A 144179-nucleotide genomic window follows, 5' to 3' on the forward strand; every position below is an offset into this window, starting at 1 on the left:
TTTGCCCTATTTTTCGCTGATGTCTTAGAATCATCTAATTCACTTGGTTCATATTGCTGTTCCAGTCTCCCCTTGGGCAGCATCAAGAGGTTATTACTGATTCCAAAGAGGAGATAAAGGTCTCCACTGCAAGGTCTCTCAGATGGCTGAGAAAGATAGAAATACCACTGACCTTGGATTGCTTCTGTGATTTCATTCCGAGAATGTTCCAAGGATGTTGCCATGCTGTTGTTCACTGGCAGGTGGTGCCACTCCATCCTAACTTGATAATCTTTTCAGTCAGTCATTCTGGAAACTCCTCCTCCATCCCTCTCCCAGTCAGCTTCTTTCTGGCAGCAGGTGAGGTGCATCTACTGGGTTATGGGCCCTGCTTGAGAGTGAGTAATTAGGAGTAATAGGAGATCTCTCTTGGACTTCCTGGGCCAGGTGAATCCATAGTCTTGATGGGGTTTTAGATGGCTCTGTCATATCATCAGCAATTTATAAAGTGGTATGTAGTTAGATATTGCTGGTGAGATTCCATTTACTTAGCGTTTGATGTAGTGCAGAACCTTATAGAAACAGGCCCATTGCCCAATCTCATGAGAAGGACTCTGATGACTAGCTTCTTGAATTGCACTTGAGGGAGAAGTTTCCTGGTACAGGAAATAGTGCTGAAGTTAATCTCACCTCACATTTTTAGTGGAAAATTGCTGTTGGCCTCCCCAACATCCAACTCCTCCCATTTCCAGGAACAGATCTTGATTTTACTTGGTGATCAATGACTCCCAAACTTGATGGTCTGGATGGGGTGTCAAGGGAAGAGCACAGGTGACCCAAGGTCTGGCCAATCAAAGGACCACTGGTTACAGCCCTCAGAGATTGGCTGAGGGATGAGCACAAAACATGAATTGGTCCAATCAGGGCGGTTCTTGTGGGGTTATCGGGAAATACTCTCTTGCCCTACCTATCAATTAGGGTTCATTCAGAAACATGGAACCACCAGATACATTTGTGGCAGTTGGTGAAAGTCTTGGTCTGGCTCTTCTGTCTCTGGGGTTAAGCCTGAAGTCATAAGTCAAACTGAGGAAAAGAAAACAAAGACACAGACTGGTGAGGACCAGGAACAATTAGAATCTGCATTTGTCAGTCACTGGCATCCATGTTGGTCTCTCCCTGACTCCAAGCCTGGAACCTCACTACTGTGGATAACCCGCAGGAGAAGTGGTGCTCTTGCTGCAGACTTGTACTCACACCTGGCTGGAATTTAGAGAAGGGGAAGGAAGAGAACCCAGGGAAATGGAGCTGCAGGCCAGGCAGCTGCCCCCACCAACAAGCTGAGTCAGAGGCTGCAATGGGGCCTGACCTGCATCCACTTTCCAAGAGTCACAATGGCTACTACTCCACTGTGACCTTCCAGATCTTCCACAGATATCTGTTGTGGCCAACCCTAACCAGAAATATTCAGTGAAGAGAACTCGAGAAAACCTAGTTTATTTCTCAGCGAAGTTGACACATTTCAAAGCCATGACAGCCTGAAACTGGAACGTGGGGAAATGTGAGGCTGGAGCTGCTGCAGCCATCTTGCCCCATGAAGAGAGAGCCCAAAGCTGCTGGGCTGCTTTGTGGATCCCAAGGATGAAACTAATATAATCAAAGACAGAGAAGAGGGAAAAACAAACAAACAATTTGATCATACCCTTCAAACCCTGGATCCTGGAATGCCTGAGTACCCTAGGAGTTTTCAGTTGTGAGAGGCAATGAATTCTTTGTGCTTAAGCCAGGTTAAAAGAGGTTTTCTGACACCAGCTCCTGAAAGACTGCTCAACGACAGTCTTAACATAGGGCTGCTGTGTTTGCTCTAGCTGAAATTTCTTAGTTGTTTTAAAAGGCAGTCTTAAGTAGCATTAAATCCATCCTGGAGAAAACCAAGCAACAGTCATTTTGTATATTATTATTGATCAGATAAGGAGAGGACGAAAGATATTTTCCATTTTTAAAAAGACCAGCACAAAGAGAGGAAGACAAAGTTTCCATTGTCCCTGAATAGTCTCCCTCCGTTAGACCATAATCAAGCTCTTTCCTGTCTTTCCTTCACACTTTCCTTACTTTTCACCATGATGTAAGGGGACTGGATGAGCATTGAGTATGTATTTCCTGGGAGTAATAATAGAGTGTATTTTCCTCTGGTAGAATTGATTTTTCTACTATACTAAGGAGGAGCATGGTAGCTAATTCTATTATGTCATTTAACCTGATATGTGTAAGGTCAACATTACACCAAACTCACTGATCCCAAAATCTGCCTAAAAGACTGCGCTTGGTAGAACCAGTTTAAGTAGAATCAGTAATTTCATCATGACTAAGTTTTGATTTTCAACTACTAATCGTATTCATATGAATATGTTAAATGTCTCAGTACATTCCAAGGGTTCAAGTGTGAACTTAAATATTAGGAACATTCAAAATCTGCTTCCAGGCACAAACGGACAGTCTCAAATATCTCTAAGAACAGAAAAAAGGAAGTCATAGATCCTCCTAGTCACCCACAGAAGAACAATTAAAAAGGAAATTATGGCAGAGGATGGGATATGCTATACTAATGTCAAAGTGAGGTTGTTCAGCTCACCCTCCTTGTCCGAGTCACCATCCCTTTAAATGAGGAACTACTCATTGGAAAGAGAACATCTGGCTACCTTATTACCAAGTGCCTGTAATCACTTTGTAACCCTACAATGAAAGTGAGGTGTACAGATAGTTGTATTGATCACATTAAAACATTTTTTTCAATGGGGAAAATTCAACAAGAAATTTAACAAGTTACAGGCCAATAAAAACAAGGTTTTCTCCAAAGATATTTTACAGAACCAAGTGCATCATTGCATATATTTTGCAAAATCATCTTAACACACTGAATAAATGTCTTAAATTATTAACCTATTTTTATTCAAATGTGTTTACATTTCAAAGGAGATGCAGAGATCTTATTTTAATTGGTTTCACAATCAAAATTATTATTTCTCAGGCTTTTATTAATTCATTACAAAAAAGTTCACTTCATATAAATAAATAAATGGAGCTATTATATAACATGATTTTAGGACTTTTTACAATTTAAAAACTGTTTCTCTGATGGAATAACATAAAAATTTATTTATCTAAAAGTAAGTTTTTCTGGTTCAACAATGATTCTTTTATTTCTACAGAGATGAAGGAAACCATAATGTAATGTTTCTCAAAGTGGCGTCCGTGGACCAGCAGCATCTGCATCACCCGGAAACTTAGAAATGCAAATTCTAATTCACCCCAGACCTGCTGAATCAGAAATTCTGGGGGTGGGGCCCAGCAGGCTGTATTCTAACAAGCCCTCCAGCTGATTCTGCTGCTGGTGAAGTTGGAGAACTTCTGCAGTAGAGATTGCCCAGTATAAGGCCTTTGCAATGAGCCTGGAGCCTGTTCAGCAGTGCGTTTTGGGGAGCTCCTGGTAAAAATCATTGCTGATCTTCTAACTCAGTACTCATACACCATATTCTAGTTTGTTTTGAATAGTTGGTGGTTTTCAACTAATCAAAACAGTACATATTGCATAACCAATTTCACTAGCTTGTATGAATAATAAATGAGATAATATCTATAAATGCTTAGTGTGCTTATGTGTGCACGATATGTCTTTATCTTAATGTAGATAACTCTTTTCAAATTATTAGTCTTAGTTCACATTCTCTTTCCTTATAACAAAAGAAATATACAAAATACATAAAATATCCTACTCATTATACATTTTTAGACATTTAAACCTAAGAGGAACTTTAGAGGTTAACCAGTTCAAGGCCCTCGTTTTATGAATGAGAAAACTGAAGCCCAGGGAGGCTGAATGGCAGGTCAAAAGTCTCTTAGACAGTAATAGGCAAAGATTAGAAGCCACGGCTCTCAGCTCCTGGACTAGTGTCTTGCAGAGGAAGCCATTCATGCTGTACTCAGTACTACAATAGCAGAGGTTGCTCTGGAATTTTCTCCTTTGGCATTACTAATTATTATCCAGTGTTAATCTCTGCATCCCCACTCTCTCATATATAAACTGACACTATTATTCAGAATTGCAAAGTTATTAGGTTTAAAACTTTCTGGATTACATAAACCTAGATATACATAAATAGAAATCAGTGTAAAATATACATGCAAAAGCCACAAATTTCTACAACATTTAGTGAAATCTTGATGCTGAATATCAGATACACATCAGATGCCGGATATGTACAAATTCGAGTTTCCTGTACATACATAGTCACTTTTTATTTTGTGTTGTGGATTAGTAAATATGCAATCAAGAAACCAAATTTCAACAATTATTTTATTCTGAGGAATGTCTTTGGGTTAACTCCACCTAGCATAACGGCAACATCTGATCTTTGGAGCTTCACTCACGAAGCTATACAGCAGCACATGGTAGGAAACTTCACATAGAAGGGGGGGAGAATTATGCGTATATAAGAAGAAAAAAGATCTACTTTAATTAGAAAAGCCTCCAGTGACATAACGTTTCATTATTCTCCTTTTCCTTTATATTGTCTGAAATATTCCTTAGACATTAAAAGAATCACAGAAAATATAATTTACAGTAGCACAATATGAAAATTCAAGTTTTGAAACTTCCAATTACAGCATTGTATGATTTTGAATGTATTTTATCTATTGTATCTTCATATCAAGTATTCAAAGCTGTTTACTGGCAGTGACATTTCTGAGACCAACGGCCATCCATTGATGTAGTGCATTCTGCTCCTTCCAGTAACCTAATCATCCCCAAGTTCAAAACTTCATATAGTATTTTCTACACTACAGGACGAGAAAGTGTGCTACATCCATCATTGGTGTGAACAGTTAATGACCTACTATTGCAGGCAGCTCCTTAATTGGCCTTCATTTCAAGGCTTTAACAGAAGGAAGTAGAGGATCTGTGGCTTCCCTAGAAAAACTGTTACATTGCATGCTGAGCACTGAACTAGAATCTCATCCCAATGCATCATTAGAGGAAAAGCCTGAGGAACTGAAAGAACTGTTATGCCTTTTCCACTTCCGAAATGCTTCAAGAAGTTTTAGATTCATGGCTTTTGATGCTTTTAATGATGTCAAGGATGGGATTTAAGTGCCTTATTAATTCCCTTGATTTGCTGCCAAATATTAAAGACAATTCATGATTACTGAGTTAATCTTTTCTGATTATGAAAATCCATTATAGCAAGAGAAATATAAAATTCAGAAAAGCAGAAATGATTTACAAAAATATTAGAATATATTTATAAGAACAGAATGTTTGGACATGGGTTTAAAATGCCTCTGGAAGGATACGTTACAAGATTATAAAATGTCTTTGTGTGTATTAATATTTAAACCATTGTTTTGTCCTTAAATTACAGAGATCATGTTTTTCATTTTTTAAACTCTTCTTAAATTTCCCAACCACAATCACAACACATGATGCCGTGAAAACCTAAGTGATTTATTTAATCTTCCTACCCAAATCAGCTAACAAGATCTCTGTCTTCTCAGATCTTGGAGCCTGGAAAAACCCAGTTATTAATTCCTTACTATCCCTTCCCGAAATTCTCTGGTTTGCTGACATGTTAATAAGATTCTAAGAATGTCTAAAGAAAGCAAAATCACCACTAAAAATGATTGTGTCCTAAACTTACAAATTGTTTTTGTTTTCCTCTCCCTGAATTTATTTTCAACTAAAATAAATTCTGTCCTTGAATGTGTGTACATAACTCCTTGGGCAGGCTGTATTCTCTTATCATCAAATATAAATATTGAAAGTCTTAAAGATTGTTCTTAAACCCTAATTCAAATTACCTTTGCCAGCATACCAAATACCCAAGGGTGGGTGTATTAAAAGCTCTAAAAAGATTCTGCTTTTACTTTTTAGCCAAATGGACATGTTTAATTCAGGATTCCTAAACAAACTCCTTATTCAGCTCATCCACATTCCCTTCGAGGGTGTGTATGTCCTTCCTTCACCCTTTCATGCCCTTCGCTCAGGCTCCCTGCACCTCTGAGCTCCCCACCTGTCTGAAGGCTTCAGTGCATTGCGGAACGGCCTATTCCTCCCTCCTGAGACCAGAAGCAATGCCTGATCCTCGTTCAGGCTCATCATCGTTTCTTTCCCAGGGAAAACTTACCTGTTCCCCCTGATTCATATAATGGCCCCCTATATTTATATCTCTTGGCATCCCAGCCTCTCCATTCCAGCTATTATTACAGATGCCATTTTACATTTAATTGTATAATATTTTATTATTGTCTGTCTCTACCACTGAAGTCAGGGATTATGCTATTTTTTCCTATTACTAATCTCAAACATCTATGTGCCTGCCACAGAGTAGGTACACACACTCCATCTGTCGCCTGAATGACAATAAATGAATGACTGTCAAAAACACATAAACACTGGCAGGTGGCCAGAGGATTGAACATATGAGTAGGCACAGACCACCTCTTTGTGAGCTCTGCCAGCAGTTAGCATTTATACTGGCCCAAATTCCTATGTCGTCTTTGTCTTCCAAAAGCTTTATGAAACACTCTGGTACATACACCCACACTCCCCCACGCACACACGTTTCCATGTGCACGGGACATGTACACACATGGATATCAGTGTTTTTGGTGGTTAAGACTGCTGCACTCAACAGTGATAAATCAGGTTTTTAAAAAATAATCCTTGATATTAAAAATCCCTGAGAGTTAAAGAACTACTCTGCCTATGATCCTGAAGAAAAAGTCCAAGATAGGCAGGACTAGCTAGGTCTCAAGATGCTGGAGGAAGGTATTGAAAATTCTAGTCTGTGGATGCAGACAATAGATTTCTGATGATAAATCATATTTTCCTTCTGGCAGTCTTTCAAGAGATGATGGAAAAGAGCAGCGAGCTCCAACTAAAATGAAATAGCTACCATTTCTCTACAAGTTTTAATATGCATTTTTATTTTTTTGTTATTTTGCTATGTGCTCTGGTTTATTAAAAAAACAGAACCAGGTTTTGCAGACAGAAAACCTACTTCACACTGGCTTTATAGTTCTGAGTGTCCTCTCCAGTCCTTAGTTTCTTCACATGAAAAATGGGAATGATACTTGCAAACTCCACTGAGAAATAAGGGAGATCAGGTGTAGAAAGCCTGTAGCCCTGTGCCTGGCCACAGAGGATGTGTTTGCTTCTCATCTCTCACTACCTGCCTCCTGGTGAAACTCCAGTGTTGACATTGAAAGCCTCAAGTTTATCTGGGTATCTGTGTGATGTAATTATGCTAACAGTCATTCGTTTTAACTTAAAGAAATTAAAAGTAACTTTGAAAGGGAGAAAAGGTTTTTCTTTACTTTCTCAACAACAAAGCAGCCTAACATTTGCATTTGAAACATACAAAAATACAGGTTTGATTATAAAACCTATCCTCAGATTTTGTGTTAGGTTGTGCTTTCACCAGGGAAAAATATTTTTTCAAACATGAAAAAAATAAGTAATGCTTTTCTGAGATTCTTTATCTTTCACACACACACACACACACCATTCCCCTACCATTCTTCCTTCTCCAAAAAACATGCCCTTCATTTCTATACTTCCTCAGAAGTAGAGAATGCAGTTCCTCTCAAAACCTCTAAAGAATTTACTAGTATTAAAGCTCCAGTCAAGTCTCGCCATTGTTTGGTCACAGGGTTTTTCATTCTGTCTAAAGCTGATTGAAGGTCTTGTAACACGTCTCTGTAGCTGTTTCCGTAGTGAGCACCCCAAGTATAGAGAAAATCATAGGCAGGTTTCCACATCATCTGTAAAGGAAAAAAAAGTAGACTGGAGTAGTGCGGAAGTAAAACAGAAAAATAGATGCTTTAATAAAAAGGTTAAAAGCCTCTTGAGACTTAAAAGAAAATGGAATACCAATTATACATGGACTTATTTAATGCTACAGAAAACATGTTTTAATAACTGTCAGGTCCTTGCTATATCCCTGTGTTTCTAAACCTAGAGATCTTAAAAATAATGACTACAAGTAGGGCCTTTTTAAAAATCTTGATCCATCATTGATACATTGCTCATTGCCTTGATATGAATATAAAATTCCTTGCACGATTTTTTGATAAGTAATGTTATTGAGATAGACTTTTCACTCTCTGAGAGACTTTTAAGGTTAAAGTAATAACTCTTTTATTGTTATATGTATCCCTGGTGAGCTTTATGACACCACATATCACAAGAAGGAGCTACACGGTATGTTTAATGCTTTAAGTCATTTTATTTGAGCAAATCTATAAATAAAGAAAAATGTTAAGTCAAAGGAAAGCGTGATTTCCTTTGACATGATTAAGTAAAAGGAAAGCAAAATAATAGTTCTCTAATTAAAAAATAATTTAATGATACATTTTATGACCAAAAGAAAGATCAATATTCAATACTTCATTATGCTTTCCCTAAGCACCTTCCCATACCAATGATATCGTTGTTTCCATAGAAATAAATGTACGTCAAAGAGGAACTTCACATACAAGCCTGTATGTAATGGTAACCAAGGCAACCAGGCTCAGAGAGAATAGAGACAAAGGCTCACCAAATAAGACAAATTGTAGAACACATACACACACATAGACACACACCCAACTCAAAATGAATTTTCTCTAGGAAAACAACAAAATTAACCCAGCACTTATAATTGGAATATTTGGAATACAAACTTTATTACTTGTTCTTTACTTGAGTTCACTAAACTAATTCATTTGTGATGTTATCGCTTGCAAAATGCAGGAACACAGACTGTGAGCTAAATATTATGCAGAGTTGCCCTCCTAAAATACAGCCTCCATTAACGGTAAGATCACATGAAGTAGGGCCTTGGGATATAATTTTTCACCCTCCTCTGATATCCTCATATATTCTACAATTGAAGTTAAAAGAATGAAAGACTTAAGAAGTTCCATTATGTTTCAATTCAATCTACATAACAGGCTAATCATCAGGTTCAAAAGATAATTTGACGTTATCTGTCCAAATTGGCATTCCTGGGGAGCCACGAACACTCATATCTTTACCTCTCTTGATAAAGCAGGATTCTGCAAGGTATTGAATGGAAAATAAGAATCAAAGTTATACCATATCAAGATGGTCATGATGCAGTAACAGAAATCATCTCAGATTTTTGTATATAAGCTTTACCCTCACCAACCTAATTTATAAAGAATTGTATCTCCTGTCACTGATAGGCTGTGAATGAGGTGTTCTCTCATGGATTTTTTTTGAATACTCACACTGAAACCAAACCTCCCAAAGTGCAGTTTGCCACTAATTGCTCAGCAATGGAAGATGAGCTGAGGCATATTAACAGAACCTTTTTGCCAGGCTCAATCTTGCCTGTCACTGTTCTGAAGCAAAGAAGCACTAAACATGTAGATTATTCTGTAGTGGGTATATCCTAGTCCTCTGTAAAAGCTTTGAGATCTGTATTCCATGTTGCATTCATTTAAAATTCTCTGATGCTCAGCTAGCTAGTACATTATTATTCAACTTGTCATATATTGTTTAAAACAATGGTGTTTACAGCTAAAGCCTTCTAAGACTTTATTATAAGTCCTTTAGTGATTGAGTCTGATAAAAAAAAAGATGTATTTAAAGATATTTTACAATAAACAGCAACTGAGAGCATTTTAGTACCAAGATGATGGCATAGTATCACAGAACACAGATATCTCTTAAGAATCGCAAACAGGTAATTTTCAGGTTGTGCATTACTTTGCAGATTCAAGGCATCTTCATAGAGATAGCCAAAATGGCCCCACTAACTTTCCTGGCTAGAAAAGCTCTGCCTTGCATACCTGCCTGCAGCCCGCTGGATTGCTCTGTATAGAAAAGCCCTGAGGCATACTCAATCGTGAAGCAGCCCCTCAGTGCTGTGGGAAGCAGGAAGCACACCAAGGTGATGCAGGAATTGGAAACCACAGCTTCAGAAGCAGTCCAGTGATAGGTTTATCCACTCACTTACGAGAGAGCCATATAGCCCCCTCAGATTTGGCAATTTGTACTGATACCAGAACCATACGGCCAGCTCTTGGAATTCAGACAAATTTGGATAGATTGTTGAGTCCTGGACCCTAATTAAGTCTCCTGAAAGTGTAAAAAGACTTCCCAGGAGTGCTCTGAATTAGTCAGAAATGCAAGGCAGGATATTTCCTTAAACTCACTGGAGAGTCCCTGGAGTCTAAACCATAAGCTGCCTGGAAATGGGCACAATAGCTTTGGGCTGAGACACTAGGGCAGTGGTAAACTTCATGATCTGTACTAAAATATAAGCATAACTTGCACCCCATTTTTGTTCCTCTTTGCAGCAAACTAAACCTGCATATTCCTTCAATGCAAAATTTGATCTGCTATATATGACATCATTGGCAGCTCTCAACACAGATGACAGAGAAACACTATTGTAGCTCAAATACAACGAAAATATTCTTGTTCATTAATTAATTATTTCATTTTTGAATCAAGATTTATTGAGTAGCTACTACTACAAGAAATTTTGTTATAGAAATGAATAAAATGATGAACATAGTATGGCTCCTGCTTTTAGAAGTTTAAAAGGGAGAAGGAGAAAGATACTTGCACAAACACTGGCCCAATGTATGAATAGACAGGATTTGGTAATTAATAGTGGTTAACAAAAACTCAAAAATTACTTGCATATTTTAATTCAGTGTAAGAAAAGAAATGACAGTTCTATTAGCTGAGAGGCACTACGGTGTAATAGAAAGAAAGTTGGACTTTGACGTCAGAGTCCTGGGTTCACATCTGAGTTCCACTGCCTATTGGATGGGCCAATTTGAGTAAATTAATCAAAGTATCTGAGCTTTGAACTTTTTAATCTATAAAATATGGATAATAATTTCCATGTCTGTGTCCAAAGCACCTCGTGAAGTGTCTGGCATATAGTTTGCATTTAATACTTTTTAATAGGATATGAAGGAAAGTGGGTACTTTTGGGTGAGGAAAAGACAAAGAGTTTAGTTTTAGCCCTACTGAGTGTACAGTAAAGGAGCGGGTATCTCTTATCTCCAATAAGATATTGGAATAGAGACATGACCTCCAGGGAGCAGTCAAGAGTTTAGCATCACTCATGCTAAAGAGACAGTGAAAATCATGAGAGTAGAGGAAAATGCCAAGGAAGAAAACAAAGGGATGAAAAATTTAACCCTCAATTAAGTCTACAATTAGGGACCACAAGTAAGAAATAGAAGCAATAAAAGGATGGAGAGAAGCTTTGTCAGAGTAATAGAAAATGAAGCAGGGTGTTTCTCATTGCAAAAGTCAAGGACTAACAGCATCCCCAAAAGGCCACTCAGAGGTTTGCTGGAGTTGGCTCACACCAGCTCCCCAGAGCCTATTGTTCACATAGCCGCCCAACTCCATGTTCGGTGACATCGCTTTGGGGGGTCATCCACGTTGGGAGTTTTTACACCGTGGAAATTGGCAAAAGCTACAAATTAGAGCTTTTTCTTCCTTGAAGATCCAGCTGTTAAACATCTGCCAGCATGCCACTCACTGGGGATACCTCTTTTCTGCTACCTCTTCTTCCTCTGCTACCTCTAACATGAAATAATATGTAAATATGAAGGAAAACTGAGAAAATCTAGGATTTTGGCAATTAGCAGGACTTTGATGACCTTGGAGAAGGCAGTTTCAAGAGAGTGGTAGATGGCAGACTGCAAGTGTGAGCAGGTGCCAAGGAACTGGAAGCCACAGAACAAATGGGTCACATTTGGAATTTGAAAGTTAAAGGAAGAGAGACAAAGTTAGATGGAGAAGCAGTGGGAAATAATCGTATTTTTAAAGGGAAAAAAATCTATAAAATGTAATATTCTACAATTGAAAGGAGAGTTTGGTTTGAAGCCTAATTTAGCCAAATGGAGAATTTAGGGTTGCTGAGGATTAATGAAGTAGCATATATAAATCACTCAAGAAGAAAGGTTAACTTCCTTTAGGCAGAAACATAAACACAGACAAATATTAACATCATTATGGAGTTAAGGTATATAGTTAAGGGGGCAAGTATTAAGAAAAATTGAGAAGAAATGTTATCGAAAGCAAATATAGTTAAGTACTTGATACACAAATGAAAAATATTAAATTTCAAGAACTATGTTTTCCCTTAGGAAGCAAATTTCTGCCAGGTATGATAAATATAACTTTTTCTATATTGAGATTTGCCTTAACAAAGCCTGACAAAAGTCCAGCTCTCATCAACGCAATAAATAGTCTAATCAGTTGTTTGTTGTCCTTTGTGGTATAGACATATGACATTCGGACTCAAGTCCTTAAATACTTACACTTTATTTCTCCTGCATTTCTTATTACTTTGTGCCATTCTAGTTTTCTTGCTCAGCAAGTGGAGATAAAGGCAAAGACACAAGAGCTAACTTGCATATGTTAATTAACTATAGACTTTATGAAATTATGCCCCAAGATACGTTCACATTAAGGTCACAAAGGATTCTAAAGTTTGTAATAAATTAAAGAGAAAATGAAGTCATTTTCTCTGGAAATATCTGAAAGAATAAAATGAGTAGAATAAACAGTTTTCTTTCCAGGATGATCTAAGTTAAATCCTCCAAAAGCTGGAAATGAGTTGTGGACTGCCAAGATCTTTTCCAGGTTTCTGTTATCTTATATCTATTTAGTGGTTTAAAAATAGTTCTTCTGCTCTTGCTCAATGTTATGATTTAAGGGAAGATATGCAGAAATTCTGCGCTAATGCTTTGACAAATCGAAAGGAAAGGGTTTGTTTTTGTTGAATTATTCTTAAACACAAAACAAATTATCTGAGCCTTCTCATCTCTGTCACAAATATCTGACACACAGGCATCATTCTTACCCCTCTACTCTTAGATGTTTTTAAGGTTAACTTCATGGTGTTATGGGTTCATCTTTGAATAGGAAGCATGAGGCTGATAAACGCAGTGAGTTGTTCATTTCTCATCTATGTGCTTTGATCTCTTTATATAAAGGGCGGCAGCATCAGTAGGCATTTAATCTATCAAACTTGAGCAGTTTCCAAAGTGTCAGCATTTGTGAGGAAGGACTATGTCTTTGGTTTATCTTCCAGGTATTAGAGGACCAAAAAAAAAAGGTAAAGGAGAGATGAAAAAGTAATAAGTGGGATGCCAAAAGAAACAAAACAAGAATAGAGAATAAAAAAAAATAAAGTTTTCCAAATTTACAGTGCTTATTCCCAGAAGCCAATGAGACTCATTAGATAATGCACTAGATAATGAAATGCAAAATGAATAAAAGCAATTCAAATTTGAGCATAGCATTCTATATCTTTTTTTAGCTCATAAAATATGAATAGCATAAAGAATGCAATTAGTTTTAACTACCTTTGGATAATTACATTTTGCCACATTAAAGGATTAATAATCCACCTACTTTCCTCATAAAACTATAGGAGAAATGTTTCATTTTAAGTACAATTAGCTGAAGAAGTATTAAGGCAAATTTGCCTTATGATTATTACATGTATTCTATCTTCAGTACATCACTTACAATACCCAGGTGGGCCGTCTGTCACCTGTAATTGGTAAGTACCTAAACACTGTTGAAGATAATGTTGCCGTTACCTGCAGAAAAGAAGGGAGGCTATCATGTCAGGAGGCCCCTATTTCCTCAGAAAGGAGATGGTACTTGGTTAAAATTTGACCTAAGATCTTTTGAAAAAGCCTCTTTGGGGATAGCCAGCTCTTTTTGTTCTAGGAATAACACTTGGAACTTCAGGGGTTAATCACGAGCCAGAGGAAGAGGACCCATTCCTTGCTGGTGCCTCTGCTCAAAACAGTCCAACATCTTAGGAAAACCTGCTGGCAAGCAGTTCTCACCAATTCCTAGTTAGGAAAAGAATCCAGGTCACCTAGCTATAAATCCAGGGCCATTTCATTAAAGTATTGCCACGAATTTATTTCAATATTAAAAAGTTTTAATAAATGCTGATTTAAGTCTTATAATTAGCTAGACTTTGGTTTTCTGAAATTCGTTGTTGTTTACGCTCCCTAATAACAAACCTTGATAAAGAAAATCTAAATCAAATATTAGAGTCTCTAAATGCATTTTAAAATATCTTTATAATATTTAACCTTATATAATTATTATTTCTATTTGATTTTCAGTGTGGTAATGAGACATAGACTGTAGAATTAAACCAAAGATCATAGGAATACAAGGTGTTACCCCAGCATTTCAGTGGGATGTCTTTTTTCTTTATTCCGTCATTTCAAAAAATGGAGTATTTTTTTGGAATTAAACAATGTAGCAACAAGCATAATAGCATTGTACAAAGTAGACTATGATAATCTAAATATTATGTCACTGTGCCAAATCTCTAGTACAAACAATGATGATTTGAGAAATTATTTTATACACTTTACCACTGGTAGATGAATTTCTATTTAATACTTTTCCCTTTGTTAAGAAATTCCAAATATATTTCTTACTATAAAAGAACAACAAACCATATATTTAAGTACCAAGACTAGAACTGAGCCAGGCCCCGACACAGAACTGGACAATGCCACATCCCTGTAACAGGAATCCAGGAGATCTGTGTGAGCCAGAAAACCATAAGAGTTAAAGAACATTCCTTTTACCTTTTGCAAGAGATATTTCCAAGGAAAATTAATGTTGTTAAACGAGTTAGAAAGAGCTGATCAGCCAAGATTTCTTTCTTATTTTTTTCCATGCATTACCATTCTGCCAGTTTCTCAGAAGAGAAGCCTTGAAATCTTTGCTGACTTTTCCTTTACCTATAGTCTTTCTATAGTCACTCTCAGCCATAGTACTCAAAAATTCCTGTACTTTATTCCCTTTTCCAAAATTAATCACTGTCACACAGTTGTCAAATTCACCTCTTCCTCTTAGTCAAAATAATAGATAATATGTATTTAGCTATTAAAATATGCAAAGCATTGCCCCACATATTTCACATATATTATCTCATTTAATCCTCCAAACATCCAATGAGTAAGATAATATTATTCACCTCATTTTACAAAAAAAAACAAAAAACAAAAAAAGTGATTCTTAGAAAACTTACTGAAGGTTTTAGGGCTAAGAGATGGTGGAGCAGGAACAGGAATCCAGACCAGGAATCTTAACCTATGTGCTCTGGCAGGCATTCAAGACTCTCTTCTGTCAACTCCCAAATATATATATCTGACCATATCTCCCAATAACTACTAAGACGAACTCTCCTCTCCAGCCCACATATTCTCCTCAGTGGTCTCTAGAAGTCATTGCTATCCAGAAGCACTGAACTCTCCTTCTAGTCCTCTCCAATTATTCAAATGCTACCCATCCTTCAGGACGTGGATGTGTCCTCTGACAGCTCCTGCCCACTTTGACCATTTTTTATTTAGTTAATTCTGAAAAGACTTCTCATCCGTAAAGTGCAGTGGATAGGACTGTGTGTGAAACAAACCTGGATTTGAATCCCAGTTCTGTCACTTAATAACCATGTAATTCTGGGTAAATTACACAAATGCATTCACTCTCAGTTTGCATATCTGTAAAAAGCAGATAGTTATAATTGCTGCCTCACAAAGTTTGTTGAAATAAATGAGATATTGTAAAGAAAATGTTCATAATGATTAGCTGACATGCAGTAAACATGCAACAAATTGCAACAACTAGTATTCTCATTATTAGTTATTTTTACTTATTTCATCATCTAATCATAAACTTTAAAATATAACAATTCAGATATTAACAGTTTATCCCAATTCCCATGCCAAACAAAATTTGGCTTTAGAGAGAAAACGTTATACTTTTCATTCTGTTCATGTTTTTTGTAGTTCTTGATGTTCCAATGCTGAGAAGTGGTAGTCCCAGAAAATGTGTTAAATATACAGATGACTTAAATACAGAAAGTAAGGATACAGAGGAAAGACACTAAACAAGTATGAAGATTTCCATATAGTATTTTCATTCACTTATAAAATAAAATAAAATCAGCTGTTTGAGGAATACCTACTTTCCCACTTTTAATCTAGACTTAAATGAAGTGCTCTGAACACTACAGCTGCCAGTCAAAAATGAGGAGAGACAAAGATCTTGGCTAGAAGATAAAACAGAGAATTAGAGTTTCACTGATTGAGTGTTGACTACAAAAAGACTCATAAACATACCTTGCCAGTTATAACTCTCTAGAAGTGAGTGGCTTCTGAGATGGAAAAATATTACAATTAGGATTGTTGACTTCACTGGGTTTCCATAGGGAGGGTGGCCCTTCTGGCAGGTTGGATAAGAAATCAGCCTCAACAGGCCTATTTGTGCCCATGGTTGAGGGGGAGAACAGTAGGCATTTTAGAAGGTAATTTAAAAGGGGAAAGAAACTTTAGCGTCCTTACTGAATAAGATGGAAAGAGTATACTCTTTATTGTTAGGCAGGGGGCCGATGGGAGAGAGTTGCTAGGGAAATTATTGTCATATATGGTAATAATCCCTAGAAGGCTAAGTAAAGAATATTCAATTTAGGCCTGTGAATATCTTAGCCCTGAAATCCCCAGCATTTCCCCTTGTAAAATCCAACTGGTTTTTTTTAAGGGTCTATTTTTCTAATATTTTGTTGATTCTATTTTTTTAATTAAAGCTCTATCTATCTTCAGAAAAACTTCAGTAAATTTTCACTAACCTTCACAGGAAAACCTTGGCATAGTTAAACATCTCTGTAAAGTATATGTGTATTTTTTTTCCAAAAGAAATACTCTGAAAAACATATTTTGCTTAAAATCAGATTCCAAGTATTTTAGTTTTACTTTCATATAGGAATTGCAATGTCATTAGAAAAGTTGAGTGACATTTCTTGAAATTTAACTTAGGGAGATGGCTAATTTAAAAAGTGGCGTTCTCAGAAGTCTCCAGAAAGAGACTTTTTTTTCACCTTACGAAAGAATAAGAAATGGCCAAAAGTACTCAAGAAAAATCTGAAATACACACTATTAATAATCTTCATTCTTTAATTAGCTTGAGGTTTGATGAAGATGTGAAGGCAAATTTTGGTAGTATCATAAAATGGCTTGAACAAATGAAAAAGAAAAAGTGAAATGAGTTGCATAAACCCCCAGTTCCGACCACACCTCTGCCTCTGCCACTCAGCCACCATATTGGATTTGGAGCGAGTGGGCAGAGTGTAACGGTTAAAGGACAAGACCTCGAAGTTAAAGGCCTGTGCTCAAAACTGATTCCATGACTTTCTAGCTAGGCATGCTTAAGCAAGTTACTTAGACTCTCTATATCTTAGATAATATTAGTGTCTGACCCAGAAGTTTAAATTAAGATTAAATAAAGAATTTTTGTAACACTCATGAAACAATGCCTGGCACAGAGTAAGTGCTAGATAAGTGTCTTTTAGATAACAATAAAAATAGAACAAAAGGAAGAGAGAGAAGTTGAAAAGGAAGGAAAGTGAGTGCAAGATCCCAACTGTAGGCATTGGCACACAGAGAGGGAAATTTTGGGAATGTGTGCCCTCTGAGGAAGTGAGATAAAGGAAACAAAAGCAAACAGGAACCACAGACCTTGTTATCTCCCTGCCCCAATTCCAGTTCCCTCCCTCTGCACCTCCTACCCAAAACTAATAGCAGTGTGTTTTGAAATCAACTATTTGATTTGTAAATTGACCATATTTAAGAATCACCTCCTTCCTAAGAGAAAAAAATTGTACAGCAATTTTTTTTTCAGAGCATGGAAATTAGCATACATTTAACTTTTAGTTTAAGTGCCTAACAGAATAAGACTCCTATAGATTATTTGGAATGGCTTTAGGTCAATATACCACGGATTATTTTCTAAGCGTTTAATAACATGGATCAGAGTGATGACTGTTAGCATTAATCACTATAAATTGCACGGAAGTCCCTAGAAAGACACCTAAGGGCTTTCCTTTCTGCTTCTGAGTATTTATCAACCTCAGGCGTAGACTTAGTCTTCTGTGATTTGGACTGTGCAAAAGTAAATAATAGAAAAGTAGGCTGTTTTTTGGCCTCCACCAAGATTTGGGGGAAGACAAACTATAAACAACCACAATTAAAGAGAAGTCAGATGCTTAATGAAGCTGAGAGAACAAATAACTCTGATAAATAACTCTCAACAAAACCTTTTTAAAGATAGATTCTTATTAAGAAAAAAATGTCCTGCTTTCAATTAGAAGACTTTTTTTTTTAGGATTTGTTTTTAGAGCAGTTTTAGATTCACAGTAAAATTGAGGGAAAGGTACAGAGATTTCCCTGCCCCATATATTCCCTGCCCCCTCATAAGCATAGCCTGCCTCATTAACAACATCCTCCACCAGAGAGGTGCAATTGTTACAACTGATGAATCCACATTGACACATCATAATGACCCAAAGTCCAAGTTTACCTTAGGGGTCTATCTTAGTGTTATACATTCCGTGGGTTTGGACAAATGTATAATGACTCGTATCCATCATTATAGTATCATATCGAGTAGTTTCACTGCCCTAAAAATCCTCTGTGATCTGCCTACTCATCAGTCCCTCCCAACTCCTGGCTACCACTGATCTTTTCACTGTCTCCAGAGTTTGGCCTTTTTCAGAATGTCATATCATTGGAATCCCACAGTATGTAGCCTTTTCAGATTGGCTTCTTTCACTTAGTAATATGCATTTAAAGTTCCTCCATGTCTTTTCATGGTTTGGTAGCTCCTTTCTTTTTATCACTGAATAATATTCCACTGTCTGGATGAACCACAGTTTACCAGTCACCTACTAAAAAACATCTTGGTTGCTTCCAAGTTTTGGCATTTATGAATAAAGTTGCTATAAACTTACATGTGCAGGTTTTGATGTGGACATAAGTTTTCGACTCTTTTAGGTAAATACCAAGGAGTGCAACTGATGCATTGTATGCTAAGAGTATGTCTCGTTTATAAGAAACAGCCAAATTGCCTTCCAAAGTGGCTGCACCATTTTGCATTCCCACCAGCAATGAAAGAGGGTTCTTATTGCTCCACATCCTAACAGCTTTTGGTGTTCTCAGTGTTCTGGATTTTGGCCATTCTAACAGAGAATGGTATCTCAATTAGACAACTTTTTTTTGTGTGTGTGAGGAAGATCAGCCCTGAGCTAACATCTGATGCCAATCCTCCTCTTTTTTTTTTTTTCCTAAGGAAGACCGGCCCTGAGCTAACATCCATGCCCATCTTCCTCTACTTTATATGGGACGCCACCACAGCATGGCTCGACAAGCAGTGCATCGGTGCGCGCCTGGGATCCGAACCGGTGAACCCTGGGCTGCCAAAGTGGAGCATGCGCACTTAACGGCTTGTGCCACCAGGCCGGCCCCACAGACAACTTTTTAATCAATTAACTGAAATATCAGAATAATGCATCCCTCATAATATTGTTCTTTTTTTCCTTCTTAAAAGTTTCTCATCTTTTAGCTCATTCAGCAAAAACTGATTTGTAGATTGTAATACCTTTCTTAGTGTATGGAGATAAACATAGTCTATTTAAGGGGGAAATATGTCTTGGCTGCTCCTGGCTAAAGAATCTTGTTTAGAGGAGTCCTTGCTGGAGAGCCAGGCTCCAGAAACCCAGAAGCCGGCCTGCAGAGACTTCCATTGTAGCTGCTGGGATTCAGCTGACTTGATTTGACTCTTGACTCTTCATGGAAAGATTGTCTTGCCCTGCTCACCCAGCTGGCATAGCCGCTTCGAAGTAAGAAAATTTTCTCAAGAAATTAATATCCATCTCTATGCCCAAAAAGGAAGTGGAGAACATAGCTTCTGCCTCCTACCAAGTATTCATCCAATCAGAGAGATATTCTTTCCTTAACTGAAATATCTTGCAAATGCTTTCACTCACATAAGAGAAAGATACAGAACATTTTATATGGGCTTATCACTGGAATATTTTTATTTAAGTTAATAAAAATTGACTCACATTTCTTTATAGTGAATAGAGAAAATATTTATCTAACATGCCTAATAGTATACATTTGTTTTTATATTTATAAAAACAATATTTTCATGGTAAATATTTACTTTGTACTAAGTGCTGTCATTCTGTATTTGATGTCTCTAGTTCTTATTGTATGTAAAATTGTGAAGGAGATAATGAAGCTCTTAGATATCTCTATCTCTTATTACCAGTGACCCTATACCATCCACTCTGTTAATGCTTCTTGTCATCAAACATTATTTATCACAAATGACTAAGTCTATGCCTGAGGCTGATAAATAGCTATTATTATATGCTCTTTCCTTGTCCTGATTTGGTCCCATCTCCTCCCTTCAAAGTTTACCTGTTCTCTGCCTCAAGTTCTTAGAGCCCTGCCTGCTAACTGGCTAGCTGTCCAATTTGGTCAATTCATTTCATCAAAGGCCATATTAATATGCAATCCAATAAGAGAAATATCAATACATTTTACAGGTTCTTGACGCCTTTAAAAAGTGATGTGTGTATATTTCAGATAATATCGATGGTTATAGGTGCAATGACTTCAGTTAGTGGATCCTCTAGGACATTCGTTCAATTAATCCATGTATGTGGTACAGGCTAGATTACATTTGATTTATTTGGTCTGCAATTTTTCACTATTTAATTAGACAAACAGAAATCTTACCCCAACTGCAACATCTCCAGCTTTTCCTCGGTGAGGAATTTCATATGCCTCCATTTGTTGCTTTGTGAGTTGCGCTAACTTTTCAGCTAGCTCCCTCCAGCCTTTTCCAAGCTTAACAGCTGAAGTCAGAATAGCAGCCTCTTGGATGAGATGTGCTACTAAGCCTTGGCAATCCATCTTCAGGAGAGCCTGCAGCAACAATTACATGTCATAATTAAAAGCAACTAATTGAACTTTTTCCTATAAATTTTTCATGTCATATTCTAAAAACTGGCATCCTCTTTTTCACCACACATATATTTGAGTTTTCTAAAATTCAAAAAGATGATTTACTTTTAAGTAAATCCAACCAGCAAAGTACAGCAGACACAACTAGACCAAAATTAGGGGAGATTTAGGACTAATACAGTGACTAATTATCGGGCCTTGGGTAAACCACTTAGCTAATGCATTTCTTAATATCCTTAATTGAAAAAAGAGGAAGTTGAACTAGACACTTCCAAAGATACCCTGAGGTTCTAGCAGTCTATAATTCATCAACCCAGGGATGATTATTCATTCTAGAAAAAATAATTCCTTTCCTCACCAGACGATTGGCTACAGGATTTCTCTAAAGAGTGAGCGAGCACACTGGTGCTAGTAAACATTTATCTATGTTTCATCAAAATGGATTTAAAACTTCCCAGAATCAAGCCTATTCCATGAAAATGAGACACCCCTACAACTTGCAACAAAGCTATTGATACTTATGACAAAAAAATTTAACTCTCTCCCTTCACCACCAGTGTAATTGTGCTAGATATAAACCACTTATTAAAGATAAAATGCTTAGTCTTCAACAATGCAAAATGGAAAACCATTAAACCCTTTCTTCCTTAATTAAGCATCTGAGCTTTGTCAATCACCATGCACATTTCAAACAAGTCTACGAGTTTCTTTTTCACCTTGAATATATTTTAATATTATGGGATTAGATCTATCTATACCTCTTCTCTGTTCAAATAAGCAAATAAACATGTTTGGTAGCCCTTATCATTTAATGGCACTTAAAAGCTTTATTTATCATTATGAAACAATAAGAAAAAATGAATGACCAAGTAAGGCAACTATCAAAGTCCATAGAGTGTTCATTCCTATGGAAGAATTAAAAGGACTACCCATGGTTTTTATATGTAGACTATATTAATCCATAAATGTATGATGAGGAGATATGACCTCAGGGAGAAGCAGTACTGAGCCAGCAGGCCCCTGAAGGTGCTTTTAGTAAACTGTGGAGTGGGTCTAGCAATGTTTATTCCAGTTTCTTGTTTTAAGGAAAAGAAATCTGCACTTGGAGTTATAAAACCTGTTTAAAATCCAGCTCCACAAAGTATAGGACTTTAGACAAATTACAAAAATCTCTATTTAATGATTTTTAAAATGGATACAGTAGTAATACACCCTATCTAGCTGCCTATAATCATTATCAAAGTTGAATCAGATGCTAAAGTGCTTTAGACAGTGTCACGTGTTAAGTATATAAAGACAGCCAGTCTCAATGTCTAGAGATGAAAGAGGTGTTTAGAACCTACAATCGTTATCAGCTCCCTTCCAGCTACCCCAAATTAATGTACAATCCAAGAAAAATGTATACTTACTATGCAAATAAAATTTCAAGAGAGGGCCTCTATACTCCATGCTCCACCGTCTTCTGGTCAGATAACCAGGTCCAAGTCCCTTGCATTCAGAAATCCTGAGGCCTCCACAGAGGCACAATACGAGTTTTTAGGAACTACTCCCTTGAATGAGCTCTCCACCAGCACTGGCTAGTTAGTCACCAAAGCCACTCAATTAATTATCATACACACCAACATAGTGCAGGGATGAGCAGGCTTAAATATTCAGACCATTTGGCCAATATAACCATTTTTTTGACACTAAGAGAAACAAGAAAGCAATTTTCAATTCAAACCTTCATAGGTCCATGCTGATCACATGAGCTATGAGGGAGGGGTAATGTGCTTCTGCAAAATGCATGTGTAGCTTCAACCAGGTGCATCAGCCCATGACCAAATGGCCCAGATTAAGTGAGAGTGTAGCACACCGTCATAAAACTATCCACTTAACAACTGGATATAGGGACTTTTAAAATTTAACCCCTGTCAATATCACTGTAGAATCATAAAAATAATTGAAGGAGAGGAAATGTTTTATATTACTATTTTTATTTTATTTATTATTATTATTATTTATACATTCACATTTTAGCCACTTTTAGAAGAAACATGCTCTTGATTTTTTTTTTTTTTACTTTTATAAAATACTGAATTTCCACTTTAAAGGTAAAACAGTTCCTCATCTTCTTTATAACTCTCACTGAACCTTACACTGGAGTGAATACTATCTTGAAAAAAAATGATCCTAAGAGTTCTATTAAAACATGAGGATTAACAAGAGAATTAGTAACATCATTTTTGGAGTTGTGATGCATTGCATACAGAAGAAGAATATTAAATTGCTAAAGTAAAGGACACTGACACGTTTAAAATAAAACGTTAAAAAGTGGACCTACGGCAATGGCCAAGTTAGTTTTGTTTCAGTTTGCTTTTATTTACTTTCATTTTATTGGACCTTCTCTGATACTTTAAGAGCTATCCCACTATTTAAGAGAGGAAGAGAAGAGATCTCTTAACTGTTATGCTCTAGCACAAACAAAATCTTTAATCTTCCTTCAAAAGATGATCCTCAGGGGCCTAGTTTCTGGGAAAATCACAACTGAATCCCAAATCTAAGAAATCATTTATATAATCTTGTACGACAAGCTCTATATTTGCTTCAAAATGACTTCAATTTATTTGAGACTGCTGAGATGTTTTTAACTTCTCTCATATGTTTGGTTATAAATATTGCCAAGCTAATAAAGTTCTCTATAGTAAATAAATTACTGTGATCAAGCAATACTCACCACAATAAGGTCATAAAGAAACTTCCTGGTATTTCTATCTGCATGGCAATCTTCCTTTAACTTCTTCACAACATAAGAAACTTTTTCTGATTCTGTGTCTGCTTGTATTCCATCAAAATCTTCCAGTGCCAGATGTGAGTAGCCCAGGGCACCAGCTAAAACTTTCCAGTCATAAACTTTTTCTGACACCATGGTCAATACAACTGAATACATGTAAGTCAGTTTTTTAAAGGGCAGGGCAATTTGCTCAATGAGATTCCGGGTTGTGAAGACACTATCTGGCATAGACATTACTTTTTCCTTTGCAATCACCTTGACATTTTTGCAATGTATAAGTCCAATCTTACCTCTCAGGATTCCCACATACCATTCTTTCACTTTGGACTGCCCAATGGCTTTTATCTTACCCTCTCCAAGAAGAGCTACTGTGTCCCCTTTGAAATATTCAAGTAAGTAGTCAATCTTGCTTTGTCTTAGCACTGTCTTCAGGCTTACCCCATAGTTGGTAAAGTTTAATTTTTTGTCTTGAAATGTGGGATATTTAACATGCACTGTTGGTAATAAAGGAGTAGACTTGATTTCCTTTTCCTTCTGCAAATCACCTGGCAGATTTGAGAGCCTTTTTAGGTTTGGGGCTGGATCAGGTGTAGTGATAAAGAACTGTGTAACTGTTCTACCATTGGGAGGCTCCACCTGAACACGGAAAACAAACAAGTGTATTTCTCTGGAGTCAACTAAGGAAAATAAAAATTGTTGATGAACTACTTCACCTGCTTGCAACTGCTTTTGTTTAATTGCTTTCCTTTCTCCTTCTGCCTTTACTTCAAAATCAGGATCACGTGAAAAAACAGAAATCCTTAAATCTTGTGGCTTGTCAAGAACAAAAGAATGCTTCCCCCAGAGGTGAAACACAACTGGAGATGTGTTTTTTCCACCCTTCTTCATATCACAGATTGTAAGCTTTCCTGGCATATAACTGTGTCCACAAACTGTGAAAATAGCAGTGAAACTGGGATGGATATATTTGGGCCCATAAATTCCAATTGAGGTGGTTTTGTGGATATAATCCCAAATGGTGGCATCTGGTGACTCAGTAGCTTTAGCTTGTGCAGCAATCACTAGATACATCACCTGACTCAAGTCTACTAGTTTGACTTGGATGGCGTCTTTATAAATGTAGCAGTTGTTTAACACTTTGAAAGGGCCTTCTTTACCCCGGCTCTGTAAACACACTATTTCTGTCATGACTTGGCTGAAAGGATCCTTTCTCACTTCAGCCCCTATTTTCATCTCCAGTAGAATAGCTTCCATTGTGTTAAGGTTGCCTAACATGATTTCCAACAGTGGGCTTACAGTGCATGAAAGATCATGGTTAAGCATTTGTGGAGGATCAATAAAAGCCCTTAAAGATACCTCTTGGAATTCTCCCACAGCTACATGGCCTTGGGGCACATGAACAGTGATATCTGATTCAGGTAATTGTACTGACCCTCCTTGATGGTTTAATTTACAAACTATCATGGTCTCTGCAACTTGTGTTTGAGCCCACCCGGGACTCTGATTAATTGTACTCAAATCCAGGCAGGAACGGGCCAGCTGGCGTTGACTTAACCAAGCCATTTTATAAGCCTCCCGATCATTTTGAAGCCATTCTAAGTCTTGTTCTAGGATCTGGTCAGAGTTCTGTATATTCTGATGAGTATATGCTGTGTCATCTAAAATGTCCAAAAGTTCTGAAACACTTTTAGATCTTCCAGATTTCCTTGAGGAAGACTGCCTAAGCAATTGATGCACATCAATTTCATCACCAGAGGAATCAAAAGAATTTCCATTTTCTATTTCTCTAAAAAAAAGAAAAGGATCTTCCTTCAAGATGGAAATATTCTCTCTCTTCCCGTTATTTCTTAGCTGAGTTATGTCATCCAAAAATGGGTTAGAAGCAGATAGTTCATTCCAGAATGGATTCATAGCTTTGGAAGCATCATTGCCATGAAGTACGAAAGCATCTGGCCAATTGAGAAGCAAATATGAGTTTAGACATTCTTGTTATTTAAACAAAAACACAGCAAAACAAAGATGAAGTGGCATTCTGAGATATAACCAAGATTAATTTTTATTATAACTTAAAAATTCAAGACTTTTTATTTTGCTTTTTGATCTCCAGTCTAATAGCTACTACAAAATTAATGTTATATTTTGTCAAATTTTCATTTTGTGAGGAAAGGGAAATTGTTCTACCAGTTTATTTTGACCATATGTAATATTGTTTTATCTTAAGATGTCATGATTTATAAACAAATATGTGTTTAACAATTTAGATAATAACCAGCTTAACACATTTCCTTAAAAATGACCCAGACTACATATACTTATGCCTTGTTGTTTTATATTTCATTTTCACAAAAGAAAATCTTTGAACAAACAGAATAAATTCAGTCAATTATCCAGATTTTTCTAAACACTGAATAGTTGGTCTCATTATATCTAGATTGTTCATTTAATATTTTTCTTTTCTGATAATATTCTATATGTGAAAAATATCAAATACATCTCAATAGCTAAAATAATTTTTAAAGAACAATATGCCAAATTAGACAATACTGTACTTCTTACTGTACTGTACCTAGATTATTTTCTGATAACTTTGTATTGATAAATTTTAATAACGTTGACTTTTTTTCATGAAAAATAAACATTTCATGAAGATGAACACTGAAAAAATAGACCATCATTAGATTTACTACTTGAAGAAATTCATTGAGCTTTTTCAAGTTTAAAATGACAAAGAACAGCCTTACACTATGAAATGAAATCATGTTACTACTTTGGAGAGTGAGTATTTTAAGAATCAGCAACACATGAAAATATTCACATATCAACCATAAGGAATTTCTATATATCCCGCAAATATTGAAGTCAATTTTTCCTATGTTTAAAGCAATTCATACTTGGTCATTTCTCAATAAACATTGGTAATGATTCTGTCGACTTTGTGAAAGTGGTGCTGCTCTAGAGAAAATCAAAGCCAAAATAGAAAAGCAAATTCAAGTAAACTATCGGACTTTTTAGTTTTATATATAGAACTATATCTTGATTGAAATGAGTTTTGTGACATATATTAAAAATTAAAAGATGCATTTTGAAAAGTAAAAGCTACATTTCTTATGTCCACAAATTTCTTCAATCCAGTTGCATCCAACTCTCTTAAAACTTACTTTTCTTCTGAAATCGATTCTGAAGATCAATTCAATTCTTTTATGCTCCATGAAGATTTCTTAGCCCACTCGAACCTCTAGAGATCTCTTTAACCCCAGAATTCATTATATTTACTGCATACACCACTTATTTAGTAATGAGTTTTTGCCTCCTCATAATATTCATATAATCTATTTGGCTGTGCTATTTTATTTTGTTCGTCTTTTTAATGATAGCGTATTCCTGTGATAATGTTGAGACTTTATAATTCTTTTCATCTTCTGTAGCACCTTTCAGAGGTAGTCCTCCAAAAGTTCCTGGTAATAAATGAAAAACATTGCAATAGTTATAAATTCTTGTACCTGTAAGATTGCAAGTTTTTGAGGATTTTTGGGCTTCCGTGTCAAGCAAATTTCCTTCAGACCTACTTTGTGAAATTCCTCCCGACCAAAGACGTCCTCTTTCACTGGTTAACATTTTTCCTCCTACAAAATAAATAAATATACGTGTATTTCCTGTAAGCACACATATACAAGTTGGCAGAGAAACCAAACTCAAAGTAGTTCACATATTTTTTTTTTTAAACAGTTTTATTTATTTATTTATTTTGTGAGGAAGATCAGCCCTGAGCTAACATCCATGCTAATCCTCCTCCTTTTGCTGAGGAAAACCGGCTCTGAGCTAACATCTATTGCCAATCCTCCTCTTTCTTTTCCCCCAAAGCCCCAGTAGATAGTTGTATGTCATAGCTGCACATCCTTCTAGTTGCTGTATGTGGGAGGCAGCCTCAGCATGGCCGGAGAAGCGGTGCATCGCTGCGCACCTGGGGTTCCGAACCAGGGCCGCCAGTAGCCAAGCATGCGCACTTAACCGCTAGGCCACGGGGCCGGCCCTAGTTCACATATTTAAATAGAAAACTACATAAATGCTCTCTGTAGGTCCTCTACTTCTGATAGGATGCTGGACTAGATATCCTGAAATACGTGTTAGCATTCTATTGAAAAATGCTCAGATCCTGGATTAACACCAACAGGCAAACCTAGAAATGCATTAGTGATCCTACAAAAAGTAGTGGTGAAAGTCCCAAGGATAACAAAAAAATAGTAGGTTGAAACTTCAATAAATAGACATTCCCTGTTTGGTGATTGAAAGATTAAAAAATCACAAAACTAGAAATTCTCCCCAGATCCTTCTATACATTTAATGCAATTCCAAGAAAAATCACAACATGTCGTATATATATGTATGTGTTTGTAACTTCGTAAACCACTTTAAAATTTATATAGAAAAGCAAAGGCTTAATATTCAAGACAATCCAGAAGAACATGATGGAAGTGACACGTGTCCCCAGATAGCAGCATTTATTATAAATATGTGCTAAGTAAGACAATGTGGAATTGGAACAGAAATAAACCAAGGACACACAATATCCCCAGAAACAGACCCACCCTCACATGCAAACTTGATATATGACAGAAGTGGCCATGCAACGCAGTATGGAAATGATAGATTATTCAATAAACAATGATGCTACAATTGGTTGTCCATGCTGAAAAAAATTACAGTGGTCATACACAAAAATCAATTCTAAGAGATTTAAAGACTGAAAAGCAAAACTTTAAAATAGAGTCTGAGGAATTATCTATGTGCTTTCTGAAAAGTAGAGAATTTCTTAACAAACACACAAAATGCAAACCATAAAAAAAATGAGAAATCCTACATATCAAAGGACATTGTTTACAAAAAGTAAAAAAACAAGTCAAAAACTGGGATAAGATATTTTTGTTACATATGCCTAAAAAAGAAAAAAGGATTGGATTCCAAAATGTATCAAAGACACACAAATCAATAAGCAAAATAAAAGCAACATTATAGAAAAATTTGAAAACGATATGAACAAGCATTTCTCACAAAAAGTAAACACAAATGACCCCTAAGTATATTAAAATATGCTCAATTTACTGGTAATCAAGGAAATGCTAAGTGAGGCCATATGAAATACAATTACCACCTATCAAATTTGCAAAAATTTTAAAATCTGGTAACACCAATTATTGGCAAATATGTGAAGCAAAGAGAAGTCCAATACACTCCTAGTGGTGGTGTCAATAAGTACAACCACTTAGAAATCAGTCTGGCGTTATCTAATACCTTATCCATAAAGATACTTACGGCCTAGTATCCAGCAATTCCAATCCCAGTTATTTGTTCTAGTAAAACTTTGTGTATGTGCATCAGAAGAAATATAAATGAATGTTCAGTATGGTAACAAAAAACTGGAATCAACCAAAATATCCTTTGCCATATGAATGGATAATTGAATTGCGGTGTTTTAATACAATGGCGTACCACACATCTATGAAAATAGATGAATTACAAATAAAAGCATCCATATATACTAATTGTCGGTATCGCATTGCTGAGACTCAACCTTCTTTACATATATGTTTTCTCTTAGTCCCATGAAAACATTGAAAAGAAGTATTTTAAATCAGATTTTACAGAATACAAAAATGAATCTCAGCAATGGGACGTAGCTAACCTACAAGGTCAAATAGTTGGTGAGTGACTGACGCAGACATAATTACCCATGCACATTACAGCTACCCAAACAGTGTATAATTCAGGACACCTCCTCAGACTCAAGGTTCCCAACAGTACATTCTGAGATTATCCTACCTTCTAGTTCAAACTTCCAGTCATGGTAAACTTTACTTCTTGGTCTCCTTCGTGTGTTAACCACACCTCCTTCACTTTTGACTTCTTTTTTGTCATACTCTTCTTGCAAGTTCTTCACATTTTATTGCAAAGAAGTTTATTTTATTTTTTAAAGAAATCAAAAGCCTTTCCTGATATTAAAAACAGAAAGCACAAATTGAAAGAAGAGAGGAAAGAAGACGGGAGGGGGAGAGGAGCGGAGGGGGAGAGGAGCAGAGGAGACAAGAGGAGAAGAGAGGGAAGGAGGGAAAAGAAAGAAAAAAGAAAAGGAAAGAAAAGAGGGGAGCATGTTTTCCAAACATGATGAATAAACAAATGCAAAAATTATCTCATTAAAAACATCAAGGAGCCAGCCCGGTGGCGGAGCCATTAATTTCGCCTGCTCTGCTGCAGCTGCCCGAGGTTCACAGGTTCAGGTCTCAGGAGCGGACTGACGCACCGGTTGGCAAGCCATGCCGTGGTGGCCTCCCATATAAAGTAGAGGAAGATGGTCACAGATGTTAGCCCAGGGCCAATTTTCCTCAGCAAAAAGAGGAGGATTGGCATGGGATGTTGGCTCAGGGCTAATCTTCCTCACAAAAAAATAAAATAAAATTGTGCAATAGCAATTTTTTCCTCTGATAGGTGAAACTACATGGAAAGATTGGATGAAAAGCTGAATTGTGCAATACATAATTTGCACTGAAACCTCAAGTTTCCTGGCAAATCTTCAAAATTCTGTGGTTGATTTTACCAAATATAATGTCCAAAACTAAAAGTTCTTAGCACACCATAGATAGCCAAAACCTTGAGCTAAAAAAACTAAGTTCACATCCTTCTGCAAAATTAAGCAAATCAAATTAAAATGAGAAAAAATATTTAAATATAAAAGTATTTTTCAAAAAGATAAGGTACATTTTAAATGGAAAACCAATTTAGACAGAAATCTACCTAAACGCTTTAATTTCTTGTGGAGAAAGAGCAGAAAGGAACAATTTATACCCAGGATTCCTTTAAGGCAAACAACTCTTGGTATAAAAAATAGTTATAACCCAGTGGAATACAGTTAGAAGTCCTTAACCACATAAGAACCAGGAATGGTGCCTTATACAGCTATGGTCCTGGAGGATCATAATACCTCAGAAACAAAGGCACAAGGCAGTCATCTGCTGGAATTCTTTGTGGAGTAGCCCCCTTCTGCAGTCACCCAAGCAGATCTTCACTGTCATTTAAAGCAGTGGTTCTACACCTCAGCTATACCAGAATCACCTGGAGAGTTTGAGCAAACATAGTTTGCTGGACTCACCCCAGTGTTTCTAATCCAGAAGGTCTGGGATTGAGCCCAAGAATTTGTATTTCCACGTTCGGAAAACCACCATGCTAATTTCTTTACCTGGCCAAGTAGATTTCTCCCTATTCTCTGGCTGTTCCCTCTGTCCTCTTTCTCTCCCACCCAACCCCCAAACACACATCTCACAGGACTTCATCCTGAATCTGGATTTTTTTTTTTTTTCTATGAATACAGAGAGAGGTGGCATAAGGAAAAAACCCTTGGCTGGAGGGACCCTGATGCTGACCTGTGGAGGGCAGTGCTTGTTTACACAGGTGAAAACGGCACTAGCCACATTTAGCATTTCCCTGTGTCTTTTTCCAACTCAATGTGTTCAACTTCACACTCAATGGCAATTGTTCTCCAAAATGGGAATTTTTAAAACTTTGACTAAATAAGCATGAGTCAGTCTTTGTTGGAATGAGTAAGTGGGAAAAGAGCAGTCTACTACCCACATAATTTGGGACACATTCGTGCCAATATGCCTTTTACAATGCACTTATTCTGAGTCTTCATGATCCACTATTTTTTTCCTTAAAGAACCAATGAATAAAGTTTTGCTCTTTATTTATTTCACTGTTTAAACTAGGCCTTAAGTAACTTGGGAACATTTACCAACTGTACAACTTAGCAAAAGATCCCACATATTTTTGTGGGGTGGCGGGGGGGAATTGGGGTGGTGTTTGCAAAAAAGTAAACAGAGAAGCAAAACCATTTAAAAGAATTATTCCTCTAAAATGTGTTGCTTTGAAGTATTTATGGTAGTCATTATATACTGAAAATTGATATTTTTAGCCACCCAGCAGGTTCAAAGTATTTTCCAACTAGTCCTTGAATACCTCAGATCTCCTTTACATGTTTCCATGATTTGTACTGTATTTAACTCTTGACCTAAGTGATATTAAAAATATTTCCATGTATGCTATAACTCTTAGAGGTTATAAATTGGTGGACATCCTCATCCCCCAAAGGCCAAACCTATCCAAATAATTTGCATTCCCTCGTAAATGGAACTGGTATAAAAGGCCTGAGTGTCTCACAAAGGAACCATAATCAGCTGAAGATGCTCACCTGGTATGATTTTACTGGATGTTACCAGGGTGTGTGTGGCCTTACTGGATGTTGTTACCCCAAGGCACCTTCTGATGGGCTAGTGGCACTCTCTGATTGGTGGTGTAAATATCCTACCACCAGTTATTAAATAGTTTGAGTGTTACCTCTGGTCATTATGACCAAAGATTTAAAAGACCTGACAGGGAAAATGTCAGCAGCATTTCTTCCCAAGGAAAATGGCTTTACAATATTCTCCAGGGAGGGTAGCAGGGACCCTAGTGCGTTAAGCAGCATTAGTAATGCATAACTTGCATGATGCCTCCAATCTTGGTAACTCAAAACATTCCATCAATCAACCTTGTTAATATCACCATGTCAAGACGTCTATCGCTTCCTTTACATCTAATGACTCTTCCATCACTGGCAGAACTGAAATCTCGGAAAATTATACTAATTGTTCAGGATAAGATCATATTAGTAAGTACAAATCAGGAACAGAGAAACAGTAGATTGAAAATTGTTTTATGTTCAGCTTAATAATGTAACCAAGGAACCTTCCAGAAACCTTAGTCTAGAAGGGAAAATGTAAAGGTCTCTAAACAGATACACAAAAGGAATATTTTAAGCCTGTAAAATATTAATAAAAAATAACCATCATAAGAGCTATTGTTTATTAGCTAAATAAATATGAGAGCCTGCTACATTGCTAGTGCATGAATTTTCTCATTTATAACTTGCAACAATTCTAGAAAGTTGGTTCTATCATTATTCTATTTTAAAGGTAAGGAAATAGAGGCTTAGGGGGTTTGTGTGCCCAAGATCATATAGGTACTAAGCAGCAGAACCATTGTTTCAACTTACGGATAGTGGACTCTAAAGAACAAGATTTTGAACCCTACCCTATGCTTCCTACCCTTGGGTCAGACCTTCCCATCCAAAGGAAGTGAGATTTGAGACTGTGCCCTGGGCTTGTTGCTGGAGAGGAGCATCAAGCCTCAATCTGGGTTCCAGGAGATCTTCACCATCACGTTCAGAGCTGTAGAGCTTAGTGCTTCTAAGCCATACTTGTAAGCCATAGAGCAAGGCTTTAGTACTTTCATTGTGGAAAACATTTAATGAATTTGTTATCAAATGCCTGCTGATGCCATACAATATTCCAAGCAATGTGTCTCTCAAGTTTAACTTTAAGCAATATATGTTCCCAGCAAACTTTCGAAGAGAAATTAGCTGCGAAACCTATCCCTGGTAACCGAACAAGTTTAATTGTTGCATGAGTTGTTGGATATGACTTTGGCTGTGTAATAGTGACCTGAAGGCTTTTTTTTTGCCTGTACCCTTCAATGAGAGAGAAGTTTCCTGGCTTGTATTTTTCAAAAGGTGCAAAGGTGAACTACTGATTCAGAAGGAGTGGAGCGAGAGTTGGATCTACAGTGGGCTAATGAAGCTGAACCCATAGGACTCGCACTCGCATGACCCTTTCCAAGGCCCTGAGCCTGATTTTGTGTTTGTTTTCTTATAAGCTTCATACCCTGCAAAACTCCACCACTTTATAGAATACTTGTCATCCTGAGATCTCACTGGTTGTCCCCTATCAGCCGTGTTTGTTTTTTTTCCTTACATGTAAATGTATTTTGGCAAAGTACAAAGAATACAGACTTTGGAGTTAGAATTTTCTTGTTTCAGACCCATGGGTATAAACTTGGGAAAGTTACTAAACATTTCTGTGACTCTGTTTATCATCTGTAAAAGAAAGAAAAAAATGAAAAGAAAAAAATTGCAAGTATTACTATTATTATATAGTAAGCCCACTTTCTTCATAGTGCTGCTTTAATAGTCAAATGAAATGCTGTATAAAAAGTGGCACAACAAGATGACTCTCTTTCTCTTCCACTAGTCCCTCCCTGCTATTATTCCTGTGCATATAGAAACACTTTCTCCAACTGGGCCCACTCCAGAAGCTTCTCCTCTCACTCAGATGGCTTGACACTCTGACCTCATTCTCTGAGGGAAAAAAAATGACTGTCGATGAGTTGTGTCTTGGGACCCTATCTCCTATTCTTCACTCCTCACAGAAAATGTTAACAGCTATTTGCATTATTCCTGCCAAAAAGAGTGCCTGGCTCATGACAACAGAGGCAATGGGGTGCCATAGGAAGAATGCAGGCTTTGAAATTAGGCAGATATGGGTTCAAAGCAAAGCTTACAAACGAATTCACTGGTTTGAGCATCACTTTTCTCATCGACAGAGTATAAAAATATCTACTTTTAAAAGTTGTTGTAATGGTATGTGAATTACATCTCAATAAAGCTGTTTTCTTTTAAAGTTGTAAAGATTAAATCAAATATCATAAGCACCCAATTAACACCAATTGCTGCTTAAATGGATAGCTCTTGTCTGTTTTATTTTTTCACATCTATGTCAATTCTGTGGGTTTTAGCAAGAGTAATGAGTGTCTACTGATAAGGATACTTAAGGAATATTGGAAAAGAGGAAGGACAAAAAGCACTGTGGAAGTTTAATTGCCATTTTAGCTTAATTGATTATTCAATGTGATAATGCTCTTTTCACCTCTTTAAAGAGGATAATTGAAAAATTAATCTATTATTTTATAACTAGATTTTATCAGTCCTCTTGCAACAAAATCTAACATTTTCCAGCCAACACTTGCTCCACTCTTACAGGATAGAATTAATTAAAAGATTCCCAATATTTTGGGGGCCGGCCCAGTGGCACAAGCGGTTAAGTGCGTGCGCTCCGCTGTGGCGGCCTGGGGTTTGCCAGTTCAGATCCCGGGTAAGCACTGGTGCACTGTTTGGCAAGCCATGCTGTGGTGGCATCCCATATAAAGTGGAGGAAGATGGGCACGGATGTTAGCCCAGGGCCAGTCTTCCTCAGCAAAAAAAAAAAAAAAAGAGAGGAGGATTGGCAGATGTTAGCACAAGGCTGGTCTCCTCAAAAAAAAAAAAGAAAGAAAAAAGATTCCCAATATTTTTACCAAGAGAAAAACACCCTCAGACAAACATTTTGTGTGCTCCCACAGTCTTCCTTGGTTTGAACTTAGAACAGTGGGGTGAATCATTTACATATCATCTGACAAGTCTGCCTTCTTGACAGAGTGTAACTAGGAATGTTCAATCGTTGTTAAATGAGAACAGAGTGTTCATGCTCTAATAATTGTTGTGAGAAAGAGCACATGGATGAAGTTTGGTAGAATTGTTAAGATTAAAGGAAGGAACATTCATTGTGCCACATCATCCAATGTGTAGAGCAGGAGTTTCCCTTAAACTCTCAACTATTTATCGTGTCTAATTTTTAATGTTTCAGGGAATCACAGTGTTTTTGTTTGTTAATTTTGTAAACTGAGAATTGCATGCAAAGTATGAACTGTTTATCAAAGCACAAACTTGAAAAATACTAATATGTGTACATATATGAATGTATATTCAGATAGATACATAGAATTATAGATATATATACATACATAATTTAGCCGAACAAGAAATATTTTTACTAGTAATGCTTCACTGTTCTTGAAATACTGGAAACTAGAAGATCATTTCCTTTCTGAGAGACAATTAAATCTTCCAAATTTCACTTATTTGAAGATAGTATCAAGTAGCGATGGAGTGTACAAGAAGTCTGAAGAAGAAGCTAGGAGAAACTGAAATTTTCCTGTGTAAAACAGGAAACCAACTAAGGGGATTGGGGGTTGGAACTGTAGGTGATTGCAGCCTAAAAGGAGATGGGTAATAAGAAGATTATCTAATGAGAATATTCTCAGTGGAACACTGAGGGATGTGCATTGTCAACCCTCTACTTCTCCCATACAATCTTCAGAAATATCCGTATTACTTACTGATGTGAAAACAAATTATAGTGGATAATAAGAGGTGTTGTGTCTTACTTAAAGGCATGAATAATAGGAAAACACAGCTTCCCAAGTGAATATATGGGTTACAAGTAAGGGAGCCAGTCATCAATCTGGGTTTGCCCAAGACTGTACCATTTTGAAACTGAAACCTCTCAGCCCAGGGAAAACCAGGACTGTTGGTCACTGTAATTACACATATTAGGGTATAAGTACAAGGTCCGACATAAAGGATGTGAAATAGTCAGTGTAAGTTCTTTCTATCTGTATAAATTTTTAAAATATTTAAAACTATCACGAAAAAAGTTGTATATATACATCACTGAGCTATATAGGAATAACTAATTTTAATGTTTAAATTATGTTTTGTTATTCTATTTTCAGATGTTAAATTCTAATAGAAACAGCAAATTAAATACAAAGGAAATCCTCCAGAATGGAATGAATAGAATTGTCCATCACTGTCCTTTTTATTTCATTAAATCAGCCTGAAAAATTGAACCACCTCACTTAGCAACCCAAAGAGACTTTGAAACTTTCCAGGTTCCTCTCCACCTCCCCTTTCATTTATTTATTTATTTTTTTTAATTTTTTGTTTATTGCAGTAACATTGGTTTATAACATTGTAAAAATTTCAGGTGTACATCATTATACTTCTATTTCTGCATAGATTACATCATGTTCACCACCAAAATACTAATTACAACCCATCACCACACACATGTACCGAATTATCCCTTTCACCCTCCTCCCTCCCCCCTTCCCCTCTGGTAATCACCAATCCAATCTCTGTCCCTATGTGTTTGTTTATTGTTGTTATTATCTACTACTTAATGAAGGAAATCGTATGGTATTTGACCTTTTCCCTCTGACTTATTTCACTTTGCATTATACCCTCAATGTCCATCCATGTTGTCACGAATGGCTGGATTTCATCGTTTCTTATGGCTGAGTAGTATTCCATTGTGTATATATACCACATCTTCTTTATCCATTCGTCCCTTGATGGGCACTTAGGTTGCTTCCAAGTCTTGGCTATTGTGAATAATGCTGCAATGAACACAGGGGTGCATGTACCTGTACAAATTGGTGTTTTCAAGTTCTTTGGATAAATACCCAACAGTGGAATAGCTGGATCATATGGTAGTTCTATCCTTGATTTTTTGAGGAACCTCCATGCTGTTTTCCATAGTGGCTGTACCAGTTTGCACTCCCAGCAGCAGTGTATGACAGTTCCCTTCTTTCCACATCCTCTCCAACACATGTTGTTTCCTGTCTTGTTAATTATAGCCATTCTGACGGGCGTGAGGTGATATCTCATTGTAGTTTTGATTTGCATTTCCCTGATAGTTAGTGATTTTGAACATCTTTTCATGTGTCTGTTGGCCATCTCTATATCTTCTTTGGAGAAATGTCTGTTCAGGTCTTTTGCCCATTTTTTAATTGGGTTGTTAGTTTTATCGTTGTTGAGATGCATGAGTTCTTTATATATTTTGGAGATTAAGCCCTTATCAGATGTATGGTTTGCAAATATTTTCTCCCAATTGTTAGGTTGTCTTTTCGTTTTGTTGATGGTTTCCTTTGCTGTGCAGAAGCTTTTTAGTTTGATGTAGTCCCATTTGTTTATTTTTTCTATTGTTTTCTTGCCCGGTCAGACATGGTGTTTGAAAAGATGTTGCTAAGACCGATGTCGAAGAGCGTACTGCCTATGTTTTCTTCTAGAAATTTCACAGTTTCAGGTCGTACATTCAAGTCTTTAATCCAATTGGAGTTAATTTTTGTGTATGGTGTAAGGTAAGGGTCTACTTTCATTTTTTTTCATGTGGCTATCCAGTTTTCCCAACACCATTTGTTGAAGAGACTTGCTTTTCTCCATTGTAAATTCTTGGCTCCTTTGTCAAAGATTAGCTGTCCATAGATGTGTGGGTTTATTTCTGCTTTCGATTCTATTCCATTGATCTGTGTGTCTGTTTTTGTGCCAGTACCATGCTGTTTTGGTTACTATAGCTTTGTAGTATATTTTGAAATCAGGGAGTGTGATATGTCCAGCTTTCTTCTTTTTTCTCAGGATTCCTTTAGCTATTTGTGGTCTTTTGTTGTTCCATATAAATTTTAGGATTCTTTGTTCTATTTCTGTGAAAAATGTTGTTGGAACTTTGATAGGGATTGCATTGAATCTATAGATGGCTTTAGGAAGTATGGACATCTTAACTATGTTAATTCTTTCAATCCAAGAGCATGGAATATCTTTCCATTTCTTTGTGTCTTCTTCAACTTCTTTCAGAAACGTTTTATAGTTTTTGGTGTACAGATCTTTCACCTCTTTGGATAAGTTTATTCCCAGGTATTTTATTCTTTTTGTTGCAATTGTAAATGGGATGGTATTCTTAATTTCTCTTTCTGCTACTTCTTTGTTAGTGTACAGAAATGCAACTGATTTTTGTATGTTGAGTTTGTATCCTGCAACTTTACCATATTCGTTTATTACTTCTAAAAGTTTTCTGGGGGATTCTTTAGGGTTTTCTATATATAAAATCATGTCATCTGCAAATAGTGACAGTTTCACTTCTTCCTTTCCAATTTGGATCCCTTTTATTTCTTTCTCTTGCCTGATTTCTCTGGCTAGGACTTTCAGTACTATGTTAAACAGGAGTGGTGACAGTGGGCATCCTTGTCTGGTTCCTGTTCTTAGAGGGATAGCTTTCAGCTTTTCACCATTGAGGATGATATTAGCTGTGCGTTTCTCATATACGGTCTTTATTATGTTGAGGTACTTTCCTTCTATACCCATTTTATTCAGAGTTTTTATCATAAATGGATGCTGTATCTTGTCAAATGCTTTCTCTGCATCTATTGAGATGATCATGTGGTTTTTATTCTTCATTTTATTAATGTGGTGTATCACGTTGATTGATTTGTGAATGTTGAACCATCCCGGCATCCCTGGAATAAATCCCACTTGATCATGGTGTATAATCTTTTTAACGTATGGTTGTATGTGATTTGCTAGTATTTTGTTGAGGATTTTTGCATCGAGGTTCATCAAGATATTGGCCTGTAATTTTCTTTTTTTTGTGTTGTCTTTGTCTGGTTTTGGTATCAGGGTAAGGTCAGCTTCGTAGAATGAGTTAGGGAGCTTCCCCCCCTCCTCAATTTTTTGGAAGAGTTTGAGAAGGATAGGTATTAAGTCTTCTTTGAATGTTTGGTAGAATTCCCCAGGAAAGCCGTCTGGTCCTGGACTTTTATTTTTGGGGAGGTTTGTGATTACTGTTTCGATCTCCTTACTGGTGATTGGTCTATTCAAATTCTCTCTTTCTTCTTGATCCACTTTTGGAAGGTTGTATGATTCTAAGAATTTACCCATTTCTTCCAGATTGTCAAATTGGTTGGCATATAGCTTTTCATAGTATTCTCTTATAATCTTTTGTATTTCTGAGGTGTCTGTTGTAACCTCTCCTCTTTCATTTCTGATTTTACTTATTTGTGCCTTCTCTCTTTTTTTCTTGGTGAGTCTAGCTAAAGGTTTGTCAATTTTGTTGATCTTTTCAAAGAACCAGCTCTTGGTTTTATTAATTTTTTCTATTGTTTTTTTTGTCTCTATTTCATTGATTTCTGCTCTGATTTTTATTATTTCCCTTCTTCTACTGATTTTGGGCTTTGTTTGTTCTTTTTTTTCCAGTTCCTTTAGGTGCACTGTTAGATTGTGTATTTGAGATTTTTCTTGTTTGTTGAGATAGGCCTGTATGCTATAAACTTCCCTCATAGAACTGCTTTTGCTGTATCACATAAATTCTGGCATGTCGTATTTTCATTTTCATTTGTCTCCAGGTATTTGTTTTTGTTTTTTTTTAAAGATTTTATTTATTTATTTATTCCCCCAAAGCCCCAGTAGATAGTTGTCTGTCATAGCTGCACATCCTTCCAGTTGCTGTATGTGGGACGCGGCCTCAGCATGGCCGGAGGAGCAGTGCGTCGGTGCGCACCCGGGATCCGAACCCGGGCCACCGGCAGCAGAGCGTGTGCACCTAACCGCTAAGCCAGGGGCCGGCCCATTGTCTCCAGGTATTTTTTGATTTCTCCTTTGATTTCTACATTGACCCAGTCGTTGTTCAGTAGCATTTTGTTTAATCTCCACGTATTTGTGGCTTTTCTGATTTTCTTCCTATAGTTGATTTCTAGTTTCATACCATTGTGGTCAGAAAAGATGCTGGGTATAATTTCAATCTTCTTACATTTATAGAGACTTGTTTTGTGGCCTAATATGTGATCAATCCTGGAGAATGTTCCATGTGCATTTGAGAAGAACGTGTATTCTTCGGTTTTTGGATGGAATGCTCTGTATATATCTACTAGGTCCATCTGTTCTAGTGTGTCATTTAAGGCCAATGTTTCCTTATTGATCTTCTGTTTGGATGATCTATCCGTTGGTGTAAGTGGAGTGTTAAAGTCTCCTACTATTATTGTGTTACTGTCTATTTCTGTTTTTATATCTGTTAATAATTGCTTTATGTATTTAGGTGCACCTACATTGGGTGCATAGATATTTACAAGTGTTATATCCTCTTGTTGGATTGTTCCCTTGATCATTATGTAATGCCCTTCTTTGTCTCTTTTTACAGTTTTTGTTTTAAAGTCTATTTTGTCTGATATGAGTACTGCTACCCCTTTCTTTTCATTGCCATTTGGGTGGAGTATCTTTTTCCATCCCTTCACTTTCACTTTGTGAGTGTCTTTAGGTCTGAAGTGTGTCTCTTGTATGCAGCATATATATGGGTCTTGTTTTTTTATCCAGTCAGCCACCCTATGCCTTTTAATTGGAGCATTTAGTCTATTGACATTTAAAGTAGCTATTGATAAGTATGTACTTACTGCCATTTTTTAACTTTTTTTTTTCTCAGTGTTTTAGTAGTCCTTCTCTCTTCCTTTCTTCTTCTATACAGAATTGATGGTCACTTTAGTTTGACCTCTGTCTGAAAGCTGTACTATTTAACTCCCCTCCTCCCTCCTTTTATGTTTTTGATATCATCTCTAACCTCTTTTTTGTGCATTTGTATCCATTACGTTCTTATCATGGAAATAGATAATTTTTCCTATTTGTGGTCTTCTCTCTTCCCCTTAAATCAGTCCCTTTAACATTTCTTGTAGCACTGGTTTCTTGGTGACAAACTCCTTTAATTTTTGCTTGTCTCGGAAATTTTTTATCTCTCCTTCCATTTTGAATGATAACCTTGCTGGATAGAGTATTCTTGGCTGTAAGTTTTTTCCTTTTAGCACTTTAAATATATCGTGCCATTCTCTTCTAGCCTGTAAGGTTTCTGCTGAGAAGTCAGCTGATAGCCTTATGGGGTTTCCTTTGTATGCAACTTGACATTCTCTTGCAGCTTTTAGGATTCTCTCTTTATCTTTAATTCTGGACATTTTGATTATGATGTGTCTTGGTGTGGGCCTCTTTGGGTTTATCTTGTTTGGGGCTCTCTGTGCTTCCTGTACCTGGATGTCTGTTTCCTTCCTTAGTTTAGGGAAGTTTTCATCTATTATTTCTTGAAATAGATTCTCTGACCCCTTGTCTCGCTCTACTCCTTCCGGGACACCTATAACACGGATGTTAGTGTGCTTGATGTTGTCCCAGAGGTCCCTTAGACTGTCCTCACTCTTTTTAATTCTTTTCTCTTTTACCTGTTCACCTTGGGTAATTTCTTCTAGTCTTTCGTCCAGCTCACAGATCCGTTCTTCTATATCCTCTACTCTGCTTTTGAGTCCCTCTAATGAATTTTTCATTTCCAGTATTGTATTCTTCATTTCTGATTGGTTCTTTTTTATATCTTCCATTTCTTTGTTGACATTCTCACTGAGTTCATCTATTCTTCTCCCCAGATCAGTGAGCATCCTTAACACTCTTAGTTTGAACTCTCTGTCGGGTAGGTTGCTCATTTCTGTTTCACTTAGTTCCTTCTCTGGGGTTTTGTCTTGTTCCCTTACTTGGAATGTATTCTTTTGCCTCCTCATTTTGTCTCTTTCCCTGTGCTTGTGTCTACATATTAGGTAGGTCAGCTACGTCTCCTGCTCTTGGATAGGTGACCTTATGTAAGTGACGCCTTAGGAGGCTTCCAGTGTGCTTCCCTCAGTTCTCAATGTTCCAGGGGTGACCCCTATGTGGGCTACGTGTGTCCTTCTGTTGTGGCCTGTTTCCTCTCCCTGTAGGCGCTCAGGGAGGCCGAGTTATGCTCCTGGCCAGCTGTTGTAATGCTCAGCTGCTGTACTTGTTGTGGGCCCTTCAGTCTCTTTATCAGGTGTGGGGAGCCCCAGCACAGTTGGCTGCAAGTTCTCAACCACATTTGTGTTGCAGTATTTCTTTTAAGTGAGTAAGCCCCCAGTGTGGCAGGTTGTTAGGCTCAGGGCCTTACAATTGCTGTAAGCTTCTAGGCTATTAGGTCTCTTGTCAGCTCTCTGAGGATTGCAGCTGGGTCGGGTGGCCTCAGGCACAGGAGCACCCAATTGTTTCAGGCTTTGGAAGGTGGAGCAAACCCTCTATGTGGGTCTTTGAGAAGCACAAGTCTTCCACAGCTGACAAGCCCTGCCGCCCACAGGTCCACAAACACCGTCAACACAGTCCTGCCCCGTGTGCGCACCCCGACCTCCCGAAGCGGACCCAGTCTCTCCACGGCGGGAGCCCCACACTCTCCACCCACTCCTTGTGCACGCTCTGCCCCACTGAAGTCAGCTCAGTTGCCAGGCTGCAGAGAATCCAGTCACCAATCTATGCAGGCCCACAAGTTGCCTGAGGGCTTGTTGTTGGGTGGGGCCAGTCTCTCCGGTGGGCTGCCTACCCTTGCTGAGCTGGATTAAATCGGTGCTCTAGCGGGTGGGCCAGACCCTGGGCTAGCAGGCCTCAGGGAGAACTCCAATGGCATCTGTGTCAGCAAGCCCACACCAGGCCACAACAATGGCTGCCACCAATGTCCCAGTCCCTGGAGAGGTCTCACCCCTCACCGAGATGCACTCAGGGCCTATTAGGTGAGTCTCTTTTCACCACAGCACTGTGCATCTTTCTTTCTGGTGATTTTAGGATGCTTTCTGAAACGGGTGAGTTTGAGCGTGGGCCCTTTAAGAGCCGGTTTTAGTTTCTTTGTGAACCGGGTTTTCTGGGGGTACTCCCCAATGTTTTAGTAGCAGGCAAAGTCAGATATTATGCCGCTGGTCTCGATTGTGCTGGGTCCACAAAGTGCCCACAGCGTGGGCGCTCCCCGGCTCAGGGCCCCGCGCCTCCAGGGAGGCTGCGGACCTGTGAGCTGCTCCCGGCAGCCGTGAAGCTGGCAGCTTGTGAAGGCGGCGTTTTTCCTCTCCAGAAGGGAGTCTCTGCCTCTTCCACCTCAGTTAGGATTGTCCGTTGTTGCAGGAGTTCCTCTTATCCAGTTTTCAGTTCTGTCTCGGGTAATTTTTCCAGAGTAGTTGTAAATTGGCTGTGTCCACGAGAGGAGGTGAGTTCAGAGTCTGCTTACGCCGCCATCTCGACTCGAGATCCTCCCCTTTCATTTAAAACAGGTGGAATACTCAAAGTTGGGACTTATTTCCCTCTGCTGAGACCCTCCCTGCTCTGGTTCTGCGAGAACTGGTGGATTCCTTGTGTTCTTCTGGGGAATCGGGAAGAAGGCTCAGAGTTGTGCCCAGAACAACACCTGGCACCGGATCAGGGTCCTCCGGGACTGCTGTTGCTGAGCTCTGTGCTGGTCTTGCTTCCAGCCCCCTGATTGGTTGCCCTAATCAGTTGAGTATAAAATAGAGGTTCTCAATCACTCCTTTGCATCAAAATCAACTACGGAACTTTTAAAAAAAAATACAGATGCCCAGAACTTATCCCAAGAGCCTCGCATGGAGCCCAGTATCATTATTTTTATTAAAAGCTCCCAGGAGAATTCTGATGCACAACGAAGATTGAGTGTCACTAAATCATAATTATAAGCTAATGAGAAGATATTTGTTTCATTTTGTTTTGTTTTAGACAGACATGTTCTGTTTTATTTTATTATGGAACATAATAAAATATATGGCAGCTCAAGATGCCCATCTCTACAAGACAATCCTTCTAGGGGCAAAAATATTTATTAGGACGTGGTGCTAGACATGGGATTTGAGGGTGAGAAAGGAAAACTGTAGGACTCTCTCTTCCCTGGCGGTGTCAGGGCCCTTCCCAGGGGTATAGCGTAGGGATCACATCTAAGACCAGTTCTGCTCTAGGCTGCAGGGACAAATACTCTCTCCCTCAGCATGCTTTGTTGGGGTTTATGTCTCCTTGTCTTTTCTCTCTTAGAATTATAAGATCTAGATGGAAACACTTTTGGATATTAAGACAATGTAAAAGCTTGCTTTTCGCATAAGCCTTGATTCTGCCTGTAGCTCAGGCAAAAAGAGTTTTCTTGTGTTCCAGGTGGCATTTTCTAGTTCACCACATAAATAAATACATAGACATAGGTATATCCAAAAGAACATCTCCCTGGTTAATATTTTTCCACTAAAAGTTTCTTAGTTTCTAATACACAAACTTTATATAACCTATGAATCTCTAATTACAACCTATTAGCCAATGGTTCTCTAGGAAAAAATATATTTATTTCCCATAAACTCAAAGGAACATTTTTAGCTAAACAGTATTCAAGAAAATCTAGTTTTATTTCAAATCCAACCAGTAGAACATTAGAATCATAATGGGTTTTTTTGTCGTTGTTAGTGCCGTGGAGTCAATTCTGAATTCTAGTGACCCTGTGTCCAGCAAAGCGGAACCCTGCCCGGTCTTTTTGTGCCATCCTCTCACCTTCTGGCGCTATATCAGACAATGCTCCGCTGCTATTCACAGAGTTTTCAAGGCCAATTTTTCTAGAAGTGGGCAGTCAGATCCTTCTTCCTAGACTGTCTTAGTTTGGAAGCTCCTCTGAAACCTATCCACCATGGGTGACCCTGCTGGCATTTGCAATACCAGTGGCATAGCTATAAGCTTCACAGCAATATGCAGCCACCACGATATGACAATCGACAGACAAGTGGTGTGGTTCCCTGACCAGACAGGGACCTGGGTCAGGGCAGCGAGAGCATAGAATCTTTACCACTGGACCACCAGGCCTGGCTAGAATCATAGGTAGTCATTTCAAAATCAAGAGAGTATAAATCAAGAGGATATGATTTTTGAAGCTACTGGCACTAAGCAATATTGGTTTTTTGGATTTTATACAACTATATTAACTGTGTGGTATTTAGTGTGTGTGTGTGTGTGTGTGTGTGTGTGTGTTTTAGTAGCTTTTTGCTACATTTTTAAGAAAGGAGTTGAGGGTTTGGGGTGATGTATAATGCGTTATCATTTTTCTCATTTACAAAAATTGGAAATACACAGACACAGAATGTCTGAAATTAAAGAACAAATTATTAACATTATGCATGAAATTTCTGAGTCTCTTTGTGTCTATGGGATGAAGTTTTTAAACTACATTGTTTAAGTATACTCTATTCTTATAAATATTTTACACCTGTTTGATTTATAAGTTTCTGCTACAGGTGTGATAAAATTTCTAACCATGATTTTGAAATTGCCAAGTTTTCTTGTAATTCAGTCAGTTTTTGCTTCATAAGGCTCAGGCTTTGCTGTTAAAGCAATGTAAGTATGTAAAGGTTATGTTTTCTTAATGGCTTTTCTCTTTATTTTTCTCTAGTGTTTCTCTTTATCCCTATAAAAGCTTTTTGACCTAAATTATGTTTTATGTGATATTAATATTGCCATACCAACTTTCTTTTCATTATTGTATTTTTCAATTTTAAGATTTTTTTTACACAGTTTTAATATGTCTGAAATCAAGATGCGTATGCAACCAATGTCAGAGTTTAGATGGCTTTGGGTTGTTTGTTTTTTTTGGTATTACATAAAATAAGGGTATGCCTTAAAATGGATGATGTCTTAAATTCAGAGAAATACAGTATTTACCTTACATCTTTTTTTAATCTCAATATTTCAAGCATTTTGTTTGGTTATTAGGTATGCCACTATAAATAGCAAACAGCTGGATTTTTAAAAATTCACACTGATTGCTAATCTCTGTCTTTAAACAGCTGAGTTCTATCCTTTACAATCACTTAAAAACTCATGATTTTTACTTATTTCTACCACCTTATGTTGTGTTTTACTTATTTCTTTTATTTCTGTCTTCCTCCTATTGGATGGATAAAATTTTCAATATTCCTTTTTGTTCGCTATTCCAGGTTTCTAAACATACATCATATTTCTCTTCAACCTCCCAGTGAGACTATGGAGGATAAACAGTATCTGTCCTCTCTAAGAGGCAGAAAAACTAAATCTGAATCACCAAGAAATTGTTATTTGTACATCGGCCTACGATTTGCTATTATAAGAACCAATAAAACACAAATTGCTCTTCAAAATTCTATCAATATCCTAGCCACTTATCTATTGTAAGCTTTTATGAGACTATATTAAAACATTTATTTTTCCAGAATATATCTTCTGGTATTCAAACAATAACCAAAATGAGCATGCCAATTAAATGCAACCAAAGAGATATAAACTGAATGAAAATGACATGTAATCATGGAAAAGAGACAAGAAAAAAGGAAGGCTCTGAGGATTGGGTTGGATGTCCAAGCTAAAAATTAGGTGGCATTACAGAATATATGGAAGGAAATAGAAACATTCCTTTAAACAGATTTTAATCTGTGAAGAAAAATGAAAAAGAAAATAGTCTGCTTAGTTACAAAGGGAAGAGGATGAAAACAGAGAACAAAGTGAAAAAAATTACTTTTAATATTTTAAAATCATTGTGAATAAAATAAGATAATAGAAAATAAAGAGACTGTAGGGCCGGCCCCGTGGCTTAGCAGTTAAGTGTGCATGCTCTGCTACTAGTGGCCTGGGTTCGGATCCCGGGCTCGCACCGACACACCGTTTCTCCGGCCATACTGAGGCCGCGTCCCACGTCCAGCAACTAGAAGGATGTGCAGCTATGACATACAACTATCTACTGGGGCTTTGGGGGCAAAAAAAAAAGGAGGAGGATTGGCAATAGTTAGTTCAGATTCAGTTAGTTAGATGTTAGTTCAGAGCCGGTCTTCCTCAGCAAAAAGAGGAGGATTAGCACAGATGTTAGCTCAGGGCTGATCTCCCTCACCAAAAAAAAAAAAAAAAAAGGAAAGAAAATAAAGAGACTGTAAACAAGAGAAATCTGACAGAAGTAGGAAAAAGATTGACTAATGGGGGTTAACTTAAATTCGCAGTCACTAATAATAACTAACAATTACTGAGCATGCTCTGCGTCAGGCAGTGTTCTGAGTACTTTGCATCTGTTATCTCCTCTCACCTGCACAGCAGTGCTGTGGAGAGGCAATATTATTGTCTCCATTTTGCAGTTGGGGAAACTGAGATACATAGAGATTAACTAACTTACGCAACATCATGCTGCTAGGAACTAAAGGAGACAGGAGCCAAAGCCCAAGAATCTTTCTCCAGAGTCCACACTCTCAATAACCACATGTGGAGTAATCTGCGGGCAACATCCCTGAAAACCCTACTGAAGAAGGCCTTGAGTAGCTCTTCTGAGAGAACAGCTGCAAGAATTACCACCACATGGCCAGAGCTCCTGTTACATCCATAATAGCGTTTCAGTTCAGTAAAGCCTAGCTCGTTGGCTCCTCAGGTTGTTCTTCTTCCTCCTCATGTTGCCTCTCCATAACCCCTTGTAATCTAAAAGCATCTTTGATCCTTTTAAGCTAAAAGGGACCTGCTAACTGGGATGATTTTTGAGTTTTCCAATATAAGTAAGATGAGGTATTTACCAACAACATTCTAAATGGTTCATTTTTGAAAATATTCAACAGAAAAAAATTGGTCCAAAAATATAAAATATATTCACTGTACTAAGTAATTAAAATTAAAATAAATAATTATTTTAACCAACAAAAGAATAGGCTGTATGAATTTATGGCTGTGGTCAAGATGGAGCGCCACAAAAATGTAGCATCATATTGAAAAGTGAGTAAAATAATAAAATAAATAAACAGGAGCCAAAAATACTGAAAATTTAAGATCAGTCTATTATACTTAAATCCACTGGGAAAGTTATTAAAATGCTATGTGGAAACTTTGAGAGTGTTCACATGAAAAAGACAAAAAGGAGTGGTTTGAGGAATTTGCATTATTCTGTTTGAAAAAAAGGAAGAATGAACTTATAAAGATTCCTTAGGGGATCTAAATAATAAATTTTAAAAACTATGCATAAACACATTCACCCCCACAAATTTTAATGCCAAAGTAAATTAATATAAATATCCTGTAATGTAGACAAAATTGAACAAATTATGAAACATCCCCTCATTGGAATATTATGCAGTCATTAAAGATAATCTTGATGAAAGTATGTAAGAGCATGAAGTATGCTTACGAGACTATGGTAACAAGAAAAACCTTAAAGCATGGTGCAAAATCAAATGAATAGAATGATTACTATTATGTTATATGAAACTGGATAAAGAGAAACAAGATTGGAATGACATATTCAAAGATACTACCAATACATATGTTTAAGTGGTAAGAACCTTGATACGGAGTTTTGTTTTCCTTTTCTATATTTTCCAATTTTTAATGAGCATATATTGTCTTATTATGAAAATATTATTTTATATAGACATGGCAATAGTGATTAAATCATACCTCATTTTTGAAGAGGGATACATTTAAAATAAAACAAGATGAAGAGGAAAACGCAACAGGAACAAAGAAAATAACTTTAAATTGAGATGAACTATAGCATGAATTAATATTTCATGGCAATCCCTTGATTCCAACAATCCTTGCACCCTACAGGACCAGCAATCTATCTATCCTGTCACCTTTACACTGCCCCTCACCTGCCTCCCCTGGAAATCTTCTCTTCCACTCTGCACAGCTTAAATGACAAGAACAGTCATTATAACCACCTTCCTGCACGCCTCTTTAACTCTCTAAATATTCTACAAGTTTCTTCTACTAACTAGTGAAATGACACCTTTGTGAATCCAACACTCCATCTACTTATCATAACCCAGAGAGCTGCTTGTAGCTGAAGAAAAGCACACAAACTAGCCCCAGGTGGGCTCTTAATGTTGCCAGGCAATCTTATGTAACATCCCTGGCACGTGCACCTCCCTCCCTTTCCTTGTCAAATCTCCAACACCCATCTCTGTTCTCATTTTTAGCTGATGATCTTGCTTCACATTTTATTGAGAACAAAAAAAGAAGCAATCAAAGAGAACTTCCACCTGTTCCTACCAACACATCTTTTGAACTACCTGTAACAGGACCCATATACCTGTAATTGGACCCATTTCTTTCCTGTTACTGTGGATGGGCTGTTAGTGCTGCCAGCCAAGTCTCCCCTTTCACATGTACGCAGATCCCATTCCTGCTCACTTATTCAAAGAAAATGCATCAAAAACTCTGTCTTTCCTGCATTACACGTATTCCCCTCTATTGCATCTTTCCCATAAGCATAAAAACATGCTGATACTTTTGACATCTTAAAAAAAAGTCAACCAAACCTGTCTTGATCTTACTTTGCCCTTTATCTCCTGTCCTATTTTTCCCCTTCCCTATATAGCAAAAACAGGCACACAAAAAATACTTTTTCTCCTTATCCACAAATATTTCTTCCTCTCTTTCATGCTCTCCAATCATTTTCACCATTCCCCACTCCCCGCTCCACCAGAAATGCTCTTGTCAAAGTCACCTGTGACCTCCCATTGTCACATTCAATGGTAAATTCTCACTCCTCGTCTTACTTGACCTATCAACATCATGCAAAACAGCTTATCACTGTGTCCTCCTTGAAACAGTCAGATCTTGTCACTCAGGCCATATCATTCCTCTGTTCAAAACCTTGTAATGGCTTCTCTTCTCAACCAAGTAAAAGCCAGAGTTATACAGCCTATATAACCCTCTTCTATAACATCTGGCCCCATTACCTGTCCGAGGTCACCTTCTAATACTCCCTCCTTCTTCACATGCTTCCAGAAACAGTGGCCTTACTTGCTGTCCCTGGAAGACATCAGACACATTCCTGCCTCAGGGCCTTTACACTTGCTGTATTCTCTGCTAAAATACTCTTTCCCCAGATATCCATGGTGACTTCCTCAGCATCTTTAGATATTTACTAAAATATCTCCTTATTAATGAGGCCTTCCCTAGCCTCCCTATTTAAAATTAATAACTCAACACACTCCTTGTTGCATTTCTCTGCCTTATTTTTCTCCATACCACTTATAACATCTAATATGCAATATACATGACTAATTTATTTTGTTATGTCCTATTTTCCCCACACTAGAATGCAAACCCTATAAGGATGAAGATTTATTTCTTTGTCTATTTTGTTCACCCTTGTATCCCCAGAACCTAGAACAGTTTCTAACACATAGTATGTGCTCAATAAATAATAATGGAGTGAATGCTGAATGCATTTCATTTCCCCTTGAAAATTGAGAAAGAAATGAGCTGGATTCACAGGCCAAAATCTTCTGCAACAAATCAATGGAAGTCTGTGAGGGTTTTCTTTAAGTAGTTTACATGAAAGGCCTTCTTGAAAGACATGCCAACCACAGTGTGAAAGCTCTGAGAAGACTAACCAAGAAACGACATATTTAAATTCCACCATCTAGCCCAAAGTGAGAGAGGCTGCCTGCAAATATGAGATGGGGTAAGAGAGTGGCCTCAGTCAAGCTGAGACCACTTGTCTATCTGTCTGACACAGATAGACAGTCAGACAGACAGAAGACAGATACACACACACACACACACACACACACACACACATATGGAGAGAGAGAGAGAGAGAGAGAGAGAGAGACGGAGGGAGGGTGGAAGGGAGAGAAAGAGATATTCAGAGAGATATCTGATTTCTGTCCTTCTACCATCTAATCTGTATTATAATCTATGTTATATGAGAGGATTAAAGTGCTCATTGTAAGTGAGTAAACTAGACAATCACAAATATTTTCACTCTCCTAAATTATCTTCAGATTCATACATTGGAGAGCTAGTAACTAGTGTCTGGATTCTTCCTAGTCTTTACATCCATCCTAAGACCTCATTCTGTGAAGAATTGAATAGCCAATTCTTGACCTACCTTGGTTATCAATTTCAAGCATTTGATCTCCAAGCTCACAAAGACAGTCACATGAAGTGATATTCTAAATAAGCCTCCACTGGCTTTAATAAATAAATTCTCAGCTTGACTGAGGCCACTCTTTTGTATTCCAAAGTGACTTAATAATAAAAGAAGGACATCTGGGATATGGAATAACTATAAATAAGTGGTACTCTAAGGATAGAAAGATAATTATCCAATGGATAGCCACAGGACCAGGCTTAGGGCAATAAAAAATAAATCAGGACCATTTTATATGTTTGTTTAAATGTATGTATATCATATCACTTTTGTCTGCTGAACATCAAAGATAATTACAATCATGACAAATTAAATGTTTAATTTTGAAAAGTTTTCCTTTCAGCTTCCTTAAAACATTTTGATCCTACTATTTTAACTATTATTCAGCATTGTATAATATTTAAAGCCACAAATTAACTAATAAATTGTTACTGGATCTTGACATTAAATAACCTTTTTTTTCACAATACAAATTTTGCAGAACTGACAAATGAATATAAGAGTCAAGGCATAATAAATAAACGCTCCTCTTTGTCAATTCTTTTGTTCAAAAAGGAATTGGCAGTGTCTTTTTCCATTCCCACAGCCTGCGTAGCTAATTCTAAAGCATGAAAATTCTGGAGCAGTTCATGGCTTCAAAATGGCAACAAAGCCAAAATCTGTTAGTTTTTGTCAAAGCAAGAAAAATGGAAGGGTTTTTATCTCAAGGTCTTTTCCTATAATAACTCACATTCTCATTTTTGAAAGCCTGGCTGTGAACTGTTATTAACAACAGAGTGATCAGTGGACATATTCCTGTGACTTCTGCTGTTACAAAATTCAATTTGACACTGACAAGAAAAACAAGTATTACTCCCAATAATACTTGCTTTATGTTTTGTGAAGATACCGTCTTTTCTTGCAAAACACAATTGGTACTATGTATACAAAGCCTATAAACAAGGGAGAGTATTAAAAGCTCAGAAAACAAAGCACTGATATCTTATGAATGGCTTGCTCACCTTTCTGTCACACCAGCTGCACTAACCAGTTCACTAAGAAAGCTGAACTCTCTTGCTTAGTGGACTTTTTACCCATATCTGTAAATGACTAGCAGTACACAGCACCTACTGTATCACTCAGGGTCCGGTAAGGAAAATAGAAACCATATGAGGTATTCCAAGCAGAGAGGACTAGTCACCAAAGTGTCTGGAAGGCTGAAAGAGCAAAAAAAGCAGAATGTGAACTAACCTAGATATTGATACCTGCAAGAAGCAGCTACTATCCCCCGGGCCAGGGAAACAAAAGGGAGGAGGAGGTGGTAGAAGCCAGGAGTCTGCTTGCTTATGCATTTCTAGGGTGCCTCAAGAGATCCTGGAAATACCAAACAGGGGTCCCACATGTCAGTAGTTGGACTATGGATAAGGTGCCATGCAGTAGGGGCTTGGACAGCTAGGGTGAGGTGTGTTGCACGCCAGTCTGGAAACACAGCAGGGCCCTGTGTAACTGGTGCTGGCACTGCTGGAGAGGTACCACTCAGCTGGGACTGAAGCTACTAAGGATCTCTGCTTCTAGGTGCTGGTATGGCCAAGGGGAGTGCCACTTGGCAGGTGTGGGGAGATCTGAGGTGGCATTGGTGCTGGAACAACAAAGAATTCTGTACTACGGGTACTCGAATGGCCGGAGGATGCTGAAGTCCATAGCTTTTTGTTGCTGCAAATGAAAGTCCAGAAGCTGAAAACAGGAAGTGAGTCATTTCTCCCCTCCTTCATTTCTCTGTCTCTTGCCAGGACCTCCCAGTGGCAAGACCTAACTGGAATTTTGCTGGCAATAAAAACCTGGAAAGGTAATCTGTGGGGTATCAGAAACCTACAATACAAAGAAGAGCACAGAAGGGTAGAAATGGAGGCCGAGGGCAAACAGGCAAATGGCTGGCACATTTCTTATCTTCTATGTCAATTTTTCTGTAGTATTTATTAAACATGACTATACCTAAATTTGCTAATGAGAATTTTGTATCTTATTTTTATCATCTTACTAAAATTATAAAAATAAATAAATAAGCTATAAATAGAAGATAAGGTTATGATATATATAACACAATATGTATATGTAATATATAACTATAAACTAGTGACCATATTTAAGTCTACTATTAAAGAAATTCTGATTTTTTCAACTTTAATAAAGGCACATTTAGTAGATTTATGCAAGTTACAAAATGCCCTATCTTTTCTTACTGTCATGAAGCCGTGTTAATGTTCTACTTAAACCTTTATGATTCTGTTCAAATTCCAATATATGATGTTATTGAGAAGATAATTTATGCAAGAAGTACACAATCAAGGAAAATTTATTAGCCTTTTGTAGATTAAAGATGACCTCTAAGTCAGTTCTTAGCTATCCTCTCATTGAGATTCCCCATGAATCTAGCCCGGCCTTAGTGATTTGCTTGACAAATAGAATGCGGCAAAAGCAATGTGCTGGGATTTCCAAGTCTAGATCATAAACAGCCTTGGAGCCTCTGCCCAGGTCTCTTTCAAAACTTGCTCTGGGTGAAACCAGCTGCCGTTTAAGAAGTTCGACTGCCCTGAGGGGACCATGCTGGAGAGACCTCCAGTAAGTGATAGTGTCCGGTAAGTGCTCTGGTCAACAGTCTCAACTGAGCCCCGACTTCTAGTCATTCCCTGCAAAGTGCCAGACCTGAACGTGAAGCCATCTTGAACCCTCCAGACCAGCCCATCTGCAAGCTGAGAGCCACAGTCCATGCCATGATGAGCAGAAAATCACCCAGCCAATCCCTACCTAAATCTCTGAGCTACCAAATTGTGAGATATAATAACAAGCTTGTTCTGGGCCACTAAGTTTTGGGGTAGTTTGTTATTTAGCAAGAGGTAATGGAATACGGTCCATCTAATGAGCAAAGAAATGCACACAAAAGCAAATTATCCGTGTTAAATGTAACCTGGTTATGCTGGCTAAATCAGCTAAAAGTAATTGAATCACAAAACACAGTACTCATGAAGCTTCAGGGATGAAGTATTCTCATATCTTACTAATGAAACTGAAAATTATTACAGTATTTGAGGGAACCCCTTTGACAACGTGAAGCTGATACAAGTTGAGCTTATGGCGCCTCACTGTGATGAGTCCGTTCAAGGCACTGGGAGGGACCCTGGTAATTTATGTTTGTAATTTTGTATTCTTTTTCTCAAAAAGTCCACAACAAAAAGTATACAACAAAAAGTTGTATAAATTTCAGGCCCCCTAAAATAGAATCTGTCCCTGGGGAAAACACATTAAGAATCATAAAACTCTTCTAGCCCTTCTCAGTAATTTGTATTTTCCCCAAGAAAATAATTCAAAAGGAAGAGGAACAGCTATGTTTATAAAAATCTTTATCAGGGCATCATATATAATAGAAAAATAAACTGAAAATAACCCAAATGTTCTATAAAAGATGAATAGTTGAATACATTACAAGCTATCAATTTAGATCATGATGTCATCTTTTAATAAAGTAGTTGCAAAGTCTCTAACAACATGGGAAATTGTTTATAGTATGTCTAAGAGAAAAAGTTAATCTTGAAAGTTTATGTAAACTATGATTGCAAGTGTAAAAATGTAAATATTACAGATAAAAACTGGAAGGAAATTTGAAGAAGTGAGAACAGTTATGTTGAGGTGGTAGTCATAAGATGCAACTTTGTCTTTAATTTTTTTTAATTCACGTTTCTCATCTAAGTTGCAGCCCATTACAGTCGTTTGGTAAGTGATGCAAGCTCTCTCAGAAATCAGCTTTTGAGGTTTTATAAGAGATGTCCTGTAAAAGCTGCAGCTAGACCCAGGGAATTACTGTAATGCCCAAAGCTAGAGAAAGCAGGCTGGGTTGTGAAGGGCCACTTCTCTCTTCTTTGCAAAATGTAATGTGGAAAAATAAACTTGTCATTAGAAAGGTAAACTCAGACGCTTGGGGAAGTTTGGCGTTTTTCTATTCCCTTTTTGCCTCATGGATGGCAAAGTAAAACTGCTAGGAGCCAGAAATCAAAGAGCCAAGACTGTTCACCACCCCCGTATCTGCCATCTTTACACAAACAGGTATGCGCCTACACACGTGCACACACACACACACACACATACTCCTTCTAGTATTAAATTAAATTAAATGTTAGGTATTGTAATAATTTTCTGGATATTGTGAACTGGTAGAACAGAAATAGCGAGATCTGGAGGCTAGTTCCGGGTTTGTGGCCAGCTGCTTATACGACCAGCAGTGACTCCTAGCATGCTGAGAGCTTCCATGTCTCCATCCATAAAATAAGGTCTTCACCATGTGATCACCGACTTCATCTCCTGCCATCACCATCTGACTCTGTTCACAAATGAAACGGGGTCCATTTAAAAACCAGGGAACTTGTGAAACCAAGCTGCTCTGAGTGGGTTTTATCTCTTTTTTATATCATAATTTTAGATCATTTAATTTTAGATGATATAATTTTAGGTGACAGAAAAGAATTAAAAAGGAAGCCAGGTTCTGACACACAGCTCAGGGGTGATTGAGGCAGGGAACCCAGCTTTTCTTCTCCTCTCCAAACTTAGAAAACAGTACAACAAAGTGATGGTCCCCTTCCATGTTGTTTCTTTTTAGTTTTCATTGGGGAGAAACATAGGCGGAGACATTTTAACCCAGCCCCATGGCAGAGGTATAAGAAACCTTATAAATAAGACACACTCCTTTTACTGTATCCTTAAAAGCTTCCACTTGACTCACTCAGGTCATTCATGTGAAATTCAGGTCAACCTCTGGGCTCCTCTGGCTGAGGTCAAGTGGGGAACTAGGAAAGCAAGACCATGTCAGGAACTTTATTTCCACACAAAACATCAATTTTCTGTATCCAAGAACAATAAAGAAAATATGCCTTCTAGGTATGTCCTCACAATATAAGTTCAAGATTGCCTAACACATAGTTTTTGCTAAAAGCCATGCTGATACTATGAGAGGATTATGTGAACCATTCATGGCACACGATTCTTCTAGTCTTATTCCTAAATCAATTTCAATCAAAAGGCAACTTAAAAGTAAAGCATATTACTCCCGCCTTCTATCAAAATGGCCTTTACGGAGTGACAACTTAGCACTACTTCTTTGGTTTTTACTCTTGGTAAGGATGAGATGTGACCATATATGAAATTTCTCTATATTTTTGTAAAACTGTAATCAGAGAAATTGCCCATTATATTATCATATAAAGCCATGTATGGCAAATTATTCTCAGAGTTTAGGGATAGGAAAAGTTTCTTCCTCCTAATCCTAATGTTTTCTCTTATTAAAAGACTGGTATCCTCTCCTGCTTTGGGTTTACTTTGGCTACTAAGGAAGCTTAGGCTGGGTTTTTGTGCATTTGCAGTAACTTCCCATATCTTTGTTTTTTTGTTTATTTGTTTAATATAATTAATCTCCTCCCCCAACCTACCATACCTTGTCAATATTACATGAAGCTTAGTTTTTATTATTAATGGCTTTCAATTTTATTGTATATGTATTTTTATGATTAGGTACTTCAAGTGTTATTGGGGAAAGGTAGTGTATAAATATATAACACCTTGTGTTGGTATCAGTATATGTGTGTGTATTGTATGCAATATCTACTATCATTAATCATAATAGAAAAAATATCTTAGAACTGAAAAGACCTTAGCAATAATTTAACTGAATGGTTTTAAAGATAATTCTCTCATGCATGGAGAATCTATTTCTTCAAATGAAATATTGTTCAAAACTTAAAGAAATACAGTTGGAAAAGAAATAAATAAAAGTAAAGCTCCTCTAGTTGACAGGCAAGGGGATGACAGCCCCCCACCCTCACCTTGCTAGCTACCCCTTTCACTGCAATGGGGAGCTCTAGAGTCCCCCCACAGAACTTATCATTTTCCATGGTGCACGTTGGAATACTACCGATGAACTTCTGTTGTCTCCTTTTATACATATGGAAACTGAGGCAGTAAAGTTATGAGTTATCTAAAACCACTTACGTAGTTGGTGATCAGGTCAATAACAGATCTCAGGTTTTCTGATTGCCAGATGTTTATTTTTGTCACAACAGAAAGGTCAATCTCAATACTGGCTTAAAATTAAAATTGTGGTGTTTGAAAAGGGTTGAGTGATTTGGGATTTTGTTAAAAATTAAAGAGAATCTAAGATTTTCTTAAACTCAACAAGGCAGCAAACATTTTCTCTCTTTTTTTCCTCCTCTCAGGCCTATCCAGAGAGGTGCTGTCCTCCTTTCTTTTCAGGTTTGCTTTCAATTGGTTCTGCCCCTTGCCTATTCCCAATGCAAAACTAATGGATTTAAATTTTTTGATCCTCTGAGTAAAGAACCATGTGGCTCTGCATTTTTTGTGTATTAAATAAGCATAGCTAAGATAAAGATTCAGTGGAATCTTAGTGACAACTTGTTTTTCTTTCTTGGGCTTTTTTAAATGTTGACTGACTTTGATTTTTAACATTATACATATCAAATTCCTTTGTCTGTTAGTAAAACCTGCACATGTCCTTGTGTACCCACTATCAATAAACTGAAGATTGAATAAAGTTGGAAGGGCGATGTTGATTTTACAAATGTCTCCAGACAAAAACTAAAAAACAATAAAATGTAATTGCATGATGCACAAAGATTTCAGACAAACTTTGAATATATCACGCAAAGTTTTAAAAAGCCACATTTGAGCTGCAAAGTTCAAAGCCATGATTCTTCGTGCTCAATTTCAGGTAGAACAGAAAAGTTTGAATCAAATTTTGATCATCTAATAGTAGACTTAACATCATGGGTTTTAGAAAAATGCTTCTAAAGCTACCATTTATTGTTTGTTTTCATTTTTATTCCTAACAATATATAGGCTTATTTTGTCCACTAGAATATATAGGTAATTTCATGTATAGAAACATTTATTTAATAAAAACCATTTCAACATAAACAATTTCAAGGATCACAAGAAGAAAGGACCACTCTCTAGTGGTGAAACCCTATAACAGCAAAGTCATGAGGCTCACTGTCCCCCAGTGACCACAGTGACTCATCCAGGTAGAGAAGGGAATAACAAGAAGGTCTGAAGTTTGGGTATTAGCAAAGAAACCTCAAGAAGGCTACATACATCTGGATGTCCCTGAGAGCACAGGATACCTGGGGTATGGAGGAGAGTGGTGGGAAGAGAAGCAAACCATTGCCAAAAAATATTGATCAAAGCAATGTCTGATCCTTTTTCACAAGTGCTGGGAAAACCCTGGCACTAATTAAACTAGTGCCTGGGTAAAGCCCCAGGGACTTTTCTGAGCCAGAATTAGGCACTGGATCCAAAGGCAGCATGGGAGATCAAGAGGGATAAAGAGCCAAGCGTATCATGCTAGTTCAGGATATAAACAATGAACAAAGCAGGACTGCCAAGGACTTGGTTTAATGGACGTTGGTCTCCTAGTGGGCGGGAAGGGATGAAAGGGGATCAACTGGCCAATGTAAACATTTAAGGCTTATCCAGTCAAGTAAACATTTTGTCTAGGCTCCACCTTTTGATTATCCAATCATGTCTTGATAAGCTCCTAAAGTTTGCCCCTGGTCCTAGCCTCCCTTCTGGAATTCTCCATTCATATCTCAGCCTCATTTTTAATCTCTCCAGTTCCCTTCTAAAACGAAGCAAGATTTTTATGAGGGTTACCAATTTATAAGTCAACATATACATTATCTAATTACATCAATCAGAAGAATAAATTGCGTACACCCTAAGCAGTCTTGATATAGCAAATCCTTGATAGAGCAAATCCGTGATAGAGCAAATCCTTCAAATGAGAGACAAAATAGGACTAAAAGAATAATAATCTGAATTGGCAAAACAATGAAGAGTTCATGAAAAAGATCTACAGAAGACTCTTAGTAAATCTTTTGTCCATAGAAGTATGATGCTGAGGCAGTGCAGAGAGAGGTTTTTCTAAATTATTATACATTATAAAATATTTTTAAAAATGCAAAACCCTCTATAAATACTAGATCCTATGTGAGTTATTACTCTGCTGACAGTAAAAAGGGAGGGTGATAATAATAGCAATTTGAATTTATGGAGGGCCTATCATCTTAGAATTTGTGCTTTTGAATGCCCGCTTATTAATCCTCAGGACTATCTTAGGAGAAAGGTAGCCAATATTATTAGCTCCTTTTGCAGATAAGAAATTGAGACACAGACAGATTATGTGGTTTATACAAGGCTTGCACAAAGGAGCTGGGAGTGGAAGGAAAAATCATTAGCTACGAAGGTGGGAATGTGGTCCACAGATAAAGAGTTGGCAGAGTTGACCTTCTCCTGTCCAGACACATGGAAAAAGTAGCACCATCCCAGCCAACAGTATCTGACGCAAAAGGGGATCACACAGAGAAAAGGCCCGGGAATGTGTGTGGAGTGCTGGGGGAGACACCAGTGAAATACACAGGTGAGGTGCTTGGCTTCCTTGCTCAGCACAATGGACACTCTGGCATCAGCTTGGCTGAAGCCAACCCCCTGTTCTAACACCACCCTCACTCACCACATCCTCTAACAACACCAGGGAGATTATCACATACTCATCAGGAAGCTATCACTTCAGAACCATGATCTGAAATGAGGATTAGAATGAGAGAATAAGTACAATTGGTCAAATTAAGTAGGAAGCACACAGCAACAACAGAGCACTTGTTAACACGAGAATTAAACATCAAAATGAATGAAGAGGAACTCACAGAAGTCAATCAAGAGTACATTAAGTGTCATTCAAAAATAACACTACAGAATCCACCTTCAATCCTCGCCACCTTCTTTTAATAAAAAAAATAGACAATTTTTATTTTAAAGCAAATAATTCTTATTTATTTTTATTTTAAAACAATGTTTAAAATAAATTTAAAAATAAATAAAACTAAATGTTCTATAAAATGAATCAATAAGAAAAATGTGCATTATACATATTTTCATGAAGGAAAAAGGCCTTGTGAACAGAGTTAAAGCAGTTATGATTTAGCCACATCCTATACAATTATTAGCAAGAAAGAGAAAAAAGGAAAACAAGTGGCTATACCATCTTGCATGCACACACACACACATACATGCATACACACACATATACTCATTTAAAAGACTACGTGAGATAGAGATACAGATAAACATAAAAATATCTCTCCTATTAATAAACAATACTAAGTTATATTTCAAAATAATAGTAATAAAAATGGAAGAAAAAACATGATGACATCTAAGAAAAAAAGAATTTACTGAGAGACCTCTGGCATCAACATTCTCAACCAACTTACTGATCATAATAACAAATCCTGGAAGAGAAAGTAAATTGTTGTCAAATTGCAACAGGCAAGAGTGCATAGGTTAATTACAGGGAATTTCAACTTTAGGAAACAGCCAAACTCAAGAGATCTCATGAGACATCTAGCAATGTAATTACATAAGAGGGGAGCTGAAGCAATGCACTCAACCATCAGTACCTAATTTCCTTCTTGTTGAGTCAGGAGAAAAATTCCCATTGATGCATAGTTAAGCCCTAAGACATCCCTCGCCATCCCAGCCTAGAAAAATGGGTGCTATCCAATACTGGAACTTTTTAAAAGCCAAGCCATATTTTCATGCCTGTCTCCTGCTTCTAGGCAGAGTGGATATTCAGTGAGAGCAGCCGGGTGCCATATACTGGCCAGCATCCATCCTGATAGGCCAGTGTCCACGACATATCCATTGTTGAATATTTTTAATATCGCTCTGCATCCTAAGTGTCAACCTAAGCCTACCCAGATAGTTGTTCACCTATCTTTTTTAAAGTCTTCTAAGATGACTGGGTATTATTTTGTAGGATGAATTTCTATTTTTATGTTTCTTTATTAAAATATATATATTCTAAAGGAAGAGAAGTGGCACTATGTCATCTAAATCGATGAATCAAGTATAAAGACGACCTTGATGGGTGTTGGTCAGACCCAGAGGAAGGTGGACACAGTTTGCAGTTATAACAAAAGAGAAGGATGAAAGTAGCAGCCAGGATCACAAAATACAAGAGGACAGGAGAGGCCCTTCAGCCTGTCTGCCCTATGGTATAGTGTAGTGTTTATGAATTGAGTTCTGGAGGTTGAGCTATCGGGTTTCAAATGCCAGTTCCACACTGGAGTTTGTAGGGAGAAGAAGGCTGAAGAGTGCTTCAGGTAAAAGGAATAGGATATGCAGGAAACAAGAGTAAGCAAGGCTCATTCAGGAAGCAGTAAGTAGTTCAGGAAAGCTGGGCCATAGCAGTGGGATAGGGACAGAGCTAGGAGAACTGAGGAAGTGGCAAGAGGAAAGGATACAGATGCCAGCAGGAACTGGTCCTGAATGGCTTTATCAGACATCCTGAGAAACTTGAACTTTAGCCTAAAAGAAAGAAGACAAAGAGGAGTTTAAATTAAGGGAATGACATGATCTAATTTACGATCTACATTTTAGAAAGATGGAAAGCAAAAGGTGGAACAGAACTGGAGACAAGGAGAGGTGGCAGTGGCCTAAACTAGGCAAATGCTCATGAGAATGGAGAGAAGTGGACAGAGCCCAATTCATTCCTCATCTTCTACTCTTGAGCTCCCTAAGGATTACAAGTCATCCCTTGAGGTTTTTTGCATTCAAGACCTCCTTAGATTCCATTTTTGAGCTTCAGCCTCTAAAGATGCACAACTTGGAGGTAACCCCCCTTAGTCCATGAACCAGTTGGACCTCGCTGGCCTCCTATAAAGGAAGGGAGGGGAGTGGGGTTGGTGTTCATAACTCACTTACTGCTAATTACCTTTATTTTTGTTCAACTGCTCCTATATTTTCTCCCTCCAATAAAACAGTTATCCCCACACACCATTAGATGTTTAATGTGAAGCAGTAGTTTTATTATGAATTTCATTTATCTTCAGTTGTAAAAGACAACAGAAAGTAAATCTGGTCTTAATCTATGCGTAACCAAATCAGCAAGTAGTTTCTTAGAGAACCATACCAAAGTGAAGGGATAATCTAGATAAGTGCAATTATTTAGTACTTTGTTACTGCTACTAAAACCTTTCCCATTCATTAAAAGTCTTTTAGTTGAATCTACCTCTGTGAATAAATTTTATGGATTGTAAAATAGGAGGTATTAGAAACTGGAGACAAGATTATGTTTCCCATCAATCCAGTAATGACATAGAGATGAGTAAAGCATCCTTCCCTTAGGGATTTCTAGATTTCAGAATATTCCCCATTGTATTTTGAAAGTAAAGTAAAGCCAATTTTATATTTTACACTTGCCTTGAAAGTCAACCAATGTGGTTTAAAGGAAAGAACATGCGACCTGGAATCAAGGAATTTGATCAAGCTTCCAAACCTCTCTGATCTTTGATTTTTACATCTGTCAGGTGGGAATAATAATTATACCTTTTCCATCGTGTTTTGTGAGAATTAAGTGGTTTAATGTCTGTGATAAGGACCAAAAATTCTCTGATTTGGGAATGTTCTGTATCTGCATGGTCAAATCAGGTAGTCAATAGCTGCATGTAGTTACTGAACACTTGAAATATGGCTAGTGCAACTGAGGAACTGAATTTTTAATTTTAGCTAATTTTAATTAATTTACATTTTAAAAGACACATACAGCTAGTAATTACCATATTGGAAAGTGCAGCCCTAGAGTATGGTTTTAGTTTCAATTATTCCTACTGCAAGTTAATTTACTCTGCTCTGGAAATTCATAGATGACTACACTGGCCTTGTTTAAGAACGACTGTTTCCCTTACATGTAGGCAAAGATGGGTATGTAACCATTTTAAACACAATTTGTAAGAGGAATCAGAATGCAATTGTATTTTTGTCCACCACTTTCCTTTTAAAAGTGTATTCACTAGGGGGAGTTTTGTCCCATACCACTGATGAAAATTCCCCAGTTGGCCCCGTTTATCTTCCGGTCACTCAGAGTTAAAGAAAATCATGTGGTTACTTTAAGTTACAAAATTTAGTTTTGATTCATAAATGAGAATGCCTCGCCCAATATTTCCATCAGCACAGCAATCTTCCAGTGTAAAATAGGTCCCCCTGCCTCCGTGCCCTACAAGTCCACAGCTTTCTGGGGAGGGAGTAGAGTGCACATCTTCTCTTTTTCTACCTCACATCCTCCATCACCCAACTTGCAAACCCCTGTTACTGAAGCCAATGTTGGAGAACAAGGAAGGAAAAGGAGAAATAAAACAGGACATTTTTATTCTACAGGTATAATTGAAAGCTGGCTTTGCCTCTGCAATGCTTATTGCTGATACTGTGGAGGGGAGGGTGCGCACGCGCCCATAAGCGAGTGATCTTCGAGGGATCCTCAGAAGCTTATGACTGTACCGCCTGTCAAGTGAGCAATGCATCTAATTTTTCCTTAGCTATCCCTCCTTCAGCTCTGGCTGTCTAGCAGGAAAACACATCAAGCTTTCCAGGAGTGCGCAACGAAGTCACCTCCTCTAAGCTGGAGGTAAAAAAGCACCATCCCTCATTCCTACCTCTCTACTTGGACTAGCTCTCCAAAAATCATTCTCACAAAATCCTCTCAGTGTTTTTTCTCCCTTTATTTTTCTTTATAACCTGGAAGTGGGTGAAGGGGCAAGAATTGTGAAAAACTTTTCCCAAACGAGATTTTAGTCAAATACCTCTTTTTGGTATCTGAAATCAGTTGTCTAAAAATCTTCGCCAAATTTTCCAATATAACACCCTTGATCACTGCAGCTGTGTTAATAGTAGCTAAAGACTAGAAAACACATAAAAATTGTCAATATGAGACCAATAAATAAACTTTGGCATATCCATAACCATTGTGGTAGAAAATAATGTGGTATCTTCATATGCAATGATATGGGTCAATCACTAAAATACATTAAGTAAAAAAAGGAAGGGTACTAGACACTCTATATGCTTAGAATATTTATTACGGGAAGAATTCAAAAGAAACTGAAAGCTGCCAAGCTGTACTTCTGAGGAGAGGACTCAGAGACTAGAAATCTGAAACCTAGCGTTTCCAGTTTACTTTTCATTCTGTATGCTTTTATATTATTTGGATTTTTTATTGTGTGCAAGGGTTACTTTAAGTTTTTTCTTTAATATCTTTCAAATATACTTGGATACATATTAAAGATTCTATTCATTGGTCAATTTTTTTAAATATTATTTTCAAGTCTTTCTTTTTGGCACAAAGTCTCCAACATATTTTTTTCAGCCCTGACATCCTGACCCAGTTGTGTCTAAATCTAAGACCAAGCCAGCCCCGTGGCTTAGCGGTTAAGTGCGCACGCTCTGCTACTGGAGGCCCGGGTTCCAGATCCCGGGCGCACACCGACGCACCGCTTCTCCGGCCATGCTGAGGCCGCGTCCCACATACAGCAACTAGAAGGATGTGCAGCTATGACATAGAACTATCTGCTGGGGCTTTGGGGAGAAAATAAATAAATAAATAATTAAAAAAAAATAAGACCGAGTGAAATGCAACTCCCGAACAACTGACCAGTTCATTTATAATAACATCAACCTTTGGAAACATGAACGAAACACCAAAGACAGAATAATGAGTCTGTATTTTTCAGTAAATGCGTGAGCTGTAACAACCATGCTTTCTTTTCACGGGAGAATACAGAAAAAACAGGTTGAATTACAGGCATAACATAAAAACTACATTCATACCATAAGTTTTTAAGCTACATGAAAATATGGAGGGAATTAACCTTTACACCTGGGAAATGATGCTTGATTCTTGAGATTCAAAAACAAGTAATATTTTGTACTGACTTCTCAGTTGATTAAAATCAGCCAAAAAAGAGAGACTGCTCACTTTGCCGAAGACTTGCTATTTTTTAATTAGCAAAGGATAAAGAGGTTCCTCCTAACTCCTTAGTCTTAGGGTCTAGAATTAAATTTATGCTACAGATATCAAGGACAAAGTTTTAGCAAATAAAAAAAAGTCTGATATATGAATTAATATGTGAATTACAATTTATTTCTTTAGAATGGCAAAAAAATGGGAAGAGAAACCCACATATAGTTTTATCTCTAATAAATTTTCGTGAAGTCAAACTGGCTTTTTTCTAATAACATAAGGTTGGTCATAAAATATTTCCTGTAACTTCAGTCAGGAAGAGAAATTGAAAGCTAGGTTATAGAATTAAAGCTAAGTATTTAATTCCACACAAAAGGAAAAAAAATGAGAAAAAAGCACTAAAAGACAACATAAATTACAGTATTGCAATAAATATTCTAAAAATATATTTTCCAGGACAAACAAGAGTTGGAAGAAGCCCAGATCCCAAAGGCCTTCCTTGGTCCTCTTCCTGCTTGCCCTGTCTGTGGCTGATTAGGTCACGACCTCCGCTTCCTAAAACTGCCCCCTCCTCTACTTTCTTGAATTAATATTCTAGTGGTTTTCCAGCTATTGCTTGATCATTCATTCCCTGTTTTCTGCTGTGGCTCTGCCTATGTTACATATTTATTTAAACATTCCCCTCCATTTTCTTGTTCTCACTCTCAGTGATCTCTTTGAGCCATTGCAGCCTTCCCCATGATTCCAAATCCCATTTTTACAGGAAAGGCTTAGTGATCTGTGTCTCTAACCTAGATCTCTTTCTTGAGCAGCAGAACCCTAACAGCCCTTCAGAACATCTCTGTGTGAATGCTGCCATACCCTTACACATCTCCATATATACCTCAATTCAACATATCCAAAGTGGAACTCATCTCTCCTTCCTTAACTCCAACAACAAAATTGCTTATTTCTTTTCCTGGACTCTGCTTTTGTTGATGGTTTCACAATCTCCTCAGTCATTCCTGATGAAAATCTTGGAGCCCTCTTGAGCTCCATCCTCTTTCACAGACATCATATCTATCTGCTTGAAAAATCCTGCTGCCACAGTTTCTTTTTATCCAATGCTATGGCAACCACCTTGGGTTAGGCCCTATTACCTCCTCTCCAGAGCCCCAATCACCTCTCCATTTCACCTGTCTCCCACTTTCTCATCTCTTCCTTCCCTAAGCCATTCCACCCACTGCCACCAAAGTCATCTTCTTGAGACACAGGGCGAATCATGGCATTCTGATGTCTTTCCCTGCCAATCTACTGAAACTGCCCTGGATAAGACTTCCAGTGAAATTCAAAGGACACCTCTCCTTCTTATTTGGCCTTGCTGTGACATGTGACACTATTAACTTCTCCCTTCTTGAAAAGTTCCCCTTTGTCTTCACTCACTCTATTCTCCATTGGATTTCCTCCTATTTCTCTGGCCTCTCCTTCTCAGTCTCCACTATGGCTGTTTCTTCCTCTGATTAAACCTTAACGTTATTATATCAGAGGGCACCACCATGAGCCCCCTACTCTTCTCATGCTGCAGTCCTTAATACCTCTGGGAGATCCCGTCCACATCCATGACTGTAGCTACGCCTAGGGATTGCTGACTCTCACATCTATCTATCTCTACTCCACGTGCACTCCTGACTCCCAGACCTGTCTAATTGCTTAAGCAATTTCTCCGTGTGGATGGTCACAGGCATGTCAAAGTCCACTAGCCTCAACTGAACTCACCCGTCCTTCCCCCCAAACCTGTTTCTCCTGCCTTCCCTGCCTAAAGGAACAAGGACACCACCATGCACCCAGTTAGTTACTTATCTCAGAAATGGAGAGGTAATCCACAATCAATTTGACCCCATTCCTGCTCCCCAGTCACTGTCCTTAATCCACTAATTTCTGTAAAATTAATATCTCTAAAATCTTCTGCCACATTTCGTCACTAATACAATTTCATTTGTGTAGGCTCTATTTTCTTCTCACCTAGATTTATGAAATAAATTCTACTTGGTCTGCTGCCTCCAATCTTTTCTATTCTCACGTCACAATATTTTAAGGATGATCTTTCCAAAATGCAAGTTTCATCAATTCAATTTCTTGTTAAATATTCTATACAGGCTTTCTTTCTCTTGTATGATATGGTCAGGAGTTTTGGTGGGTATTATGGCCTATAATTCAAATTCTAGAAATTTATCTTTAAAAATAATCGGCTATGTCCTAAGATTTTTGTACAAGAATGTTCAATGTGGTACTATTCATAATAGCAAATATTGGAAGAAACATATATTTTTAAGAGTAGAAGATTGGTTAAATTATAATATCACATTCAAATGAGCAATTTAAAATCATGTCATAGAAGAATATACAATGATATGGAAATGTGTAGTATATTGTTAAGGGAACTAAAATGATCACATAACATTTTTCATAAATTATTAATTCTTACTATCTATTATAAGTGTAAAAAGAGTAACAGGATATACACATAAATCTTAAAGATGTATATCCTTGTTGTGTATGATTGACATTCTCAAGTTTTCTACAGTGAACATGCAACACTTTTGAAATCACACACACAAAAAAAATAAATGCTATTTTATAAAAGACTAAACTCTTTTGTCAAATTTCCTCAAGCAATTTCCTTTATCCCAAAAAGCATATTGGAATATCTCTCTCCGTGGTCCGCCCTCTCCTCACCACACTTCCCTAGCCTGGGTTAGGCATCTCTATCCTGAGCAAACCCCTGCCTTAGTTCTCACATTGTATGATCAATTTTACATACATATTTGTCATTTCCTCTATAATATCAGCTCCTCTGTATATCCTCAGCACAAAACAAAGTACAGGTAGAATAAATGTTCACTGAATAAATAAATGAATAATACCATTCACCTCACAGTGACTCACACCCATTCCTCACTGCCTTCAGAATTAAGTGCACACTCCTTAGACTAATATTTGAAAATCCTTCGTAATTAGAGGCAACCTTTCTTTTCAGTCTTATTTCCTTCATATTTTTGCTCCCATTACCCAAATACTACACCCCCAAGCACCCCTATCTGTGGGGAGGGATGGTGCCTTTCTGTATCCCACAACTTAGCTCAGTGCCTCATACATAGTTGGTGTTTAGAAATTATTTGTTGAATTAACGTTTGGATAAATTAACTCTACTAAATATATCTTGTACTTTCCACTTCCCCATATTTTCTAAAAAGTGACTCCTTCAATTTCTTGCCTCTTTAACTTCCTTTCTCTTGTCTCCAAGGCTTAGTAAAGTTTGATCACCTTTAGATCACTTAGATCACCTAAGAATCATTTTCCAATCTTTCTAGACAAAATCAAATTCTCTCCAGTACAAATATACCACTTATTTGAGACTTCCCATTACTTAATTATACTCTTTTGATGTTATTTAAATATTAATTAGATTCTAAACTTTTGGAAGTTATGGACTATGATATTTAAATTTCTCTCTTTCCTCTCTGTTCCCACCTATTGTTTCTCACCTGTCCTGGCTGGAATAGACTGAGTAGATAGGAAATCCATCACCTCTACTTATTAACTATTGATATAATATTTCTGTGAATCAATTTCTTCTTCTCTAAAATGGCTATGATATCATTATTTGCCCCCCAAAATTAATTAAATAAGATAATGTAATTAGAGCACTTAGAACAGTACTTGGCACATGGTAAGCATTCAATGGAGTTGTGTAATTATCAATATTATTGTTAATATAATTAATACTAAAGTAAATGTCTCTCAACCAAGGTTGAGAAACAAGGAAGTTGATTTGAGATCAGCTTTTGCACTATATTGTAGAGAGTGGAGTGTTCCAAACATGTCTTAGTCTCCCGGATGCCACAAGCATCTGGTTTTCAGCTATGTCTGGAAAGATTATTTAATTAGAACATTTGAGATAGACAAGTGTGTTGAGAATGGTGAGAAATAGGAACTCTCATTCATTTTGACTAGGAATATAATGTGGTGTAAATATTTTGGAAAGTAATTTGTCAGTACCACATAAAATTGAAGATGCATATGCCTATGGCTCAGCAAATCTACTCCTAGAAATATCCACTACAGTAATTCTTACATTTGTACACAAATGGCATGTATAGGAATATTTATTATAGAACTGCTTATGATAGCAAAATACTTTGTAGCTATGAAAGTGAATAATTGTGCTACAAGGATCAACATGGATTAATCTCAAAAGTACAAGGGTAACAGAAAAGAGCAAGTTGCAGATAAATAACGTATACTCTAACGTTTATATAAAATTTTTAAACATTCAAAACAATATTATATACTGTTTATGGATATATTCACATAGCAGTGGAAAGAGTAAAAACATAAAAATAAAAACAGATAGAATACAAACATGCAATGGAGAGATAATCTACAAAAACAGGATAGCATTAACCTCTGAGGTGTGAAAGAGAGGAACAGGATCAGGGAGAGTGCTTTATTATTATTATTATTATTTTTTTTTTTGAGGAAGATCAGCCCTGAGCTAACATCCATGCTAATCCTCCTCTTTTTGCTGAGGAAGACCGGCTCTGAGCTAACATCTATTGCCAATCCTCCTCGTTTTTTTCCCCCAAAGCCCCAGCAGATAGTTGTATGTCATAGTTGCACATTCTTCTAGTTGCTGTATGTGGGACGCAGCCTCAGTACGGCCAGAGAAGCAGTGCGTCGGTGAGCTCCCAGGATCCGAACCCGGGCCGCCAGTAGCGGAGCGCGCGCACTTAACCGCTAAGCCACAGGGCCGGCCCTGCTTTATTATTTTTAATTTCTAATATTATATTTGTTAAGCTGTGAGGTGAGTAGACAAGTCTTTGTGATATCTATCTATCTTTAAATATCTGTCTACTATGTATTGTATGTATTAGGGAAACATCTGAATTAAGTGCTTTTCCCAATAGAAATAGAAGACACACAAAACTCTGCTCTACCATTCCTGGAAATTAAACCTGGTAGCTATTCTCCTGGCTAGAGATGAAGATGTTTTTGTTTATTCTAAAAAAGCCTCCTATAAGGAAGCCTCATCTCTGAGGCAAGGGGTGGCTACAGTAATCAAGAGAGAACACCCAAGAGAAAATAAAATCTTGGGAGGAAACAGTCAATCTACTCTTCCTTCCCCTTCCCATCCCTGGATACCTGAAGATTCTCTTTCTTCAGCATTCCTCCTTGAGTGAGGCAGAAGGAAGAGCGGAACTAAGTTTCATTTTAATGAAGGAGGTACTTGCTGTCTCCATTTCTTTTCAGAGATTCCAGAATTCCAATCCCATGTGATTAACAATGCAGTTCCATTTCCACCAAAGAGTCGCCTCATCTCAATTTCAAATTGCCTGAAGTACCAAGGATCATTTCCCCCCATAAAAACTAGCTCCCTCTCTTTTGCCTGAGTGTTACTATCATTCTCTCAGGCCACCAGCCTTAAAAACTCAAGAGCATTGTGGCTGTCATCTTTTTATTATTATTATTACTCAATTTTCTTTTTTATTGAATGACTTTCTCATCCCTCTCTTCTTTCCCATTTTCATTCCCAGCGCCCGGTATTTATTCATGCTTAGATTGTTAAAACCTATTTCCAACGTGTTCTCTCTTCATTCATGTTCCCTATGCTCCAACCCACCTATATGCCATTCCTTGGATGATCTTCCTAAAGCACAGCCTTCAAGATGTTGTCCCTGAGTCAGGACCCTTTTGGAACTCCACCATCTAGAAGCTGAAGTCCAAATCCTTTTAAAGCTTCCACAATCAACCTTATTCCTGCATCATCACCCAAAGCTGTTTTTAGCTATTTTATAGCTATTGTCTGTTTATTAGGATACCCTCCATAAAACACCCAATATCGCAGGCCTGCCCCATGGCTTAGCGGTTGAGCGCGCGCTCTGCTGCTGGCGGCCCGGGTTTGATCCCGGGCGCGTGCCGACGCGCCACTTCTCCAGCCATGCTGAGGCCGTGTCCCACATGCAGCAGCTGGAAGAATGTGCAGCTGTGGCATACAACTATCTACTGGGGCTTTGAGGGAAAAAATAAATAAATAAAATTATAAAAAAAAAAGAAATAAAGAAAAAAGAAGAAAAAAAAGAAAAAAAGAAAAAAAAAACACCCAATATCTCTCCTTTTCAGGTATACATAAAAACAGCCTATTTAATTTCACTGCCTAACTTTTGTACTTGACATTGCATCTACTTCAGTGTTTCCCAAACTTCAGACATTCTGATATCTTTTCATTTTTCCATTACCAAGTACCATCTGAACTATTTTTTTTTGGCTGGGAAAGATTCACTCTGAGCTACCATCTGTTGCCAACCTTCCTCACTTTATTTTTCCTCTTCAAAGCCCCAGTACATGGTTGTATATTTTAGTTGTAAGTTCCTTTAGTTCCTCTGTGTGAACCATGACCACAGCACGGCTACTGACAGATGAGTGGTGTGGTTCTGTGCCTGGGAACTGAACCTGGACTGTCAAAGCAGAGCGTGCTGAACTTTAACTACTAGACCATAAGTGCTGGCTCCTGAACTATATTTTACTTAATATTTGCTGTAAATCTACTCTCATTTGAGCTCAGATAAGTCTTTTAAAGAAAATTTCTATCAGTACCATAAATGGAAAAACCAGTATCTATTGGAATAAATAGACAATAGCTATAAAAATAAATGTTATTCTAAAAGTTGTTACAACTAAATACTTTTTGCCTGCTAAAATCATTGAGCCTGTTACTTACTCTATTGTTGTTATAAAGGAGGATTAAACAAGTGTTGGAAGAATTTTAGTCATATCAACAACAAAACTTTGTCCTTGAAGAATTGAAAGTAATTTGAAAAATGTAACTTTCTCACTGTGTAACTCAATGTTACTGATTTTCTAGTCCATCTATTGCCTAAAATCATTTCATCCATACAAAGTTTGGGAAACTCTACTTTAGATGAGATATTCTCTTCATCTTTTTCTGCCAATTTTGACTCTGCATATCCTTCCAGTCCTGGTTACATCTCCACCACTTTCTCAAGTATCCTCTTGATATTCATTACACCATGACCTCCCCTTCCTCTGGCATTCTGGGCATGTGTTTCTTCCGCGTTTGGAAAGTCACTTCACTCCGCTTTTGCTGACTCATACAAGTTTTCAAATTTATTTTTTTCTGGTCTGCAATGATTACAACTCAAGCAAAGATTTATGGAGGCTTCTCTTTAATCCCATGATACTGAGCATCATGCCTTCTAAGGAGTGGGAATTAACCAACAGTGACTCCAGGAATGGCACGAGTGATTGATGGATTCGGACTTCCTCCCTTTAGTTATTTATGAGTACATATCTTCTCTAGCAGACTAGGATCTCCTCAAGGGCTATGCTTCAGTCACTCTTTAACCTCAAGGCCCAGCCCAGTGGGAGAATAGTGTAGAACTGCTAAAAGTAATTGTTAAATGGATAACCGACACTTCCTAGAGAGAATAGACCACAGATGGCATTCAACAGCAAAAACAATGGTGCCCTTTTAGATTGTGTACTATATTTATCAAGTGCTTCTGCAGCTGTCCTTCTCCTTTGTTTTCATTCTAATGCTACCCTGGATTTGCTGAATAGCTCCTGAGAGAGTTTACATTTAAATGGTGTATCACATGCAAAACTTTGCAACTTGGCACAAATACTGGTTACTATCACCTTCTGCTATCACCAAATACTATAAATGATACTTAGTCTTAACACACAGCTAGGCATATGTGTGGACTTTCAAGAAAAAATTTTCCAAAAATCCAACAATGACCTGCTTTCAAGTTTAGAATCAATATAATTCCAAATTGTCTTTTGTCCTCCAAATTAGCTAACATATTTTAAGATAAGATGGTGTTTAATAGATCCTGTGTTAATAGTCTTTTTTTATCTCTAAGACACACATAAAAATAATCTGTTTATAAGTTAGCTACAGGGAAGGTGAGAAAACTGGAATAAATAATACATTTGAGTTATAGTTAAGTTTTCAAGTTAGTTGTAACTAATAATTACCACTTCATAATTCCTATATTCTATACAGTACACATGAAGTCACATTAAAAATCACTATTGTGAATTAGAAATAATTATGTAATTAAGTTAAGGAGAGTATAAAAGGATCACCACAAAGGTCCAGACAACTTTAAGAGTATACCAGAAATGCATCATTATCACTACTAATTATTGTTATGTAAAAACCGGACATTAATATAGGTGATCCAGCATCTACCCTGAAATTAGATCCACTGAAAGTGGACTTAGACATGTCTAAGGAGTCAGGGACACCTTAGTAAATGGGAGGCACCAGAATTTTCACTACATGCTCTTCTATCTGTTTTTTCCAATTGTGGTGAAAAACACACAACATAAAATTTACCATCTTAACCATTTGTAAGTGTACATTTCAATAGTGTTAAGTATATTTACATTGTTGTGCAATGAATCTCCAGAATGTTTTCAAGTTGCAAAACTGTAACTCCATACTCATTAAACATTTCCCATTTCTCCCTCCCCCCAGCCCCTGGCAACCACCATTCTACTTTGTGTTTCTATTAATTTGACTACTCTAACTACCTCATATAAGTGGAATCATACAGCATTTTTTGTCTCTTTAATCTGTTTTTGAAGCTTAATTGAAACTTTATTAGGAAGAAGCCAAGTTTATCATCTATCAGTTACTATCTAACCATCTATTTAGTACAATGCACTATGCTAACTTCATTCTATTAACCCAATGACGTAGGTTTTATACCCACTTTACAAATGAGGAAACTGAAACTCAACAAGGTGAAGCATCTTGCCAAAGTTCACACATCTAACAAATAGTGGGGCCACTGAATCCAACTTTACCTGACTTCAAAGCCCATAGTCTTTTCAACACACCTGGTTGCCTTTAGAAATATTTAAAATTTTCAGGGGATTTCAACCATCTACATATATGAAGCAATTCAGGGTGTTTTTCTGGTGTTTTTTTTTTTCCTACATTTGATTTTGAATGTTGCGTGTCTTCCTCCTCTTTTTATAAATTATTTTACTGTACATCATGTCTCAAGGTATTATTCTATTCTATGTCTCAAAGTTTATTCTAAACCACATCCCACAAACCCACAGAATATAATTACCTTCCCTTTTGTCTTTCCAAGCAGGGTTTGGGATGGAAGAAGCATTCAGTTTGTTCAATTGTTCTGGAAATGACACAGTTTCCTAGTGTGTGCCATATATCAATAGCGAAAAAATATTAATTTTTTAAGAACAACACTTACAGTTGTGGAAATGAACTCCAGTTTCTTCAGTTCAGGAACATTATTTTATTGAATGGAAGTCACTCTACCAAAACCAAGGACTCTCTTCAAACGTGCCTTGCTCTGTGGGCTGCGACTGAACTGCTGCGTACCGAGCCACCTGGGATTAGAAGTCCTCCCAGTGTGGCTCCAAGGTTGCCCAACCAGAAACCCTAATAGGCAAAAAAACTACAATACCCACAATTCAGACTTCTCACCTGAAAACAGGAGAAGAGGGTGGATAGCTACAGTTTCACCCTAGGAAGAAAGGTAAATAGATTGAAAAGCAATTAAGTTAAAAAAAATCAAGTGGGTATATCCAAGAACAACCTTTAAATATGTACCTATTTCTATAAAAAGAAACAAAAGTGGTTTGATGTTTGCCAAGGAATAAGACGTTTGGCAAGAACTAAAAAATCTTCATGCAAACAAATTCTCATGCCGCCGTGGAACCTGCCCCGCCAGATTCTCTTTCGGTGACTCAGAGTTGAGGATGCCTCACTGCCCTGTGGAGCAGGTGAATGAGGACTTCCCAGGTGAGGTGTGACTGCCTCTAGTTCCTCCTACATCAGCACTGTGATTGTCACTCAGAGGTGCTACAGATATAATGATACCTTTTACCCATTATCTTCCAAAATGCCCTGGATGTTTTAAAACGTGCTTTTAAAAATGTGAGCAAGATGGAACCCTTGTTGATATTTCCGTTTCTCTTTCTATTTCTTGAATTTTTGTGTTTTCCTTGTACATTCCACCATTATTTCTGATTGCTTAAAACCCAAGAACAAAAAAACTGGAGAAAATAAAGAAAAAAGAAACTTTAAAACTTGGGTAAAATGAAAGGTACAATAATTGTTGACTTCTTTGCAACGTCAGGAACAGAGAATATTAAAAACAAACAAAAACTAAGAAATGTGTTTCCTCCATTTGTTCATACAGCATCTTTCTCTAGCTTTTTATTTCCCATTAGACACAGCCCAGAAAGCGGACATAGACAAGCCCTGGCTTGGTCTGGGCCCAAACACATAATGGGAAGATTCATTTAAAGTAAGCAAATGGCAGAATGGTGACAAAGGAAAAATTTCTTTTCTCTTTTCTGCACTTTCTCTCCCTCCTTTCTACATGCCACCTCCCTAAGGAACACTGGGGCTTCCTGCGCCCAGGCTACTTAACCCACCCAGAGCTCTGTTGAAAACTCCCCTTGGGTCATCCTTTATCACATCCTATTTTCCTTTGTCACAGGTCTCTCAATCTCTTGACTAGAAGCTAACTCTCTCTTAAGTCATTTATATTCCTTCCAAAACAAATGGCTCTCTATTTTCCCAAACCCTACCGATTTTGTAGGGTTGCTGTTTCTTCTCCCTAAAATATTCTTTAAATGTTCAGATCTTTCCTTTCTTTCAAAGCTCAGTGAAAAAACACTCTTCAAGAAGCCCTCCCAAGTCTGCCATAATCTGAATTATTCTCTTCCTCCTAATAAAGTCCATAATATTTTATCTAGTCCTCTCTAACAAATTTTATACCTTGTTTCATCATTGTGTGTTTGTGTGTGTGTGTGTGTGTGTGTGTACACATACAGTCTTACCTTCTTATTTGAAGGCAAGACCTTATTTTATTCCCACATCACTAACTCTAATTTACATGTAGATGTTTCTGATAAACAATCAATGAATGAAATAACTGAGATATTAACTCTAAGCTGGATGTTAATATCCAATACCACCTGTATCTCTCCCAGAAAACATTTGTCTTCAAAGAACTCTCTAAATGCCTGGAAGGAATACTGTCATCAGAATTCTCCTATGTTCTAGTGTGGTGTGGCTTCCACAACCTTTTTTTTGTAGAAAGGGAAGGTATTAAATCTATCAATTTAATCCCTGATCATACCTGAAATGAGGGCTCTCATGGATCAGCACTAATTGCTTCACTAGCTCTGCCTCGTGTTGTGGTCTTGGCTTTCTAACAGCTTCCCAAGGACTGCCCTTCAGTCTCATGACTGCATCTTGGAGACCTGGCCCTGCCTCCATCTATGATTTTTGACCTCAGCTGTAGCATTTCTGTCTTGCTTCCCCCATAATCTAATCTCCTGGCTCTGCAGTTGAAACACTGCCCTTTGGACTCCTTTAAGTAGTTCTTAATCACAGATCACTCCCATCCAGGGAAGAGAATTCTCTCAGCAATTGTTAGTTCCTCACCCTTCTGCTTCTGCGAGATTCTCCTGGTCCTCACACACTCTGCTGTGTCTTCTAGCCCTCAGCCACTGTGGGGGAAGTGAACCTTCTAGATCCTGCTGACACACAGTGAGATTTCTGTGGACCATCAGATACAAAGGCAGGTTGGTAAGAGCAACTGTTGTTTGCAAGTCTTCCCAACTCTCCTCTAGCATATCATCAGGACTGCTAGCCACTTAGTCTGCCTATGTGAATGTAATCTATCTAAAATTGTGCACTGAGTTCATCCTCAACACACAGCTGAGTGTTGCTTCCTTAAGAAAATCTTTTCTGCCCCCTCTACCCACTCCTTGCCCCGTTACATGTTCCTTGTACTGATTTATGCAAATGTCTGACTGGGTTGATGCTAATCCAAGACGTTTTCATTTCTCCCCTGAAATCATGATCACTTGCAGCCATGAGATTTATTGCACCTAAAAAATAAGTAGAATATGGACATCTGTTATTTCTGACAGATAGAAAAAGGGTATGGAAAATCAGCCCCTTCCACTCTAGTGTGTTGGAAGAAGAAAGCCGGAGGTTGAGTGAAACGCTAAGGGGGCTTCAGTAGAAATATATTGATAGGTATGGAAGAGTCAAATATATCAGGAGCAGAGCCGGCATGTTCAGCCACACAGCCTACACCATTGTAGTCTTTGCCCAGCTGGGAGAGCTAATCAGAGACTAACTATTCCCACATCCTTCAGTGTGGGAATGTGAAGGTGCCAAGAGGGCCAGTGGACCTGCAGATGCTAGGGAATTAGGACAAAGAGGCTACGCTATGCCTTCGTGACTCCAGAAAAATGGTAAGAACCATCCATCTATGGTTGTTATGCTTGTACAACGTTCTCAAAAGGCCTCTTGCTCAAGCACCAGAATCAAACCAGATCCTTCCACAGCAGGTGACCAGCCAGGCCCCAGATGGCCTTACACTGACTTTTGGCCCTCTTCTTTTCCCCACACCGTAATGTTATGTCTTGTCCTCCCACCGCACACTCAGATACCATCTTAGAGAGAAACCAGAGAAGGAGAAGGAGAAACTGAGAGACTGAGAATAAAAAAGGAGTCACCCAAAAGATTATGTAAGCTAAAAGAGACTGTGATGTACTAAATTGTGAGTTTAAAATCTGCTTCACCCCATCCACAATTTAATGGTGACAACCAACACGGAAGCTGAAATGCCAGTGACTTACTGTCCTGGCCAGCCTGGTAGATAAGGGAGAAACAAAGCACTTAGAATGGCTATCAGACACAGCTATCTGGGACCTGGAATTAGGAAGTGGCGACACAAAGAAGCAGGGACGGAGAATCCTCTCATGGTAAACAGAGGCAGCTGTGCAAATAATGTCTTGGTCTGGATGTTGGCTGTCATGGCCATGGAGAGCAGAGCACAGGACTCTCAGTGATGGTCATGCAAACTGTGGTTTGTAAGGCTTAGCAGAAACAACTAATTTATCCAGTAGCGTTATTTTGGCTGCTGCTCTGGCTTTGCAAGCCATGTGCCTGATTCTGCAGCCCTCCCAGCAATGGCGGGAGGTGTGTTACTCTTTAATTTAAATCAGCCAAAATCATTTGCTATTGCTTGGAGCTAAAAACTCTGACTGATACATACATCTAACGCGGTTCTTACCTCACTATAACAGATACAACCTCTGCTTATCCCACTATTTTTAGACTCCATCAGATCAAGGACTGGATCTTATTCAATCTCTAAATATCCAAAAGTTCCACAGTGTCTGGCCATGGTACCTATTTTCTGACCTAAATTGAACTGGCCAGTAAAATGAGGAAGCCTTGCTTAAAGTTCCTTCTAACTTAAAAATTCTCTGACCACATGGAAGCTGTCAGTTGCTTATTAATGCAGAGGTAATTTTTTCTCCTGATGCTGCAGCTGGTTTAGAATTTAGACTTTACCCCCTCCCTGTGTCTAATACGGAGTGGAGCCAGTGATTCCTACACCCAGAGGGGGAAATCAAACACACAAAAAGTGGTTTGAATATGTCCAGGGTGTTACTTAATAATCAAAGGGGGATTTTCTTGGTATCCTTTAATGACCTATGTTAAATGTCACTCAGGTTTGGTCCCTGTAGTACAAATATACCAGAAAGAGTGATAGGAAACAGCCATATTCCCCATATGCTCAGATTTTTCCCAGTATGAGGCTATCTTGGAAAGAGAAAGGCCACATTTGCAAGCTTATAAGAAAGTTCCCCCTGGAGTTTTTTCTCTGTCCTGTTTCAGTATGTATTGACTCTCAGACCCCTGAGCTGCCTGTGACATCTGTCTTCTGGGTCACTTTGTCCCTGAGTCATGATCACACTGACTTTCCAAAAATAGTTAATAACTGTGCCATTTACCAGTTAATTTCAGTGGATAGCTCAAATCATAGTAAAATGTTAGGGCCAAAGTTAATTTAGGTCAGATTGATTTTATTTCCCTAGATTAAAAGAATGGGCCAAGTTGTTCTTACAATTTCATATTTTCCTTTATTACATCTTCCTGGCTTCTTACTCAACCATAAGATGAATCATTCACAAACTGACCCCCACCAGGCTGTAGTTTAGAAGTTCAGCACTGTTTTCTTTCATTTGTTGCTTTCAGGATAACACACAAGGAAACATGTGCCAACTCTTCACATGATCATAAGATGTTTCCATGCTGCCCTTTTGCTGGTAATTAACAACAGAGAGCCCTCTGTGCAGTTCTCACTGGAACGCCAACGGATTACTTGCCTCGTAAGTGTAACCTAAAGAGTTGTCCATTCGTTGACTCCTCTGTATTTTCATTGGTACAATTGCCACTTGCATACCAAGATCGTCCTTTTGAAAAATCTTCAGCTGTCTTTACATCAACTTACCTGGAGCTTACATGATTTTCTACAAAATTTGCAAAGTATATTTTTGTCACTAAGTCTCAGGAGTGTGTAGAATTTTGTGTCTGTTGATTAAAATTATGATTTTGTGCATTCCATTCACAAATGTCTTTGTATGTGTGTGTGTACATGTACAAGTGTATAAGTTATCTCACCCACTTTAGAGGAAATAGAGAGTTTACTCTGAGTCTCTAGTATACCAGATTGTAAGTTATTTGAAAATGGAATGTCAACCTTGAATTGTATTCTAGAAATCTCACAATCTGGAAGCCAAGACAAGGAGGCGGCAGATATTTCTAATTCATCCGCAAACATAGTTTACATAATATGCTTCACTGTATGTTTTTTTCTTAAACGTTTAAAAATTTTGCATAAGAAGACACAGAACATTTTTTAATATTAATATGTATTCACATACCACTATGTGCTGTAGACACCATCATTGGAATTTTTCAGGAGTAGTTTAATTTTTCTGTCAATTTGAAGCTCTGTAAGAAAGCAGCAGTACATTTCATATCCTGGGAACACTGCCTCTTCTTTTGTATGTTCCTAATAAGTATTAACCCACAGCGTGCTCTATTCTCTAAGTTGGGGTTAAAAGATTAAACTCCGTAGAGATACAGATAGGTTTACCCACACAGTACAAAAATCCAGTGGTGTCTGGCATAGAAGAAGAGGATTGCCTTAAGTCACCCATCCACTACCTTGTAAGGATTCCCGTCTGGGATGTCAGAGCCTATATGAAGTTGGCAGCTTCTATTTCCACACATTTTCTTGGTCCTAATAAGTTCATTCTGTGTGTATTTGTTTTCAATTGCTGCCATAACAAATTACCACAAGTTTAGTGTCTTAAACCACACAAATTTATTATCTTATAGTTCTGGAAGTCAGGAGGCTGACACAGGTCTCACTGGGCTAAAACCTAGGTGTCATTAGGACCACATTCCTTTCCAGAGACTCTAGGAGAGAATTCATTTCCTTGCTTTTTTCAACTTTTAGAGGCTGTCCACATTCCTTAGCTTAGATCCCCTTCCTCTAGTTTCAAAGCCAGCAACTGCAGATTGAGGCCTCTCAAGTCACATCTTTCTGATTCTGTCATCATATCTCTCTCTCTCCCCCTCACTGACAACAGCTAGGAAAGCTTCTCTGCAAAGGAATCATTGATTACACAGAGACCAGCTGGGTAACCCAGGATACTACCCCCCATCTCAAAGTACAGACCCTTAATCACATCTGCAAAATCCTTTTTGCCATGTCAGGTAACAAAGTTCTAGGGATTAGGGTGTTAACATCCTGGAGGGGCTGTTATTCTGGCTACCACACCAGGTTACCACTACAGGAAATTCTCTATACTATAGTATTCTAGAGGTAGATTTGGGTCCTGTACAGACTTCCTGTTGGAATTGAAAGAAAATACTTTTATTTGCGCATAGGACCAGTGTTAGGAGAAGATAAAGAATTGAAGAGGCATAAAGAAAGGCCCTGGGTCCCCCAAACATCATCTGTCTCTGTGCAGTCACCTGTTATTTCATTACAAGAGACCCATGATTCAGTTCTAAAAGTCATTTGCTTTCAAAAGTGACTAAATCAATTAAATAAGACCACATTAAAACATACATACACCTTAGAGGGGGTCCCGTTGCAAGGATTCATCAACCAACATTTTAGTAGGGGTTAGTTTATGAAATGGGCAGAGTGGGGGAAGGATAAAAGCAGCATTATATTGAGTAGTAGGAGTTTGCCCATATCAGAGAGACCATACGAAGTCCTTCTCACACCCGTACGAAAAAGGAGTGCCTCTTCCTTCTCATGAAAGAATCTAGCCACAGATATAATTTTCATGTCTTGTAACATATGACTCTACTGCACATGATTGATCACAGATGACTGGATTGAAAACTGATGTCCAAGACAAAGCTGGCCATATGCAAGCTAGACCACAGTTTTTCAAACTGTATGTTAGACCTGTTTGTGGGTCATGAATCAATTCATCAACATTTTTAAGTGGAAAAGAATATATGGAAATGAAACAGAACAGAATGGGTGGAATGGAATGAATAGAATAAAATACGCTAGTCTAGAATAGAATAAATCTGAGTGCATTGAACTAAAAAGGGTCAGTGTTTCATGAAGTGTTCATTTCAGTGTGTATGTGAATGTGTCTGTGTGTGTGTGCATGTGTCTATGTGTATGTGTCTGTGTGTATGTTTGCGTGTTGGGTCAAATATAAAATATTTTCCTCTCTGTGGACAAATTTGAGAGCTATAAAGCTAAATGGTGGTCTTATGAGGTATTCTGGCATGAGAGCTATGCCCTATCAGGGTTTTTTAATATTGGATAGTAACTAACTAACTAACCAATAAAATCACCTCTCACGGCATGTAAATGAAAAACTTCAATTAGAGTTACAGGCTCTGGAGTGTTGCAAAACCAAGATAAACACCTTGACAAGGCGGAAAATAGAAACCACAAACTAGTCAAAGCTGGAGTAATATGCAGAGGCTGTGGGAGTAGAGAGCAGCAGGGTGGAGGATTGGTGATTGGCGGTGACAGTAGAAACAGAAAGAGAAAGAAGCAGAGTGAGAGAAAGGCTAGTCACAGGAATGGCAGAATCACAGAGCTTGGGAGTCTTAGACACTCATTTATAAGGGCAAGGCAAGGTGAGCTGTTAGTCAGTCTCACATTCAACAAATACTTGCTGAGTGCCTGCTATACGCCAGGGACTGTTTTAAGAGCTGGGGATACCGCAGTGAAGAAAATAGACAAAATCCATGCCTTCGCAGAGCCTACATTTTAGTGGATATGTACTAAGAGTTGTACTCTAAACTGTTTGAGTTCTTCCTGATTGTACAAATGTCACAGTGACTTCCTGTACTCCCTCACTTTGTTCTCTATCCTTTCAACACACTCTCACCATTATATTTCTTGCAACATGAAAGAGCCTAATTATTGTGGTTCAAATTAAAGTTGATTACTTAGAGTTTTGCCTAAGACGGGTTCTAAATGTCCAGAAGTCTCATTCTGGAGGGGATGAAGTAAGAGCTTGTCTCTTCTTGCAGATGGCATTGGGACAAAAAAAAAAAAAAATAGGTAAATTAAATATCATAAAGATTTCATCATTGTTTCTTGTTTACTCATTGCAGAATATTTATTTATTATTTTTAATTAATTTATTTATTTTTGCTCCAATAAATGATTCTTTTTATAAGGAACCAAGAATTACTTGTTAGTCAAAATTTGCCTAACTCTGTTAGTAGTTTTCAAGGCATACCCCTCCTGCCTTTTCAAGAAATATTCAGTGTCCATCATCTCATTTTCTTTTGTATTTTTGTATTTTCTTTCATATTCTACCTCTTTCTTTCATCAGAATCCTTCCTTATTCACACATCTCTCAAGTCTCCCCCATTTTATAAAAACAACAAACTATTACATCATTCTCAAGTAACCACGATAATCTTTGCTCCCTGTTATTGATAAGCTTTTGACAGAATCTCTCTATATATACTTGCTGTCAGTTTCCTTATCTTCTTCTCAGTCCTCAACCCTTTCTAATCTGACTTCTGCTTCCCATCAAGCTCTCCTTATGGTCATTTTTCTAAATCCAACAGATTTTTTTTAATCTTCATCTTTCTTGATCTCTCAGCAGATTTTAACACTTAGTCAGAATGGTCTAGATTATCCTGCAGTAAAAAATAAACAACAAACCTCAGGCTCATCATAACAAAGGTTTCTTTCTTGCTTGCTCTGCCTGTCCATTGAGGGTTAACAGGAAGGCTTTGCTGATCTTAAACACTCAGGGACTTAGATCTTCAGAGCAGCCTCTATTTTGAACATTGCCTGTACAGTTCTGGTAGAGGGAGTGCTCTGGTGAACTTCATACAGGCAATTACAGACTGTGCCCATAATCAACACACATCCTTTTTGCTCATAATTTTTCAGCCAAAACTAAACACATGGCCACATCCACCCACAATGAGCCAGGAAGTAGATGTTACCATGTGCCTGTAGGCGGGGAGCTGGAAAACTTTGATGAGTTGGATGCATTTCCTAGAGTGAAGTGCACTGATTCCTCCATGGAACTTACTCTCCCTCGGGGTCTGAGAGACCACTCTCTCTTGACGTGCTCCTCTCTCTCTGGCTGCTGTTTTTCTGTTTTTGCAGGCTCATTCTCCTCTACTCAGCTTGTCGTTGCACCTCATCTCTTTCCCTGGGCAATCTCATCCTTGCCACTGCTTCTATTAGCTTCTATGCATTAATGATTTTAAATTTATGTCAGAGGCCCGTTCTGAGCCCTAAACCCACACATCCAGCTCTCCACTCTTCTTCATCTCTACCTGTGCATCTCCACCCAAAATTGGACTGATAAATTTTCCCCAAAAGGTTTCTTTGGCTGTGTTTCCTATCTTAGAGAGTGGCACCATGAACCATTCAATTTTGAAAGCCAAAATCTCAGGACAGAAACCCTGCTTCCCTGACTGTCCATATCTTATCCATCACCAGCCCCTGTCAGCTTTACCTCCTAAATAAAACTCATCCTGTATTCCTCTTTCCATGTTCACTGTCACTACTCTACTCTAAACTACCCACATCTCTTGCCTGGAATACAACAATAACCTAACTGGCCTCTCCTTATCCATTTTTGATGTTCTTCAATCCATTCTTTACAATGAAAATCGAATGGTTTTTCCAAAATGCACATACAATACCCCAACTTTAAAATTCTTAAATAGCTTTCCGTTGCTCTCAGGGTAAAGCTGAAATCCCTATTCAGCCAGTAAGACCTCCGGACTCCCTTCCTCTTTGTCCACTTTCATAACGTGTCACTCTCTCAATGATTTTCTCTCTTCTAGTGGAGATTTCTTTTAGTTCTTGGAATTTTCCAAGTTTTCTTCCACCAAAGAGTCTTTGCACATTACTTATAACTGGAATAATCTCTTCCCTTTCTTCCTTTAGATCTTGCCCATCCACAGGAAAGTCTTCCTTAGAGTATCTATATAAAGTTTTTAATTCCGTGATAATTTTTGTGAATAATTCATGTTTGTTGTTCAGGTAATCTCCATGAGGCCAGAGCTTGGGTTCGTGTTTGTGTTTCTTCACCATTATTTTCCCAGCTGCTAGCATGATGTCTGAGATATAGTAGATGTTTGCTAAACGTAGTTTGAATGTATGACTAAATGGCAAATTTTATATTCTTTTCGTATACTAGATTTTAGTGGAAACAAAATTTATATCTTTGTTTAAAGTTGCTCCAAAAAAGAAAAAGAGAGAAAGTGAGTTCCTTATCTCTAGGGAAATTTGTAAAGAAATATCCTTTTAGGACTGGATGAAGATTTTGCTAAAATGTACTTGTTTATGAGATTATTAGTGATAAACTCACTAGCAAAAGAGGCACAGTTGCTCATCTTTTCCAATTATATCTCATGAGCATTCTCCTAACATGATACTTAGAGTAGAGACTAGACACATGTCCAGATGGCCATTGCTAAAAAACAATTAACTGGAACACTGTTACAGTGATTTCTGCCCTTTTCATTTCAGAAGAAATTTATGAATTTCCAAGCCAGAGTTCAAAGTCACAGATGCCACATTAAATAAATTCAGACCTGCAGATTTCACTGAATTTCTGGGAAATGAAATTAACTAGCCACACACAAGTAATTAAGGCGATGTGTCACCCTAAATTCCAAGCTGATAATTGTAGGTAGTCATCCTAAAGACTGGTGCTGCCAGTAAAAAGGAAATATTTTATCTCAAGTTGGACGTACATTCACTCTTTTAAGTTACTGAGGTTCCTCTGGGGGAATTTTAAATGCTGTTCAACAAATATGTTTCTTCTTACTTAAAGGGTATAATTTGCATTTGAAATTGTGTAATCAATTTCTCAATAATGAACTAGACATCAAAAATTTTACATTTTCAAGATTCAAATCTATGTTTAAGGTGCATGTGTAATCAATAAGGCATTTTAAAATGAACATGACTAAAAGAATTTCAATATATGTAAGAAAGACAAAATGTCAAATATGTTTGAGACTAAAATCAGAGGGATATTATTCACATTAATTACTCTGTGTAATTAAATTATTCTAAACTTCCCTTAGCACTTCAAAGCATTAACTTCTTGTAGACACCTAATCAGTGAATTTTGCTGTTATTATAAGATGTTATTTGCTTCTATTATCTACCTATAAAACAGATATTAACTAAATATATAAAATAGGTTTGCTCCTATTCCATTCATCTTTGCGTAAGAATAAGAGTTTACTAATTATCTAGGAAAGGTCCTGCTGAACAAGATTGTAATGATGCCCAAGTCACTCACAGGTATCATGAAAGTTATTAGAAAAACGCTAGGGTAGAGTTTAAAAAGAGATTCTTACCATTGAAAGGTCACTTAGAATTTTTCAGGTTTAAGACTACCTTTATTTTGCAAATTCATACAACATAATTTTTTCATATAACACACAACAATGTATCAGGCACCGCAACAAACTAAGACTCAAAGGATTTAAGTGAATCTTCTTAGTGAATGAACACGCTGGACCCAGGTCTCTGGGCTCTTAATTGTGTTCTTTCTATTTTACCATGATGACATTTAATATAATCTTCTTTCTGGAATCATTAATGTTCCAACACTCTGGAAACCATAATATTGCATATTTCTAAATAAATGTTTTGTATAAGTGGTTAAAAGGAACCATTTAGTAAAAGGGAAAAAAAAATGATTTTCAAAAAAGTATTTGAGGATCAAAAACACTTTAGGGAAATGCTTTAGGATTCCAAAGAAGAAACTAAACAGAGAAAAGTCCCCTTCATATTCACTGGTGGGTAGATGAAAGTAAAAGTTCTGAGATATGAAAGAGCTCTGGGACTCATTTTGGATACATTTGCTTGTATTTCCAAAAGGTAAACCACATAATATAAAAGAATGCTTCTGGCCAATTTAATGGCCTTAGGAGGATAGTTTGTGGTGTCACCACACAATTTCCTTTTTCATTCATGCTGCTGATATTGATTTGCTTATTGGTCTCTCTCCTGGACAACTTTTCCAACATCATTGAGAATGTGGGGGTATCAGAGAAATACTAGACTTGAGAGTGATTTCCAAAGAATCTTTCTACACATAATCTCTTTTTGGGGGGCCATGGGGATGCACTGGGGAAATGACAGATCACTGTCTGAATATACTGTCATGCTAAGTTTTAACAATTAAAAACTGTAGCGAATATGACTATTATCTCACACAAAAGTCAGAAACATCTGTGCTAATTCTGTCATGAGATTGTTCCAGGAGAATGAAAATACAGGCCTTCCCTGACTAACAAATGCCCATTTGGTGATAGAGCGATCCTTCTCTATAATCACCCTCCATTTTTCCTTGCCCAACTGAGCATTGATCCCAGGGCTTTCAGATTGCCCTAGTAAGGAAACACTCCTTCTGTAAATATGGAGAAACTAACAAATCACTAGTATCGAGTGGCTTCCGTTGTATTTCCATGCCCCTAAATGTTAAGGAGACTCTTGTGGGCTGGTCTAAGGACCTAACCAATATTTCTTTCTTGCTGGAAAAGATTCATCCTGAGCTAACATCTGTTGCCAATCTTCCTCTCTCTCTCTTTTTTTTCTCCCCAAAGCTCCAGTACATGGTTGTATGTCTAGTTGTAAGTCCTTCTAGTTCTTCTATGTGGGCCACTGTCACAGCGTGGCTACCGGCAGATAAGTGGTGTGGTTCTGTGGCCAGGAACCAAACCCAGGCTGCCAAAATGGAGCATGTCAAACTTTGACTGCTAGGCCATCAAGGCTGTCTCCCTAACCAATATTTTGAACATTGTTTCTTTGAGAAGCTACATTCTCATTCCAAAAAATTGACTCACACACAGTTGATATGGATTTTTAAAGGCAAACATGGTTTAAGCCCGAGAATGATATGAATAATAACAACAAAGTATGAGTGTGGTTTGAGCTACCAGACAGCATTTTGAACCATTCTTCAAATGCTTGTGGAATTTTGTAATTTTGTTATAGTAGGTAAACAATGACATAGGAATCCAAAAATCTGGATTCACATCCCAGCTCTTCCATTTACTAAGCTATATGACCTTGATCCAAGACACTTAACCTGAGCCACACTTTTCTTAGCTGGAAATGGGGATAATTTCTGCCCCAACACATCTCAGGGTTGTGAGGCAGCATAGAGTAGTTTCAGGACATTGACTTCAAAGTGAGACAAATGTAGGTTTGGATTTTACCTCTATCGCTTACCATGTTAGAGAGTTTCTCTGCATCTCAGTTTCTTACCTTTCAGGATTTGGGGGAGGATTCAAAATAAAATGTGCCTATTAAGTTCTGGGCCAATGAATAATTGATCATAAGTAATATGGAAGGTGGTTGAAAACTGTAGAGTGTTATCTAATATATAGTATTATATTGTTAAACATATGAATATGTACAGCCATTATGCAATTTAGATCACAACTTGAAATCATAATGTATACAGAATTTGATGCTTGTTTGTTATCTGTCTTCCTGACTAGAATGATTGAACACAGGCCATGTGAAGTCAGACATTTTGTCTACCTTGATTAAGACTTTATTTCCAGTTCCTACAACAGTGTCTGGCACATAGTAGGCACTCAGTAATATACTAACACTATCATAGCACCCATGTGCCAGGCATCTCATCTTAACAACCCTGTGATCCAGGTACTATTATTAGCCACAGCTTATAGATAAAGATACCATGGCATTGATCAATCTCGCCAATAAAGGGCAGAGGTAGGATTTGAACCCAGTCTGGCTCCAGAGTCCATTCTCTTAAATACTATGTATTTACTGAGATAAATATTTGTTGAGTAAATGAGTTAACCCCCATCTTCTTCTACAATTGTTTGTCAATAACCAAACTATAATAACGTTAAAGATACAATGTTAGTTAAATTCATTTTGTGAAGAAGGAAGCTCATTTCTTTTTGTCTTCATACAAAGTGACCAAGAACACCTCCTTGGAGCAATAAAGGGAAACTGGGCCATTTTCTGAGCATGCCTGAGGGCAGATTACACAGGGCAGTGAGGGGCAAAGCGGCTGCCCACTAAGTCTTAGTGGGCTTTGGGTAAAATGAGTTGCAGCATTTTCTCCTCCAATTCAGTCCCACAGAGTGAATTTACACCCTGATAAACTGTGGAGGTAAACTGTGTTCAGTGAAGAAGTCTGGCACTCGGGGCTGTGTCTCCCAAGGACCAGACCCCAACAAAGCTGCTGGAGCTAATGCCAAACCTAGGAAATGAAAATGGCACTTCCTAGATTATATTCTGGCCTCACCATTCTGCGGGTTCACTCACCTTTGAATTTTTCATTTTCTCTACTCAAAAGTAAGCACTCTCTAGCCTTGATAGTATTTAACCTCAAAATCAGCTCACGTTATATAAGAGCTGTGAAATAGCTGTGTAACCTCACAGAATACAAACCTTCATAGCCTTAATTCCTAAGTAATACTTGTCTTTTCTAATTTATAAGTCTGTTTTGTGTCAGTAAGAAAGCATGTACCAAAAACTATAAATTGCTATGCAAATATAAGAAATATTACCATCCTTACAGAATTAGGGAGGTGAAATGGCATAATGGTTAAAGGCCGAGGGCTGGCACAGCACTGCCTAGTTCAAAACCTAGCTCATGATCTACACGATCTATGACCCTCCTGTGCCCTCATCTCGAAAGTGACAGCAATAATACCTGTATCATTAGGATTCTGCAAGAGTTAAGAGAGTTAACACATGTAAAGTTCCTACAACAGTGTCTCGCATGTTATGACAATGTCTTCATAAATGTTAGTTGTTATTATTCATAAAATCGGCACACATTACTGAAACATAAATATAGGTGAGGTTTTCTTCCCTCCCTAATAAATCTTTTCATTCTGCAAACTCTTCCTGGTCTATTTTGCCTTCACTCATCACCTGAGTAAGAATGTCTTTTACATTTATAAACAACTTAATAGTCCCAATTTTGAATATTCACAAAGGACACTAAAGGTCCCAAAGACGTAATAATTTGTCGTTTTCCTGAGACCTGTATCTGGCTCCTGTGTTCTGAAAAGGACCCAGATGCTCAGGTGAGAGTGAACATAGTGACCTCGTGAATTTACATCTCAATCCAGTTATTTGTTCTCTACCACTCTTCACAGGACTCATCATCCTTATTCAAGCTTATTCAAGCTTTCTATTGCTGTTTAATGCATTTGAAGGAGGGGGTGGGTGGGATGGAGGCTTGGATTACAAGCTAAATTGATTTTTACAAATTTAATTATTCTAAAAAGACTTGGAATCTATAACTAGTGAATGTCGGCAGTCAACTTTATCTGTAGATTAACAACATTTTTTTAGGTCTGGATTTGTATTTCCAACTATTTCTAGGAATGTTTATCTATATGTTCACCAGGAAACTTAACTACACTATTATAAAATTAGCTTCTTCCCTAAAATTGTGTCTTCCCCTCTGCCCTCCGTCTTGGTAAATAATATCATCATTCACTCTCCTGTGTGGCTACCGTCTGAACATCGTCATTGACTCCTCTCTCTCACTCCACATGCAAAGTTTTCCAAGTCCTCTTGATTCTGTCACCAAAACATCTCTGGTATTTATCCTTCAATTTCTAGACCCACTTCTCTCTTAGATTAGGTTCTTATGGCCACATGTGGACTGCCGCAAGTAGCCACTTAAGTAGGCTGCTTGCCTCCAATGTCTTACATTCTGATCATATCACCTCCCTATTCAAAACCTTTGAAAGCTCCCTCCTACCTAGAGTATAATGCCAAATTTCCTTCTTAGTATGGCATCCAGGGCCCTTCACAATCTGAATCAGCATACACTTCCAGCTCATCTATACCACCCCCTCCACACACCCTCCACTCCAGTCATATGGGACCCCCTATTCTTTGCATGCAAGTTTGCGTTTGTTCATACACCTTTGTATTCACTCAATTCTTTCTTTCTGACTTTCTTTCTCATCTTTATTCATCCTTCAAAAACTCTATTCGTCCCTTGTTGGGCACTTAGGTTGCTTCCAAGTCTTGGCTATTGTGAATAACGCTGCAATGAACGAATGGATAAAGAAGCTGTGGTATATGTACACAATGGAATACTACTCAGCCATAAGAAACGATGAAATCCAGCCATTTGTGACAACATGGATGGACATTGAGGGCATAATGCAAAGTGAAATAAGTCAGAGGGAGAAGGTCAAATACCGTATGATTTCCTTCATTAAGTAGTAGATAATAACAACAATAAACAAACACATAGGGACAGAGATTGGATTGGTGGTTACCAGAGGGGAAGGGGGAAGGGAGGAGGGTGAAAGGGATAATTTGGTACATGTGTGTGGTGATGGGTTGTAATTAGTATTTTGGTGGTGAAAAAAAAAAATAATAATAATAAATAAAAAACAACAACAACAACAAAAAAACAAAACTCTATTCATCCTTCAAAAACGTCTCCCTCTCAGGGAAGCCTGCCTGACATTTCCTTGCTTCCCTTTTGAGGAATACATCCCATCCCCCCATCTTCTGTGTTGCCATGGGAATAGAATAGCCATTACCAAATTGTTTTAAAGTTGCTGTTAAAATATTTATGTTTACTAAGTTAAATTATCACCTTATTATGGAAAAATGGTGTTTCCTACCTCTAGTCCCTAGAGCCCTAGAAAATAGTGTCTGAGGCAAGCTAATGTACTAACATTTTATTAAGGAGTATAATCCCAAGGAAGTAAGAGAGAAGGAGAAAGTAAAGTGATGTAAGAAAGGTGTGAAGCAAATACCAGGTGATGTGTTACTGAACTGATCATATGGAACCAGTGCATCTTAGACCAGGCCATCTAGAAAAGAAAGACGAACAATTTATCTGTTTATTCTTCCCTTCTTCTCTCTTTCATTAGTCAAGAGTCAGCCCACAAGGCATTAACTCCCAGTCCTCCAAAGTGTGTTGTCAGCTGCTTTGGGTAGACAATGGATGAGACTGAGACTCCAAGGGTGCAGTCAGATGGGAACTAGGTGCTGGAGATGAGCTATGATGGTTCCCTTAAGTCCAGGCCTCATCTCATCTCAGGGGAGGCAGAGACAACTGGTGTTGCTCAGAAATGAGGTGATAACTGTGATGGCCTTGATGACTATAGGAAAGGTGTAAGCCTTAAGAAGACAGGTGATGCCAAGCAAATCTAGGTGGTGGATACACATAAACTGGGTCCAGCTCACGTCCCTTTGTGCTTTGGTGCATAGCATGGTTGATGCAAATAAGTGTTTCTTGTATGGGAAATAGCATGGTCATCACCTTCACCATTATCAAATGTGACCTGAGGCAAAGCCAGTTTACTGACATTTTACTTGAGAGTACAATCGCAGGGAAGTAACATGTATTGGGTACCACTAAGTGCCAAATACCATATGAAATCCTTTACCTTCTTCATATGAATCTTTTATTCTGATCCTCCCAACCTCCTACGGGACAGGTATTTCTGACAACTTCATTTTATAGGTGAAGAAACTGAGCTAGTGAATTTCTCATCCAAGGTCACACAGCTAGTGAATCACAGAGTCAAGATTCTACTCCAGGTAGCCTAACTCCAGAGTCTCAGCTATACAGCTTCCCAAAATATGCCCTAATATTCATATGCAACTCTGTTCCGAAGAAGAAAGTCAGAACTAACGTTGGAGATGAGCACAGCTTGCACCATTCTTTGCTTCAGAAATATACCATTACTCTAGCAACCTCCTCTACAATGCTCGCAACAATACAAAGAACTTCACAACCACCCTCGAATCCATTGTGGTGCGAACATGCCCTGACATTTACTGTCACGAGAATTTGCCACTACAAAGTTCAACTGTTTTTCATTCCCAGATAAAAAGAGGACACACAACTGATGAAAGCTATTTCTTCTTGAATCAAAAGTTTTAGAGTGTCTTGCTGCTGAAGTCACAAATGGCTGTTTACCTCTTCCTGAGAGGGAGAGCGGAATGCACTCTGCCTGTGAGTGGGTTTCTCGAGCATAATTGAATTACTATAGTGATCAGGTATCACCTAACTGCCTTTCACTCACAGGGTGGCTGCTGTGATGGCCCCACATAAGCCTGCAGGGGAAGAAAGTGTGAAATTGATCTCAATGTTCACTAAGTATTTAATCAGTCAAGGAATCTGATTGCTGTCACATTTTAGTATAGCTCCCAGGGAAAGAATATTTAATGTCAAAAACATTGCCTGGAAGAGGCCATTTGGTGTACCTGAAGCCTGATTATAGCAATGTTTGATTTACAAAATGTACCTCTCTTAGCAGCCTTAGTGAATTCCAAATTTCCACCCCCTAAATTATACAGCAAAAATTTTGCCAGGCCACTATCTGAGTCATATTCTTGCCCTTTCCACGGGTAAAAATGTTTCACTGTATGCAAGAAACACAGAAGTGTTGTGGCTGGAGTCAGACAGAAATTTTTTTATATATATAGTTGCCTGTTTACAAGACAAAACAAGATAGTAAAAGGCTGGATACAAATCCCAATTACTAAATGGCTGCAGGAATTTAAGACCTATTGCATTCCTAGTTTTACTTGAATATAGCTATAGAATGAGAAATTGAGGAGGCACAGAATTGTCATGAAATGCTTAATGTCTAAGCCACATCCTATGTGTCCTTCTGGCCTACTGGTTGAACGCTGAATCAGACAGATGCAAATTAGAATCCAGAATCCAGGCTCCGGCACTGAGTGGTAGCTGAGAGCAAATTCCCAATCTGTCTAAGCCTCATTTGACCTATCCGTAAAATGGAAGTAATAAAAGTACCTACTTTGTAAGATCTTGTGAAGGTTAGGTGACTAATACTTGTAAAGCACTTAACATGTCTGACTCAAAGCTATTTGACAATTACACACATGTAGATACCAGGGATTCCTTGAAAATACACACTGACTGATTTTTATGCCTACTATTTCTGTGTTTTTCATCTCTCAATAATATTTAAGATCTGACGGACAAGGCATAAAACAAGGAACTGAAAGTCAACTGAATAAATATGAATAAAGAATTTTTTTTAAGAAAACTAACATCTTATTGAAAACAAAATTTTTAAATCAACACAGAAATGGTTGTTGAAGCTCTGAAAATTCAAGGGATCTCTGAACTAGAAAGCTGTAAGTCTTCAGCCCTAGAGAATCCTAAAGACTAGATGAGGAGGAGAAAGAGAAAGAAGACCCCACTAAGAAGAAAAATAAGGAAGTCTAAGGGTTTTTGAAAAGAATTAGAACAGAGTGGCATAAGGATTTGAATAGATAAGAGGTTTTCAAAAGAAATTTTCCTCCATACACTTCAATATTCATTGAGTCTGTAATGTATGCAAGGATCTAGAAAAACAAGGCGATAAAACATTTTCTCTGCCTTTAAGAGAATTTCAATACCATAACAGGGTTATTATAGTGGAAATTCATGCTATGAAAGGGGAGAGCACAGAGAAGGGAGCACCTCCATCTGCTTGGCAAGGAGATGGCAGTTGAAGCAGCCTTAACAAAGGAGGTAACAGGTAGATTGAACTAGAAAGATGAGTAGTAATTGTCTGGGCAGAAAGAAGAACAGGGCATTCTAAGCAGACAGACCTGCACACAAAAAGCCACAGAGGCTTGCCGAAGTGGCCTGGCATGCTTGAGGAATTGCAAGTTTGAGGTCAAGTTGAAGCACACAATGTGAATCAAAGAGTGGGCAGTAGTTCTTCCTTTAAGGCCTTTATACCCTCTGTGAGTTCTATTCAGAGGTTTCTCTGCTGTACTTTGGGTGTGTTCTAGTCAATCAAGTCTCAGCTTTGAATGTCACATCTCTAGAAAACTTTCTTAGACCGTAGAGCTTAATTTAGCCACCCTGTCACTTTCTAGCAAACAACACTATTTTCATTCTGTGAACAGTGTTTACTAATGTTTGTAAATTTGTCTTATTGGCTTATTTGTTTACAAACTATTTGTTCCAATATTCCCTTGAAAGCAGACATTCTTTCTTGTTTACCACAGTATCCCCACTGCCTAGACTTCTGCATACCACAAAGTAGACAATAAATATTTGATTAATGAATGAAGTAGGTTGGACGTGTAAGCAACGAACAGAGCATGAAGAGATTTGCAAGCCGTCGTAGGGATTAAGTGTATTTAATAGGTGGAGAAGAACGACTGATGATTAATAAGCAGGAAAAAATATAATTAGTTCCCTGTTAGAAGGTCACTCTCATGATTTTGTAGAAGACCCATTTGAGAGGAATAAGTCTAGTTTGAAATCTACTGAAGTAGCAAATCCAGGACATCTACAGTGAGGAAGGCAAAGATGTGACCGATTAAAAACAATGTTTAATTGGAAGGACCTAAGGGTGAGGAGGAGACTTGAGGAGGAGGGAAGAGTCTAGGCTGACTGTCAGGTTTGTAACATGTGCACAATACAAATACTTGACAATTTAGTTTTCTAAGTCTTAAGGGAGTCAATAGTGTCAAATGAAGGAGAACGTGCAAAGAAAATGAAAACAGATGGAAAGCTCTGGCAATGTAGAAGTCATTGGTGACGTTCCAGAGCAGAGATTGTGGGGCTAGGTCTCATGTGCTACCAACAGTGAATGAACAGTGATGGCTGTTGGTGGCTGCTTCTCTTTTAACCTTGGCTCCACCCTGCACCACAGAGGGGATTCTCACAGACATGTGAACACACAGCCCACAGGAGCAAGCTTTGTCCACACCCCTCATAGAAAGCTTCCCCTGGTAACCCCTCAAGCCAAGAAGTACATACACCAGCAGCAGTAAGATGTACTTCAGGAGACAGACCAAGAAGTGCACAAGAAATTTTCTTTCTGCACAAGCCTCAGAAGCAGGCTTGAGGTCAACTGGACTGTGAATTCCAGAGTCCTGGGTTCCTGGATAAGGAGGCATCATGGGCTCTGCCTGGCCCATCCCCACAGCCTTGGAGATTCCTTGACCAGTGGAAGAAGTACAGCTGGAGCAGGACCAAAGAATGGGGTCCATGGCAGAGGCCACTTCCACCTGGGTCTAAAGGAGGATGGATTGCAGGAGGAACTCCAGAACTTACATCCTATCATCTTGAAACCTCACAGAAATAAAAGTAAGAAATCTCCCTCTCCAGAAGTCCCAATCAAATCTGGTTGTTCCTCATTCACTCTAAGTGGCCACAAGCCCATACCATTGTTGACACCAATCACTTTAGCCAGGAAGAACGTGGTTGACTCTTTGGCTTAACCTGGTTATATGCTGTACCCTGGGGAGGAGTGTGAGCCCCATGGTCTGAGAAGGGAGAAGGGGTGGATGCTAGGTGAACCAAGGTGAAAGGATACTGAGGGGCAACGACTCTGATATATGTGCTACAGGTGGACATGAGGCCAGATTCCAGGGTGTTATCGAGGGGAAAGTAAAAAGGAATTGGATTATATCAAGCAGCACATGGAGGTCTGGCCACAAAAGAAAGGAAAATATAATAGCAAAGAAACAGGAGTAAGTTCTGATGATAGCTTTGCCAGATAGGGAAAACTTGTGCATGTTTGAATATAGAGGAGAGCCTCCAACTTAAATGTACATATAACACTTGCTGTTAAAATGCAAATTCTGATTCAGCAGGTCTTGGGGTGCAGACTGAAATTCTGCATTTCAAACAAGCTCCCGGATGATGCTGCTGCTTCATCAACCTCACTTTGAGAAGCGAGGATTTAGAGAGTTAGGTATAAGAGAAAGAATAAGATTGAAGATGTGGCAAAGAAAGGAGAGATGAAAACTAGAGATTCTGGGACAGTGCTCCTCTTTGGCCCCCTGTAATGAGCCATTTCCCCGGCAGAGAGGCACAAGGCAGTAATGTGGAGTAATTTGGGAACATTCCAATGTTCCTTGAAGAATACTAGGCTATTCTGACCAGAGACTCATTTAGCGTAAGCATGAAGCAGGAATGTTGAGCCTGTCACACTCTTGTCCTTCCTATGCCCACAATCACTGAAAACATGGCTTTCATGTATGTGTGTGTATCCATGTATATGTTTGTGCACATTGGATTCTTTTGACAACCTAACAGTCAACCACAGAGTTTCAGTTACATTGTTAGTGGTTCTCTCATGACTTAATTTTTAATTGGTCATTTAAATAATGAAACCAAGTGAATTAGGGCTTCACAATGTCTTCTTCACAATGTCTACAACTCAGAGATCTGAAAACCATATAAATTTGGCAAGTAATGAGGTGTCAGCACCTTAGGGTGACAATACTAAAAAGTACCTCATTAAAATAAGGAAGTAATCATTAGTGAAATTTTATTTCTGCAATTTTTGACCTAAAAAAATTACGTCATTTTTTTCCATAGATACTGACCTCAGAAACAACTTTTCTGAAACATTAAGTGGGGTAATTGTCATGACAAACATTTTCAATAAAGCCTTTTAATCGAAGTTTCAAAATGTTTTTTATAACAAATCTACCATCCCCAGTGTCTCAATTTACTGTTGGAAAATAACATTTTTGCAAGCATAGAATGCGTATCCTAAGATTTTACGTTGATATATTATTCTATGGAGAGTTATTAATTCTCTGGAAATACAATTTATCCCTTAGTATCTTGAAGAAAGATCGGCTAAAATTTGTGTAGAATTTTCTCCTCTTGCCTCCTCATGGCTCTTCAGTTCATTTAATGCTCATCTCACTGTCTTGGAAACAGGAAAGTATAACAGAAATCATAAGAATAAGTCTCTGAAAACCTGGTTTTCTTGGCTCTTCAAAAAACAAGTTTTTTTTTTTTTCTTAATCTATATTAAGTCGCTAAATCCCCCCTCCTTCTATTTCTCCTACTTCTCATGTTAAGTCTTTCATTTCTTTTGTCTGGATGTCTTTCTTTTTTATTTTATTTTATTTTATTTATTTATTTTTTCCCCCCAAAGCCCCAGTAGATAGTTGTATGTCATAGCTGCACATCCTTCTAGTTGCTGTATGTGGGATGCGGCCTCAGCATGGCCAGATAAGCAGTGCGTCGGTGCACGCCCGGGATCTGAACCCGGGCTGCCGGCGGCGGAGCGCGCGCACTTAACCACTAAGCCACGGGGCCGGCCCTGGATGTCTTTCTGACTGGCTTTTTCATGATTGTCTCCACCTCATCTTTCTGTCTCAGTTTATATGTTACCTCTTCAGAGAGGTTTTCTTAATCTCCCCTCCATGAAATGGGACAGTCTATCATTCTCTTTACAGGACCCTGCTTAATCCCTTCATAGCAATAATCATAACCTGTCTGTGTTTGTTTACTTATTTCCTGTCTCCTCTTTAGAATGTCGGGTGTATAAACTCAGGTAGCTATTCTCCCTTGTTTTTTGTTGTAAGCCAACCAAGTGGTATTTGCATACAATTTACTCTCATGATATGTGTTAAATAATTATAGGAAGGAGAGAAGGAACATTTCATAAGCACTTTTAAAGGAGGAATTCATTCTTTAATTTCTATGTATCTCAACCTTGTAGCCCCATGCTCGACATAGAGTAGGTGTTCAATATATACCAGTTGAGTGAACGAATACGTGATGGGAGAAGTGTCTGCAAATGTGAATAATTTCACTCTATGCAGCCACAGGAGACTGAAGAAGAAGCAGGGACCAGAAAGTCATGTTATAAAGCCTGTGTATCCACCAACCACAAGTACCCTTTTGATTTTGGTTGATATTTGTAAGGCTTTTCCCTGGTCTTTCCAAAGGCACCCTACAATGCTTTACCGAGAGTACTTGTCTAAAAAACTCCTGCAGTGAAAAAATTATCTAATTTTCTCTAAGGTTTCTGTTTGTATCAACCTGTGTTATTCTGTTCAACAACTTCCCTGTTGTGCTCATGGGGATCACCCTCAGGAAGAGTAGACAATACTTAGAAAAACCATGATCTTTCACCAGACTGGACTACTTTCCTACTGACTATGACCAGTGACCACCCTCAGATGTCTTGTGCCTCAGGCCATGCAGCTCATTTTATTTCACTTTTCACTTAGAATCTGATCCACAAGTTTATTTTTTAGAATAAAAGACTCACACAAATGGCTTGTGTTCAAGAGTTGAGCCCCTAAGTCCACTTGGTAGGGTCCATGTCTGACTCCCCTGATTACATATGTGACCTTGAGCAAGATGTTTAACCTCTTGAGGATTCCTACCCATAACACGAACTTAATAATGTTTAACACACGGGGTTTTTGTTTTCATTAAATGAAATAATTCCTGTAAAGTGCTTTGTATATGGACTGTACCAGGATGTCATTAGTGATTAGTATTTCCTAGTACCTGGCACAGAGTAAGGGCGTGACGTTAGCTGGATATTAGCTATCATCATTATCTACTTGATATTCATTTTTCAGTTGTAGAGGGAAACTCTGGGGTATTTGAAAAAAGTGGAGGGGGAAAAAAAGAAAACTTTTGCCACTCGCCTCGTAGCCATTCAGGAGCTATGAATACCATCATTACTCTTTCCTGATAAAAGAGAATGAGAGGGAGCATAAGAACTTTCTTCCCCACAACACACTGGAATTCCCCAGGAATGGAAAAAGCTTCTTCACGGTTGTGCTGAGGAGAACCCAGTGTGTTTTCTGTTTTAAGTTATTCTGTTATATTTTTTTTCTATATTTCTTGGCCTTCAACAAGAAAAAAAATTTGCATCAGCAGTAAGACGTGTTAATAATGTTAGATGACAATGTCATTGAAATAAATTGGAGTAAGAGAGAATGGCAAAACTCACAAGGAAAAGAGATGAATCTGTATTTTAAATAACATTTTAACAATGCATCAGAAAGGCGTACTTTCTGTTAATACTTCCCCCAAAATGCCTCAATTCCATCTTCACTTGAAAAAGTAACACAGTCAAACAATGTATTCATGAAGTTACTATCCAAAATACACTATCTCCTTATCCTGCTTTGAATATCTATTATTATATTATAGATTTGTCAGTTTATTTATTGTCTATCTCCTGTACTAGAATTTGTCCATCTTGTTCATAGCTATATCTCTAGCGTGTAGTAGGTACTCAATAAATATTTGTGGAACGAATGAATATCTCTTAAGATCTGTGACATATTGAGGCAATATACTTAGACGCACAGCACAGACTCTAGAAAAATCACTGGTTGAACTCAGTATAAGCAACACTGTGTTGTGGTATAAATACTAGTCTGGAGATCTAGATTTTAGACTTGGTTCTGCCACCAAATGTGAGAATTTAGGCAAAGAGAATATGGCTTTCACATATGCCAGATGACATTGATAATAAGGGAAACCTTTTCTCTGCTGTGCTTAATTCAGTTCACTAAAAATTATACCTTGATAATAGCCTATTAACAGATTCAGATTGTTTGTGTTGGGAGGTTTGTTTAAGGGGGGCTGGGAAGGAGATGGGTAGCAGGAAGAGGCAGTCAATGTCCTTAAGGAATCTTCACACCCAGGAAGTTATTAGTGAGTAGCAGAGAGGAGGACAGGATAAGCACTGATGTAATTTTGTTATTCCATTACTACCTACAAAAAAATGAGTTTCCTCTTTCGATTCTCTGTTCTGCAAAAAACTGGTAAGAATTCAAAGCAAAATCTAATAGAAATTGTAGAAAATAATGAAGTTGTTTATAGTATAAGTATTTCAAATATTAGGTTATTAATTTATAATTTGAAATATTGCTAATTTAGGCTTTGTTATTAAAGTTTATGGAAACATAAAAGTAAGCATATTAAAATATAGACTTAATTCCTCCCATTCAATATTCCATTGGTTCAGATTGCAATTTGTTTTAATAATGGGCTTCCTTCACCTGAAAGCTCAATGAAAAGCACAAATTACAATTTTCTTATTTTTTGCTTCCCCAAGAAAAGTTTGTATTCTTCTTACTCCCATGATAGATGTGAATAAGTGCTAATGAAGTATATTTAGTTATTGTCTGAATATTTGGAAATCCAAGATTATTTAATATGATCTGAATAATGGAAATCAGGGATAACAGACATGTCTTTTAAAATCTTACACAGTAAGGCCGGCCCCGTGGCTTAGTGGTTAACTGTGCACTCTCCGCTGCTGGTGGCCCGGGTTCGGATCCCGGGTGTGCACCGACTCACTGCTTCTTCAGCCATGCTGGGGCCGCGTCCCACGTACAGCAACTAGAAGGATGCGTAACTATGACACACAACTATCTACTGGGGCTTTGGGGGGAAAAAAAAAGGAGGAGGATTGGCAATAGATGTTAGCTCAGAGCCGGTCTTCCTCAGCAAAAAGAGGAGGATTAGCATGGATGTTAGCTCAGGGCTGATCTTCCTCACAAAAAAATAAATAAATAAATAAAATCTTATACAGTATTCCACTGATGAAATGCCAATTGCAATGTATTTTAATGCTTTGAAATAAAATTAAAATATAAAATTCCCAATCCAATAAAAAGGTATCAAGCTTCAAACTAGCTCTAGGCCTGAATATATTCTGCTCTCACTGACTTCCTTTACAGCAATCTCATATTCGGACAGCAGATCTCTTTTCACGATATACAAAAACTAGACTACAGTGTACTATATCAGCCCAAAAGAATGTGAGACTTCTGAAAGCCTTAGTAATCACAAAACATACAATAATCTAAAAAAATCTAAAAATTAGAAGAAAATTTTGCGTCAGGGTCAAATAAGGCAGAAAAAGGGATTATTCACTCCCATATTCCCTTTTATACAATAAAAAAAGCACATGTTTGCTATACTGATGGCCAAAATAATTTTTTAAATTGTGATGTCTAGTCAGTAGACCTATAGGTCCTGTATATTACATCATGAAAACACTCTAACAAGCTTCCTAGTCTTAGGAAAGAACTAGAAATGAGCTACAGATAGTGAAAAGTGAATCATACAAATAGACAGAATGTGCCACTGAGACAAAGAGCAACAAGAAGGTCAGGGCTGAAGTGTTATCATTTTTAAAATGGTATATTTTAGCCCATTTTCTTGGATAATATTATTCATTGCTGGCCTTGAACATTTGTGTCTGAGGCAATATTGCGTAGAGAAAGAGTATGGATTGACATTGGAGCACTGAGTTCTAAATCAGACTTTGCCAATTTCTAGGGAGGAATCCAGGATAAATTACTTCACTTCCCTTGAGATCCATTTTCCACATCAGCAAAAATGAAGGTAATACCTCTTGCTCCAAGGCTTGTAGAGAGGATTAAAGGAAAAGCATCTGGCACCATCCTAGTATATAACTGACATTCAATAAATATTAGTTTCCCCTTTTCCTTTTCTAAAAGTACAAAGCAGTCCAAGGAAAGCCAAGTGTGTTCCATGCTTACTGCAGAAAAATTTGAACATTTCAAGCAATAAATAGCTTGAATTTGGCAGTCATGAGTGATCTTTAATCAGAAGATTTTTTTTTAAATAATCAACTCAGGACTTCTCATGACAATAAAAATAATAATCACTTTTAATTCCCAGTTTAATGACCTACAGCCACATAAACCACCTCACCAAAATGGATAAAAACCATTTTGTTCATATACATAAGTAATACAAATGAAATATTGAAATCCAAAGCAACTCTCATGGTTACCTTAATATAAGGAAGACATCATAGAATTTTTAGACAGAAAATGAATTTTGACTTTAGTTTTGCATCATGTGAGTACATTTTTCTGAAGTCATATTAACTTCAATATGGCAGACACATTTAAAAGCAAAGGCAGAATTGTGAAGCCTTTATTCTTCCCTTCTTGAATTTCACCCTCCATTCTAAGGATTAGTGTATTAAAAGCCAAATTTAGTTTCTCTTTGAAGGATCCATAATGTGTTAAGGTTGAAAGCTACCACCATGGACAGCAAGACTTAACATAGGGAAATGGACATCCCTGCTTCTTTCTCCCTGCTTCTCTCCACTTCTCTGTGTCTAGAACATTGCACATTCTCAATAAATGCTTGTTGGACAAATTAACAAATGAACGGACAATCTAAAAATATTTCCAAAATTTTAAATGAGTCTATAAAGATGAATCACTTGATTGATACTTATTGATATCATATCAGTGTCCTACTAAAAGAACCACAGTAGGACACTGCAGAACTATGCAAAAGGGGGTAAGTACATTTGTGCTTTTGAGGAAAAGGATTAGATGTTGTAAGTAATATATCCACAAAAAGGAACTAAAATCATTGTAAAAGGTATCAGATGTTGAATTTGATCCAAGCATTCTGCTAGTGGCTGGGAATACAAAGATGAATATAGCACTTGGTTTCTAGGAGTTCAGAACATCATGGGAGAAATTAACTTATAAACAACCTAAAATAAATGTATATATAAAATAGAGGTATATATAAAATATACATATATACATATAAAAATACTATGGTGCTCAGAAGAAGGAATAGTCAATGCTGCTGTGGGGACAGGGTGTAGGCAGGAAGGGGGATCATTGAGATATACCTCTGAGGGGGGACAGTTTAATTGAGTCTCAAAGATGAGCCAGATGTTATCAGTCATACAAAGTGAGGAAGAACATTCAGGCAGCCAGGAGAGGATGTGGAACAGCAGAGAGGCCCAAAACAAAAGTGGCCAGTTCAGGGAAAGGCAGAGAGATCTGTGTGGTGGAGAGCAAGTTAAAAGGGAGTGTGAGGGTGGGGAAGGTGAGATAGGGAGGGTCTTGTTTGCCATATGGAAGAATTTGGATTTTATATTGCAGGCCAGTGGTTTTCAAATTACAGAGTAGAATCCCCTCAGGGCCTGGTAGGAAATAAAACCTTCTTAGCTTCTACCTATGTAGGCTTCCACTTAAGATTCCCTTTATGAAAAAAAGTTCCAAAATCTTTGTTATAGGCAATGATCCTATAAAAGACTTTTTTTTTGAGAGCGATGAGAACACATTTACATTTTAAGAAGTCATTGACTGAATCTTCAGTGGAAGGAGCCCAAGGTCAGAACCTAAGAATAGTTTGATTGCCTGGGTGAAAGATCTGAGGAGCCTATTCCAAGATGGCAGCAGGTGGGATGGAGAGCAGACCACTGGAACAAAAAGTTAGTGGCCTCTATAACTCTTCTACACCTCCCTGGAGTAAATGATTGGATTCAAGATTAAGAAGCAGCAGATTAGGATTAGTCCCAGGTTTTAGTTTGGGTTTTTGCATATATAAAGGTATTCTTCACCATAATAAGGAATAAAAGAAGGAGGATCAGGCTTGGGTGCAAAAATATGAGTTGAATTTGAAGTACTGTGGTCCATGTAAATGAATATGTGTATTCAAGGGATGGGCATAAAAGTGTGGAGCAAGAAAGAAAGGTCTAGACTGAAAACACAGCTTTGAGAGCTAGTAGCATAGGAGTGTGTCTTTAGCTATAAGTAGGTAGTAGATCACTCTGGGGAGAGGTGAATACGTGAAATGTCTAAAAATAAAATACATTTCGTTTTATTTGTGGGATAGGCAGAAGAAGAGAAATCTGTGAAAGAAACTAAGTAAGAAGGGAAGGAGAAACTAGGAAACTGTAGTGTCACACAAGGTGACAGAAGTTTCAAGGAGAGGGTCAAACACTGCAAGATCAAGTAAGAGGAAGACCGAGGAGGATCTATTGAATTTGGCAATACGCATCTCCTTCGAGATCTCAGCTAAAGCAGATCCACTGGTGGAATGGTGAAAGCAGAAGTGGTGCTACAGTTTGGAAAGTCAGGAATTCACTGAATGGAAAGAAGGTACTAGGATTCCATTCAGAGGGAACCTCAGGAGCAAAAATACTGATTTGTGTGTGCAGAGTTTATTAGAGGCTTCAAGAAAGTCAACATGGCTGTAGGAAAATACCAGTAAGCATAAAATTTCTGCTTACCTACATGACCAGTAAAATCTTACAGGGAAGAGGTATTGGTTGTAAGGACGACAGGATTTTTAAAGGAGATTAAGAAGCAGTTTTGGAGTAAAAATATACATTGATAGATTTCAAGTTTGATAATTGATTTATAACTTTGTCTATTCATTCTGGATTCATTTCATTATGTTGTCATGATTGTAGAAAATTAGAACAAACTAACGAGAAATTCCAAAGTCAAAATGCCACATAATGGCCACAGCCAGGAGATCAGCAAATCTCTGTGTTCTTCTGTCTTGAAAGTAGAAGAAACACTGAAGCATTCTGAAGGCAATAAAGCAGGAAAAAGAACATCTAAACAGCCGTTTCCCAACTAAAGAATAGACAGAACACCATGGCCATTGGGCATTAACAATGTGATTTTTTTTTTAAAGTTCAAGAGCTAACATATTTAGTTAATTTGGTGAAGAAAGCAATGACCTACTTTTTGTAACTATGCTGAACGAGAGAATAAGTGAGCTTTACTTTTCAAGGACTCTTTTTTTCCCCCAAGAAGAAAAATGCTTACTCATAAAACACTTAGTTTTTTATTTTATTTTATTTTATTTTTTTAATTTTTGTTTATTGCAGTAACTGGTTTATAACATTGTGTAAATTTCAGGTGTACATCATTATACTTCTATTTCTGCATAGATTACATCATGTTCACCACCAACATACTAATTACAACCCATCACCACACACATGTGCCAAATTATCCCTTTTGCCATCCTCCCTCCCCACTTGCCCTCTGGTAACCACCAATCCAATCTCTGTCTCTATGTCTTTGTTTATTGTTGTTATTATCTACTACTTAATGAAGGAAATCATACGGTATTTGACCTTTTCCCTCTGACATATTTCACTTTGCATAATACCCTCAATGTCCATCCATGTTGTCACAAATGGCTGGATTTCATCGTTTCTTATAGCTGAGTAGTATTCCGTTGTGTATATATACCACATCTTCTTTATCCATTCGTCCCTTGATGGGCACTTAAGTTGCTTCCAAGTCTTGGCTATTGTGAATAACGCTGCAATGAACACAGGGGTGCAGGTATCTTTACGCATTGGTGTTTTCAAGTTCTTTGGATAAATACCCAGCAGTGGAATAGCTGGATCATATGGTAGTTCTATGCTTGATTTTTTGAGGAATCTCCATACTGTTTTCCATAGTGGCTGCACCAGTTTGCACTCCCACCAGCAGTGTATGAGAGTTCCCTTCTCTCCACATCCTCTCCAACACATGTTGTTTCCTGTCTTGTTAATTATAGCCATTCTGACGGGCGTGAGGTGATATCTCATTGTAGTTTTGATTTGCATTTCCCTGATAGTTAATGATTTTGAACACCTTTCCTGTGTCTGTTGTCCATCTGTATATCTTCTTTGGAGAAATGTCTGTTCAGGTCGCTTGCCCATTTTTTAATTGGGTTGGTAGTTTTTTGTTGTTGAGATGCATGAGTTCTTTATATATTTTGGAGATTAAGCCCTTATCAGATGTATGGTTTGCAAATATCTTCTCCCAATTGTTAGGTTGTCTTTTCGTTTTGTTGATGGTTTCCTTTGCTGTGCAGAAGCTTTTTAGTTTGATGTAGTTCCATTTGTTTATTTTTTCTACTGTTTCTCTTGCCCGGTCAGACATGGCTTGAAAATATGTTGCTAAGACCAATGGTGAAGAGCATACTGCTTATGTTTTCTTCTAGAAGTTTCATAGTTTCAGGTCTTACATTCAAGTCTTTAATCCATTTGGAGTTAATTTTTGTGTATGGTGTAAGGTAAGGGTCTACTTTCATTTTTTTCATGTGGCTATCCAGTTTTCCCAACACCATTTGTTGAAGAGACTTTCTTTTCTCCATTGTATGTTCTTGGCTCCTTTGTCGAAGATTAGCTGTCCATAGATGTGTGGGTTTATTTCTGGGTTTTCGATTCTATTCCATTGATCTGTGTGTCTGTTTTTGTGCCAGTACCATGCTGTTTTGGTTACTATAGCTTTGTAGTATATTTTGAAATCAGGGAGTGTGACACCTCCAGCTTTGTTCTTTTTTCTCAGGATTCCTTTAGCTATTCGGGGTCTTTTGTTGTTCCATATAAATTTTAGGATTCTTTGTTTTATTTCTGTGAAAAATGTTGCTGGAATTTGATAGGGATTGCATTGAATCTATAGATTGCTTTAGGAAGTATGGACATCTTAACTGTTAATTCTTCCAATCAAAGAGCACGGAATATCTTTCCATTCTTTGTGTCTTCTTCAATTTCTTTCAGCAATGTTTTATAGTTTTCCATGTACAGCTCTTTCCTCTTTGGTTAAGTTTATTCCCAAGTATTTTATTCTTTTTGTTGCAATTGTAAATGGGATGGTATTCTTAATTCCTCTTTCTGCTACTTCTTTGTTAGTGTATAGAAATGCAACTGATTTTTGTATGTTGAGTTTGTATCCTGCAACTTTACCATATTTGTTTATTACTTCTAAAAATTTTCTGGTGGATTCTTTAGGGTTTTCTATATATAAAATCATGTCATCTGCAAATAGTGACAGTTTCACTTCTTCCTTTCCAATTTGGATCTCTTTTGTTTCTTTCTCTTGCCTGATTGCTCTGGCTAGGACTTCCAGGACTGTGTTAAATAGGAGTGGTGACAGTGGGCATCCTTGTCTGGTTCCTGTTCTTAGAGGGATAGCTTTCAGTTTTTCACCATTGAGGATGATATTAGCTGTGGGTTTCTCATATTTGGCCTTTATTATGTTGAGGTACTTTCCTTCTATACCCATTTTATTCAGAGTTTTTATCATAAATGGATGCTGTATCTTGTCAAATGCTTTCTCTGCATCTATTGAGATGATCATGTGATTTTTATTCTTCGTTTTATTAATGTGGTGTATTACGTTGACTGATTTGCGAATGTTAAACCATCCCTGCGTACCTGGAATAAATCCCACTTGATCATGGTGTATAATCTTTTCAACATATGTATGCGATTTGCTAGTATTTTGTTGAGGATTTTTGCATCGAGGTTCATCAGTGATATTGGCCTGCAGTTTTCTTTTTTTGTGTTGTCCTTGTCTGGTTTTGGTATCAGGGTAATGTCAGCTTCATAGAATGAGTTAGGGAGCTTCCTCCCCCTTCTCAATTTTTTGGAAGAGTTTGACCAGGATAGGTATTAAGTCTTCTTTGAATGTTTGGTAGAATTCCCCAGGGAAGCCGTCTGATCCTGGACATTTATTTTTGGGGAGGTGTGTGATTACTGTTTCGATCTCCTTACTGGTGATTGGTCTATTCAAATTCTCTACTTCTTCTTGATCCAGTTTTGGAAGGTTGTATGATTCTAAGAATTTATCCATTTCTTCCAGATTGTCAAATTGGTTGGCATATAGCTTTTCATAGTATTCTCTTATAATCTTTTGTATTTCTGAGGTGTCTATTGTCATTTCTCCTCTTTCATTTCTGATTTTACTTATTTGTGCCTTTTCTCTTTTTTTCTTGGTGAGTCTAGCTAAGAGTTTGTCAATTTTGTTTATCTTTTCAAAGAACCAGCTCTTGGTTTTATAATTTTTTCTATTGTTTTTTTGGACTCTATTTCATTTATTTCTGCTCTGATTTTCATTATTTCCCTTCTTCTACTGATTTTGAGCTTTGTTTGTTCTTCTTTTTCCACTTCCTTTAGGTACACTGTTAGATTGTTTATTTGAGAATTTTCTTGTTTGTTGAGATAGGACTGTATTGCTATAAACTTCCCTCTTAGAACCGCTTTTGCTGTATCCTATAAATTCTGGCATGACATATTTTCATTTTCATTTGTCTCCAGGTATTTTTTGATTTCTCCTTTGATTTCTACATTGACCCAGTCGTTGTTCAGTAGCATTTTGTTTCATCTCCACGTATTTATGGCTTTTCTGATTTTCTTCCTATAGTTGATTTCTAGTTTCATACCGTTGTGGTCAGAAAAGATGCTTGGTATTATATCAATCTTCTTAAACTTATGGAGACTTGTTTTGTGCCCTAATATGTGATCAATCCTGGAGAATGTTCCATGTGCGTTTGAAAAGAACGTGTATTCTTCGGTTTTTGGATGGAATGTTGTCTATATATCTACTAGGTCCATCTGTTCTAGTGTCATTTAAGGCCAATGTTTCCTTATTGATCTTCTGTTTGGATGATCTATCCATTGGTGTAAGTGGATGTTAAAGTCCACTACTATTATTGTGTTACCGTCTATTTCTCTTTTTATGTCTGTTAATAATTGCTTTATATATTTAGATGCACCTACATTGGGTGCGTAGATATTTACAAGTGTTATATCCTCTTGTTGGATTGTTCCCTTGATCATTATGTAATGACCTTCTTTGCCTCTTTTTTCAGTTTTTGTTTTAAAGTCTATTTTGTCTGCCATGAGTACTGCTACCCCAGCTTTCTTTTCATTGTCATTTGCATGGAGTATCTTTTTCCATCCCTTCACTTTCAGTTTGTGAGTGTCTTTAGGTCTGAAGTGTGTCTCTTGTATGCAGCATGTATATGGGTCTTGTTTTTTTATCCAGTCAGCCACCCTATGCCTTTTAATTGGAGCATCTAGTCCATTGACATTTAAAGTAGCTATTGATAAGTATGCACTTACTGTCATTTTTTAACTTTTTTCCCCTCAGTGTTTTAGTAGTCCTTCTCTGTTCCTTTCTTCTTCTGTACAGAATTGATAGTCTCTTTAGTTTGACCTCTGTCTGAAAGCTCTACTCTTTAACACCCCTCCTCCCTCCTTTTATGTTTTTGATATAATATCTAACCTCTTTTTTGTGCATTTGTATCCATTACCCTCTTATCATGGAAATAGATAATTTTTCCTATTTGTGGTCTTCTCTTTTCCCCTTATCAGTCCCTTTAACATTTCTTGTAACACTGGTTTCTTTGTGACAAACTCCTTTAATTTTTGCTTATCTGGGAAATTTTTTATCTCTCCTTCCATTTTGAATGATAACCTTGCTGGGTAGAGTATTCTTGGCTGTAAGTTTTTTCCTTTTAGCACTTTAAATATATTGTGCCACTCTCTTCTAGCCTTTAAGGTTGCTGCTGAGAAGTGAGCTGATAGCCTTATGGGGTTTCCTTTGTATGTAACTTGTCTTCCTTTCGGCTTTTAGGATTCTCTCTTTATCTTTAATTCTGGACATTTTGATTATGATGTGTCTTGGTTTGGGCCTCTTTGGGTTTATCTTGTTTGGGGCTGTCTGTGCTTCCTGTACTTGGATGTCTGTTTCCTTCCCTAGGTTAGGGAAGTTTTCATCTATTATTTCTTGAAATAGATTCTCTGCCCCTTTGTCTCACTCTTCTCCTTCCGGGACACCTATTACCCGGATGTTAGCGTGCTTGATGTTGTCCCAGAGGTCCCTTAGACTGTCCTCACTCTTTTTAATTCTTTTCTCTTTTACCTGTACAGCTTGGGTAATTTCTTCTAGTCTTTTGTCCAGCTTGCAAATCCGTTCTTCTGTATCCTCTACTCTGCTTTTGAGTCCCTCTAGTGAATTTTTCATTTCCAGTATTGTATTCTTCATTTCTGATTGGTTCTTTTTTATATCTTCCATTTCTTTGTTGACATTCTCACTGAGTTCATCTATTCTTCTCCCCAGATCAGTGAGCATCCTTAATACTCTTAGTTGGACTCTCTGTCGGGAAGGTTGCTCATTTCTGTTTCACTTAGTTCCTTTTCTGGGGTTTTGTCTTGTTCCCTTACTTGGAATGTATTCCTTTGCCTCCCATTTTGTCCCTTTCCCTGTGCTTGTGTCTATGTATTAGGTAGGTCAGCTATGTCTCCTGCTCTTGGATAGGTGGCCTTATGTAAGTGATGCCTTAGGAGACCTGCAAGTGTGCTTCCCTCAGTTCTCAATGTTCCAGGGGTGACCCCTATGTGGACTACGTGTGTCTTTCTGTTGTGGCCTGTTTGCTCTTCCTGTAGGCACCCAGGGAGGCCGAGTTATGCTCCTGGCCAGCTGTTGTAATGCTCAGCTGCTTGTAGTTGTTGTGGGCCCTTCAGTCTCTTTATCAGGTGTGGGGAGCCCCAGCACAGTTGGCTGCAAGTTCTAATACCACATTTGTGTTGCAGTATTTCTTTTAAGTGAGTCGGCCCCCAGTGTGGCTGGTTGCTAGGCTCGGAGCCTTACAATTGCTATAAGCCTCCAGCCTTTAGGTCTCTTGTCAGCTCTCTGAGGATTGCAGCTGTGTGGGGCTGGCCTCAGGCACAGGAGCACCCAATTGTTTCAGGCTTTGGAAGGTGGGGCAAACCCCCTATGTGGGTCTTTGAGAAGCACAAGTCTTCTGCAGCTGACAAGCCCTGCCACCCACAGGTCCACACACACAGTCAACACAGTCCTGCCCCGTGTGCGCGCCCTGACCTCCTGAAGGGGACCCAGTCTCTCCATGGTGGGAGCCCCACACACTCCACCACCGCCCCACACTCTCCACCCACTCCTTGTGCACGCCCTGCCCCAGCGAAGTGGGCTCAGTTAACAGGCTGCAGAGAATCCAGTCACCAATCTACGCAGGCCCACAAGTTGCCTGAGGGCTTGTTGTTGGGTGGGGCCAGTCTCTCGGGTGGGCTGCCTGCCCTGGCTGAGCTGGATTAGATAGGTGCTCTAGCGGGTGGGGCAGACCCTGGCTAGCAGGCCCCAGGGAGATCTCCAATGGCGTCTGTGTCAGCTCGGCCACACCAGGCTGCAACAATGGCTGCCACCAATGTCCCAGTCCCTGGAGAGGTCTCACCTCTCACCCAGATGCACTCAGGGCCTATTAGGTGAGTCTCTTTTCACCAAAGCACTCTGCACCTTTCTTTCTGGTGATTTTAGGTTGCTTTCTGAAACGGGTGTGTTTGCGCGTGGGCCCTTTAAGAGCCAGTTTTAATTTCTTTGTGAACCAGCTTTTCTGGGGGTACTCCCCAATGTTTTAGTAGCAGGCAAAGTCAGATATTATGCCACTCGCCTCGATTGTGCTGGGTCTACAAAATGCCTACCGTGGGGGTGCTCCCCGGCTCCGGGCCCTGCTCCTCCAGGGAGAGCTGCGTACCTGTGGGCTGCTCCTGGGGAAGCGGTGAGGCTGACTTTGAAGGTGGCATTTTTTCTCTCCAGAAGGGAGTTTCTGCCTCTTCCACCTCAATTAGGATTGTCCTTTGTTGCAGGAGTTCCTCTTATCCAGTTTTCAGTTCTGTCTCAGGGGTAATTTTTCCACGAGTAGTTGTAAATTGGCTGTGTCCGCGGGAGGAGGTGAGTTCAGAGTCTGCCTACGACGCCATCTTGACTTCGTCCTCAGTTTTTTTTTTATAAAGATGATAACTTAAGGATTTACTTTTTTAAAAATTTTGATGAAAAGTCTATGATCTTTACTTACGAACTAACACATTTCTAAATAGATAGCTTTAAAAAAGTTGAATTCTTCCTGCTTGCAGCCTACCCTACCTCAAATCCACAGTCCTATTACTGGTTGTTGAGAGTTGACTGATAAAGGCAGAGAAGGTCTGTAAGTTCCTTGAAAGAAGATGGCTGTACCCCCAGGGCTTCATAGATGTCCAATAAATTCTAAATTAAGCCATACAAAATAATATTGGCCGAGTTCACTTATTCTCATTGTGTTGTCATCCTATTTTTAAAAATATACTCCTTAGCACTTAAAGAAGATTAAAGAACTCAACAGCTACTAATGTTTAAAATAGATTTTGTTTGGATCCATTTGATTAGTTGACAAAGTTGTCTTTATTTAAACAAACAGGAATACTTTAGTCCAAATGTCAAGAAATCAATGCCAAGAGGGCCGAGGAGATAACATAAAAGGGCAAATGCGTGGGTGTAAGGGACTAGACATACCTGTGCCTGAAAGGGGACAGGCAGCAGCTACATCACTCCAGGATATTATGCCACATGGGCATCTGGTTCCAGATCACTTGATTTTTCAGGAGATCTCAGAAATATGTACTTTGAGGCTCAATCTCCTAATTTAAAATTTTTAACTCAATTGCTATTTAAAACACCATGTGATTGACTACTTCTGCTCTAGGTAGATACTTGGCAATTAAGGTCTTCAGATGAACATCAAATCCATTAAAAGGAGTGAACAATTACAATGAACAGATTATGTGTTCAGCCTGTGTCATCTGAATTACAAATAAACTTTCTTACTAATGAGGGTATACAATACATTCTGTACAGCTGTAGGAATTATTGTCAAATTCTCTTTTCTCTTTTCAGCTGCAGCAGTCTGTAATGCCACCACAATCTGAAAGTTGAACATCAAAGTGATTAGGAAGAAAAAACACTTAGAGACTATTGCATAATTCATCATTGCAACTGAGACTGAAAGACACATTGTCTTGTAGCACAAATACATTATAAACCATAACACATAATGAAAATAGTTAAAATACACTTAAGTGAAAAGATTTAAAATATAATTCCTTTCATTATTAGAAACATCCACAAAATAGTTCATTCCTGCTAACACAAATGAACAAGTCACTATGTTTTAGATATGTTTTACAGAATAACGTTGTTTGATTGGGGGAGGAAAATATTTGCGCAATTCACCCGTGACATATTCATTCCACATGGCTGGATTGTAGGTATTGTTATTATTCCATCACATGAGAAATGCATCAGGGTCCATTCTTCAGCCAAAGCAGTCTGTAGTAGAAGCACCACACATGGTGCCAACTTTTGTCACACTTCAGTGGAAGGATTTAGAATAATTTACTTTAGCTGTGGGCCTTTCCCTAACAAAGATTGTCAGTCTGTACCATGCAATAATTTCAAGACTAGATTTTAAGATACTAGACTAGTATAGAATGAACAAGGTATAGTCCTTGCCCTAAGGAGCTTATAATTTAATAGGAGAATAAGAAAAGAATAGACAATTTCAACACAGAATCTTAAGGGCTACAGTAAATGGAAGCAGAGAAAGTTGTGAGAGCACAAAGAAGTAACATCTATTCTAATCTTAAGCTGTAAGGTTTCCTGAAGGAAGAGATATCTGAGGTGATATCGGGAGGAAGGATAGGAGATAGGTAAGTAAAAAGTGAGGCAAAGAATATTTTAGAAGGAGGCAATAACATATGCTAAAGCCAGAAATTGAAAGCCTAGAACTTCTGAAACCTGCTTATGGTTTATATGGCTATACAAGTGTACGCAATGGAATATCAGCTAGACAATTCCCAATGTTTATCAGAGCCAAAAAGAGTTTGAAAGGAGAGTCAAAATGCCAAAAAAAAAAAAAAAAGTTTGAAGGAAGAGTAAAAAATATTACCTCATTACTATTCATTCATTTATTCCTCCTCTTAACAAATGGTTATTTCAATCTACTATGTTTAAGAAACTATAGGTCCCCCAGCTTTGACCTCTTCTTACCTACCTCCGCTCCAGTGAGATAGTCAGACAGAATGAGAAAGAGCTAATATGCGAATTGCTTCGGTGTGGAAGTTGCTAAGGCTACTCTTCTTTTTATTTTATTTTATTTTATTTTATTTTATTTTATTTTTTTTGTGAGGAAGATCAGCCCTGAGCTAACATCTATTGCCAATCCTCCTCCTTTTTTTTTCCCCAAAGCCCCAGTAGATAGCTGTATGTCATAGTTGCACATCCTTCTAGTTGCTATATGTGGGACACGGCCTCAGCATGGCCAGAGAAGCAGTGCGTCGGTGCGCACCCGGAATCCGAACCCGGGCCACCAGTAGAGGAGCACGCGCACTTAACCGCTAAGCCACAGGCCAGCCCAGGCTACTCTTCTTAAGCTTCAAGAAAAAGCAGTCTTTAAATGTAAAGAAGGAGACCACCCTGGAACAGGGGAGGAGGAGGGAGAGTACAATGCAGTAGCACCTGAAGGAATAAGCTCAAGGCAGGTGAGAAGATAACACAGCCCTGTTATTCTATCTTGGCCAGAAGTGGAAATCAAATCTTTATTTTTTGAAAGCTGGTTTGATATATAGAAACAGCCCAAAGAAAGGGGTTTCTTAACAAAGTTAAAGTTTCTTATGGATATCATTAAGGAACTTCCTCCCACTCCCTCAAACTTCTGATTTTGATAATATATTTCCAAACTCTTTCTCCTGAGGTCCTATTGCTCCAGGCTGAAGCCATCTTGGGATGGAGTGCTTTAGGGAGGCTCATAAATGAAGAGTGATGTCAATAAGGTGGCAATATGGGAACTTCTAGTGCTTGCCTCCTCTCAGAAACGTCTATTTGAACAAGTATCTAAGCATAAAAATACCTCCAGAAGAGCTAAGGATTCCAGGTAAGGGATTACAGCACCTGGATGGAGCACAGATATAAAATGGGTTAAAAGAGAGTAGGAAAGACAGTTTCACATTACCCCTGTCAACTCTCTCCCAAGCCTGGGCAGCCCAGTACAGAGAGAAACACTCCTCACATGGGAGAGGGAGAATGAAGTGAATGTCTGACATCACCACAGACCACAGTCCTCACCTGCACCAGCACCAGGCTGACTTTCACAGCCCCAGGTAGGCTCCTGAAAACCCAGGCTCCTTGCTGAACCCAGTGCCAGGCCAGCTACAGTAGACATAGGCTCCTAGCCCACCAAGCACCAAGCCAACTCCCATAGCACCAGACTGGCTCCCAAGCCCCAGGTCCCCAGCCCACCCAGTACCAGGCCAACTCCTGCAGCCTCAGGATCTCATCCTATCCAGGTGCCAGATGGGCTCCCATGGTCCAAGCCTCCAGGCTGGCCCCTGAGGCCTCAGGCTACAGGCCAATTCCCACGGCCCCAGGTTTTAGACTTGCCCAAGCACTGGGGCAGGCCATCCAGACATAGACACCAGGCCCACCCTTAACCAGCCCCTGCACCTAGTCAGCCCCGGTGAATCCAGGATCCAGGCCCACATATGTGGACCCAGGTCCCAGGTCCATCACCATGGACTCAAGTGCCAGGCCTGGTCCAGTGAAACCAGGCTCCAGGCCTTCCTCTGTTGATCCAAAACCTAGGTTAGACCCCATGGGCTCAAGCACCAGGCCTGTTCACCTGCTGACCCAGGCTCAGACCTGCTCACCCAATGACTCCAGCAGTAAGCCCACCCACAAAAAGCACCAGACAGCCCATGTAGAATCTCTGGATGGGCTGACTTGTAAAGGGATTTCCCTGCCTAAGCCAGTCTGTAAAGACTGGAAGAGGTGCCTACTTCCTCAAATGCCCAGACACCAATGTAAGGCCACAAGGATTATGACTAATCAAGGAAACATTACACCATCAAAGGAAACAAAGTTCCAATGACTGACCCTAAATAAATGGAGATCTATGAACTGTCTGACGGAATTCAGAATAATCCTCTTAACGAATTTCAGTGAAGTTCAAGAAAACACAGACAGCTAAATGAAATTAGGAAAATAATGCATGAACAAAATGAAAGTTCAACAAAGAAATAAAAGCCATACAAAAAGAAGCAGAAATACTAGAGTTGAAGAATACGACTGCACCGAAGAATTCAATAGAGAGCTTCAACAATAGACTCAATCAAGCAGAAGAATTAGTGACCTAGAAGACAAGTCATTTAAAATCATCCAGTCAGAGGAGCAAAAAGAAAAAAAGAATAAAAAAGAGTGAATTATGGCATACCATTAATAAAAACAGATGATTTCCATGGTAAATTCTACCAAACATTTAAAGAATAATTAATGCTAACCATTCTCAAATCCTTCCAAAATATGGAGGAGGAGAAAACACTTCCAAACTCATTTTATGAGGCCAGAATTACCCTGATACCAAAGTGAGATAAGGACATTACAAAAGAAGAAAACTACAGGCTAATATACCTGATGAATATAGATGCAAAAATTCTCAACTGTTAGAATGCAAAATCAACATACAAAAATCAGTTGTGTTTCCATAAACTAACAATGAACTATCTGAAAAAGAAATTTTAAAAAATCACATTTACAATAGCATCAGAGACAATAAAATACGTAGGAATAAAATTAACCAAGAAGTGAAAAATCTGCACACTGAAAACTATAACATATTGATGAAAGAAATTAAAGAAAGACACAAATAAGTGGAAAAATGTCTCAAGTTCATGGATTTGAAGAATTAATATTGTTAAAATATCCATACCACCCAAAGCCATCTATTGATTCAATATGCAATCCCTATCAAAATTCCAATAGCATTTTTTACAGATATAGAATAAACAATTCTAAAATTCATATGGAACCACTAAAGACCTTGAATAGCCAAAGCAGTCTTGAGAAAGAACAACAAAGCTGGAGGCACCACACTTCCTGATTTCAAACTATAGTACAAAGCTATAGTAGTAAAAACAGTATGGTACTGGCATAAAAACAGACACATAGATCAATGGAACAGAATTGACAGGCCAGAAATAAACCCACGCATATATAGTCAGCTAATATTTTACAAGGTGGACAAAAACGCTCAATGGAGATAAAATAGTCTCTTCAATAAATGGTGTTGGGAAAACTGGATATCCACATGCAAAAGAATGAAACTGGAGGCCTAACTTATCCCACTCACAAAAATTAACTCAAAATAGATTAAGGACTTAAATGTAAGATCTAAAACCTTAAAATTCCTAGAAGAAAATATAGAGCAAAAGCTCCTTGATGTTGGAATTGACAATAATTTTTTTAATATGACACCAAAAGCACAAGCAAAAAAAGCAAAAATGAATAAGTGAGACTACATCAAACTAAAATGCTTCTGCACAGCAAAAAAAGAAAAAAAAATCAACAAAATGAAAAGGCAACCTATACAACGGGATAAAATATTTGCAAATCATATATCTGATAAGAGGTTAATAACCAAAACAGATAATAAACTCATACAAGTCAATAGCAAAAAAATAATCTGATTAAAAAACGGGCAAAGGATCTGAATAGACATTTTTCCAAAAAAGACATTCAAATGGCCAACAGGTACATGAAAAGATCTTCAACATCACTAGACATCAAGGAACTGCAAATTAATACCATGATGAGTTACCACCTCACATCTACTAGAATGTCTATTATCAAAAAGACAAGTGATCATTAAGTGTTGATGAGAATGTGGAGAAAAGGGAACCCTTGTGCACTGTTGGTGGGAATTTAAATTAGTACAAGCTACTATGGAAAATAGTGTGGAGTTTCCTCAAAAAATTAAAAATAGACTACCATATGATCCAGCAATACCACTTCTGGATATATGTATCTGAAAGAAATGAAATTACTTTCTCAAAGAGATATTTGCAACCCCATGTTCATTGCAGTATTATTCACAATAGCCAAGACATGAAAACAACCTAAGTGTTCATGTACGGATGAATGGATAAAGAAAACATAGTGCATATATATACACTGAAATATTATCCAGCCTTAAAAAAGAAGGAAATCCTGCCTTTTGGGTGAACATGGATGTCCTTGAGGGCTTTATGCTAAATGAAACAAGTCAAACATAGAAAGACAAATATTGAAGGATCTCACTTATATGCGGAGTCTAAAAAAGTCAAATGCATAAAAACAGAGAGTAGTATGGTGTTTACCAGAGGATGCAGGTTGGGAGAAATGGGGAGATGTTAGTCAAAGTGTACAGACTTCCAGTTAAAAGATGAGTAAATTCTGGGGATCTAATGTAGCATGGTGACTACAGTTAACAATACTGTATTATATACTTGAAAGTTGCTAAGAAAGTAGATCTTAAATATTCTCACCACAAAAAAAAAATGGTAATTATGTGAGGTGGGGGAGGTGTTAACTAACCTTATTGCAGTGATCATTTCATAATATACACATGTATCAAATCATCACATTGTACAGCTTAAACTTACACAATGTTATATGTCAATTATATCTCAATAAAGGTGGAGAGAAAAAGAAAAAACTGTAGTCATTGCTTTCACACAGAGTCTATTAATTTTCATATTAAATATAGCACTACTCCTGACACTATTTGAAATGGAAACAGTTCACTGATTTTAGCAAAAAAAATGTTCATTTCTAGATGAAACTTCATGATAATTGTTCTGCAGAACAGTATTAAGAAAGTCCATGAGAAGAAAAAAAAAAACAGTCAGTGATCAAATAATTTGGTCAGCTAAACCCAAGATTAGATGAGGGTTAATTAGCATAGGTTTAGTCAAGGGACTGGAGTCACCATTCACTGGGCATGGGCTCAATCCCCATGAAGTTGTCATTTTCAAAGGAAATCCTTGAGAATAGTCTTTACAAAGGACCTAACCCTCTTACACTATCATATAAAGAGTACTTTTCCTAGCAAAGGAAACTAATGAGATTGACCACTATGACTGCTGTCTATTGTTCTTAAACGATGTATGTCAAGAACTATGACCCTTCCTGGAAATAGCCTACATATCTAATGAGGAAAAAGAGCAGCATAGCCTGCTAAAAATCCTTTATAAAAATAAGTTTCATTTTGAGGCTGGCCAGACAGCGTAGTGGTTAATCTCGCGCATTCTGCTTCGGCAGCCCAGGGTTCGCAGGTTTTGACCCCAGGCGTGGACCTATGCCATGCTGTGGCAGGCATCTCACATATAAAGTAGAGGAAGACGGGCACAGATGTCAGCCCAGGGCCAATCTTCCTCAGCAAAAAGAAGAGGATTGGCAACGGATGTTAGCTCAGGGCTAATCTTTCTCACAAAAAAAATAAATAAATTGCCTAGCAGTCATATTTACTTGATGCCTGTTAAGTAACTTTAACAGAATAGGGAGAAATTTGCTTATTAGTATCCAAAGTTCATTAAAAGTAGGTTGTGACCTTTTTGTCACGAGGACCAAAATTTCTTCCCTGAGAAGAATAATAAAAGAGGTCAGAATGTCTCCCCTTTCTTGGGAAGCTTGCCTCTTTGTGCTCTCAGGGCACCTTGGGCAACCCTTTGTCATCAATCCCCATGGCCAAGGGAGCCATGTCACCTCTCAGGGTCCAGGACTTTTCAGATATCTGAAAAGCGATTTTTTAGGCAAAGAGCAGGAGCAGTGCCAGTGGTAGAGATGTTATTTGGTATTGAATTTGATAGGGGATAAAACATAAAGGAAACTCCCATCTTTTGGGATGGATTTGCGATGGGTTTTTGAAATGGATTCCTAAGCATCCGTTTCCTAACCTGACAATGATGCAAATGATGTTACACAGCTTCTACCTCACTGTCTGGAATAAACTAACTACAATATGGTCTTGCCTAGGGAATGGAAGCATCCATCATTTCGGTAGATCTTAGAACACCTTTCTACCCTTTCTGTAATAATTCATAATAAAATTTAGAAGTATCTGTAAGAAAGGGATTCATGTCAGACTTGTTCACTTCTACATCCCTTGCACTTAGCACAGTGTCTGGCACGGACTGGACTACCATAAATATTTACAGAGGGAGAGTGGAAGGGAAAGGAGGAGAGGCTTAGAAATTTAACTGCCACTTTTAAAGGAGCAAATCTCTGTAGCTGTCTTAAGAAATTAAAGAAATATTTAAAAAAAAGTTTTGGCCTCTTTAGGGGAACATATTGCTTTTGTACTATTTAATACAAAGACTAGGCCTGGATGTACTTTTAGAGAAAATGTCATATAATTTTAATTTTAATGGTAAATAGCATTCATTAGACTTGATGGATTCTTAATTCAGATAATTGGAGCATTCTCTACTTCACTTGCTGTTCTCAAAGGAAAGCCTCTAGTTTTCTTTGTGCAACACTAAACTGGTGTACTAGCATAGGTACTCATATATCTCATTACCAGAAGCTATAGTAGAATGAATGAGTCACTGTTATTGCACAGCAACATATTTAAGTCCCTGATATATGCTTGAGGTTCAACGTACCTTCATGAAATCTTCAGAGTTGTTAACTTTGAATTCAGTCATGTTAAAGCACTAAAATTACAATCATCCATCCACATATTGTATTAATCAGTACATTTTCAGTTACAAGTAACAGAAACTCAAATCAGACAGGCTTATGCAATAAATAAATAAGTAAATAAAATATTGGCTCGCTTCACTAAAGTCCAAAAGTAAAGCTGGCTACATTTGATGTGAAGAAATACTATTAGGAATCTATACCACTCCGTTTCTTAGTTTTCCTTTTCTTTGTGTTGACTTCATTCACTGGCAAGCTCTCTCCACTGGTAGCAAGATGGCCTCAGCAGCTTCAGACTTAGTTTTTTCCATGTTAGCAAGCCCAGTATGAGAAAGAGCTCTTCTTCACTAATAGCACCTAAAGGATTCTGATTGACCAGGCCTGGAGCGCCCATCTCTAGAGCCTAGACTAAAAGTAGGGAGGGGTAACTCCCCAAAGGAAAGTCAAGATGCTCTTATACCAGAAGAAAGGGACATGGATACAGGACAGGCAAAAATACAATGGCTGTCTGCTGTGGCCATATGCTAAATTCTTGTGGAATTAGTCAGAAGTCAGTTATTGAATTATATTTGGATCATTCACAGCCAATTCATTAAGTTTTTGTTTTAAATACTCTTAAAATTCCTTTTTTTTTCCTTTTATGTTTTTGGTGAGGAAGATTGACCCTGAGCTAACATCTGTTGTCAATCTTCCTCTTTTTGCTTGAGGGAGATTGTCACTGAGCTAACATCTGTGCCAGTCTCCCTCTGCTTTGTATGTGGGATGCCACCACAGCATAGCTTGAAGAGCGGTGCGTATGTCCGCACCCAGGATCAGAACCCACCAAGCCCAGGCCACCAAAGCAGAGCATGTGAGCTTAACCACTACTCCACCAGGCTGACCCCTAAAATTCCTTTTTTTAACCTAGAAAATAGTGTGATTTTAGTTCATAAAAATTTACCCTGAAAACGAACTGAGAAACAGGAAGTTAAGCCTTTCACATCTTTGTGTGATACTTCATTGTGGTAACTCAATTTACTGATACAGCTCCATTATCCAAATGTAAACAGTGACTCAAAATCAGACATTCTCATTTAAGGCACAAACATAAGAAAAAGCAGATTTGCTAAGCATGAATGTTTATGAGCATAAGCAATAAACCATTGACTAGATAGTAAATTTGAATCCCCCAAAATTACTGGAACATAAATTTTCTATTTTTAAAAAAGATGAATAATCTGTTGGTTAAATAAGCAATCCCAGTTCTGTACGATTTTGATTTATCCAACATAGCAAAAAGAACAGTAAACACAAAGTCAGAATATTTTCGTTTCACTAAAACCTTTACCATATTACAGCAGTGCAACCGGGCAAGTAACTATTCTCAAAAAGTGCACAATAGTCAGAAGGATATTATGTGGAAAGTGATTATAAAACTTATAAAACACAACATAGATTTATGAAACAAAAGGTTTTCTTCATATAATGTATTTATAATTCTGCTCTTCACATGGAAGTTCTTACCTAGCTACTGTTCTTTTGTGATTATTCAGTTATTTTGTTCTGATGAATTTACTTCTTTTTATGATTTAACTCTTTACAACCATTTTATTTTGTAACCTGTCCATCACCAAACTAGAATGGCTTGTATTCTCTACTATATTGTGCTGTGGTTTGACCTTTCTGACAATGTAGAGAGAATGAGAGATGGCAGTAATAGGAATGATGAGAGAAGCTGTTACTTTGGTAACTTATTTAAAAAATAACTATACATGAGATTTAACTTATTATTTAAACTACATTTGATTGAATCAACCTATATTATTTTAAATACCAATGGTTCTATCATTTCATATGAAATAAACTCAATTTTCCATACAATATTTTTTTAAAAGATGCAAAATATTTCCTTAATTAAATGTGAAAAATAAGTTCTTAGAAATTAAAAGCTTTCACATGCACATGCATATTTAATTAAAAATCATGATAGTGCCAACAGTTCTTGACATCCAACCATATACTGATTTCCAAATCAGAAAAATTGTACCTGCAGGTAAGTAGATAGAGTATTATGTAGAAATGTAGACATTTTGTTGAGCCTGCTTGGCCTTGTGCCATGATGTGTCAGATACAAATAAATAAGCCAAGCAATATATTGTTTTCTCCTTCAAAAGTTTGGAAGATGGGCTGCTACCTACACTTTTACAGGACAGTGTGTTAATATTTCTATGCTCACTCTTTTTAGAATATATGTCTTTATTATAATGCTTTATTTTCAGAGTTTACTTTCTTGCATTCAGATGAGATTTATTATCTGTTTATTTATTATATGTGTTCCATTATTTTATCTGTTACTTATTATATCTCTTTATTTATTATCTGTGATGATAAATATTCGATTGAAACAAAGCATTCCCAGTGGAGGAATAATTCATAACATTATTCTCATCATGTAAAATGTCATTTTAATTTGTATTTTGAATAATTTTACAAAGCTGGAGTCCCTGGAGCTTCAAGTCTATTTTGACATCTGCTTAATTCATCTGCTTAATAACGAAGTTATGATGAAAGAGTTGTGCTGTCAAAAGAAATGATTAGTGCTGTACTACTCTTAGTTGCATGGCCTTCTGTTTCCCACTGTCTAGACTTTCATAGAAATCTAACTAACAAAGGACACAAACAAGCATTTGGAGTACAGGATCATAAAATGCCTTCTGCATTATCTGGCCAGGTATTTAGCTGTATCGTTAAAATGTCAAAGATTTGGATAAAATGAGAAAAGTTCAGTCTGTGATCTCAGTATTTCTTTTTCATTAAGCTAAGTTCGTGCAAATACCTATCTTTAGGCACAGTTTGTGAATGAAATACTATTACAAATATTCTATTAAATAGAGTTATTACACATTTTATTGAGATGATCAATAAAAATTGGATTTCAAATCAACTAACATTTATGAGTTCCTACTCTGTACCAGGTATTCTATATACTTCAATTTATAAATTCTCATTTAAACCTGAAAATAAACCATTGTTATTGCTTTAACCATTTTACAAAATGGTCAATAAAAAAATCAAAGAGGTCCCGGCGCTCGCCCCAAGCACCAAGCTGGTAAGTGAAGTATAGTAGGGACTTAAACCTAGGATTCTGACTTTAAAACTAGCATTCTTCTTACTATATTACATTTAATACAATAAATAATGACAATCATGGATATTAGATATTAGAATCCATTATATGCCATGTACTTTCCCTATTTGTCACAATCTAATGTGATTATCTCTATTTTCCAGATAAGTAAATTGATGATCAGAAAGTGTAAGCATTGCCCATAATCACCCTGCAAGTAAGTGGGGAAACTGGGATTCAAATTCAAGCCAGACCACCTGACTTCAACATTTAAATTCTTCCTACAATAGCATGCTGACTTCCAATTGTAACTAAAATTTGCAAAAACTACAATTCAATCTATATGAGATGATCAGATGATAATTCAGAAGCTAACCCTTCAAAGTCACCATTAAGGACTTCTTTTCCACTGCTTCATATATGTGAAGTGCTGGTTTAAGAGGTTTTTTGGTTAATAGAGAGTCAATAAATATGAATGTTTGATTGAAATTTTCATTTTACTTATACTTGAATATTTGGCATTATGCACTGTATTTTAAAAATTCTGGCAGGGTGCATAGTTTTTCGCAGAATCAGATTAATAAAAGGTGTTATAACTGTGATTCAATCAGCAAAAGAAGACTAAACAGACAAACATAAGAAAACACTAAACAGAAACAGATATATAATTTAATTTTGTGAAGTGATCTAGTCCACAAGCAGATAAGTACACAATCTCATAAATAAACTAATACACACTACTATACATACATACATACATACACACACATGATGGAACAGGCAGGAAGTTCAGGGGATAAAGACTGGGAATCTCTATGCAGTAGGGACTTACTACAGGAAACAGCACATTTTTAATTCACCTTTATTCAGGGATAATTTATATAAAATATAATACCCCAATTTAACTGTACAGTTCAATGAATTTTGACAAATATATAAATCTGTGTAACCACCACCACAATGAAGATGTAGAACATTTGTATCATCCAGCGTTTTGCTCGTGTCCCTATAAAGTTGATCCTACTTTCTCAGTACTAGCCAACCACTGATACACTTTGTATCACTAGCCTATATACTATAGGTTAGTTTTGCGTATTCTAGAACTTCACATAAATGAAATCATATAGTATGTGCACATTTTTATTAGTCTTCTTCTGCTCACCGTAATACTTTTGAGACTTATCCATGTTGTTGCAAGTATCAGTAATTCATTCATTTTTACTGCTGAGTAATATTCCATTGTATGTATCTACCACAAATGGTTTATCCACTTACCAGTTGATGGACATTTGGATTGTTTCCAGTTTTCAAATATTTTAAATAAAGCTGATAATGAACATTTGTGCTCAGGTACATTTTCATTTCTCTTGGTAAATACCTAGGAATGGAATTGTACACTTGTATAAGCACATGCTAATTGTACATGAAACTGTCAAACTATTCTCCAAACATGTTGCACCCTTTCATACTATACCAGCAGTGTATGATAGTTTCCTTTGCACCATATCCTAGTCACACTTGGTATTGTCAGTCTTTTAAATTTTAATGATTTCAGTGGATATACAGTGGTTTATCACTGTGGTTCTAATCTGCCTTGGGGAAACAGTTTATGTTTGAAGAGGACTAGATTAGCAACTAAGAATCCAAGTTACAAGGGTTGACAAGAGAGTCACACATGGATCTGAATCCCGGATCCAGTACCTACTATATGTGTGACTATGAACAAGTTGTCTTAGCTTCTCTACGCCTCAATTTTCTCTGTCACAATAAAAATTTGAAATAAATAAATAAATAAATAAAAAGTCACCTTCCTCAGATTTTGTTTTGAACTCGGAAGAGAAAATAAAATTAAAGCACTAAACGTAGTGCCTAGATCATAGTAAATGTTCAATAAAAGCTAACTAGTATTACTATTCCTACTTCACAGAATGTATAGGGTTATAAATTTTTAAAATTTACATTAAGTTTACTTCTAATGACCATGACAATAATGATATGCCTTTATAGGATCAATCTTACCCAACATATGAAAGTGCTTTAAAGTAATTTTTTAAAATAGATAAATCTAATTTCTTCAACGTCAACCATAATATAAAGATGTATTACTCTGGAAAGTATCTTTGCGTCTTGTTCTTTTTTTTAAATGTTTTGTTTTGTTTTTAAGTTGAGACTTGACCCCAACAAAGTATGCAGATAGCATTATTTTCCATGGCCTTAATCCTAAAAAGTGGCAGTATCAAGGATTTAAAAGAACCTACAATAGATCATAAGCATCCTACCTGCACTACTCCTTTTCCATCCATAAGCAATCTTTGTGGTCTCAATAACTCCCTAAAATGCCGACTTCCATTTTATCTTGCCATCAAGTGGGCTGACATGTTCTCTCTTCCCTCACTGGTCAAATTCGTTGCCCAGCTTCTCCCCCCAGAGTGTAGGCAGTTCACTAGCACTGCCTGTAACCACACCTCTGTCCCAGCTGAGTGATACCACAATTAGCTTCCCTTCCTCTTGTCCCATTGCCAGGTCTCTCCTTAGGTCTGACAGCTCTGCCAAATCATCTAGCTTTTGTTTCTGTGTGGGCTGAGAGAGTTGACACAGAGAGAAACAGTGAGTTCTGTGACTTCCTGTTGGGTTTTCTTTCGCAATTAGGAAAGAGGGTTAGGATCAGCCAGTAGACACTTATTTTCTAAGAAAAGTGTCCTTCTCAAAAAAACAAAGAGACGCCTTACCATTCTGAAAAGTTAAGAGTTTGAACTAATTGCTATTCATTGACTTATTTGGTGACCCTAATAAGTTTACCACTTGAATACTCAGTTTTTTATGAGCTTACTGTTACAGAATTTTTTAAAAAACTGTTTTCACCTGTTAATATCATATAGCAATTAAGAAATGTATATAGTAATTTTGTTTTCCAGTCCTTTCATGTAAAATCTCATTTAAATGTCATAATCGCTTAGTGTGAAAGCATTAGTTAAGAGAGCATGCCACCACTACCACTATCAGTACCAAGAACAAACAGCTTTGTGGGCCAGGCTGAAGTTACTGGAGAGACTTACAGTAAGAACAAAATAGAATCCTGGCATTAGAAGACAGCTGGACTAGGCAGTTACTAACAAAGGGCTCCAGGCACAGCAAACAAGCAGAAGTCCATTAATCAGCATTGGGAATGGATACAGGGCAGGAATCGGTCAACAACTAGAGTAGATAAGAGTAAGAGTTACATAGATTCATCTGGCAGTGGATCACATTAGCCCTGAAGATTGGCAAGGAGGCTGCCTGCAAGCAGGAAGCAAAGGAACTCATGCCTCCAGACATGCGCCACTTGGGATTCAACAGGGAGAAGTCATTCACCATGTTCACAGGGTACTCTATTTTTTATGCCTCATTTCTGGTATTTTTTTCTCTCAGGCCAATCTATACTTAGTCCATCTCTACAGCTGAGCAAGAAACAAATTGGGGATCACTGCCTCCCACAGCCTTTTGCTTAGTATTAAATTTAAGTCAGTGCTCACTATCCAAAGCCCTCACCTAGAGTTGAATCTCCTGAGGGCTGGACTTCGGTAATACTTGCCTACTTCTCCTTATCTTAGCAGAGCTTTCTGGACTTCACCTTGCCTCCCTGCCTAGGCCTGTTATATTCCAGACCCTCTATGTCTAACTAGACCTCAATTCCTGGCTCCTCCTGTTCAATCCAGTCCTGTGGCCGCCCACGTATTACACTTACAATCACTCTCGGCTTCTCCTCTCCAGCTATTCGGGAGACTATGGTGGGATGGCTAGAGAAAAGGATACCATTGCCATGAAAATTATTAAGGAATGGCCTCCATGAATAAGCAACAAGCAAATCCCTTCAAGACTGAGCAGACACGAGCTCTAGGAGATTCCATAAATGGAGAAGTTTCTAATGTGCTTCCACAGACTATAATGTTGGCATCAGCATTTTCTCACTTTGATTCCAACAAGCTCATATGCAGCCTGTAAGAAGATGCTCATCTCCCTTTTAAAATTCAGGCCTCAGTTACCCTGGCACACAGAGGATAATTTTAAAATTCCAAGAAGGAAACAAAAGAAATGAGTCACAGAATATCCTAATAGCTTTTGGTTAATTTTCCAGATTTCAGGATTCTTGTTTCAAGACAAATGAATTCTACCCTAAAAGGGCTGACACAACTTCATAGCTCTCTTGCCTGTGGGACAGGTATGAATTTAACAAGTATACATTCAGCTATCAAAAATGTAATTTAGTTTTATAACTAATATCTTGTTTTATCTACTGTAAAAGCCTTCTTACCACAAAAGTTAGTATACACATATTTCTCTTGTATTTAAGATTCTCTCATGGTTTAAATTCTCTGTTCTCCTTCCAAATATGGTAACTGGGTACAGAATGAAGCTGACATGTCTTCAGACACAGGGGCGGAGGATAAAAGTCTCTAGGTGATATATAACACCCTGCTTGATCTCTGAGTTGGCCTCTGTCATGGCTGCTTCTGCAGTGGTGTAACCACGTAGCCAATGAGTATCCTTCTGAATTGAGGTTACCCTGCTTGGTCTTTAGAGTGCATCCTGTTACAATTGCTGATGTCCATGGATTTTGCCTTCTCCTCCAATAACAAAGATCCCACACTCTACAGTTTATATGGCTACAGTAGTCCTCCTGCTGATCACTAGGGCATGTAGCATTTATGAATGGCTTTGGGGGCCTAAGATTTTTTATTTGCTTTCTCCACACCACACCAAAGTGAGACTGTGCTTAGGCTGACTTTCTTTGATAGCTTCTTCAACTATTCTATGTAAATGTTCCTTGCTTTTCAGGTGAATGGGACTTCTTTGTGAAACTTTCCATTTTCTGAGGCTATGCCCAAGAAAGCATGGCATCAGCCCCAGTGGTCTTTGGAATCCCCACACTTACTTAGATGTTGTTAATTCCTTCTTTGGGATTCACCCTTATGCAGAGAATCAGAACACTAGAGCTTGATCTTTGGTTCTTCTCTTTGTCTCTCTCCCAGGCTCCATCTCTCAATGACCTGATGGGCTTTCCTCTTTTTACGTACCAATAAATTTCCTTGCATTGCATTTTTTTTTCTCCTATTCCATAGTTCTATCATATAAATTGCCTGATCCTCTTCAAGATATATTGTCTGATTCTGAGAAAATCATCCCCTTCTCAAGCAAGCTATGCATTTTCAATGATCAAAATTGCTTGTTTTCAGACTACAAAAAATATTCCATTTTTTAAATTCAAAGCCAATGCATCGCTGTTTGTAACAGGGCTACACTTTCCCCATGAAGCAATGCATGCTATTGATTCAGTGGTTTGGAAAGCCAGACATCTAGGAACTGGGGATGGCTGGGAGCTAAAACACATTGATTTGATGTCTCAAAATTAGTATCTCTGTAGTTCCTCCCATCTTCCCATTTATCTCTCTATGGCATATATTTCCCATCACAGAAGTACAATCACTGGACCTACTTGGCCCTCAGGGCAAGGACAAAAAATGAAACTCCAGCCTCCTCAGACCCTCCCTCTCAGTAAATGATTGGTGGAGTTATGGAGGCTCAGATCAGAGCTTCCATTTCACCTAAGGTATGTAATCTTGTCTATTACAAGAGTACAGTTTAGTAACACCTTAACTGAGCAATAACCACAACAAATAATTAACATGTAATACACACATATTAATAAAAAGCACGCATACAGAAGGGTTATTCTGTTACACACAGTAGATTAAAATTAAAATGAATTCTTAACTCTTTATAGAAAAAGAAAAATACGCTAATCAAGAAAGAATTACTACACAAATTACTAGGCAAGCCTCCAAGGAACAGAATTTCACCTTTCTATTGTCAAAGCAACAATTAGATTTCAGAGCTGCCCGAGAGTTAGGCCTGAAGCGTGTTATCTGCTGAATCCTGTGAATCTAAAGGAAAACCCAAGGCTACTATTTATTGAATGCCTAAGTGCCCTTGGTTGAATCTTTGTATTTATCTCATTTGGTTCTCACAACCACCCTGCAAAGTGAGCAAAACTTCATTTCTAAAGGTGAAGATACGAAGCCCGCAATCACCAGCAGAGCTACAATTGGATTCATTTCTGACGGATGAAAGAGCTCTCAGAGTGGGATTGAAGGAAGTTTGTGAAATTACTCCAAAATCTTCCTGGGGGGGGTGAGGAATTAGAAATGTGCTCCATCACCCCCAAATATGGTGCCAATAAGAACTATACTTTCACTTCTAAACTTACTCTTTAGATTCAGCTTTCAGTTCCTATTACTTGAGATTTAGTATTGGTTGACTCCCATTCAAGTCAACTGATACTTCAGTCAGTTCATTAGTGAATGGACAGGCTTATAACGAAAAAGCAGTCTCTCTAGAGAAAGTGCCTCAGCAGGACTTGAATGGTCACTGGGGAGGAGCACTCCCCTTCCAGCAGAATAAAGTTACTCAAGGTGACCCCTTTCCTCAGTCCTCAGGCAATCTGTGAAAGAAACAAAAGTTGAAAGCAAAGAGAGAAGCAGAAAGAACTGGCAAAAAAAGTGACACACAGCGGTGCTCTTCTCTCCTTTTGGTCCTTCCCTCTCAGAGTTCCAAGCAATTGTATATCTCTGTCTCCTACTTCTCTAAAGTTCATTCTAAATACACTGTAGTAATTTTAGTAGATATTAGAATCTTTTTGATTTTTGTGTTTTTAAGTGATCTAAAAGGTAGCACTAGGAAATGTTGCTCTGTGGCATGTTACTACTGAAGATCCAATAGGGAGCAAGGATAAAATCTGCTTTTTATCTTGTGCTGTGTTTATTTTATTGAATCTTATAATATCCCCTCAGAGGTTGGTGAAGGTCAGGTTTTATTATTTTCATTGACAAGCTGGAGGTAGAGTAAAGCTCAGGTACGTGTTGAATGTCATACCAGAAGCAAGTAGAACATACAGGAGTATATGACCTAGGTCTCTGACCAGGATAAAATACACAAAACCAGCATTTTTCAAAGACTTACCCATGGGTTCCAAGAGATATTTTTGTAAAAATGGTTTCCTAGTCACATATATTTGAGTAATCTCCCATACTAACTCTGTGCCTCCAGAGATAAACAGTGCACACGTTAAAGGTTCTGTGAAGTCCTGCAATTAAAAACTAAGAAAAACTTTGTTTAACTCAGCATCATTTTCTACAGTACTTTTTCTTTGTTTGTTTGTTTAGTAAGTACTTGTTTATATTAACAAAACATATTTTGGGAAATGCTCTATTAAAGCTTACCATCTCTCTGTTACCTTCTATTATGGTACAAGAACAAAACAACACTTGTCTCAGACAAGGGCACATCTAAATTATCACCAAGGAGAAAGAAAGAGAGAAAGAGAAGGTGAGGGAAAGAGAGAGAGACACAGAGACACAGAGAGAGAGATGGTCTCTTACTTGACTTTTCTATTTCAGTCAATGGTTATTTTCAACTATATCACTCCTCTCCAGCCCAGTCCCTCTGCTCTAGTTAGTTTGATCTACTTCACTGTCCCCTGCTTTCATTAAGCTGATTATATTCCTTCATTTAGCAACAAAAAGAGCACCTATTAAATTACTAGGCACTGTGTTGGTCACAGAGAGACAGAAATTCAAGCATAGTTCTTGTTCCGAAGAAGCCATCTACCTATTAAAAGGGGAGGCAGGCAAGTACAAAACAATGCAGGCTGACAAGACAAGCCCAGAGGTGGAGGGGAAGGAAGTCCTGCTGCAGGAGGTGGGACATGGCTTTCTCTTGCTTCTTCAGTGGTAACATTCTAGAAAACACTGCTTGCTGATACGGATGATAAGTAGATGTTAGCAAAGCAAGTTGTGGAGAATAAGAAAGCCTAAAGAGAATAATATCTACCAGTGCATGTAGGTGAAGAAAGCAGAGTTCATTTGGAACATTGCATGATCAGATCTTAGGGTACTAGCTGAAGAACCATGGAGATACGTACATATATATGTGACATGGTAAGGAGTTTGAACTTTATCCTGAAAAGAATACAGTTATTGATTATATATCACTTGTAGCCATTTTAAGTCCCTGTAAATCCCTAAGATTCTTCTACCTTTTGCAACTGCTTTTTCTCAAACCTTGAGTAGTCTCTCTTTCTGTGGACATGTCCAAAGTCTATCCATATATCCAGAACAAAATATTTAAGCCCATTACACCATAACTTCTCTAACTGCCTCAATCCAGACTTCTTCCTCCTGTGAACTGTTCTGCTATTCGCTGACTGTATGATTCACATACTGCCTTATCAGTTACTCTTTTGTAAATATGTGTGCTTTCTGCAGATGCTTATGGCAAACACCTCAAAAGCAAGGAACCATATGGTGTACCCTAACCACTGTGATAGTTCCCAGTGATCCCACCTTCTGCTATTCATTCCCTTGTGTAATTCTCTTCCCTTGAGCTTGGGCTGGACCTAGTGACTCACTTCCTACAAATAGAATATGGTAAAAGTGACAGGGTGTTGTTTCCAAGAACAAGATATGAAAAGACTCTGGCTTCTTTCTTTCTCTCCCTCTCTTGCTCTCTTCCTTGCTCACTTTGAGGGAAATCACCTGCCGTGCTATAAGCTGCCTTGAGAGGCCCATGTGACAAGGAAGTGATATCTCCAGCCGGCAGACTTTGAGGCCTGCCAACAGCCACATGAACCATGAGCGAGCTTGAAAGCTGCCGAACCTACTCCAGGAGAACCTTGAGATGACCGCAGCCCCAGAGGACATTTGTTTGCAGCCTTGTGAGAGACTGAACCACAGATGCCCAGCTAAGCTGCACCCAGATCCCCGACCCTCAGAAACGAAAAGAAATGTTCATTGTTTTAAGCTACTGCATTTTGGGGTAATTTATTACACAGTCATAGATAACTAATAAAAACATCTATAGTAACAAGCTACAAAATAAGTATAAAATATTTCTGAGGAAAGTTGGATAGATAAATGGAAGAATATATTGGAAATAATTGATCTAATATTTATTGAATGAAGGAATCCAAGGATGGATACTCATAAAATTTCCTTCAGGTTTATTTTGGATTAAAATAAAACCACAAACTGGTCTTAATATTGTACAAATCTTCTAGCTTTTATCCCCCTGTTTATTTCAACTGGAGAAATGGGTTATCACTGAACTTCTACTTAAACATTTTCCTAGTTTTTATGCAAAATGCTGAATTGAGAGACACAGAAGATACACCCAATAAGGTAGGGCATATAGCTGCTTACCCACGTTTCACAACACTTATGGTCTTCTCCCACACCGTCATGGCTGTTTCCATGGAATGGTGAGAACATCTACCAGGAAGGCATTTATGGACTCAATGTGCCTGGGATCTATGGTGCAAGAGGGAAAGCAGGGCATCCATTTACAGAAACAAGAAGCACCATCTTTTCCACAAGTGGTAATGTTCTGTTACGGAATGTTCTGTTGGTTGAAAGATTTCTCATATGTTCCTCTAAACTATCAAGTTCTTAAGCCACAAGGACATTCCACCTAACTGCCTTTCTGGGGCTCCTTTCTTATTCCAGTAAAGAAAGAAGAATGAATCTGCTGAATACTACCTTCTATACTCTTGTGGGTTGTTGTTGTTTTTTTTTTTAACATATCAGTTATTTAATTAGGTTCTTTGGAAGAAATTGAGAACATCGGTTTGTGAGAATAAACTCCATTTGTGAGAGAAAACACAGAGCAGAAGTAGCCCCGGAACTGAGAAACAGCTTTGATTTTTGGCAGAATTTCCAAGTTCCCAGCTTTCTGATCAACCTTGCGCTGCACTATAAGCTCATATTTCTCCTTCTCTGAGTTGAAGATCTCACTCACCTTCCTGGTGTCTGGGCTTATGAAGCTTCTTCTTCCTGAAGTAAGCATCAGAGAGACATTCTGGGATTTTCACACTACTGGTATCAATTTTGGTGGAGGTGGAGATGACAAATTTCTGGTGTATTCTATGCAGAGGAACTAGATTGCGGACCAGAGGTCCAGTCATAAGCAGCAAGCCACTGTTCAGCTGCCTCAGGAAAATCATCCTCTTGCCTCTGTGGTGCCCCGTGAGGATGATCAGAATGGTCCTGGGAGTGATGCTAGCTCAGAGTTTTCTCACATGCTGACTGAAGGATTTTTGCAGTGGCTCAACAGCTCTTGAGGCACATCTTCAGTGGGATAATATCTAGGCATTTTGCGAAATTTAACCACTTGGGTACCACCATTCTTGTCATCACCAACTGGAAAGAGTACCTAAATATATGGGTGCTTTATGTAACATAAGAAAGAGAGCCAGTACCTATATAATTTAAATAGCGCACCAAATTCTATGCTGAATTGTATGACATATAATTTAGAACTTCTAGTTCAAGTTAAAAAAAAACACATGGGAAAGAAGGAAGAAAAAAAAAACAACAGAACTTCTTTTCAAAAAACCAAATGGATTCCTGCTGAAAATTCCTAGCTATTACTATTATTATTCTCAATCTCATCATTTATTACTTATTTAGTTTCATAGTTTACACAATGTATTATGGATGACACAGAATAAGTCTGTATATTAACAGGGAAATTGGCATCTACGTTATTCTCACAATGATAATGTTCGATCAGAGAGGTTAAGTTTGTTGGTCAAGGTCAAACAACCAGTAAGTGGCAGAACTAAGACTAGTATCCATGTCTCTTAATGCTTAAAATTATACTGACTTAATAAGAACTAAATAAGTTAATAGTTGAGTGACTTGCCAGGGGGAAAATCCTGTTGATTTAGTGCCACTATTAAGAAGTATTTTTTTTTTTTTTTTTTTTTTTTTTGTGAGGGGATCAGCCCTGTGCTAACATCCGCCAATCCTCCTCTTTTTTTGCCGAGGAAGACGGCCCTGGGCTAACATCCGCCAATCCTCCTCTTTTTTTGCCGAGGAAGACGGCCCTGGGCTAACATCCGTGCCCATCCTCCTCCACTTTACATGGGACGCCGCCACAGCGTGGCCTGCCAAAGCAGTGCATCGGTGCGCGCCCGGGATCCGAACCAGCGAACCCCGGGCCGCTGCAGCGGAGCGAGCGCACCCAACCGCTTGCGCCACCGGGCCGGCTCCTTAAGAAGTATTTTTAACATAGGGGCAATGAAAAGTAAGGAGGAATGAGATGAATTTTCTGAAGAGAGAATTAATGTCAAGGGAGAGATGGAAAGATTTCAGGAGCTATCTGTATAGCGCTGGTCAAAACAGATCCACTTTTCCAATATCCCTCCCTTCCATTAGTCTGCAAGGTACTGGCAGGCGGTGACAGAGAAACTTGAAGAAAAAGTCTTCAGTGTGAGCTGGTTCATTGAGTGAAGGGTTACAAAACCTCAAAAAAGGGGAAAGAGACTAATAGCTAAAGGATTTCAATGAATCATTCTAATTATCCCTCTAATCAGAGCAATCTAATCTATGGGTGAATAAAGGATGATTTTAGGTTGATAAATATTCCAGGATTACAAACAGCCAAGTTAACCCATTTCCTTGAATAATTATGCATTTATTCAATCAATTTCTAGCTAACTGAATAATCATCATCCAGAGAGCTTATAAAAATAAATATTCTAATTTTTGATATTGTACCATAGTTATGCAAGATGGGAGAAACTGGCTGTAGCGAACCTTCATGCAAGGACTCCAAGGTCGATAATAACAAAGGTTTAAATGTCCAGGTTCACACCCTGTTCTAGTTTGTGCTAGAACCAATGGAAAATGGTTTCTAGGGCTAGAAGTTACCATATTAAAATGCAAATATTTGTTGGAGGACAACATTGCAAACTATTATTAACTAGGCCAGTGGTTTAGTATGGAAGAAAAATTATTAGAAATGCAGATTTCTGGATCCTGGCTCTCTCAGGATTCTGACTCAGTAAGTTTAGGAGAGGATCCAGGATTCTAAATTTTGACTCATTGTATACTGACCATATTCAAAGAAATTTTAACCTGAAGGTTTAAATGCAGATTAATTACGTGCTAATCTAGAATAGCTACAGGTATAATTATTAGCATCTGACACTTTGACAAATAAACAGGAGAAAGTACAAAAGTTGTTCTTTGAATATTAGGTTTCTGAAGAGGTACCTAATTGGAGAATCTATAGGGGATAAAGTAAAGAATTGGGAAGAAGGCAGCTCAAAACAGAAAAGGAAAAGAAAGAGAATGAAGAAGACCTTAGTCTGTGTAACAACATTCCTCAGGACTGACTTTGCTTCTGTGGGGGTTGGTATGGAGATGGAGCTTTGGGAAACATTCTTCTCTCCCAACTTCAGAATTGTTTCTGCTTTCGTACATAGAGTGATGGACCCGGAGAGGAGGGAGGAAGTCATAACATTCTCATGGAATGATATGAATAAATCTGACTAATACGTGAAGGAACTAAGATATAAACAGAGCTCAAACAAGATTTTCAGCACAAAAGACCAAAACTAGGAAGCTTCCCCTTTATGCCTTTGTTTCTCTAGGAGGCTGAAAGAACTGAGTGTTTTCTCTGCCCCATTGTTATCATTAACAATAATTCCCAGAGGCAGTCTCATACACCAAAGGGATCATGTTCAGAAGTAGAAAATGATTCAGTAATTTCATTTTAAGGCTTATCCAAATCTATTCAACCCCTGGGCTCTTTGTACTTGCAAAAACTTAATTTGCTTACCAGATAAAATGTTTGTTCTTACTTCTCTGCTGTACTAGTTACATTCCAATCAGAAGGCAAAAACCACACAGTAATTTAAACAGGGAAAATTTAGTATAAATAAAGAGCAACAGAAAATTGGAGTAAACAGGAAATGGCTAAAAGGGGGGGACTCTCAGGGATACCCAAGGGCTACTGAGGGAGAATACTCAAGGAAGAAACAGACTTGGGGGGAGAGAATCCTCCTCAAAGCTGAGACCCAGATCTCCTGGGAAAGGATATTGTTGAAGCCCATTAGATGTTGGAAAAGTTGACTGGGTTGTTCCAGGCCAGAGAGGGTCCCCAGCTATCAGTTAGACCAACTAAGAAATGCCTACTAGGATACTGATGAAATTCGCTGGGAAGCTACCTGTTCAGGTTGTTATTGACTTGCTGGAAAGCCAGCTTAGGCACCATCTGGACTCATGGAAAGCTACCAGGACGTGGTGGGGATGTGGGAAGGAGTTGCTGTTGACTCACTGGGAAACAAGTTGGTGCATCCACTGAACTTGTTAACTGTCCTCAGGAATGCCGTTGAACTTGCTGCTGGAAACCACCCAAGGGGGAGTCTGTGCTGGAGGAAGCTGAGGAGGTGCCGCTTGATGCCAGGACACTGCTGAAAAAGGCCACTCACTCCGCAAGAGTGCAACTGAAGGAGCGCACCTGAAGCAGGGAGGAAAAAGCTCTCTCCTCCAACACCCCGCCAGTGTTTAATAAGGCCCACCTCTGTTATCACAGGCAGGAAAAAAGGGTGAATTTGGAGCTGAGAGGCAATAATTGATAACTGGTACATCTGCCTACTAACTAAATAAAAGTTCTTCTTTTCTAAAAGACATTTTTCAAATACATATTCTACTATACATATTGAATATATGGTAAAATATCATTTTCTTGAGAACTAGGGAAAGAAAGTGTTATCTGAATCCACATTCAAAGGACAACTTTTGTACTCTCTCCTATTTATTTCTCAAAGTGTCTCAGTTTTTCATCTGGACAGATATCTGGTACTATCAAAAAACAAATAATTTTCACTAGTGAGCAACTGACATTGTGCAAAAGTCTGATTACTTAAAAATGAACTGGAAATGACCTTGAAAAAATCTGCAGATACTCTTTTCAATTTTAATTTTGAGAACGAGAGGCTTGGAAGGCTCATCCTACCCATAGACAGCAGCTGTGTGTAGTCATTTGGTGAACAACAACAGGTCCATTTGTCCCAAACTCATTCTTTCTCCTCACTCTTTTTATGATACTTTCCATCTTTAGGGTCATTTTTTGGGTTATTTAGCTATTTCTAGAGATACTATTTAAGAAATACAGATGTAATGCACTAAGCAATTAATAGTCATTAATGGACTAGCAAAAGAAAACAACAAGGGAATGGTATATATTGATGGCAACACAAGGGAAGAATTTTTTCTTTTTGGTGAGGAAGATTAGCCCAGAACTAACATCTGTTGCCAATCCTCCTCTTTTTGTTGAGAAAGATTGTCCCTGGGTTAACATCTGTGCCCACTCCCTCTGTGGGATGCCTGCCACAGCATGGCTTGATAAGTGGTGCATAGATCTGTGCCCAGGATCTGAACCTGCGAACCCGAGGCTGCAGAAGCAGAGCAGGCAAACTTAACCACTACGCCACCAGGCTGGCCCCAGAATTTGTTTTTCTAATGTAGAGCAGGAGTCAGCAAGCTTTTTCTGTGGAGGGCCAAGTAGTAAATATTTTAGGCTTTGTGGACCATATGGCCTCGATCACAACTACTCAACTCTGCCCTTGTATCATGAAAGCAGCCATCAGTGATAGATTTCAATGAAATCTTATTTGGAAAAATAGGCAGCAGGCAGGATTTGGCCCACATGATATAGTTTGACTTTGTCTCAAGTTCCCTAGAGTGGATATTATAGATTCTCATTAAATATCTTATATTTGCAGATGTATCCACATTATTAATAAGATGAAATTTCAAATAAACCACTTTCTAAAACAAACAGTATGATTGAAAGAGTGGATTCTATAGTCCCCTTCATTTGTAGAAAGATGATTAGTGCCTTTGTGGCAGTGAACAATATAGGACCTTTCCCCGATGTCCTTACACTTACTTTTCTCTTATTAAAACACCTGCGACTCAGAGAAAACAATTACATAGCCAGAAGCAGCTGACATTGTCCTACCAGGTCTCCCTGGAGACAATTCAGAGCTTAGTTGTCTACAGTGGTTATTATTGGCATTATTAACAATTCCTCCTCTTCAGTGTTGAGTTTGTGTACCTTCAGCTTTTCTGGGTGAAATTTTTTATCCATTTCTCAGCTATCTTGGAAGAGCCCTAGCAATGCCTCTGAAAAAAGAGAAACCTGAGTAAAATTTCTTGTCTCTTTTCATTTCTATTTGAAACAGAGAAAGAAGCTCTTCAATCTGCTGGAGAATGAGATCCAAAATTTCTTCTTGCCAAAAGAAGCACCCAAAGTTTCTTTTACGTAAAAATAGAAAATAAAAATAAAATAATTCTATTCACCGAAAGTGACCAAATGCACACTAGAAAGTCCACGGGGAGAGGTACATAAGACTTCAAATAAGTGCTTTTTAATTTATGCTTCTTCATTTCCGTCATAGGTGAATGCTGGTTTTTCCAAAGAGCTTCTACAACACTTTGCTTATGGTAGCTCTTTAATGCCACTTGACATTATTTAGACTGGCTTTAGAAATGTCATGTTGCTGCATACTGTGCCATTTCTCAAATTGTAGACCAGAATAAAAATGAATAGGCTTTCCTTCCATTTCAGATGATAGGCTCAAACTACCAGATCAAGTTCCATACTGAAATCCATGAGGGGGACTTTTGCTTCATACTTTGTCTTTCTTGATACAGATTAAGCGACTAGTTACCTGAGCTGTTTTTAACTTTTTTTACAGCTTAGACTGCACATAAGGCTGCAACAATCTGTGTTAACCATTTCTATTTTATTAACATGTGGAGCAGTGAATATACCATAGCGAATGTAATTCAGATCAATTCTTTTAGCTTTTGAAAACACTCGCCAAAGGACATATACTTGTTTTTTATTGATATGTAATTTTCACTGCTGTTTGGCAATATTTCCCTGGCACGTCAAATAACTTGCTTTCCATATTTGGTGTGAACATCTAGAGGAAATGTAAATTTGGATATAGAGTATTGATTTCATTAATCAAACTTCAAGTCTCCTTTCCCCACATTTTCAAGTAAGGAAATACACTATAACACTATCTAAAACCACACCCAGTGCTGCTGGGATTCAGTCAGGCCTAGAGCACTCTTGATGACTAGGGGCTTCATGATAGTTTTTGGCCCAGAGAAAGATTAAGAGTGTTGGGGGGCCCGGCCCCATGGCTTAGCGGTTAAGTGCACGCACCACTACTGGTGGGCCGGTTCGGATCCCCGGCGCACAACGAAGCACCGCTTCTCTGGCCATGCTGTGGCAGCGTCCCACATACAGCAACTAGAAGGATGTACAACTATGACATACAACTATCTACTGGTGCTTTGGGGAGAAAAGGGAGGAGGATTGGCAATAGATGTTAGCTCAGAGCTGATCTTCCTCACAAAAAAAAAAACAAAAAAGAGTGTTTGGATCCCTCTGATAGTGGATTGGGGGACTAGGATGGACAAAACATCAAGATCTCTCCCTCATTTATGGTTCCTCTCTCCTAAGCTTGGTGCTTTGAATGCCCTTCTGAACCGCATTGAGAAAAGGCATAGAAGCAAAGGGACCTAGCAACACCATGAGGCTGCTATGTTCAAGTTAGACATAGAGTTGGGGAGAGGGCCTTTAGGACCCCATGTGACTCTGGTGTAGTGAAGTTAATGAAGGGTAGCTCTATTGCTTTCGAGCTAGAGAGCATCAAAAGATAACCAGCCCATTGACACACTGGGCTCCACCAGTGGTGCCAGTGGAGAGGCACCATCGTCAGGCATCTTGTGAGGCAACAGAGCTCCACAACAGAGTAGAAGAAAATGAGACAATAGTTAATGAATTTGCGTGTGCCATCCCTGGGAACTCCTAGAAATGATTAGATAAAATTTGTGGGATGGTGGTGCTTCTGCATTATTCACAAGGGAACAGAGCCAGTGGTTTATTATAATTAAGATGACTTTCTAGCCAAAGCTGAGGAAATTCCCATGGTTTCAAATACCATCCTAATGTCACATCACCATCCCTTACATGGATTAATACAACAGGCTCCTCATGACCTTCATCCTCTCTTGTCCACCTCTAAGCAACACCACTAACAAGTGGATTTTGCCCATGCTGTTTGGACTCTTTTCCTTTACTTTTTATCTGGCTTATTCCTTCTTATCTTTCAAGTTCTGGTTCAAAAAGGATATTTCTCTTTCTCCAGAAAAACTCTTCAAATCCTCAAACTAGGTTCACTCCTCCTCCCTTACTCATTACCATAGCACCTTAAATGTTTGATTTATTATATTATCATAATGAGTCAAATAATAATTTGTGTAATTATTTGTTCAACTTTGACTCTCACTAGACTCTAAGGGTAAAAACTGACGAGGACAATAATGATAAATGTGGAAAAGGAAAAAAAATTTTCAAAACATCTGAATCTATGGCTCTTTTCAAATTAATCATAATTAGAGCTAACATTGGAAATTTACAGTATATTTAGCACATTACATACATTATCTCATTTAAGCCTCACAACAATTCTATGAGGTGGGTGTATTCGCTCATTCATTCATTCATTCACTAAACAATTTGTGGAGTGCTACACATGTAAAAAATTTAGGGCCACATTTCTCAAAATGTGGTAAGAGAATGTGAAACACAGGTTGACCAGGACATTTGCTTAAAACACAGATTTGGTTGCTTCATCTTGGAACTACCGCATCAGGCTCATTGAGGATAGGGCCTGGGTATCCATGTGGTTAATAAGTTCCACAGATGATTTGTATTCAGCTTAAGTTTCAGAAGCCCTGTTCTAGGACAAAGGTTCTAACAGGGATGGCCTATACATGTGCCATCTATACATAGACACCTGGACCCTTTCCTACACCTACTGAGTCAGAATTCCCATTGGGTAGAGCCCAGGCAAGTGTAATTTTTAGAAATTCTACAAGTGATTGTGAAACTAGACACCTCTGAATACTAATCACTCTTTTAGATGCTGAAAATCTGGCCCAGAGGTGGTATGAAATTTTGTACAAAAACAACCTCAATGAAACAAGATAAGGCTATAGTAAAAGTAAGTATACAATTATGAGAGTTGATCCATTAATACTGCTTTGTTTTGTCAATGGCTAGAAAAACACTTCCTAGTCCATCACAGGGAGTGTCAGTTTTTAAACAAGTTGTGAATCAGTGAATAGGGCAGCACCATCATCATCTTCACATCATGCACACAGAGATGTGATCCTGCCCAAGGTAAATAAGGACATCAAGAAAATTTGGTCACGTGGCCAAGGAACCACAGGACTCTTGGTAGAGGAGATGATGGCTAAAATCTTATTAAGAAACTAGTTGGCTTCTTGGAACTGTGTCTATTTGCAATGGAAATCTGTCTAGTTATAGATATTTTTGAAGAAAATGTATTCTCTCACAATCTAGAGGAGAAAGAAGAAAGTAGAGAAAAGGGGAAATGAATTTATTTATTTATTCATTTACTAAACAATTTACAAAGTGCTATATGTACAAAAAATTTAGGGCCACATTTCTCAAAGTGTGGTAAGAGGATCTGACACACAAGTTCACTAGGATCAGACAGAAGTTTATAATCATGGCATTGAACCAAAAATGTACTTTCAAAGTGAAGATAAAAATACATGAAAACAGGAAAAAAAATCTCTAAAACTTATTTGGAATGTCTCGCTCTTTTTTGAATTAATAATAATCACAGCTAATATTTAACACTTAATATATATACTCAGGACTTTAACATACATGATATCATTTAAGCTGAGCAACAATTCTATGAAGTAAATATTATTATCCTTCACTCATTCATTCATTCAAGAAGTGTTTATGATACATTGACCACGGCCACTCTGTCCAACACTGTCTAAGGAATGAAAATGGAACTATGAAAAGATAGGTTCTATGAAAAGAAAAGTTCCCTGCTCCCGTGAAGACAAGTAAAGAAAATTTACATATTCAGTAAATATGCAAACTGAAGGCTCCAGGCAGCTGAGATCTAGACAGGTTAAACAATGGTCTCAAGTTCACAAGCAGTAAGATGCAGAGCCAGGATCTGAACAATTAATATGGGTTAACTGCAGAGCCGCTGCTCTCCGTTACTACCTTATATGTTAAAGGACCAAAATCAATATTGGTCGAAGTAGGTGAAATTGCCATTTTTATAGGTGAAAAATGTCAAATTTTGGCAATTTCATATGCATCAACCTATACTCATACATATCTTTCCCATAATTCTTAGTTCTTTTTTTTTCATTCACAATAACTCTTTCTTCCAGAATTGTTGATGGTTGTTGACCACCCAAATTGCAAAGCTGAGAATTAAAGCCCATTTCAGAAAATTTACATTAATAGAAACTTTGGTAAGTTGGGGATCACTGGAGTTTGACTATGTCTTGTCGGTCCTTCCGAATATGTCAATTGTGGTCGGCTGTAGCCAATTAAGGGAAAGCTGACCCCTTGAGAGGTTTCAAAGCAGTAAATGATTGCGTAGAGAAGATGAGTTCATTTTTTGCTGGCTATTTTGTCTCATTCCCAACACAATATAGATCAAATCATAATAGTTCGACTAAGACAAAGATGACTTCGTAACAGGTATCTGGTCTTAGCTTGAGGGTTTTTTTAAAATGCATGTAGTCAGCAACACCAAGTCAAGACATTTTGGACATATAACACAGTTGGGTATCAAGGACAATGTGGCAATACTGTTCTCTGAAGTGGAAATAAAGTTATGTATTTTTTGAGTCAAAATAATCTACCAGGAGAATCCTAAAACATTCTAAGAGCCATCGTCTTCTGACAACCTAAAAGAGGCCCCTAAAGAGAAATACTTATGTAAGTATACACACATATATATTTACATTTCTCTTCAAATATATGTCTCTCCAGATCAGAGTTTCTCAACCGTGTCACTATTAACATATTAGGCCAGATAATTCCTTGTTGTGTGAGTGTCAGGGCTCTGGCCATGTTCTGTGTATTGTAGGATGTTCACAGCATCCTTGGCTTCTGCCAGTAATACCCTCTTAGTTATCTTTATACTAAAATTGTCTTCAGACATTGCCAAATATTCCACAGGGGCAAAATTGCCCGAGTTGAGAACCAGTGCTCTCAATAGACATAGGAATAGATAAGTATATAGCATATTGTGATATGGAGACGTGAATTTGTGTCCAGGGATGGAAAGGGAGAAGATAGTGTTTGTATGGGTCATTACTGACCATAAGGTACAGTGGTTAAAAATAGCTGGAATCTTGGGCCAGCCCTGGTGGCCTAGTGGTTAAGTTCAGAGCGCTCCGCTTCGGCGACCCAGGTTCGGTTCCCGGGTGTAGATCTACACCACTCTGTTACTGGCCATGATGTGCTGGCGGCCCACATACTAAAAAATAGAGGAAGATTGGCAGGGATGTTAGCTCAGAGCAAACCTTCCTCAGCAAAAAAAAGAAAAAAAATAGCTGGAATCATACTGACCAATTATGAATTTCAATCCTACCACATGCTAGCTGTGAGATCTTTAAAATGAAAGTTCACTATAGGATTTCAAAGAGTTATGAGCATTTAGTGAGATAAAGCATTTAAAGTACTTGGCATATTGCTTAGCACTGAGGAAGTACTCAGCAACTCTCAAGTCTTATTATTTTAGAAGATTCTGCAAATACAATTTTCTCTCTGTCTCTTGGTTCTCCTGTCTCTCTTTGTATCACATATAGATACACATACGTATTATACAAGCTTTTGCACATGTAGCTGTGCATGTATGTATAAATGCAGCAGCAGTAAAATATACCAATTCAAGTACGAGTGTAAGTTCTTGAGTCTGGATGTACTGGGAGCAGGGGCCCAGAAAGAGAGTGAGCCACATCATAATGCAAAGCAGATGTTAGTCTGTTTGATAATTCTTTCGGCAGATTAAAAAAGAGGAGTTAAGTAAACCTTATCTGGCATGTTTGAAGAAAAAGGTAATCAAATGTTATAATTAATAGAGTGTTAGCACATAAAACCAAACGGATTATCAATTTTAAAACATTTAAAATACAACAAAATGCATTTAATACTAAAACTTACTGACATGATTAATTCATTTTTATTTCAACAATAATTTGTAAATAACTTACTCTTTTTTAGCTTTCCGCTAAGCATTGATTTGTTTTTTGATGACATTTTAGGAACTTACAATTCTTCAAAATAGTGGTGTTAAATATATTTTCTCTCCAGAGTTGTAAAATATGTAGGTTTATGCTAACTCCATATATCATGATCTGAAGGTGTTTTGGAAAGTATTGACACTACCGACATTCACTTATTTCCATTGCATTTGCCTCTTACATATAAATTTAGAATACCAAGTGTAGTATAAGATGGCTACCCTTCTTCTTCACAAATTAAACTCTTATGT

General features: G+C 37.9%; 1 protein-coding gene and 1 pseudogene across 6 annotated transcripts; both read right to left on the reverse strand.

The window, feature by feature from the left end:
• Positions 1–4323: 4323 nt before the first annotated feature.
• Positions 4324–74489, reverse strand: MACC1 (MET transcriptional regulator MACC1). Of its 6 annotated transcripts, XR_009216260.1 has the most exons (10): positions 74038–74489; positions 61260–61323; positions 29456–29567; positions 27139–27261; positions 23582–25587; positions 20638–20826; positions 16686–16759; positions 13550–16109; positions 12879–13102; positions 7735–7797 (listed from the first exon to the last, which is right to left on the reverse strand). XR_009216260.1 is itself a non-coding variant. In XM_058526818.1 (8 exons), exons 2-7 carry the CDS (start codon positions 61299–61301, stop codon positions 16688–16690), a joined length of 2544 nt encoding a protein of 847 aa, XP_058382801.1. In that variant the 5' UTR covers positions 61302–61323; positions 74038–74489; the 3' UTR covers positions 7738–7797; positions 16686–16687. The 6 variants fall into 6 exon arrangements, 3 of the variants coding, with proteins under 3 accessions (XP_058382789.1, XP_058382815.1, XP_058382801.1); XR_009216259.1 differs by having other exon boundaries at positions 12879–16109; XM_058526818.1 differs by lacking the exons at positions 12879–13102; positions 13550–16109 and having other exon boundaries at positions 7738–7797.
• Positions 74490–132550: 58061 nt separating this feature from the next.
• On the reverse strand, positions 132551–133156 carry LOC131399846 (large ribosomal subunit protein eL6-like; annotated as a pseudogene).
• Positions 133157–144179: the final 11023 nt, after the last annotated feature.

The sequence above is a fragment of the Diceros bicornis genome, chromosome 3 (assembly GCF_020826845.1).
Source record: "Diceros bicornis minor isolate mBicDic1 chromosome 3, mDicBic1.mat.cur, whole genome shotgun sequence".
Lineage (NCBI taxonomy): Eukaryota > Metazoa > Chordata > Mammalia > Perissodactyla > Rhinocerotidae > Diceros > Diceros bicornis.

What these genes read in the sequence shown, in the direction of transcription:
- MACC1 (XM_058526818.1), bottom strand. Translation starts at nt 61,301, where the DNA reads ATGTCTGATAAAGCCATTCAGGACCAGTTCCTGCTGGCATCT. An exon ending in AAAAACTTGCAATCTTACAG is followed by an intron (nt 25,588 to 27,138) that starts GTACAAGAATTT and finishes TCAATTGGCCAG; the next exon opens with ATGCTTTCGTACTTCATGGC. An exon ending in CTGGAGATGTTGCAGTTGGG is followed by an intron (nt 16,760 to 20,637) that starts GTAAGATTTCTG and finishes TATGTTTTTCAG; the next exon opens with AGTATTTCTTTTGGAAAAAA.